This window comes from Gymnogyps californianus, chromosome Z (genome assembly GCF_018139145.2).
Source record: "Gymnogyps californianus isolate 813 chromosome Z, ASM1813914v2, whole genome shotgun sequence".
NCBI lineage: Eukaryota > Metazoa > Chordata > Aves > Accipitriformes > Cathartidae > Gymnogyps > Gymnogyps californianus.
In genome coordinates this window covers 36,669,226-36,813,404 of record NC_059500.1, presented here as the reverse complement: position 1 = coordinate 36,813,404, position 144,179 = coordinate 36,669,226, and the positions used below count along the sequence as shown (strand labels likewise).

The 144,179-nt window shown below is 41.1% G+C and overlaps 2 protein-coding genes across 2 annotated transcripts; one reads left to right on the top strand and one right to left on the bottom strand.

The window, feature by feature from the left end:
* The first annotated feature begins 70,766 nt into the window (after positions 1–70,766).
* Positions 70,767–75,304, top strand: S1PR3 (sphingosine-1-phosphate receptor 3). Its single transcript, XM_050913550.1, has 2 exons — positions 70,767–72,074; positions 73,128–75,304. Exons 1-2 carry the CDS (start codon positions 70,937–70,939, stop codon positions 73,313–73,315), a joined length of 1,326 nt encoding a protein of 441 aa, XP_050769507.1. The 5' UTR covers positions 70,767–70,936; the 3' UTR covers positions 73,316–75,304.
* Positions 75,305–82,724: 7,420 nt separating this feature from the next.
* Positions 82,725–141,318, bottom strand: SHC3 (SHC adaptor protein 3). Its single transcript, XM_050913288.1, has 13 exons — positions 140,779–141,318; positions 120,350–120,420; positions 107,174–107,237; positions 104,370–104,489; positions 101,170–101,223; positions 96,837–96,888; positions 92,542–92,668; positions 91,242–91,399; positions 89,577–89,660; positions 88,517–88,654; positions 88,460–88,480; positions 85,949–86,244; positions 82,725–82,853 (listed from the first exon to the last, which is right to left on the bottom strand). Exons 1-13 carry the CDS (start codon positions 141,316–141,318, stop codon positions 82,725–82,727), a joined length of 1,854 nt encoding a protein of 617 aa, XP_050769245.1.
* Between the last annotated feature and the right edge of the window lie 2,861 nt (positions 141,319–144,179).

Genomic DNA, 144,179 nt, shown 5'->3' with positions numbered 1-144,179 from the left:
GGGCAAACAGAGTACGCATAGCCCTGGTCATGGGGTAAGAGGGGACCTAGCAGCCACCGGTGCACCGCATGGGCTCAAGCACTGTCCCAGAGGCTGTTCCTGGCCCAGACACTCCAGCTTATTAAGATGTGTGTTCCCACATCAAAACCCACAGCGAGCGCAAGGGGCTTGTATCCTCATGTAGTAGCTAGCGTTTTCCGTATAGAAAAGAATCATTGGGGTTCAACCAAAAATGATGAACTTAGAGACATCTCTTTTTGTGGTTGAATCTATAGAGCATTAATCATCAATAGGGAATAGGCTTTACAAGACCGTCTGGAAAAACAAAATGTTTCTCATTTCTGATAGGTCCTGAGGGACTCCTCCAGAATATTGGGGACTTTACAGATCAGAGTGGAAAGCAAATGGGTAAGTACACGTCCTTTGTTTTGTTTGTTGAATGTCACCACAACCTCCAAGATAAAAATCAGAACCAGCGTGTACGAGAGTAGCAGTAGTACACAGAGAAATCAAAATAAGACCTCTTGTGTTAGAATTTCCTGCCTGGAGAACAGACTGTCACATGAATAACAACAACATAGTGTTACTATAGTATAGCTGTGCTTTTTAAAGGGCTGCTATAAAATTCTAGAATCAATCTTCCTTCATTCTACATGTGCACATACAGAAATGAACAAAGTAACAGGAAGTTGTTCCCATTACAGCACTTTGTGGTGTATTCAGATCTTGGATATGAGGATTGAGTAATATGCCTCTTGGGGTTTTTCCAAGTCTGCACATAAGCTGAGATTTTGCTCTTTGTTCTTTTTTTTAAGGTGCATTGTTCCCATTGCTTTTTACAACAGAGATGATACTTTATGGTATCTGTAACTGGTCCAAAGTTAAGCTTCATAGATTGGCATGCAAAACTCTCATCTTCACTGACACTTCTCAGTGAGAATTTTGTTCAATCTGCTACTGCACTTGGGACAGAGACGTTTTACCCAGTCAGCTCTGAGGTATCAGCTATTTTACTCTGTATAGCTGATGCGAGAATTGTCGTGAAGTTTTAAGTCATGAAGTCTGGCGTCAGAAGTCGGTGAAGTATGTCACTGGCTTGAGTCCTAGAAAGATGTCAAGGGTGACATTTGCTGCATACCAGTGGTAATTATTCCCTGTGAAAACTGACAATCCAGCAAAAGTGGTGAAACAAATTCTCTTAGCACTTTATTGGGTAGGTAGGAGTTAACAGGGACTCTTGGCAACAAGTAGAAAATAAGTTAAACCAGTGAGTCTTTGAAAGGTGCATGCATTTTAGTGCACTGTCAGCTATTTCCTCTACATTTCTTGGCTCAAATTTTCCATTAGTGTATATTGTCATGGAAGCTTCACAGTACAAGTGAAGGCGCCTTGGTTTATATCAGCTAGAGTCTGAAGTCTGATACGCTCACCAGCAACCTCTGCTAATGCAGAAGTACCTAAGAAACCCACATGGAAAAGACATTACTGATGCATTAAAAAATAAACCAATCCTCAAGTTTAAGAACAGGTCATTTATTAGGTCATTTAATGCACTTTTGGCCCATGCATTTGATTAAAAATCACTGGCTACATTACAGCTGCCTGCCAGGGAGGCCACAGGCAGCTGTACATCCTCCAGCCCCAGGCGCTGCAGGCAAGGAGGGGTTGGAGTATGCCGTGGCCTCTCTGTGAGATGTGAGCTTGGGGCTGGGTGGCTGTCACCCCCACAAAGGGTCAGGAAGCACCGACAATAGCACCTGGACACACAGCTAAGAGCATCCTCGGGTTTGCACGGCCGCAGTCTGGATGTATAAGTGTCATCTTCCAAAGTGCAGTAATAGCATTAGTGATATCTGCAAACTTATGCCTGGAGTCTGTGTAGCTGTATCACCAGTATATGTGTGTCCCAAAAAATCAATACTTGCATCTTTTCCTACGGTCATTCCTACTTACTGATCATTTGTATTCCCTTCAGCTGGTGAAGATGTCTCTGTAAAGCTAACAGTTTTGAAGTACAGTTGACAGAGAGGTATAAAGCTGCAGCTCATGCTGATTTCAGTTCCGCATTCCTGTGTTTTCAGATCATATATAAAGAGCTGTATGGAAATAGTCATTGTTGTAGTGCAGAACAGCTGAAGCAATTCAAAAGTCAGTTCCTAAGGACACACAGATTTACAGTCTCACATGGGTTAACCCTGTGCTTTATTTAATTTTAAGTTATTTAGAAACTCAGATGCTAAGCAGATGTGCTCGTAAAAAAAAAAAAAAAAACAAAAAACCAAAACACTCAGCAATTTCCTATGAGAGCTGAGAAACTCACACAACAAACATAATCTTCCCGAAGAGTAACTGAAAGACCATTTTTGTACTATGTCCTCTAAGTGTCTCCCCATGACATATACTGTGACCTGTGTCATCAAAACAGAGGCAGACTGCAGTCAGATGTCCATGAGAACAACAGGAAGGAGACGAACGTGTTAAGACAAACCCAACCTCACTGAGAATTTTCGAGGTGAAGCTTGCATTGATCTTTAGCTTAGTACATGTAGTCTCTCCGTGGGAGCAAACTGGCTGTCCCCAGCCTTCTTCTTGCATTGTAAGTCTGTGAGACAGATCATCCGCCTAACCACCCCTCAGCTCCGCGCACTCATCTGCCTCTGCAGTTCCCACCAGCTGCTGTGGGGAGAGCACAGGGAAAGGAGCACCAATGCTAGCTCTTCCCGCCCCTCCACCCACGATGCCCTTGGGGAGAGATGAGAAAATAGCCACATGTTTCTGTAGTGAGGCTCTTCCCCGGGTTTGCCCACAGCCACCTCTGAGGGGATATTTGATCACCTCGTGGCAATCTGGGTCTGCCCACCACGTCAAGTCCCTGCTCAAGTGCATATCCTGAGCAAGCACTGCTAAATACATGGTGTGTACTTTGGGATTTCAGTAGCTTGGCCTCCAGTTCTTTAACAAAGACATTGATCTCCCATCTTCACATTGAGTACTTCACTCTGCAAGTACCTAAGTTTATCCACATGGAAGGTGGGAATGCGAACACCAGAACCATGCAATAGAAAGCAATATAACTACTGCATATTGCAGAAAAAAAGTATTTTTATGCCAGCTAGAAATCCAGTCCTTGTCACTTAATCAGACCCCATAATTATCATTGTAAGTGTTCCCAAGAGCATGAGATTGCAAGATTAAACCACTACTTTTGAAATATCATAGCCCTAAGCACAACGAGGCCAAGCTGAGGAAAATGCTGCTGGCATCAGTTTACTTTAATCATAGTTTCACATTGTAATCTTCATACCATATGATTGGACTAAAAGTCAAAATCAGTTCTCAGAAGTGCAAACAGAAAGATTTGTAGCTAGCCAAGCATTTTGTTATCTCCATTTTCAAATTAAATATCCTAGTTTATTAGTTGGAAAACTACGGTATGTCCAAATTATTTTTGTGTCATTATGAGCAATAAGCCTACGGAATCATGTCCATCAGATGTATGAGTTGATTACATTCAGATGTGAGATACACTGGGAGAAAATGATCTGGTTCATGCATTCCATCATCTTTTGATCCAAGACTTTTTTGATGCCACTTTGTTTTGACCCAAGACATATTTTTGATGCCACTTGTTGGCCCAGAGCTGCCGAAATCGCTTGTGGTTTGCCTTGAATAACAGAATTATTTATAAATAAAGTGTCACTGATTTCTCTGATTTGCATGACCATAGACGTGTTATCCAAAGAAGCCAACGTCTATCTACAACAGTGCGTGCCAGAGCAGAGTGCGAGGGTGGCTGAAGAAGACAGCGACGTGCTCTTCTTTAAACCCAATGACCTTCAGATAACCTTTCTTTGACAAAAGAGGGTTTGCAGTTTGTGTGGCTGCTGCTGCTGACAGTCAGTTAAGCCCCCGAATAGATCTTGTCTAAACCTCTACATCCTTTGTCTGGTAAGATTATCTTCTGTTGCCGCTTTACACACAAAAGGACTCTCTGAAGAGGCGCAGCATCGGTATTTCAAGAAAGAGTAAGAGAGAACCCGAGACATGGTCAGAGTTTTAAAAATGGCTCTCTTTTTAATGGAACAGAAAACAAGTTTCCAAAGATAGAAAAACCATTGCATTTCCTTGCAAGATTACTCAGTATAGTTATATTTCCAAACTAAACAGACTACATTTACAGCATGATAAAATAGATTTAGAAAAAAACTGTGTCAAGTACCACATAGCTCTGAACTCAGAGGGTTTCCCAGCGGGGGCTCTGAGCCACACTGAATTAATGTTAAATTGCTGCATTACTCCTCTGCCTCTGTCTGACAGAGAGAGCTCAGGCTTTCTGTCCTAACCCTTGGCTTCCCGCAGCCACCCTCTACCTCTCCAGTCCCTGTCTTCTGTTAGCACGTTCAGACACAGCCCAACAAATTCCTGTGACGTTTCTGGACCAGCATCCAAAAGGCACAGGTTACAGCAGGCTATGGATAGCATTTGAGAGAAAGGTCTTTAGAAATATGGAGGGGGGAAGAGGCGGGGAATGGAGGAGCAGCAAATTGCCTTCTTTTTCCAATAAACTTGTAAACACTTTTTTTGTTTGGAAAATCTTGGAGACTGGCTGTTTGGTTCGGCTCACTTCTACAGTGAGTGTTCTCTGAATCCTCTCCAAAGGCCAAATCCACGGAAGGCAATGCTAAAACCCTCACTTAGTTCAACAGTGACCAACTGTTTCACATAAGTAAATAGAAATTGTTTGTAAGAACAGCTTAAACATTTTAAATGGGAAACAGACCAGTTACTGTCCCACACAGTATGCACAGAGCGGCTCTTCAGGGCAGGGAGACGGGCCAGGAACTTTTGTCTCTTAAAAACTGTTGGAAGAGAATCTGCCCATTGCTCGACTCTTGCTTCCAGACTTGAACAGTAACGTTTCTACTGATGGTAGATTTTACAGAAAATGTTTTAGAGACCCGGAGAGGTCACACTGTAATACCACACAATGAAAACCACACTCATTTACAGCTTCACATGTGTAGGTGCAACTTTGTTTAAAAAAAGCTTCAAGAAGGCCAAGAACAAAGTTTCTTCTTAATTGAAGGTGGCTGAAGTAGACAGTGAAATATATGATTGAGACAGTAAACCTTTTATTTGTGGTCCTAGCTGAGTTTTTGCATTTACACGTACATTTCTGACCTAATGGAGTAGCAGAATACTTTGTTATTAAATACTTGCTGTCCATTTGGTAAGTCACACAAACGAAGTTCTTCTCTTTGGATTTGTTCTTCTAATACATTTTCTACATTCATTGTTTATTTTTTCTCCCTCCTACTTTATCTTCTCCCTTAGTTTTTTCTCTCTAATCAGCCTTCCACCCCTCTCTTGCAGCTGTAGATTTCTCTCAACACTTTTCTCTGTATTATGTAGTCATTGTTTCATTCATTTACTTTTTTTCTCTTTTTAGTCCTTTTATTCTGGTTTTAACTGTTGTTTCCTACCTCCGTTAGCCACAGTCTCTTTTGTTCTTCTTTTTCTTCTCTCACCATACCTTCATTTTATCCCCTCCCGACTTTCCTGTAATCAGGAGGTGAAAGATAAGCATTACAGACCCATGTATAGGACCAGAGGTCCTGGGACTTTACATCAAAATTTTGCTTCACATTCTTGAATTCCTACCACTGTCATTGCCAAAAGTCTTGAAAGTACTGTTGTAATTACTGCAACAGTTTTAATGGATGCAACTAGTCTAATTGATGTAACAATGTTTGCCTGAACTTGTGGAAAGTCTGAAATACTAGTCCAGAAGATTTTCTTTTGGTCCATGTCTTGCATCCCCATTGCCCTGCAGGAAGGGGAGGAGAAATAATGCTGGTTTTTCTCATAGATGCATGGAAAACTTTTGCTTTTACATTAGTCTGGCTGGGTGAGAGGTGAGTGCCACCCTCTTTGTATATGTGGGGCCTCACCTATTGTGTCTGTTGCTAGGGTTGCCTTACTTCAATCATGTCTACCTTTGTACCCTGCAGATCATGCACATGTAGCCTCTACTCTACCTTGCTTTCTCCGAGTCCTCTGTCACAGACACACACACACACAGGCCTGCTCTCAGAAGATGGCCCTACTTTATACCAGAGACAAGGTCCAGGAGGTAGGCAGGCAGAAAATTCAGATCAGAGGAAGGTGGTCAGAGATAGTTTCTGGTGTGAATGCAAGAGAGGTGCTTAAACACATGTGTTAATAGAAATTTAGTAGACAGTAGATGGTGCTCCAGTATAAGTGGCACTGTTACTAACTTTTGTAGCAGCAGCTTTTCTGGACCACTACCTTTTCTTAGCTCTCAGCAGACGTACCAGTTCAGGCCCTGCATGAGTTTGTGAAAAAAAGCAAAAGGAGCAGCGAGACCATCTCTTTGGAGGCCACAAGTTGTGATAGGATGGAAGATTAGGTTTGGCTGGGAGACTGGCACGTAGCCACAGCTGCCAGAGGCTGGATCACTGGGGACCTTTTTCTGTGGGTCACTGCCTTAGCACATGGGAGAGACAATTGCTGCCCTGTATCCTTTTCCCCAGCAATGGGTTCTTGGGTCTACTTAGTCCTAGCTGCCCCAGTTCATCAGCCGATTATAAGGTTGGAGCTCAGGCACATCTCTGTGTATTGTGACAGTAATTTGTGCTTCTGCAATTTACTTTACTCTGATGAATGAGGGAGTTAGCAGACTCATTTTTTCCTATATATAGACTTGGCTAGTTGTGCTCTGTGTACTGAAAGCAGTGTGGTGACATGTCAGCGAGGATGCTTCATCATGATGTAATTAGCGCACATACCAGGCCTTCAGACCAGCAGCCAGCTGTGGCTCATTAGGGTCTTGGCTGCAGGCTGCATTTAATTTATGAGCAATGTTCTACCCTTCATATCTGATCAGCACATCCTCGTGAAAATAAACCTCAGCGGCACGTCCAGGCATCACACATGGAGTTCTCGGACCAGCCAGCAACACCAGCCAAATGTCCTGGTATGGGTGCAGAGGCTCTGTCATCTCAGTGGTGTGAGGCTCAGAGACACCCCTCAAAAAATAAGCTTTCCACTGATGCTCCTGTCAGAGTCACTGGGCTATATCTCCCACAGTTATTTTCTTGTGAGGGAGCAGAGCATTGATCCTTTTGTCCTAACACCTTTTCTATGCCAATGCCCACCCTGGCAGAGCTAGAAAAGCCTGTGTCCCGCTCTTTGCCCACACCTGCTAAGTGTGACCTCCATGCAGGCAGCTGCGGAGAGACACAGTGCAGTTTGCAACGATCCCCTGCCGCCACCACCTTACAGAGGACCCCAGCGAAGGGCCGGGCAAGGGAAAGCCCCTGGTTTCTGGCTTTCTAACCTGCCTGCTTGCTCTGTGAGCGGCTGTACGGGAACTGGAGGCCACATTATCTTAAACCCTGCCCTAAACTCTCTGGCGATCACGCAGCCATAGGCACAACTGCAGGCAATCCCAACCCGCAGAGCTGGCACAATGGCTTCCTTCGGCGAGAGTACGCGATATGGCGCGTCTTTCTGAAACTGCTCCGACTGCCGGACTGCCAGGTGCTTTCTGTGGGATCTGTGTGCAAGGGGATTTCCTGCATGACTGTGGCTCTGTAACTGCACTCTGAACGTTCAAAGAGGATTTGATTTTTGCTGGAATTTCTCCAGCTGAGCTCAGTAATTGAGATGTTCCTTCGACTGCAGTGGGGTACACTATAGAGTATCATTAGGTGTATTCTTGTGTCGGAAATATAGGAAATTGAGCTGTTTAGGCAAACAGCCAGTGCAAAAAAATATTGGCATATGCTGCAGATAAAGCCAGGCAATCAAGTTGCTTCCTTCTAGGGAAATAACAGAAATATGTATGAAACTATCCCTATCCCTTTAATGGACTTTTAAAAATTATTCCCTCAAGCTACATATGGGCGACTTTGAATCCATTGTTAACATCTTTAGAGTGTGTTTGGTTTCCTGGTACAGGAAGTAATAACAGTAAAGCAAACAAATGCCTTAATTAAACCAGCACATGAGAAGAGGCAAGGGTAACGTCACAATATTACATTCGATGGCACTAGTAATATTAATGAAGCAAGAGTCATTAATAAGTACTTTTAAGATGTGGCAACAACTTGTATGTAGCCAGCCTGGGTTTCTACTAGAAAAAACACATTAAAAGGTAACACTGCAAAGTTCCCCGGAGTGTACAGGGTGCAGAGTGCCAGAAGTCTTAGTGGAATAGCATTTGGTAAAGTGACAAGGACATAAAAGAAATTCCTGTTCCATGTGAGAAAATGTAAAAGAAAAAGCATGAGGGGGTTCCTGAGAAGTGAATTCCTGACTGCTACGCATAGCTGTGCTGTGCAACTCCCCGTCCATAGGAGCATGAACAAGGGATCAGAGGATAACATATTATTGTGGGTATGTTATACTGTATATTATACCTTAATATATACTGTATGTATGGTGTCATACATACAGATTCTTTGACTTTGGCCCAAGGTAAGTGAGGATTACTTCTTTCTGACTCAGCACTTTCTCAATCATAAGCCATCCATCAGTTTATGACCACAGCTAAGAAACAGGCTGCAAAAAATCCAAGCAAAATGAGATAAAAATCAGGCTTATGGAAGGAAGAGACTGCCATGTCCTACAAGACATTTGCTCAGGCTATGAGCTTCAGCAGAGCACCCTAGGTCCTGTGCTGGGCTTGCTTCACAGGCTGGCTCTGCTGTTGCTGTACTTGCTCCTACACAAACGACTGCAACAACATAAAACCACGTTTCTTTTCATGACGCTGTGTAGAGATAAGCCACTTACTGTGTTTTTGTCATAGCTAGTTGTCAGGAGCTTAGGAAAGTAGTGATTTGTGGGAACATAACCTAAAAATGTAGCGGCAGCATTGAGAATGAGATCTTGACAGGAGGATGCACAGTGGCTGGCACTTCCTCTCCCTCCGGCACGCATGGGAGGACGTGGAGCATCGCCTCCTTGGGCAGCCATAGCTGCGGTTCCCTTACTGCCGCCCTCCACCTGCCCCCGCGGGGTTACAAGGTTACAAGTCTGCTTTAGGCTGAAAACGTGACGGGCAAAACCTGAAGTTTTTACTGGCTGTGGTGCTTGCCTCACCACGCAAGGGCAGCAAAAGTGTTTCAGTGAATTCAAACTCTTCCTCTGCTATGAAGGAAAGTAGAAAGTAATGTAAAAAAAGTGAATTTCTAATGGTATGGTGAATCTCTGTATGGTTTTTGAATCAATGAGAAGCATAACAAACATGTTGGAGGAAAAGCTAGAGCTCGCTTTATTTCCAGATTTTTGGGATACTGTTCTCTATTGCAATGATGCTTTATGTGTCAAGCTGAAAGAATATTTATTCTTATTGTTTTTATGTCTAATGGAAACTGGGCCTGGAGAACCACAACAGTAAATCAAAACTACATCACACTATATTTACCCATACAGTCTGTATTTCTCCCTTCTCCCATAGCAGTCTGAAAAGTTCAGCAAAATCTTTTTTTTTTTTTTTTTTTTGTTGTCCCTGCATGTTACAAGATCAAAAAAGATCTGATAAAATGCAGATGCAGGCAATTTTGTTTTAATCCAGACCACATGAGCCACTAGCAGAAAACACATAACTATTTGGAAATGTATGATTTGTAAGCAGCTTTAGAGACAACGTATACCAGATTGCACTATATGGCTGGCAATTTTCCTCTTGCTAAATGCGTCCTCTCTACTTAAACTGGGAATTATAGTGTGTACTTGTACTGCCTCAGTGGCTGGTGCAGCATTGAAGGAAAAAGGCCAGATCACTTGAGTTGCTCATTTCATTTTCTTCCTTCAATAGAAGTTTGCTCTGACTTTTTATCTCTTGAAATACTTTAGAAGAGTTTAGTTTTTACATAGTATATTCCTTTTTAAAAAGACAATTGACGAATACTGAAGACAAAAAAAAGTCAGATGAAACAGGAAATCTTATTTCAAAATATGAAATAAAAGTTTCAGGTTTTTTGATACACTTAGGTGGAGATGTTGCCATTGCAGAAGTACTGTCAGAAAAAATATCACAATTCTGGGAAATGCCATGACTGTTGCCACTTTGATTTTTTTTACTAGTACAAGATCAGTCAGTGTTTTGCTGCTCTTCTTTTTTTTACCTTAAAAGAAAGTTTAGGTCAAATTTTCAGAAGCAGGCTTTGCACATGGAGTTTTTCAAGCCTAGATATAAGTCAGAAATACCGTCACAGGAATTTACTCCCTGCGTGTGTCTGTCCTTGTGCATATGTGAGTTGGTGGGAGCTGCATTATGTGGCTAGCCATTGGCTTCAGGATTGTAATGCAAGGCTTTCATTTCTTCTGTGCTTAATAAATTGACTAGTAGCAGTATTCACAGCCTCCACTGGGCTAAATGAGAGCAAGATACTCCTCCAAAGTAGTGCTAGATCATTTCAAGCAGAGCAAACACTACAATGTATTTTTTCTGTTCCTTCACACTGATGATATAGGAATGCAAGAAGAATAATAGCTGTTAGAATATAATTTGGAAAAAAAAAAAAAGGCGCGGAAAAAACAGATGTCATGTCCATATGAGCAAGTGCTAGGAACTTTATTTTGGCCAGCAGGCAAAGAGCTTCCCAGAGCTGCCATATAGGTATGAAAGAAAAGGAAATGGAAAGGGGAAAGTCCTGATCACATTTACACCATTCAGCTTCACTGGACTTGTTTTGATGTACATTGACAGAAACAAAAGCTATGTGACTCTGTGTAGATATGCAAGACAAAATATGCCTGTTAGAGCCTTTGCTAGGCTGTAAGGATTTTTAAATCAGAGTAGAGGAAAAAATCCATGCCCTTAAATTTGAAGGTCCCCCAGCAGTGGATAACAAGGCACCCATCACTGCAGAATACAGAAAATGTTTTTCAGTGGTTCCACACTCCCACCTCAAAATACAGTTAAGGACAGTTTAAAGTAATCGTCAGAACAGAAAGAGCTGCCAAAATGGCCAAAGGTGGCCATGCTGTGATGTGACAAACTGGGCACTTACTTAGGCCACTGAAGATTGGGGTTGTTCACCAGTTTATTGCTGTGTGTGTCTATCCCACACAATGCAGAACCTTGAGCTCATGTGGTATGTCCATATGACACAGTACAAGGTCTTGTAGAAATGCTCTCTCATGACTACAGGAAATGTGGAAGGATGGTGGGTATCTGGTGGTACACTGTAATAATTTGGATTGTAATCGTTTGGATTGGTGTCACCGCTGTGAGGAATCAGATAACAAGCTCTTGGGGAGATTGCAGCAAAACTGAGCTGACTGGACTGACTGGTACATAGGGGATGGGGACACCCGCTGCGCTGCTTCTGCCCTCCCACCAAGACTGTCAGTCTCCTTCCCATGAATACTTCCATTACTAGCCATTCCTTATCTATGCGCCCGATACCTGCCAAAAGCTTTGCACTCGAATTGCTATACTGCTGAGTTCTGGCAGAGCCTTTTACGCTGAGGGGAGGCATGAAACGGGTGCTCAGGGTGCACCATCAGGCTGGTGCATTTTCATTCTTTCACCAGAAGCTCTGCTTTAATTTTGACTGACAATGAGTGTAGTTCATTTCTTCCCGCAGAACAAATGAGCATTTCTTCAGAGAGCCAGCACAGCAGTGCTGCGTGTGTTGGCCGGTGGGAAGTGTTGAGCAGCAGGGCACGTTCAGCTCTCTCGCAGGGCTGGAATGCGTCATCCCCCATGACGCACGCTTCCTCTGGCGCCCACTCCACCTTGGAGCATCCTTTCAGAAAGGCTGTGTGAACTCCACCAACACAGGCAGGGGGCTGCCAAAAAAAGCCACGAACTTCTCACTTTGGGACAGAAACAGCATCTGCTGAGTATTTTCTTGATTCTGAACACTGCAAGGTCTGCAGTTTTTCAACAACTGTTTTATTAGAGGAGGGGAAGTCTTCAAATCTTTTGGGAAATCTCCGGACAACTATTTCCATTAATATTTTTTGAGGAAGGCTTGAACCCCTCATTGACTAGGATAACATTCCCATAGCGTGTTCCAACTTCTGCAAAAGCCATTAATACAGACTTCTTTGAGCAACACAGCTCTCTTGGCTAGAATACAGCATTCGCCATGCAGAGTATCTAAGTGGCTCCATATAACTTGAATGTGTCACAGAAGAGTTGGAAGGGGACTGAAATCTTTTACCATGCTCCACTTTACCTTTAGATATGAGATCAGTGTGGGATTTGTTTAAATATAAAAAGCTGCTTTCTTATCTCACATTTCTGCAAGTACCTCAAATGTTATAGAGCAAGCAAAACTAAAACTCAGAAGAATGTGTTGCATGCCCTGTATTCCCCACAGCAAAACAGCAAATGAACAATATGCAATTGGAGCCTAGTCACAGTTTTTCAAGTACGCAGGGTAGTATACAGGCAGTAGGTGGGCTTTAAAGTACTGCAGCCAGGTTTTCCAGAATGAGGTGCAATTTGGTAGTAAAGATTCTCAAGGTATCACAGATACCTACGAAAAATCATCCAGACACTGAGGTATCCAAAATGAGCGGCTACTTCTGAAAAATCTGAATGTGCTTGGTCTATTTTTGAAGTTATAATGGTATCCAAAGTGAAAAGGGAAAGGGATGATGGCATCCCTCTGATCACCTCCACACCCTCACATATTAGCAAGACAGGAAAGGCAGTAGAATAACACACAAGGGAGCTCTGGGACCATATGAGCAACTGCTATTCTCGATGGGCCCTGTCAGAGGGAAGTGAACAAAAATATACATGTTTCTATTTATAGACATGCCATGAATGCTGCAATTGTTAAGAACTTTCCCTTACAACAACAGATCCTTGCCTTTGAAAATATTTTTTGTTACCTTAGATACATCAGTTGTTTCTGAAATTCAGTACAGATTTGTTGGATTTCCAAAAGCCTCCATAAGTAGTAAGCCTGATATAAACTTACTAAGGGGTGTTACAAAGAGCTTTGGTCTGGAGCTCCTTCATGGCAGTGCCCCTTAACCTGTGATTCACATTAGTGAACCTAATGCTGCAATACACAGTTTAACAGAGGCAGTTCACAAAGAGGCATCACTTAGTTGACCCCTCTTGAATCTACTCATTATATCTTGGCTCTTGAATGTATTACAGAGAGGCAGCACACTCTTCAGTTTCCAGATGATGGAATTTGCCTGCTATCTACATATGGAGATAAGGTACCTCAAAAGTCATTTTTGGTGCTTTTAACACTGTTGCCATATTTGTTCTTAAACTCCACAAAGTGGTGCTGAATGTGCTGTGGAATACACGCAGCCTGCCTATGTAACTTCATTCATTTCACTTGTGTATACCTATAATCATGTATGTTTTACTTAAACCAATTAGTTTGATGAAACCATTAAAAAGAAATGAAACTGTTGTCTACTAGCTTGCTTACTTTTCTAATCCAAACATGATAACGAGAAAGAGACAAATTCAAATCAGATACAGTTTTCAAAGAGGTTTCCAGGCCAGATTTAAGAGCAACAGAAAATAAAAATGTAAACAATAATGGCATAAATAGTATTAATTTTGCTTGTTTCTTAATGATAAGATCAGATTCAGTCTGGGTTTCACATGTGTAAATCCAGAAAAGTTTTATTAAAGTCAAAATACCAGAGCATTTTATTGTTCTTTTATCAGTTATGCTTTAGAGTTGAACTGTTTCCTTTATGTACAAAGCAGTTTGCACATTATCAGTAAGTGCTTGCGTTGCACGAGCAACTAGGATAATGTCTGGAGGTGCTCTTAAAGGCCACACTCGGCTCTTGGAGAAATTTATTTAGCTCATTAATGTCAGTATGTTGAAATCCGTGAATGAACAATGAACTGTATATTCTGTATTCTCCAGCAGTCTGCAAACAGATTGCATTTCCATAAAGGAATTATATGTGGTGATTAAGCCTTCCACAAGTTATACTTTCAGGAGCAGTAGTTTTTCAATTTCAGAGTAATGTAATATGTGATCAGCACTGTATTCGCTTCACAAAGCCCTGCTTCTTTCTATTGCCCATCTCTGGTTAGTTTCTGGCCAGGACTGCTGACAGTGTAATGACACATGCCCCCCTACATTACCATGGAGTTTATGCTTGTGAAATCTCTTCTACTCTCTTGGGACAGGGAGGTGCAAGCAGTGAACCACAAAATCTTCCAGGACTATTTCATGGAGCATTCCCCTGAAAGGCTGTAATTCCAGAAAACTGCCAGTCTGTGTGAAGAATTGGGGTCTGTTCAAATATAGCCTGATTAGTCAGTCCCAGTTTTAATTAAATCCTTCTGTCTCTGCTCTGAACTGTTTCTTTCATAGGTGATCTTGTTTTTCTGCTCTTCTAAACTTCTACAAATCAGCTTGGTAGGTGCTGCAACAGGCATGAGTGGACACAAGACCAGTGGACACGAGTGGACAGGAGACCATCTGACTATATGAGCAACCTCCCGAGAAAGGAACAGGTAGGAGGTGAAGCTGTGGCTCAGTTAGCCCCAAGAATACATCCAAGAGCAGTAATTTGCCCTGTGAGCCATCACTAATGAGCTCTAAGGGACATTTCGGGAGCTGTTCACATTGATGCTTTCCCTGCCCTTTCTCTCTTTTTCTCTTTTGAGAGAGGCAAAACGTCAAACTTCAGCACCTAAGCCCTCATTGCTTTCTGGGGTGACCTCTCTCCATATATTAGGCTCTGAACTAAATGAAGGCATGGGCAATAAAGGTAATGTTTGCATCACATTGCTACACATACAGAGGAACCAAATTAGAAGTAAGAGATGACAGAACAGGGTATGACAGGGCTCTGGTTGGGACTTCCAGGTGTACTGTCTAACAGGCAAGATCAGACCTTTAAAAATTAAATATGGACAACAGCAATTTAGAGAAGAGTGATCAGGGAGACAAAATGAACTACAGGTCCAGCAATATGAATATTATGTTAATATCAACTGCTAGAATGAGTGAGAGGAAGCAAAGCCTCAGAAAAACATCAGGAGTTTTATCCAATCCATGCTAAAAGCAATCTGATAGCTGAGTATTGAGGAAGACATGTCAGACAGAGAGGCCAAAATGGAGGGATGATGTGAAAGGCTATGAATTAGGGGAAAAGGGAATACTTGTGAGTCACTGATTGACACTCACTAGTTAATCATGTAAGCAGGCTAATCAATTCAAAGAAAGAAGGAAGGGGAAGGGCATGGATGTTAAATGGAAAAAATATTAAAGGACAGTCCAGAACACAGAAGTAGGGATACTTTATAGTTAGTTTACAGCAGAAATAAGAAGAGCCCAGAGAAGATGTGTGCTTAGAGTGAAAACTGTATTGGAAGATCCCAGCACTCCCCATCACATCCACTTGGACATATCATATTATAAAGTCCACAAAAAACCCACACGTCTTCCTGCCTCGTTTCTCTTGTACTGTTTCCCCAAAATACTGCAAATTTTGTTTGCTGGCAGCCTTACAGTGTTTGGTAGAAGTGGATTTTTTCAACATACTCGCTGGTGGCTGAAAACTCTTGAGGTTTGTTGGTATCAATGGAAAAATTCTTATCAATGGAGTGGGGCGAGTTCTGTCAACATGGAGGAGTGTCACAAGTCCCAGCTCATACATGTATATCTCTTTATCACAGAAACACAGAACCAAATTATATTACTGGATTTTTCAAATCAATCTGTCATGAAGAATATAAAGCAATAAAACCCTACTGTCCTAGTTAGACTAACAGAACCATAAAGACCTTGATGTGAGTTTTTCAGGGACAGATGATAAATTTATGTGGCTGGTGGGTCCCTGTCCTCTCCTAATATAGATCCATGGTCGCTAAGAGAACCACTCAAAGCCTGTGGAAATCAAGAAGAGTCTTTCTGCTGGCTTCAACTCAGGCCTTGGTTTCACTGATATAAATGCAGCAGCTGGAAAGCATATGGAAACTCCTGTAAATTTTCAAGATTTCCAAGCTAGCTCACAAGAAAACCAGGTGATTTATATCGTACACTGAAATACTCTGTGCTGATTTGTAAACACAAAACAGTCAAGGCTGCATATGTGTCATTGCTTACCAGGGAAGTAATTAAAAACGGGCTGCAGCATTTGCTGAACTCTGTTACCGAAGAGTTTGTGCTTTCATTTCTCAGCATGTCTTGCATTCATGGGAAGAAGTTCTTCTAAACAGGAAAGTATTCTTTCTCACGTAATTATGGTGACAGTGAAGTACATTTGTTTAGTTTTGTTTGCTTCTGAAAGCTGTCCTACACACTTTATTATTAATGTTCTAAATATTGCCACTTCTTCCAGTCTTTCATAAGGTGTTAGTAAAACGTTCATTCCTAAATCACAAGTCATGCATATCAGCTGGTACCTAAGTCTTGACAAATTAGATTCCAGCTCACACCATACCAGAAGTTGTATGTTCCAGTTCCCACCAACTTAGAAATAAGCTGTGTGGTTATTAAAGGACGAAAAGCCCTCTGCCTCTTAGGAGATTCTTCTCTTCATCACAATGGTGAGCACTCAGGTCTGTTGCCTTCTGGGAAAGTTGTTATTCCTCACACAGTATATATCTTGCAGTACTTACAGTGTCACCTTGACTGAAAAACGAAATATTGTCTCATTGAATCTGCAGCAGTTTAAACATTGTACTTCTGTTATGTTGATCTCTGTTTCAGTGTGGTGATGCATTTCCCATAGAAAGTTTCAGTATTGGCCTTTAATTGGCCTTAATGGCCTTCAATACAGACAGTTTCTTGAAAGACAGGGTAATGAGAAGTAGGCAGCCTTCATAACCTCCATGTACAATACCAACCAGCAACAGGTAGACTGGAGTGGTTTAGACTGGAAGTGTATTTTTGTGCTGAAATGTCCCTGGAATACTTGCAAGACCTTACTGTCTGGAGAAGCTCTTACCAAGCACAGTCACTGTACAAGGCTGATGTTAAAGTGTGGAGTCTTTCTTGAGCTCGACTTAGCTGAAATTTGTTCGACACATCTGTGAACTGACTGGTCCTTACCCCAACTCTTCCTGCACTGATCTTCTCTGACATTCTCCAAACTCCCAGATGCTTTCTCTAACTCTGCCTTAAGCCACCATAACAACTCCATCACCCATTCTTAGTGCTTATTCCTTTTTCTGAATGTTTACACTGCAAACCGTTCCACGTAGCCCTTTCCTGCCAAATCCCTTCCTTCCTTTCATTATCTGAAGCACTTCAGAATGCCTTCAAACTCTGGCATCTGTAAGGATAATTTTGCAGAAAACAGAATTCTTATTTCACTTTAAGCTCATTCCTCCAGAAGACTTAATAAGGAAGCAAAATGAAGTACAAAATGAGTTAAATGTTGATTTTTGGTTAATAGAGTCACAATGGTGAGATACTGAATGAACAGAACTGTAAAAGTAAAATTGAATCTTAAATTGCAGGATATTAAACATTTCCAAAATACTCAGGCAAGATGCTTGCAGTCCATTTGAGAACTGACAACTGATGACTGTAAAAAAAGCAGATTTTTTATTAGAAAGTAGGACACTCAGTCCCTTTATCTCCAAAAGTAAAATAATTATAACTCACCTGAAATGCAACTATATCTTATAACAAGCCTGCTTAAATCAAAATAATCACCATTTCATGAAACAGAAGACTGAAACTCAGGCCCATGGTTGTCCCATGATTTTCAGACTCTTGCACTTAATGCTCATAATGTAACACCTGGAAGTTATCTGTTCAAAAGTTTTGGAGAAGATGCATAGACAATACACACATTACAGAAAATCTAGTCCAGTTGTTAGATTTTCAAGAAGGATATATACTATTCCCAATTAATAAGTAAGCTAACACTGTTCTAAATATTTAAAAATTTGTTTCCAACGACTGCACAAATCTTCCAAGAATAAGGTCATTTCTTGGACTTCTAGGACCAGTATAAATTTATGTTTAAATTTCTGTTATGTAGCATAAATGTATATTAATGCAGGGATTCTGATAGATAATTAGCAGCAGTTCTTTAATTTTATATTATATTAATATGTTTGAATCTAATGTATTTTAGTAATAGCCAGCATTTCAGAATCTATGTTCTTAATGACTGTTGAAAACGCTGGATCACTGGATGTCAAATATTCCTTCTGCCAGGTTACAATGTCTTTTAAATTCTGCTTAATATCAGAGACACACTCATTAGCTTCAGCTGTAAATCTTGCAAAAATTGACAAAAGCATCTGATTCAGTCCTCGATGAAGGTAGCAAACATCCCAGAAATGCAAGAACAACAGAAGTGACAGCTGACCTTGGGTTAAAAGACTGTTTAGCTAGAAGGGATGCCATCTTGCATCTAAGTCTTTGAAGCACAGCAACATGATTTATTTAGAAAAAATTTGAATTAGAAAAAATAGGAAGGTCAGTCCTATGATATGGCAGATTGCCATCTCCATCTCCTTTATTGTCGAGTTCCAAAACTATTCAGGAGTTCCCCATTCGGCTGCCTCTACTGTTTTTGAAAACACAAAAGTTATATTGCAAATTACTGCTTTTCCTTAGACTTCAGAAAAATGTGAAAGTCCACCTAGCCACTCTTATTAGCAGGTGATGTGCAGGACTTGTGATGTAAGTGTGCTTTTCTACAAAACCCCAAAGTGTGCTGTGAACATGAGGCAGAGACAGCTATTTAGAATGATAAAACTCCTCCCTACACCCCAAAATATACTAAAAGACTGTGGAGTCACTTCTCTGGCTGATGAGCTATGGGGGAAACCTCCCCTGACACTGCACCTCAATATTTGTCGATGGTGGCTTGCAATGCCGAGGCATCCTGGCTGCCTTGGCCATCTCTTTGTCCACCTGGCTCTGTGAAGGGAGTCTGGTGAACGGCAGCTTTGGTGGTGCTGAGGCTGCTCTTCTGTACCCTTCCTTCAGTGCAAACCGTCTTCATTAATACAGTCACCCTCGTAAAGCTGCTAACTTCATTAGATAGGGAGATGTTGCACCAAACATCTTTCATCATCAGTGAAGTTCAGAAGCCCCTACGGACTCTTTCTAGTCAATGGAGGGACATAAGGTCTACTGTAGGGAAAATCAGACTCTGTTGCTCAAGTCCTCTGAATTGTGCCTCTCTCTCCCCAGGGGACTTAGTAGCCATGGTCTTGCAGTTCTTCTCATGCGCACACCCCAAGTGTTTTACTTGTAAACCCACAGCAATTGTACCAACCAGTTCTCAGTGCTTCAGATTTCGTTGTCCCAGTTCTTCAGACCAGGATCCCTCTCTTTGGGGGCTGTGCTTTTTCTCTGCTTGTGCTTGGCTCTTTGACTTGCTGGAGTTTTCTCTCCATAATCCTGGGAAACTACAGGAACTATTTTTACATCTCCCAAATACCTCACAGACAGTCTCCAGGCACCCGAGCTTCTGTCTTGTTTTCAAAATTTGTAAATCTCTACTTTCTCAGAAAAAAATATAGGGTGATGCTTGCTGCAAACAAAAGCTGTCACTTTTCCAAAGGCAGATTAAACACCATGTCTGAATTTCAATTACATATTTTGTATAAAAAAAAAAAAAAGGCAGCCAACTAGGCTCCTCAAAACAACATTTCATTTTGGTTAATGCAATCGGATGTCTTCTTTTAGTTAGGTTGTGATTAGAAGTTATGCACAGACAAGTACAGTAAGGATCCCAGCTGCCCAGAGCAGCATGGGCTACTCAGATTGTGGATTTACATGCATGTAAGTAACCAGGTCTAATCATTGGCTTTATTCCTGCTTCTTGCATAGATGCACAGAGAACAAATATAGGGAACTTTTTCTAAAGGTTTAAAGTTGAAAAAGGCACAAGAACTACAAGCAGAAAAAGCTGTAAAATGTTCTTCTTTTCAGACACTATTCCTGCAATCGAAGCATACCTTCAGTGCACTTACAGAGAGGCAACAGCAAGCATGCATACAACATGGAAAAAGATGCTCTGAAAAAGGATATCAAAATACAGAGAGAACTGGGAGATTCCCTTATGTACCTTTTCTGTAGCCTCTCTTCAAACAATCATGTTTCTTTCAGAAGATGGTAAAAAAGGAGCTTATGTCACCTCTTTTACAGAATGAATATTTCCAGTTCTTAAGAGAAATCAGAGAGAAGATACAGATAGAAAAAAGGACAGTTTAAAGGTTGCAAGGACAGACTTTTAAAAAGGGATGTTGGGGTTAAAATTGTATCAGAATCGATTCTGTTGCTTAATTCTTACAAAACTCATGGAAATCAGTGAATGTTTTCCTGAAGACTTCATGACAGTCATTGGCAAATTATTTTTTTAAAGTTCAAATCATTGCAGCAGATAAGTAGACTGGCCATTATTGACAGCAACTGTTAGAAAGACTAGTTAAATTCTGTGCTCATTTGGGCATTTATCAACATGATGTTGTGCATCTGTGTATCCTTATAAATTTTTTGCTCAGAAATTATGCTTACATGGTGCACTTCACAATTGATGCCTAGATCTGAGAGCTTCTAATTCATTTGTGAATGTTACAGATACAAATTCAATAATGTATCTCTACTACGTGGAAAAAAGCCCTGGGAAGCTGGGCTCGTTCGTGTACATTTTAGTAGCTCATCTCACCATTGCCCTATCACTGAGCATTCATTGATAGCCATTATGATGGCAACCATATGTCCCTTGGCTTTAAACCAGCATTTAAGGAAATCTTCAGGAATCTTTATTGAAGAAGCTGTCTCTCTATGCAGATGAAATTTGTTTTTCCAAATAACGTGATAAACCTGATAAAAACCTCACCATAAGAAGTTGTGGAACTTTTAAACAGCAGATGGCCCAAAATGATTTGTTATTGACTAAGTGCATCTATGAATTCTAAGATATATGTAAAAACACATGGCCCTTTGGTTAAAGTACAAATATAACCCATGAACTTATCTCACTGCTCAAGCAGCATTTAATGTCTACTAAACAACAGATGTTGAAACATATGGAGACATGGCTGAAGGCCATAAAAATATAAATAATCCTCAAACTTTTCTGTTATCATTTAACTATTTTGATCCTTTCTGAAATCCTGAAAATGTCTGCTTGGGCATCATAGGGAAACCTGCCTCCTAGATAAGTGTCAGTCGTGTCAACAGATCACAGTACAAGTTGTCAACACGGGGAAGAAGTAAAGCAAGGACTTATGAAAGAAAAAAGAATAGGAATCAAGGACTTGAGAAGAAAAGATGTGGCTTGGGTCTTGAGAAGTATAAAGAAGAAACAGGCTGAGCAGAGAAAGAGACGTAACAAAAGATGGTGAGAACAGAGGTTTAAAGACCAGGCACTGCCCTTTGAGCACCACAATTCTAGCAAGGAGAAATCTAGAGCAAAACATCTTTTCTGTTTGCCTCTGCTTCCGACTTATTTTGTTTCTTTGCTGCTGCTGCTGGGGAGGGGAGGAGGGAACAGGGCTTTGTTGCTATAAGTGTTTCTGTTTAATTTGGTTCAATTTTACTTTTCTTTTTTTTTTTTTTTTTTTTTGGCCTGGGTACTTCTCTGCACTCTTGCATTCTAGTTGCCCTTTCTCCTTCCCCAGTCAGCAGGAAAGTGCTTGCTTCTCAGGGATCAAACATCTCCTTATTCACTTTTGCTGCCTGCGCTCTGTTCCTTGCTAAGACAGAAAAGGTGATTTAGCCCACAGGCCTGCACATGTGAGTGACTACCCTTAAAGTGCTGCACCGTGATAGTTAGTGGTTGCCTTCAGGGTACCAGGTCCCTCAAAATATTTGGCTGGTTTTGACTCCCTGAAGGAAGACTAAGATGTGAGGTAGGATCACACCACTATCTCCATACATGAAATGACCTCATTTGCATTGAATAGCGGGAGCTGAGACAAGCCCGGGAAGGTCTGGGCACCTTCCGACAGGCTCTTTTGATGTTTCAGCCTTGCCTGCACAAGTTCTTGCTGGTTAATGTTTCTCATATCGCATGTGATGTGGTATTGGCCACAGACACAAAAATTTTCTCGCACTGCATTTTGGTGCCATATGCTGCATTGGTCCCCAGGGTGAGCTTATTCAGGGCAGTGGCAGTTAAAAACAAGACTGGTTTTGGACCGGCAAACAGCACCTATGAGAAAACACTAAAATCAGACCACAAAAAACTACCCATGCTTACTTCAAAGAAATATGGCCTCAACCTAAAATAAAGCAAAGAACTACTGGTGATCCAGGATAGTTTTACAGAAATGAATAAAAGCTTCTCTCCCCTTTGTAGCCCCACATAGGAGGTAAGTAAGGTAAGCAAGTAATGCCCAGCACATGAGTCACCCCTCTGTCCATATCTCTAAAGCTTTTTCAGAGCCTTGGTCCCATTGAAATCAACACCATGGCTATGCAGAACAGAAGAGCAATGTAACCTTGACCCATGCCTGGATTTTTTGGAGGGCTTTTCTGGATAGTGTTTGTTCTCAGAAGGGGTTTTTGAGGAGGGATAATCCAGCAACATTTATTTTTAGTGAGCTCCATAGTTTTCTGCTCCAACTGAGAACTATGAACAGCCACATATATTTTCATTCATGGAAACTGTGTGGAACTGCTTCCTGTTTCTCATTATCCTACAGCTCCCTGTGTCTTTGTTACCACTAGTATTAAATCTATGTGTATTCATTAACTACGAGCTAGAAAAATCACGGATGCACAGGGAGTAGGAGAGAAGTTTCTCACAGAGATCTAATGGTTGAAATGTAAATCTGCCTCCTGCTGAGATGTAAATTCAAACCCAAGTGCAGCCAATATCCTGGAAGGCATTTGGAGTCAAAGCCGCTGCTGCTAATCCCATTATTTTGCCTCCTCTTTGCTGGACTGGCAGTGTCAGCACTGCAACTGTAAAAGTGCCAAGCACAGGAAGGAATAATTGAGTTTTTCAGTTTGGCTTCATTTTTGAAGTTTTTTATTAATATAAATTCATGAGGAAAGACCAGAGATTTGTATATCTCAAAATCTATTTTGAGATTCAATATTTATAAAGACTCAATTTTTATAATATGAGACTAAAGGGAGATAACTGAAGTAGAGGCTGAGGTGTGAACAATAAGAGATGTTATTTAGCCTGAGATATTAAAACAGTATAGAATATATCAAATGTTGAAGGCAAGCTGGAGAAAGTCCAGACAAAACAGTGGGAGTGATAAGAAATTAAGAAACATGTCCTGGGAGGAAAGGTTGAGGGGAAAAAAATGTTTATTTCATCTAGAAGACACAGGAACATGGTAACAGTTGTCTGATACTTAAAGGTTTGTTGTTAAGAGTCTGGTGACCTACTGCTTTCTTGTGACCGTGGGGGAAGGCAAGAAGTAAGTTTGAATTGTTGCAGTAGAGATTTATAATAGATGTTATAATTTTTTTCTGGTGTCAGGATGGTAGAACATGGGAATGAGCTAACTAGTTCAGCAGAGAAACCTGGGCATATCTGGGGCACAATTCATGTAATCGGTTTTTGGACGACTGCTTTAGAATAAGATGAATCATGCTCTGGAAGTACCCTTTTCTCCCCGTGGGCTCTGAAGAAAGTCTGGAGTGACTAACTCCAATGTAGTCATCCTCATTCCATCAGATGAATCCCCATCCCAGATGTCCAGCTTGGCTTGATAGTCCCAGAGCACAGGGACCGTCTTGGCACTCTGACAAAATATAAGGATGTTATTTTTTTCCTGAAGTTTTGTCAGGACACCAGAATTTCCCTGCCTCTTCCTGTCAAGCTGCAGCCCTGAGAACAAAATCATTCCCAGCACCATAGCAAGGGAGATGTCAGGACCTCTCCTGTCCCAGTTCTTGACCCCACCACGCAGCCCGCTGCAGGATGGGGGCATTTCCACCCACCTTACGCCCCTTTAAAAAAACACCATTTAGTATTTTTAAGAGGTGATCAGAGAAGCATTACTTGGGGTCAGTCTAGATATGATTCATCCTGCTTCTCTGCTGGGACTCCAACTAAGTTCATCAACTGAGATCCCATTTTTTCTGTGGTCATAGAGTTACTAAGTGGAATTTGATGGAAAAGACAACAGAATACTGCATTGCGAAAAGACAAAAAGGTTACTAATAGTAAGATCTGTTAGAGTGGGGTAGAAAATGATCTCAAGGGTAGGGGAGGAACACCAATGAATCACCTTAAAATGGAGTGGGATCATGTTGGAATACAGACTGTGAGTAATAGTCCCAAGACGACCTTGAGGGCCTGGACCAGAAGTAATCTAACAGGTCTTTTTGAAGGTTAGCATCTGCAAGTTTAAGACTACACTGACACAAAGTGTATTTCTCTCACAGATCAGTAAAAGAAAAAAGATCCCCTTTAAAACAACGGTATTCAGCTGAGTAAAATTCCTGGAGGTAGCTATCCATATCTATTTACAAGAAGGTGTTACTATCTATTCAGTAATTAATATGACAAATTCTCATTGTCTGGCTTGCTGTGATATTACAGGTTGAACACTCTGAGCCACCTGCAGATAAGTCCTCCCATCTACAAGCTTTTCATTTAAAGCAGTTTCTCTCCACATACTAAAAGCTGTTTTCTGAACCCAGTTTCAAGACACACCTTTATTTTTTTCAGTTTTTCAGAGCTCCTGTTAAAAACTGAATTGTTTTTGTCCTACAGCCTTCCAGGATATGGCCAAGCACTTGAAGACCTTCAGTCTACATCAGTGCAAGTCGAGGTGGGATCTGACCTGAGTGCAGGAAATCCAGGTTAAAAAGTTGCTTCCTCTCGTTCTTCCCCCTCATTCGCTGGTCATTCTCCAGAGACTACTTACATGGCTAAGAGTAGGTGCAGTTGCTTCCCAAACTGATTTTGACAAATGGTCCTTGTCAATATAGGTGCTCTAAGAACAAGACAGAACCATGAGTGGTTAAGGGGGGACTGGAGGTGGTAGCCTTTTAATGCTGCTCAGTCAGAGCCAAAAGAACACAGTTAATCCAGTATAATCAAGTGCACATTTATGGACTGAGCATGGAGGAAATGGGACTGAGCAGAAACATGGAGAGTACGTCAGCATCCTTTTTCTCCTTACGGCAATGCCCTTGCTACACCTGCCAGGAGCTGCCTCCTGAGCCTCCCAGTCACTGTGAGGAAAGCTGTCTCCAGATCCAGAGAAGTTTTGCTTGAACAAGGATGTTGGGATGAGGTACAACAGAGACGGTGCTGCTGGTTGGTGGTGCTTTTTCTCAGAGACAGCACCCAAAGCAGCTGACCCAATGAGTGATGGTGTGCCTTTCTGCAAGCTGTGGATTTGTGTGCAGGGCGTATTTCTGACCGTTCACACCAACACCAACAACTTCCACTGAGTAATGAACATTTAATTCCTCTCAATTCCTAACTGTTTGGGGCACTGGGCAGCTCTGGAGCAGCTTCCCAAACTCCTGCCAGCTTCAGGAGATACTGAGATTTGTTATTCAGTACTGAATTGTTGGAGTAACAAGATGTAATATTACTTTTAATTGTTTTTCCAGAAATGCTCCTGTGTTCTCCTCATGAGAGTTTCTGGACTGGTGGCTCAAAACGGCAGTGCTCCCTTGTTATTCAGAGATCTCAGTGGAGAGATTCCCGTGTTGCAAGATGAGTATGAGCTTAAGTGGTTTGGTGGATGAAAGCCAGTTTGCTCAGCAGCATCCCTGTTGGATAAGGCGCCCACAAAGTAGGCTGAGAAGGTAGATGAAAAATCCATCAATTGTACATAGCATATTTCACCTATCCCGGATCCTGCTCAGAAACATTAAGGATATATTTTAATTTCTCAGATGCAAAGTCATTCTGCTTTTAGCCATTTGAAAATCACAAAGGACTGTATGCTTTCAGAGAAACTCTTAGTGAGCACAAGATGCTATCGGTGCACATAAAGGTATACATCAGGCAGAGTTATGGAAATATTAAGCATATTTGGCCTGAGTAAGAACTCACAAAGGGGTTATATAGAGGCATAAAGCTTTGGTCCTGACCCACACAAATGAATGCCAGATAAGAACTGCAATGTTTGTATTTGGAGTACAAACACTTCAGTAATGTGGCAGCTAATGCAGTCATGACAACTACTAGAAAAGGTCACAAAGGAAACAGTAGCGGCACTTTGTACTAAGATGCACTCCTACTCATCACTAAAGTCCTGGGTTAAACTTTGCATTTGCTTTCCTTTGTGTTGACCTTGGATTTTTAACCACTTCCCTGTGGCCTTTCTCAGATGTCCTGATTAATGTTATGTTCACATATGGGGTTTTTTTGCAAAGCAGCGTTCATTATTAGGATTTTCATAGCAATTCTGTGCAACAGGAAAAGCATAGGTCTTATTAAAAAATTATTCCATCAGAGTTCTGCTTCCATAGTCTCACTCTTATTTCAATTGCCCTAAATAGTCACTTCAGTAACTTAACTAAAAAGTTAAACTTTCAAAATGTGATGCTTCTACTGCCTTTGACATCCAGAGACTTTTGGAGATATTTCACAAATGTTCATGAATTAAGATTCATGCAAGTTACATTTAGATAAACATTACTGTAATGCTTTTGCAGCAGGAGAAATGGAAGTAGAAATGTGTACGGCAACACAGAAACAGAGCAATTTTGGAGTAAATTGAATAACACACTAGTATTGCACCAAGGTGAATTTCTTTCATTCCAAGCACAACTGAACTGAAAACCTGGGAAACTCCATCCCTTTCTTTAACCGCTAAATAAAACTCTCCACATCATCTCTGAATGGGGTATTTTTCTTAAAGCTATAGAAGACTTTGCATGGAAATGGGAGATGCTAATCTCTGAAAATTTGACAAAGTCCAACTGGAGGCAAAGACCTGAAAAAGTAGCAGCAAACATTTAAAAAACAGAAAACAACCATAACAAGCTGAAATTCATTAGATTTCTAATTGCAGCTGAATATTGGGCAATGAAGAAGATAAAGTGGACAGGGAGCTAGTTGAGATGCACCGTTTCCCACGCACATAGCAGTGGACCTGAGAAAAAGGCAGAGTAAGGAGTGAAGTGACTTCATTCGGTATGTGGGTAACTTCAACGTTAATTTCATAAGGCCAAAGCTAGGCAATGTCCCTAGTTCAAAAGAGACTTCTGTGCTGCTCCTTCCTAATCCACAGGTCGAACAGGAGTAATAATCTGATGAGACATTGGGTGTAAGAGTGTACAGCAATGGCAGTATATTATTCCCTTACTCTATTTCTCATACATCTTGAGCTGGAGGAGGTGCTGGGATGGGTAAGTGACTGAGAAAGCAAAAAGGCATAAAATAGAGTGCTTCCACAGAGGGGGAGGAATATTCAGGTTTCCCCCTCCTTTTCATTAGAGGGATATTAATTTTTTAGTCATATTTTCTTTTCTTTTATAAATGAAACAATAAATCCTGAATCCATGAAAACTGGGTCCCACACTCTTCCAGCATCTGTGTGTAACAAGCCAACTGTGCAATCAGAGACCAGGCAAAAAAAAGCAGCCCTAAGGTGAGGACTGTGTAGCTGTAACAGTTTACAGCCTCCTTACACTCAGTGATCATCCCTGCTGTCAGTTAAGGAATGGATTTTCCTTAAACAATCTGAACTGTAGCAGTTCTAGATTCCTAGAAATCTCTTCTGAAATTTCCTAGGACTGCCAAATATGAACCATGAACTGGCATCAGATAAAACCCCTCAAGCTAGCCCCAGACCACGTGACGTTGTTTTTCTGCTATGCGTATCAAATTTGAGGGAAAGGATGGGCTTGGGACGTATACGCGCATAGGGAGTTTTGCCCCAGCTTTCTAAAGAAAAGGAATTGAAAACCGTTCTCCTTACTGCTTCTGGAGCAATATGAACAGTGCTGGGGGCTGGTATAAATCAAAGATCAACCTTCACTACATGCATATTTTACAGCCCACTAAGTAGAGCCTTATTAAGAAACTAATGCTGCTATACATTTCTTCTCCCTTTTCTGCCTTCCAGCAACAAAGTGACGCACATGGGAAACATAATTTACAGATACTACAAACAGCAATGTGTCTGCACACTGAAATGCTAACTTTTATAGGCTGTAAAAACAGTTACTGCTCTTTTATGGAATGATAAGGTTTGGGACCCCCTGAGTCTGAGAATGAATAACCTTATAAAGCTAAATAATGAAAATAGCACAGAGAAAGCATAAGTCTTCTCATTAACAGTCAGAAAATTTTTATAAGGTATAAGAAGACAAAAGTCCTTGCAAAAGCAGCCGCCACCAATTACAGCCAGATAAACCACTCAGGACGTGGGGTGACTCCAGCCACGCAATGCCCACTGCTGGCAGGGAATACCCCTTCCAGCTGCACCTGCCTCTGACGGGCTGCAAGCCTCAGCCCCATGGTTAGTCTTTGCAAAGTGGGAAGCCACAAAGCAGTCATTTGGACCAGCCACTTATTTTGCATCATGCTAAGGTTTTAAAGTATGCAGAGAGCTAGTATTTGGTGTGGGACACAAAATAAAGAGATGCTGGTGGTGCTGGGGAGAGGAAGGTATCAGACCGAAGCATGCCAGGTAATAAGGACGTGGGGTCAATTTTATTTGGAAGGAAATGGTAGAACACAAGTATACAGAATGAAGAATATCATCAACATCTACCCAAAAAGGAGCCCCAAGAATACTTTTGTGGATGAGACCAGCGCAAAGCGAATCTTGCCAACAGCCAAAGTTACGTTGTATTTATTGATGGACACAAAGGCAGGGTATATTCAGCTACTGCAGATCTGTGTCCAGACTTTGTGTGCACAGCTCCAGCTGTCTCCAAAGGGACCAGATCAGGAGAAGCTAAGAACTGCATCCCTACTACTTAGAATAAAAGGAGTAACACAGCAGAAACAAAGCAGAAGTGGAATTAGCTATCTTTCTTCATGCTTTAAGCAAGAATGATAGAAATGCTTTTAGCTGCTTAGAAAAGGTGCCAGTTACAAGTATGCCAATCCCACAGAAGGAGTTAGATGTCTTTGAGCAGATAGCATCTTTGAAAAAAACGGTAGTAGGGGAATAGGACAGTAGGGAAATGGGAAATCTGTGAAAACTGCATTTGGAGGAAAATCCTCTAATAAGGCTAAATTTCACGAGATATTGAGAGAGTCATTGTCACTCATTAGCCACAAAGAGACCTATGAATATTAAACTGACTATACAGCACATTTCACACATCGGAAAATAATGTTCCCACTCCATATGTTTTCCAGCCTGTGGATGTTTGCATCTCCACTGCTGGCCAATTATTTGACAAAATATTGAAGAATGCCCTTCCACTTTTAATTTTGACAAGTTTGTTTATGTTTACCACTTGGGCAATTAATTTTGCACAGAATCTACTTATGGGTTTTATAAAAATTTTCCAAGGAGTAGCTGGTAATAAATATTGCAATCATTAGTTTAGATCAAGTACTTCTCAATGGTGTTTGCTACTTTAAATGGGAAATTGAAGATTTATCATAGCGGACTAGCTGCAATTTCCTCCTTTAAATGTTTGATATTTCCAAAAGATTATATCACTGTTGTTTCTGTCTGAACCGTCAAGTCTTGGGTAAAATTGACTTGTCCCATTTTGTATTGTAAGTTCATTTCATATATCCTTGTCAGTGTTAAAAACCTGAGCTTTTCCCATGTTCAGTGAGTAAATGTAAGTCAAAGCACAGCTTCTCCACTGAGCACCTTTTCTGCTTCAGATCGCAGTGTATACAAAGCAAAGGAAACGGATGAAGCTCAGAGAACTTCCTTGTGAAGACTGTCTCTGCCTCTTTGACTGAGGAAATATGTTTATTTATCCTTCAGGAGATTTCACAATCTGGTGATACTTTTGGATGCAAAAATGCTCTTAGATATTCATGTAGCAACAAAGATGAGGATGAGTGGTTTTTAATCTATGTCAGACTGGGAGACTGTGACCGTTTCACATGACCCATGTCTCAGTTTGAGATTGGATTACTGCTCTGCACCCTGAATTAGCCTAGCCATTAAATCAGCTAGGAAACTGTAGTTTGTATACAATGGAAAGACACTTTTTTTCATGGAATGCATCGGTCTATTGCGGGTTGGCTCTCTGGACTCTTTCACCCTATAAGAGCAACAAAACACTTACAGATTTGGCTTGATGTTTATTTGAAGAGCAGCAAATCCATTCTGGACACTTGGGGAATCCCCAAATGTGTATCACAATTTGGATCTGAAATTTGTTGCAGATTCAATGCAATTAAGGCCCTTTAACTGTGATGTTAAAACACTGATTTACATTACGGACTGCAGTTGCTTCAGAAACCATACTCCCTGAGGCCGATTAGAGCAACTGACCAAAACACTAGCGATAAACCGGACGTTCATTGTTTGGAAAAATCTCACCCAGTTTTCTCTTTTTCTTGTTCCTCTGTCTGCTTTTAAAAAGTAGTCTTATATTTAGCACCACAGTTCTCTAGGTTTTCCACAGAGCAATCTGCTGATAGGATGAAGTTTCCTGCAAGGAGATGCTCTCAGTCCTTGATTTAAGAACAATCATGTTCCCAAACCCTGGAAAAATTTCTTGGGCCACCAGTAACTTGACAGAGACAAGATATAGCTAGCTGAAGTTTTTGCTAAAATCCCACCAAACACTCCTCATCAAACAGCTGTAATGTGGCAGGAACACGAAGAGACAAAACCTGCGATGTGGCAGCTACAGCTCCTCATCCTGGAGCATGTCCAAGGCACGAGCCTTGGGGTAATTCTGGGACAACCACACTCTTCTCTTCCTCATATAATATTTATTAACAAAGTCTGAGAAAGAGGGAGAGAGAAAACCAAAAATAATTCTGTAGTGTATAGGATGTTTTCCCTGAGTAAAGAAGTCCTGGCTGTTTGTGAATGACCGTGACTACTGAAGATAAAATAGTTTGGTTTTAAACACATTCAGGTCTTCTGCCTCTCATACATGACTGAAATGTTACTTGCTAGGGCTGACAATATTCAGGCATTAAAGGAATTCCTGGAAGCAGAAGCTCCTGGCTTCTCCTGGAGAGAAATGCAGAGACAGGTGTCAGTGCCAAGGAAAAACCCAGGTTTCTAAGCCTCTTGGCCACCGCTCTTCCACCACTGTGATGCCACACAGCTGTATGTCACACAGCTAACAGGCTTTGTGACTAAGGCTGGTTTAATCTTGCAACTACCTGGTATGGTTGGCAGCAGCTATATTACAAACAGATACTATTAGAAGTATGTGAGCCACTAGCAGCAACGCCCATGGGGGTGCATAGACACATATACAAGCATGTGAAAGCAAATTGGGGAAAAAAAAAACCAACCCAACCAAAAACAACAAGTTTCTTTTTTACATTCTTACTCTCTCTTTGCACGAACAGTAGACAACAGCATTTTCCACAACTGTTTAGCAGTGGCTTTCCGCTCGGAGAGTCACACATAGGGCTGTTCTCAGGTAGCAAGGAAGCTGCAATAGCAATAGTAGAGAGTCCTGTTTAATTGCACTGTTTCTGACACAGAGCATGTTGCAACTGATTCTCACCTCTCTTCCACCCTCAGACAAGGCAGGGGTGCAGTTAGCACCTACACGGTGGCACTATGGCGTGACAAAGGCTGTGTTCTACCAGGTCAAGCCCAGTAAAGGCAGATTGCAAGTACCTAACAGAGGCATGAATTTATGCCTTGGAGTATGTTTTGTGAAGCTCTGATCTACTGAATTGGGTCTTAACTAGAAGTGGCACTTTATTTACATGCCAGGAACCCAGCTCAAGACATCTTTTGACATTAAATTTTTTACTATTAATCCATCACTTTTATTTGCCAGGCTGGCTCCTGAGCAGCAGAATGAGCACCTCAAAAACTAAACCAGCACATCAGAGCAAAGCAGGCACTCAACATATGGGAATCCAAGGCAGGACTCTATTTTATGGAGTATCGATGTTGAAGTAAAACTCTTTGATCCTTTACTTCCACAGCACGTGAGCTGCCATGGACTCAGCAGACGGCAGATGCACTTACTAATTACTACTAATTGCTGCTGTCTAGACACCATGTGAAGACTAAACTGCCAGCCTTGTTTACAAACCAGCAAATACCTGCATACTCTTCTGGTATTATTCTGGATCACTGCGCGATAAATCACCAGTGCTGAGTTTGCATACAATCATGCCAGCAAGAATAACGGTTTGCATCATTTTTGTAGTAATCTGGACAACTGCATAAAGTGAAGAGAACCTGGGAGTCAAGCCCTCTGTTGCTAACAACATTCATTTTCCTTCATCAAATCCTTACTGTGTTTTTATTAGTTTGTACCACAGGAGCAAGTAGTTTTCCGCATTAAACTCTCAGTCAAATGTCTACGAATGAGAAATGCTCACAAAGAAGGCTTCCAGCATGTGAAAACCTCACAGAGATTTTGTGGCACAAAACATTTTATTCAACCTCTTTAAAAAGTGGATCATTCAGTTTTGTTTGGTTTCTTTTAAACTGATACCAGTTTAAGTAGAAAATGCTAGTACCTGTCACCCTGTTGTAAAAAATCTCCTTGTGATTGCTTTCACAAAATAAAAAATACAACATGGACTTTCACAAAGTTGAAAATTTTTTGCCATGCCTTTCTGGAAATAGTTTGTGATTGTTTCGAAGTCGTGAGATTGTAGCCATTCAGCCTCTACTCATCTTTCCTACAGAGACTAATATATGGATGCAAGCAAGCATTAAGAAGCAGCAATATCAAAGAGTTTATACATGGCATACACATAGTGTCTACCATCTTACCTCCACCATGAGTTAGTGCATCTACCATTGTTCTGCCTCATGGTGTTTTCTCCCTTTTTAGCTGTCGTGAAAACTAAATGCAATATTTCATGCATCAGATGGACGACATTTTAAAAAATCTATTAATGGCACCAACACAGGAATTTCCCATCTGCATCACGCTGGTCTTGCACAAGAAAACCTTCCGAATGAGGCTGCACAACAGAGAAGAGTTAAACTGAGTAATGGAAATAGCAAATGAAAACAGAATAATGTGGTGGTACGTGGAAACGAAAGAAGTAGAAAAGAGGTTTTGGAACAGTAAAAAAGTTTATCAGGAGGGGCCACATTAATGTATTGTTCTTTACATGGAAGTAGAGATTTTTTACATCATTTTTCTTCCCTAAATGGGAGAAAAGCTGTCATCAAGAAACAGTACCAGATGCCAAAGTGAGCCTGAATTTAAAATGGAATTATTGAAACTATTTAAGGTCTTTCTTAAAGTGTTAGACTGTTGATGTTTCCATTTCTGTAGACTGTGCACAAGCCTTAGATAAGGGATAACAAGGAGATACTAAGATCTGGAGAACGGTACATAATATTACCGTTTGAACACAGTTGTGAACTGACTTGCCTGACTCAAGGCTGAAATGATCTGAGTCAGCATAGATTGAGGCAAACCATATCCAGCAACCAGCCAGGCAAGCACAGATAAACCCTGCTTTGGGAAACGGTGCAAGCTGAGCTGTAAGGTTTCAGGTAGCTTCTTTTCAAATCGCCCAGGATAACCAGGAGAAGTGGCAAACTGGTATAACCAGTGACAGCCTCCTCTGTCAGTACCCCTCAGCCAAAATATCCTCATTGCGTGGCATGTCTGTGTTAGTTAGTCTTGCCTTGTCACAGCATAGCTGGCAGCCCTTGGCTCGGGCCATGGCTGGAGGCAGGTTCTGTGCCCCGGACTGGCACACAGCATCTGCATGCAGACATACACCGTGTGGAGAGGGGGAGAGGAGATGTCCAAGGCGCCAGTTCCCTATACATGCTTTCCCTCCCTACTGTCATACATTCAATACTCTTTTCTTCCCCCTCTTAGCTGCAGTACAATTACTGTGAAACATTAATGTTACTTCTTTTGACTTCGCTGACTAGCTCAGCATTTGGAGGTTTGGAACTTATTTGAGTTAGAAAGAAAAACTGGTGAAAGGACATGAGATTTTTGGACACAAAATCCTCTCTCTATTTACGAGAATAAAAAAATTCATGCTTTCCAGGGCACAAAGGGGACCCAACATCCAGGAACAGCTTTCCATCTGATGGCTTCCTGCCTCCTTAAGAGAAATCTGACCCAAATGTCCTTTGTCAAGCCTTTATTTAGTGCCAAACCAGTGTTTTTCCAGAAGTTTTGAAAAGTTTTTCTCTATCTTTGAAACTTTGTGTCTTTCTCACTTCTACACTTCTCCCTTCCTCAAAATGCCCTGTCAAATCTTTTCTGCCCAGACCATCTGAATTTGTGAACAACTTCCTATTCACCATTTGTTTTGGTTGGAATTACTTATTTTATTCTCTCCTACGGCTCTCTGAAGTGCAGTACATAAAAAGAAACCTAGCACTTCCAAATAAATTCAACCTACTCTGTCATTCTCAAGACCCTTCTACTCCAGACCAAAGTGCATTTTCTCTTGTATTTCCAAACCTTAGCCCACATTCCCTTAAAAACAACAACAACAACAACAAAAAAAACCCCATGGGTTGATGTTCAAGTTCACACAGTCCCTCTGTCCACAGCTGGCCTCTCTCCAGCTCTCACAAGTCCCAAGACACATCTTACTCTTGTTCTTAACGTTTCCACTGATGCCAGGTGGCTGTTCTCTTCTCCTGTGTGTCTCCTTGGGAGAACTGGGCTTTCCAATACACAATTATGTCCCTCCAAAGCAAAACATTGCTTGGCAGGAATCATAAGGAACAACAAATCAGAGAAAAAAACAGGTTACAAGCTGTACTCAGGGTCTGAAAGGGTGCAGAATAACTTTTTATGAAGGACAGAAAAATGGCATCGGACCAAGTGCGTTTGGTCAGTTATATAATACTTGGTAATTTTCTTATGAATAAAGGATTTATTGTGTTTCAGTGAAACTCAATATTTTGTCATGTGTTTCATCAAGGCCATTAATTGCTTTATAAATCTTGAGGTATCCTGGTAGGCCTGGAGGCTGAAGAGCCCCTGAGTGTTTGCTAACACAAACATAGGAGGCAGATGATGTTACAGGGTATTTGAGAGCATAAAATAAAACATACTGCAAGACTGTGAAGAAACTTCCTAAAGTACGCAACGCTAGTAGACCAGAAGTTACATGGATCTTCTGCCTCTGTGTTAGCACTATGAAAAAACTTCCCTTGACTGCAGGTATTGTCCCTTGCTTGCTGTGGAAGGGAGGGTGTATTGAGATTTCAGAAGGGCTTTATATGGGAGAATTAATAGCAAAACCAAATTAGCTCTGCAGAAGGGAGCAGAAAGCAGTGCTGATGGGAAGTCCTAAAGACTGGCAAGTGAGCACTTGTCTTGAACTCAGAGTCAACCACAAGAAGACTTGCTGAAGCTGAATTTCCAGCCGGGCTTGTGGAGATGTTTTCTTGTGACCTTCTTGGCTGAAACTGTCCCCAGTCACAACTCAGTGCTGTAGGATCCACAAACCTCAGGTTGCAGCAGCCATCATAACTCAAGGCAGCCACCAGCAGAGGACAGAGGGTGGTTGTGTCTGCCACGGCACCTCCTTGCTGCACCACGTTGTGCCCAAACTACTTCCATAATTCACAAGTGTATCAGGGCAGAGGTGATTTCCATTACAAACGTGTCATTTGGAGTTTTGTAAGCAGTTCAAGCAGCACCAGCAGTGACACTGAGGATAGTCAGATCAGATCAGATTCTTTCACTGAGAAATTCCCTAGCACCTTTTCTCAAATCCCATGGAAAGTAAGGTCCGTTGTGCTAGCCCTTTGATTTCTAATTTTCGGCAAGAGAATGCCCATATCCTTGGAGGAGGTCGCCGAAACACATCTTGTTAGTGGCTATGTTAGACTGATTCAGCCAATAACCTGCTCAAAGCAGAAAGTACTGGGTCCTGAAGAGGCTGGGGCTCTGCCACCAACTTTTTTGTTGGACATACCCAGGGCCTGCTGCTGTAGGTACCAGAGGACCCACTCTCTCCTCACCTACACTACACCCCAAGGGGATATCAGCTCTTCATATCTCCTCTTGGTCTCAACACACAGCAGAGGTCTGCAGAGGTCTCTGCCTCTCTCCACTGCCTGTCTTGTGAAATTACACTCTTACTTTAGGAACCTCCCCCAAGGACCTCCCAAGCATATGACTATCTGTTAAGGTACTTAATCATCAGCAGAAACTTTTTGGTCTCATTAATTAGTGAGAGCTGAACCTGGCCTTTCAATACTTCATTGACACATCTATATTATAGCTTGGTTCCTGCTGGAAAAACAAATTTTACAGTCCTACACCATTTTCTTCTACAGTCCCAAAAACAAACACATGTTTTGCCCTGCTGCAGCTTCTAAACACAATCCTGGTGTCACACAAAGGACAGAAGGTCAACTAGCTGTCCTGCTTATTACGTTGATATACAGCCCCAGGCCATGCCCACAGCACGTGCTCACAGCCGGTACGAGCAGCAGCATGGCAGGCTGCTGCACGAAGTGTGGGACACAGCGTGACACTTCATTTTTGGCTTGCTTCATCTTGGGTGATCAAACATCAGGCATTTCAATGCAAGACCCTGCCCCCAGGGCAGTGGGGAGCAGCGTGGCGTGCTCCTTGCACCCAGCCGCTGCCGGATGCTTGCCCCTCTCCTCTGGGGACTGCGGGCAGTATCTGCTCTAAGGATGGACCTGACTCCTGGGACCAGCAGATGTTAGTGTTTATGGAGGAAATTTTTTTGGGCAGAAACAGCTTCCAAGGGACTGTAGCTAATGTTTAAGCGGTGACTTTTTACCCAGGGAAAACTGAAGTGCTTTACAGTCTAAATAAGAGGAGACCAGGCTAGCACCACAACAATATGTAGGCAAGATGCAATTAGTGCCTGATTCCCATGTCCAGCCACCCTCCCGGTGCAGCTGTCCCAGGCGGAGGGACTGCGTTTTTACAGAAATGCCGGATGCCCAGAGGTGCGCCAAGCTTACCTGCCACTTGAGCTAGCGTGGAGGTGAGGAGGGAGCCACCAAACAGACAGGCACAGCTCTTGCCCCAGGGAAGTGGTTGACCCTGGGTCAGCACAGACCAGACGGGAATACTGTCAGGTGAGGAACTGAGGGTCTCCCTGCCGCCATGGAGATTTTGAACAAATGGCTCCTGAGTTGCACAGACACAACCAGGGATGCACAAATCCACTTTATTGCAGATGCTCACTGCAAGAGGGTGCATTAGTGGGAAATATCCTTCTTTCCTATTTTTATTTTGGCCCCTGTGAGCCGCTCTGGACACCCATGGAAAATGCAGAGCTTATACAGTCCAGGGAGCACAGTGAGGAGCATAGCACATGCCCACAAAATAATATGGTCGTGGCTGCTGTTCCCACCATGATGTTAGCCAGCTGGCCTAGATGTAGCCTAGTGTAGATACCCAGATTCAGAGAAAGCAGTAAATCAGGATGTGCTATAGCTAACCCCAGACACACAGAAATCATGAGTCATGCCCAGAATAACCTAGAGATTAGCTTTAAAACTTGTGGGTTTTGGAAAGCATAATGAATGTTGTGCTGCTTTTATTTTCCTGCCATTCTTTAATATTTCACATGCACTTTGATTGGATACCAAGTAACCATATGGGTTAAAACTGTGATTTCTTAAAAGCTAGATCTGGAAAGACCCTATAATAACCTGACTGACAAGGCTAAGACTTTCACCAAAAAATCACCATTAACAGTGGGAACTTCAGTACAATTGCAACAGCTGGTAACATTGAAATGCCCCCAAGCTCACCCTTAATGGAGACTATGACAGGAACAGCCTCCCTGACTTGGTGTCAGGGTAAATATCTATGGAGAAGTCACTACGTTACAGTTATCTCCCTGCAGCACAGCAACTTCTAATACGTCAACAACTTGAAAACAACCTTTCTTCTCCAGACAGCCTTTACCCTTTTATCTTAAAATAGGGCTGGGTGCTCCTGTGTTCCTGGCTTTTTAGGAAACACCAGCCTGGACTTTTTAACCTCCCAGTCCCAAGTCTCCTGATAATTTAAGTGACATAAATAAACCACATGCTTTTAACTCATGGCTCCAACTGCTTGGTTTTTGTCAGTATGATAGCTAAGCCATGGCTGAGAAAGCTGGGACTTAAATAAATATCCATATATTTACTAAGCTGCTGCTCCACTGATGAAATCTGTATACAAGGAAAACTTGGACAACCTTTGAACTACTGTGGCACCACTACAGTGAAATGAGTTGCAGCAGCTGATTTGCCTGGGGCAGCCGTAAAATAACTGGCATCCCGGCCATTTGTGGTTCAGCGTAATGGGGCTTTGGGTTTAGTCACTCCAGCCAAACCAGTCCCTTCCCAAATTTCCCATGTTTTTGTATTTAAACAAAGTCCGACTCTCCCAGGCCCTGTAAGGAGCAGCAAACCTGGTGGTCCTCATTTTCTGTTTTCTTTTAAAAGCTGGGACATACTGCTGTATTTCCCCCCTACCACCTATGCTTTCCCTGTACTTACTTTGCAGTCCCAACTACCTCAGCTGTTGATCCCAGGGAAACTTCCTCTGCTAATACTCCCAGGAATCGAAGACATTTGTAACCAAACTGGTAGTAACGCTGCGGTTGCATGCATGTTTGTAAAGTTTGTTTTGTATAGATTTAATCTGAGGCAAAGCGACTGGATGGAAGTTTCTGCTACTTCAGCCCATGCACAGATGCCTTGTCTGAGGTCTCCTTATCTTTGCCTGTGAATCCCGGCTCACGTGACTTTCCGTTCTGAATCAACATGATATTCACAAGTTGAATATTCAAAGGAAGAAGAAACGTTTAATTATTTTTCAAACTTTTTAAACATTTCAGGCTGTCTAAATCTTCAGCAAAAAAAAAGCTTATGTGGGGCTAAAAGAGAAAAGAGCTCGTTCTCTCACCCCCTCCTCCTCTCCCCACCAGCTTACCCTGGAGGAGAGGACCTCTCTGTCCACATCTGGCAGAGAGAGAGACATGGCTGAAAGGAACCAACAGCCAGACCCAAAGCTTGTTTATTTTACAGAAGCTGCTGAGCTGAGGTCGGGAGGCACTACTAGCAAAGAAAAAGCAGGGAGGCGCATCGTGGAACAGTGGGAAGTTTACAGCTGCCACCATCAGAAACCTGGGCCACCAGCGGATGCGCAGGTGTGCCCCACGTTAGCGGTTCCCCTCTCCAGGGAAGAGCTCCTTGCCTTGAGGCCCACAGGCTAAAACCTAAAAGAAAAAACAAACAAACAAAAAGAAAATCCATTTAGGAGTCTTCAGAGGGCTGAAAAGAGAAAGAAACTCGGTGCTACAGGGAGTTTTGTGGAAGAGCTGAAATAGTTGGACAAAAAAAGACGCTGCTAAAGCACCTGAGCGGGGCAGCGGAGCAGGGAGAGCAGTGGCACGTGGGGTGGTGTGTGGGGCAGGGCTTCGTGTCCTGGCCACCAGCACTGTGCAGGGTGCAGGGGCTGCTTCTCTGGACGCAGCCAGGCCAATGCCTCAGCAAGAACCGGAGAGGAGAGCAGGACTAGGAAGAGCCACAGCTGTATGTTGGGTGAGGAATAATCCAGTGTTGCTGTATTCACTCCTTTATCTTCCCACTGCTTTGGCCTGGTAATTTTTAGTAAAATACTGTTTGGCAAGGCAATGGATTCTTCTTTGTAAATGGGGAAAATTAATTAACTAGGCAGCAAGTAGTTTAGTTTAATTTTCCTAAACGTCTGGGTGAGAGTTTGAACTAGTCTTTTATTAGTGATCCCTCAGATTTGATCCTGGCCCTTGGAAACCTGGTAGCTGGGTCGTGGCACAGGGTTATTTTATCTGTGAAGATGCAGCTAGTGTCCGTGAACTGTGAACAAACAGAGTTTCCAGCTGAGCACTGCTTGGTTAGCATGTTGTTCTCCATTTGTATACTTTGTGATACGTGGTGATGCAGCACTCCAGTACTTCAAGAAACTTTCCCCAAAGCAGATAATACATTAGCTTTTTTTTTTCCCCCCTCATATCTTTTTCTTGATGACTTGAGTAAGTATTCCACTGCCAGCATATAATATCTATTTAAGGGAGTTCTGCTGCTTTCTGATGTGCTGTGAGCAAAAGGAAGCTAGCAACTTCTTGTTTCGGTCAGGGTCCGCTCAGAGGACAATTTCCTCTCATCTTTAATTTGATGCATTACGATGGTGCTTTCCATTGCTGCAGTTGTGATGCTGTTTTAACCTCTCATGCAGCAGCACTGCTTTTGTGTAAATGTCCATCTGTATGGTCCCCCAAGAAAGGAGACAATTTAGATGGCATGGCATAAGACAGTAATGTCATGGTAAATTTCAGACACATAACCCACCCAACTTTGTTCCTCTTTCTTATGTAGTATTCCCTGTATTTCCACAGATTTCTCCTGTTGCCTGTGAACCACGTCCTGCTTTTTGGAACAGTGTAATTCCTTTGGCCTCAGCCTTTTTGTAAAATGGAATCCAATTTCATGTTGCATAGTTTTCACTGGGAAAAAAATCCAATAACATGCTTTTAAATACCTCTCTCAGTTTATCTCTTTTCCTAGGTATGTGCTTATTACATACTCATGACAATATCTGGGCATTTATATTAGCTGTAGATCTATAGGAAATTCTAGTTATACATGCATTTTGGGTCTTTCTGGACTATCCCACAGCTGAGGAGCAATGCATAATGATGTAGTTCATTGTAACTGGCAGGCCTTTGCCTACAAGCTGTTCAGACTGCTTGCATTTGTCAGCAACACTGAAGCTGAGCTCTCAAAGACCTATTTTTCTATAAGATGGAAAAAAGCAAACAAAAACTCTTTCACTAGCCTTTCAGGCCAAAGGCTGGCCTCCTTTTTTTCCTAGCGCAATGGCATCCCTAGTTTGCTTGGGGTCTTTGGGCATTTCTGCAACATAAACATGAAGTAATGATAGGAATACAATAGGAGAATAAAAAACCAAGCACATATAATAAGTTCTTCCTTCCACAACAAAGGCAGTTAATATCCTTTAAACACTGTGAGAAAGCCATTTTCCCACTGAAAGATTCCACAGGAAATAAGAAAAATCATCAACATTTTGACATGATTGTCTAATTGAACTGCTTCTCTTTGTATGGGAATTTGATGAGTATTAAAAGCATTTCAGTCTGGTAGTGTGCAACAGATGAAACCAAAGACCTTGGTGACCGGCCCTCAGAGCAAATATTTGTAAATGTTAAGGCAGCAAATGAGGTGTTACTTAAACAAAGGCACTCTAAAAAGTCTCCTTAAACCACCCAACTTTCCAAACCCCCGGACTGAAGATTAGCTTGAATTAATTATAAAGTTCTCCCTTATTTTTCTTTTCTTCCTTGTGATGGATTTCTGGGAAGACTAAGGGGTCTCACATCCATTCCCACTAACTCCAGACCCTGCTTGTCCCTGCATACACTGGCAATGTCAGACACAATATTGCAGATTTGCTCTCAGTCCATGAGAGCTCAGGAGAGCAGATGGGGAGAGCAGGGTCTAATTTGCAGAGCCGTGGGAACCCATGGGCTTTGGCCACTCTTCCCAATGTCCTGCTGTGCTCCTGGTCATGGTGCTCCTGACTAACACTAGTCACCCAAAGACACTTGTAGCACACAGATCTCTGCATTGCCAACTCCCGTGCAGCTCAGTGGAGGAATGCTGTGTTTCCTTTCATGCTTAAAAAACATATAGAAGCACTGGGAAGCAGGAGGGTGGCCCCAGAGTCCAGTTTTAAAACATGTGGATCGATCAATAACGGTATTTATCACTTAGAAACCAGCATTAACACAAAACTCAGACACAGTAAAAAATAATAAATATACTTACACAATCAAAATACAGACAACAGTTACAAAACCTGTAAAGGTCACTAAAAAGAAATAAGAACATAATTATATCTATCTATACTTCAGATCAGCTCCAGGAGACTTCAACCCTTTGCCTCTCAAGGTATTTACCTGAATTTACTGCTTTTTTTATGCATACTCTTGTTCTCTGTGCCTTTAAAGAGATGAATCAGATACAGGGAACATTTAACTGTTATGCAAACTTCCCTGATGTTGCATTCCTCTTTAAATCTGTCCTTCCTACCCCTGAATGATCTGTACAAACATAATGCAGTCAAGGTGTTAATTTTAACCTATTGCTTCTGGCTAAACACCCCTCACATCTCTCTATCCATGAGGTTTATTCGAATACCTTGGGCACAGCTGGCCAAAGCCATCTCCTGCCCAAATGATGGCCTTCTGATTCATGGGGAAACTGATCCAAAGCACAATTCAGCTCTTAGGGCACTGTCTCAGGAAAATGATTGCATTAAAAATAACTCCCTTTTTTTGCCACCTTCTTTTTTACCTAAATGATTTCCACAGCAGGCTTAACCCCCCAGCCACCCAAACGTGTGCACTGGCATGGCTGCTGGGCCATGCTGAGGAGGGAGGGAGCAGGCAAGGACCAGCAAGGAGGGGGCAGCAACTGAGAGCTGCTCGATCCAGCCCCGCAGCCTGGAGAAAAGTCCATGGACGTGTGGCCTCTGGATGCAAACACTTGAAACCTCACTGCTCCCACAGGCCCCCATGTACTCCACAAGCATAGCAAAAGCAGCAAGATTTGCAAATCACTGTTAGCTCTCAGCTGAGAGCCCACAGTAGTGCTCTGACACTTTGAGCTAGTTTCTGCGTGTCCCTGCTCTGGGCTACGAGGGCACTGGGACACTGCACTTTTCACCCGCTGAGATCCCAACACCATGGATGCTGTGCATGAAGCTCAGTCCTGCAGTGAAACTTGTGTGTGGCCTCTCCGCTGACATAGTATGATGTGTTTGCATTTATTCATCAAAAATATTGACACTCAATAGTTGCTGGATGTTGCTGGACATAGTTTTGGTTAAAGTTAGGGACTATCTTTAGCCAAGCCATTTATCAATTTACAGTCCCACTGTTTCAGCAAAAAGTTTTTGTTAACAGAACAAACCTGCAGCCATTACTGAAGACAAAAAACAGCTTCCATCCAAGAACCAGAGACAAATATGTCAACAGCAGTACAGCTACAAGCTCCTATGTAGGTATCATAATGTATATTGATGGTGATGTGCAAAATACCTAGCAGAAAAACTGTGATAATGAAAACAAAGAGACAGATGGATACAAGGATGGATGCAAGCCTGGGGCCAGCAGAGTTAGACGGGCTGTTCCCTGACCCTTCTCATGCAGCAGGGTACTCACACTTACACAGAAATGTTATGGGAAGTATTGCCTTGGCTTGGATGCACACGGGTTTTCATGGCTGACTTACTTCACTGTCACCCAGTTACAACTTCAGTAAAGAAATGAAGCCGAAGAACTGCATTTTGAAAATAAGCATAAGCAGTGTCGCAAACTAAAACCTCAGAAAACATATCCAGAAAGGATGTGGTAAACATCTGTCAGTCTGCATCCTTTTAAAAAAATACCCAGGGGAAGTACATTTCATTACTGACTATGCATATTTACCGCAGGCTTAACCTTTTCATTGAGTAACTGAGTATCCTTCATATTCTGAACCAGATGAAGGGTTTGGGAGAGTTGTTAGGGAGATTAGACTGCTTGTAAATAATCCTGGCATCCATCCATTCTGTTCTCCTCTCTAGAAAAAAAAGTCCATTAATGAAGGAAGATCATTCCAGAGGGACCAGTTTCAGAGCAGTGGTTTATGCAGCCACAGTTGTTCAGGAGATGTTGAATCACTCAAGGAAAAAACTAGTTGCTAATGACTGAGAGATATGCCCTATGTTTATTTCAGAAGATTTTGGAGCAACCTAGCAGTCTTTTCTCTCTTGCAATGTGACTCACACTGCATGTAAAAAAAGAAAAAGCCATTAAAATCAGTAATTAAGCATCATTGCATGAATGCTATTAAGCATATCTACAAGAAAGGATTAAGGCTGTTGGGATTTCTGTGAAACTTAATATTAGCTGAAAACTTCCTGTCTATACAAAGCACTATTGTTTGACAACTACAACATTCCCATAATATACTTTATGTAAAATTATGCGTGTATATACTCTCCAGCTTGACACCATTTTAACATCATTTGTCTTTGAAAACTGAATGAGGCCATCTGGCAAGAGGACAGAGGTACAGACCACTGGATGTTCATAAATCTCAGGATGGTAGTTGTGTCCCTCCAACCCTATTTGGTCTGCAACCAGCCTATTTTTAAAAATCATCTGCTCTACTGCCAGATTAAGTGGTCATTAGTGAGGGGCAGGAGAGGAAGCCATTGCCCAGCACCTGAATTATACTTTGCATTTTGTATAATTTAGGTTAGGGTTTTCAATACCTTGGAAAAGCACATTTTGCATTTTTTAGACCAAAGGAACAAAGAAGTGGCATTATAACCCAGCTAATTTTTGGACAGCTAACTGAGGTACCTAAGATAGATGCATCATCACCTGAGATTGTCCCACTATGGTTAGGGTAGAGAGAAGCCCTACAGGGAGGCTTGCTGACCAGCTTTTGGGATGTGTGTGTGTGTGCATGCACATGTATATGTGTTTGTGTAGCTCTAACTAAATGGCTGCCCTCCCAAAGCAATCACCTCAGCTAAGTGCCTACAGTGGTGGGGGACAAATTTGGCAGTGAGATCAGTAGCTTTCCTCCCACAACAGGGCTAAGAATTACATGGAGAGAAGTATTGGCTTTATACTTATATACTTGGTAGACGTTAAGAGTCTGCAGAAGGATGCAGACATAGTTTACAGATCTGTATTTATTTCTCTACAAGACTAAAAAGCTAGGACCTCTTTTTATACCAGATGAACATTCACAGCCCTGATGTATGTTTGCAAATGGCATGAGGTCAATGAGTCTTGAGAGGAGAATTTGCCCGAACGACTGTAGGTGTATTGTAAGTAACCAAAGCGTTTACTTCAGTTTTGCTCTTAGCAGACTGGAACGTGATGAAAGATGAGCCTTGTTTCTCCAGTTACGCATTCTGGCCCAACCTGTTGGGCATTTCTGTGCAATCATGGCCAGAAGTACAAGATTTGATTCTTTCCAAAATCTGATCATTAGGATGCATTCGTCTGTGTTATTCCCCATAAGCATGTGAAGAAACTAACACAAGATTGCTCAAGGACAATTGGAAGTGGCTGGATGCTGTGCCCAACCAATCAGCCAAAACACTGCAGGTAGAAGTAGGAGCTAGACTAGATATGGTAGAAAGCTTCTAAAACTTTTTGCTTTTGCAAGATACTGCCAGCACGATCTAGATACTGCTAGCATGAGCTAGATAACTCTTCTCCATCAAGGGATATATTACTTCCATGTCAAGTGATGGTGGGCAGTTGTTATGCAACAAGACAACTGCTATTTTATTACCTATCTATCTGTTATAGTTTCATAAAATACAACCCTCCTGTACTTTCTACAAAATAAGTGGGAGGATATTAGATATCCCATGCTGTTTATTTCATTCTTGTGTCTTTTTTTTTTTTTAACAAGAGCAATATCTCTTAAACTTTTCAAAGTCTCTGTCCTGGTTTCGGCTGGGACAGAGTTAACTCTCTTCTTAGTAGCTGGTACAGTGCTGTGTTCTGGATTTAGTGTGAGAATAATGTTGATAACACTCTGATGTTGTTAAGTAGCGCTTATCTTAAGCCAAGGACTTTTCAGTTTCCCATGCTCTGCCAGCAAGCAGGTGTGCAAGAAGCTGGGAGGGAGCATAGCCGGGGCAGCTGACCTGAACTAGCCAAAGGGGTATTCCATACCATGGAACGTCATGCCCAGTATATAAACAGGGGGGAGTTGGGCAGGAGGCGTGGATTGCGGCTCTGGCATCGGTCAGCGGGTGGTGAGCAATTGCATTGTGCATCACTGGTTTCTTTTCTTATTTCTTTTTTTTTGTTGTATTCTTTTTCATTACAGTTATTATTAGTAGTAGTTGTGTATTTTTATTTTTACTTTAGTTGTTAAACTGTTCTTATCTCAACCCACGAGTTTTACTTTTTTTCCTTTCCTCCTCCCCACCCCACTAGGAGGGGGAAAGGGGAAGTGGCTCCGTGGTGCTTAGTTGCTGGCTGGGGTTAAACCACGACAGTCTCAAAAGCAGCACCACTATGTAGGAGCAAGTGGTTTATTTATACTGCATGACAGAAATCCTTAAGCTCAGACGGACCTGAAACTGGAAGCAAGGTAACCACATCAATGCTGCTGCTCAATGAGCCTGATTAGCTTAGCAAAACAGATGCAGTTTTTCAGAACTAAGTATTATCCATCCAATGCAGATATTCCAACTTAGACTGATGTTAGAGCCAGTATTTGCATCACTCTCTAATATGTAAGTATGTCCTAAAGCCCAGAGTCATCCCACCTAGCTTCAGGCATCTAACAAACTTATTTGTTAGGAGCATATTTGCCCTAGCATCACTGTATACCAGATGAAGAGAGACAGACACTTTCCATTACCATTTGGATATTTGGTGAATTCTAAGACACAAGCTCCTGTTTTGCTTAAGTGCTTTGAAAATACTGTCCTTTCTTTCCAACTTCCCCAGTTTTCAACCTAGACTCAAAATTAAAAGATGGTTATAATTTCTTCCATCTGCCACATTGCTCTCCATTTACTTATCAATTTATAATATATCATATACATTAAAACAAAATAGCATGTGAAAGCTTTGGAGCATCTATGTATTTCACATGGTTTGGCACAGAAATTCAAGGGCAGTGCATCAAAACCAGAAAGTGTATTACATATGCATTTACTCCATGGTGCTGCCCAGGACCCAGCTTCTATTTGAAACATTTTGTTTGACCATTTTCATTTCAGGAGCAAATGCCAGCAAACAAAATGCCAACTGCAGACAGTTGCACGTTTCTGAATCCCAAGGCCGGTGGAAAAAAGTGAGATACACAGGAGAGAGGAACAGTGTGTTGGACACGGATTGTACTGAATATTTTAGGCTGAAGTAATTGATATAACTTATTGAGAGAGCGACTCCAGTGCCCAGTGTTTGCATGCTGTGTGAAGGACAATAGGAGAAGAGGTAGCAGCAGGGTTAATTTTAGAGGGCATCGATGCTGTGGGCTGCCTTGACTCTGACCCCAAGTCCAGCGTCCTTGTGCGCGCAGGCATCTCTTCAGGCTGTCACAAATTCAAAAGTCCACACGGCACTTCATCAAAACATAGATCTTAATCTTGAAAAGAGAAAATAAAGGAAAAAAGAAAATGTTGAAAAAAAAGCTGCCGATGGGGACTTCTGCACAGCGTTGGTTAGTTGAAGCTTAGCGCCGTGCTAACACATTCGTATTGCCCTTGGCCGGCATAGCACGAATATACGATGCAGGCGTCCTGGCAGCGGGGTCTGGACACGTTAGATGAGATAGGAGTGATCTGGGAACTGCACGGCCTCGCACTACTGCAAACATGTCCCAGAGCTAACAGTGCCCAGGCACCACATGTCCACCGTGTTCCCAGGGCTGGGAGGCTGCAGTCGCATGTGTAGCTGCTTTAGATCACATTAATTGCAATTTTTCCCAGTGGAAATCCCAAAAGAGATGGAAGGAAGCCTCCTGGGGGCTTCACTTATGTGTGAGACAGGTCAGCTTGCAAAAATATGAAAGGAAATTCTTCTTGCCAGGACGCCATGGAAGGAGCTATTGAGGTTTCCTGTTAAATATTTGTTTGCTAGCCGCGAAGCACACTCCAGCTAGTATTTATGTAACATCAGGGATTTGTATGCCTTTTCCCTACTCCTTCCACAATCCTCTGTGACTTGAAGACATTTTGAGCGTTACTCCAACCTGCCTGTGACCAGAGCTGGCTCTAGCACAAAGGGTGAGCCTGTAACATCTGTGGTTCATTTCGAAATCAAATTCCTTAAATACTTCTTTCAGGTGCATTCCCAGGAATCAAGAGACTCGGTTGTAATTGCATTCTGCCTGAAATTTATTATCTGTTGGCACTTCACATCATTGCCTTTTTAATGCCTGAGTCCGGAGTAATGATACTGTGCACACTCATTGCAAGAGCAAAATTTATTTCTCAAAAAAATAACACACGTATATCACAACATGAAAACTTGTGCATCAGAGAAACTTTAGCAAATCCGTTGTACCTTCCCCTCGCAGCCCCATGGCTGCTGATTGTTACTTCTTTTTATGCTTTAAGCTGTTTAAAAATGTCGATCAAACAACTCCTGATAAAGAAGAATGAATATTCTTCTTCAGCAAGATTTATTCCTGTGCCAAGGATCACAGTGATGAGCAAAGCGGTATCTTTGCATGCCCACACAGGCCTCCCCGCTGCCTTTGGTGTGTGCTAGCTGTATGCAGAATTAAAGAGAGATGAGTACAAAGAAGAGACCTTGAAAGCAAGCCTTAACACAGATTTGCTTGGCTGATTGCTTTTTGCCTATCACACCCTTTACGCAGGGTTATGCTGTCAGATTTGATACCTGTTGGACTGTGTTTGAAGATGCCTCTGGCTCTCCCTGCGTAAGGAGGCACGGAGGGCTGGGCTGGCAGCCCCTTCGGAGCCAGCCTTGGCTACCTCCTCCCAGGGTGGCCAGGCAAGGTGCCCCGGCTATGCTGCCGCTATGTTATTCCACCCCAAAAACCTCGGCATTACCCTTTAGCCCTTCCCCTCCACAATCCCAGCAGGATGCAATGGACCCAAGAAGCAAAAATCTTCCCTCTCCTGTGGCAGTGTGCAGCGCTCACTGCACGGGCACTGCGCCAGGCCAGCAATTGTGCTACACTTAATCCTAGTTATTTTTACAGCATTTCTTGTGATTGTCAAAGACGCAGTAGATCTTTACCCTTGATTGTGGTGGTTTGATATTGTTTGTTCAAAAGCTGCACCACGAGAGCTAAGGTAAATCAACTTTTTGCATCACATCGTAATGAAAACTTCTGTCATACCACCTCAGCCAACTTGCATGCTAATACATTGGTCATTTTTAAAAATAAAACTAAAAAGGCTCAGTAGAACTGCCTGTGCTTTTATTTTAGACACAATAGGGACCTAATGGTCACACAGGAAATCACAAAGAGAAAATAAAATATTCCACAAATAGAAACGCCTTGGCACCTTTCAACTGTTCAACACAATTTACAAAATACTTCGAGTGAGTGAATAAAACATCAGTTTGTAAAATATCCTCAGCTAATTTTGCCCTCAGATTAACAATTAAACACGCACCACCCCGATTCCCTGTAGACAAGCAGTAATTTAAACAAACTTTAGCGTTAAAGCTTATTTACACCTTGTTGCCTGGTCAGTCTGAGGTGTTCTGAATAAAAACATGTTGATATACAACCTATTTTTTTTAATTGTAAATCAGCTGGTGTTTTAATGGATGTTATTAAACCACTTCAGAACTAGATTTACATGGAGGCATGTGGTAAAATGGTGTGGATACCTGCCTGGTCTTACCACGGGGATGTGTGCTTCATCCTTTTCCTGGCTCGCTGGTTGATCTCGCCTGCCTTCCTCCCACCGCCCCTCTCACCCTCCTCTCCAAACACCCGCTCGCTGCTTCAGCGCCTGCAGGCACCGAGACCTGCTCTGTCCCTTGCGTGCCAAAATGTCAGTGAGTTTGGGTACGCAAAGTGACGCCACGGTGGCAGCCCCAGTTTGGCCACCCTTTGCCTTTCTGAGCCTGGGGGGCCCGGCCACCATGCAGCTCTGAGGGGGGTCTGCAAGGCTGTCATGTTGGCCCTCCTTCTCAAACTACTCTTTTTAAGCCATTCCCCTCCTCATTGCTCAAAATGGCAGCGGTGTCAGAAATTGTAGGAAGTTGGTCTCCTCTTTCCACCTCCAAGTACAACCAATTGTAACTCAGAGTGAAGACTGCTACCATGCCCATCTCACCTTCTCCTCTCCAATTAACCTGCCACAAGCCAAGATGGGAAGTCCTAAAAGGGAAAGGTTTTGAAGGAAAGTGAAATCCAGAAAAGAGAAAGTATCAAGATTATATTCCTGGCTGACAGTTGCTGAGACTTTGGCTTTGTTCTGTGTGGTACAGATTCATGTCTGTACCATACATAGACATGAAAAAAGAGAACTTGCGCACAAAGTGTCCCAGAAACCACACAGCAGACTCATCTGCTCAGCCTGTTTATGCAGCACAGGATTCACTTTCACTTCTGCAGCTCTCTGCTGTACAAAACCATGGGCCATTTAGCTGCTATGCCACTTTTCCAACAAAATTTTCCCTGTCGTTGGGCATTCTTCATGACACTATTATCCAAGCAAAGCATTTTTTCTCCTTTATTATTAATAACATTTAGTTTGATGTAGTCTTCATTGTTTATTTTAAAATCTTTGAAGCTATCTTTACATCTGTAGTTTTGCATCTTGAGCAATTCATTGTCTCCCACTTTGACAGCATAAACTATGGACGTGTTTATGTAAAAAAGCCACATGCAATATACTGAAATCCCCACCAAAAAAAAGTTATGTTCTTACACAGGACATGGCATTTGCAGTAATCACCACGAAAGCCTGTCAGAGAAGCATATACCTTGTTCCCAGGTGTCCTCTTTATAGGAGGAAAGGCACAGAGCATCGAGGACTCCGTTTTGCAGGAGCTGTTACAGCATTTTCCAGGGCAGTTCAATGTGATTGATGGAATTGCTCAGCAGCCAGCCCACCTCGTCCTGCCACACAGTTTTCCCTGCTTTTGAAAAGGTTTTGCAAACTATAGCAAGCAGCACTTATAGTAGGCAGATATTTCTGAACAGCACAGAACCCTAGCAGGAGCATCTGTCCATCTTCCAAAAGCGCATTTCTTTCTGCAGCTACTCATGTGGGAATTACCAGCTCCTTTCTCCCATCCAAGCACCCAGCAAAAAGATTCATAAGCTGCAGAAATAAAATATAAGTTCACTGTCCCAGAATGAGTTGAAGAATCTCAATGCCATAGGTGTTTCTGAGCACAAATCTTCCACTTGCAATCACAAAAAGCAGTTCAGACCTTTTAACGTTCCTGGTATCGTAGACCTTTTAGGATGTCCTACATAAACATGAGGACATCTTCCACGGCAACCAAATGGACGTCAAAATAGGGAGGGGTAATAACCTTTTCTGAGTATAAACAGATGTTTCTCAGCAAAGAAAAGCCATATGCTTTTTATCAATAGTCCCAATATTACTCAGTAATTCCCACTGTGAAAATCTGTTAAGGTCCCAGAGTGAAAGGCTAGTCCTGTTATACGGGACAACAGCAATGCATACACCTAGTCCCACAGAACCACAGTATTGACTACTCACACCAAACCAGTTAGCAACTAACTAATTATAACCAGAGATGGTAAATTTCCAGATGAAGATTGCACTTTCCTTCACACCAAGCAGGGCTCCTGTGAAGGTGTCCATTGTGGCAGTGCTGGGCACAGATCTGCACATCACTTATAAAGTGGCCTTTGACATCCAGAAATGTCAAAGACCTGTGCCAGGTCTTCAGCTTCATCCCACCCCAGATGCCATTTCTTTTCAGCCAAGCACAGAAGCGTGTCTTCAGAAAGTGCAGCCACTCTCTGAAAGACCTGGGAGAATTTTCCCTTTGGTTTCAAGCTCCTCTTCCATGTCACTCATATCACATGGGTCTTGAAGGATCCTGAAAGGATCCATTTGCCTTTGCACCGCTTTCTTAATGAAAGACATGAAGGACTAATGAATGACTGTGATGAAGAAGATTCTCACTCCACAGACAGTGGAAAAGATGAGCAACACAAAACTCGAGGAAGAGCAGAACACAAGAGTTAACAGTATATGCTATAGAAAAGGGGAAAAAAACCCAAGACCCTTCAAGAGACCTTTCCTACCAATAAATCCTTCTGGCTTTGTCTCTAAGAGAGAAACAATATGCTCATGAAAACTCCTGTTACTTTGCCACACATGCATTCACACACACATCTTCCTCCTGCAATTCTGCTACAGTTCATCCATTACTGCTGCCACTCTCACCCGAGTTATCCACCCCCTGTGTATTTATAGCACTTCTGTTATTAATTCACTCTTTTTGTGGGTGATCTCTTGAGATATGCTTCCCCATGCATCCTGTGATTATTCATGAGAGCTATAAATACACAGCTGAGTAGGTCAGCACATCCCTTCCTCCTCTTTGAAACAGATCTAATCTACCCAGATACTCTGGTCCTCGTTTTCTGAGCAGGGACCTCTTCACTGCTACAAGAAGACGCCTGCAGAGGATATTGCTGAGACTATAGTGTCTGATGAAATAAAATTAGTGAGATGCATTTCTCCAGTGCTCCTGGGAAACAGGGAGAGAAGGAACAGAGGCTTGTACACGAAGTATAGGCAGATGCTTTATCTTTGCAGCCTCACATGTCCCACAGCACAGCATCCATGGGGAAAGCTTCTTGACTCTGTTATCTCTACGCAGCGGCCACATGGTTATACCTGGAAGCATGCCACATTCAACAGCAACTTTTAAGACACTGTGTCATTTCTTCTTCTGTGCTAGGGAATCATGCCTGATTCTCCACTCTTGTAACAGGAAGAATTCATATCAAACAAACTATTTTAAGGCACACTATTTTAATCTGGCCATACATTAGAGGACGTTAACTGATAGGACAAGAACCAAGGCTCAACAGAAAACTCACCAGACAAGCCTGTAAAAACATCAGCCACTGTCAGCATGACCATTAGTGCAGAACAGCAAATATGGATCACAGGAATCCTTCAAAATAAAATCACGAGGCTCATCAGAGCTTACAGTGGTAGGTAGCTGCCTCACCTCAGGCACTTCTGGTATCTGTTATTATAGTCCACCTTGTTACCATATGCACATCCCTTAAGAACTGCAGAAATATGCTGAACAACTTCTGAGAGCAAGAGGCACAAGGTCGAACAGGTTCAACTCCAAAACAACCCGTATACTTTTTCTTTTCTTCTCTTTAAATGACTGGGAAAAAATCATGTAAATCCTTTCAAATGAACAAATTTATCCAGAGATCCAGCTGAAGGTCTGTCTGGAACTTGAAAAAAAAAAAAATTAAAAATTTTTCACGTAAAAAACTTCTGCTTATGGAGATCTTAAGAAACTGCTCTTAAGTGACACACAAACTACTTTTTAGTGACACAACAATTGATGCTTTCAGACTCTTCTGAAGACAACCCACTGACTAACCACAGGGAATGGAAACTAAGAGAAGAATGAAAAAGGTGTGAGACGCACACGCAGAAATTCAATAATGTGACTATTTTCACTGAGACTACAAAATCAACACTTGTAAAAATATGGCCACAAAGCAGATTTTGAAATCACCAAACAGCAGTCAAAATAACACAAATTTTCTTTCCAAAGCTCACCTATGAACTGTTGCATGCATACGTTATGGATGAGATTTCTTAGGAGGAAATACTCTTTCAACAGTATTTCTCCTTGCCCAGAGTCCTTGGAAAACTGCTGTGTGTTGAAGGAAGGTGTCACAAAGAGCATCAGACCTTTATTTCAGTCTTTCCTATATCTTGTCCTGCCCTTCAAAACTCATGATTCACATGATATGCAGGGTGATGCCACTGACAAGATTTAAATTTTTTATGCATAAGTAGGCTTCAAAGAGTTGGGTGCTGAAGCCAGAAAGTGTGGACCCCAATAGACAGGAAAATGTCTGTCAGTTTCAGTGTCCTCAGGCTGAAGTTTTGACCAGCTGTAAATCATTTCAGAGCAGGAATGCATGGCCCATCATTTCTGGACCATAATTAAATTAATAGTTGAGAATAAGAACACTTCATTTTCTGTTTCTAGAAAGTGAGTGAGGAAATTAAGTGAAAATTGCACATTGATTTAAATGTGCAAAACTGACAGGACTCATTTCTTAAACAAATCTGCAAAGTCTGCAAACAAAAAGGAATGCTGTAAATTATTTTCCACCACAGCCGCTATCATGTGTTATTCCTTTGTCTTCCAGAACAAGGACAACTGTGTCTGGAGGCAGCACGAAACAATGACCTATAAGAAAAGGAATGGACATAAACCATCATTTACAGACAAAGGGTGGCTGGTATAGACACAGCTATATCTGTATACAAGGGTTAGCCGTGTGGCCACTGTCCTCTGTGCCCCATGTGAGAGTACAGGTGCACATACAGTTTCCATCAGAATTAATAGTGGCGAGGTGCTTTAAATGAGAACAGAATACAATTACTGACTTTACTGCTCCTTCTCTTTGTGTCTCATACAGGTAGTCTGTGCCTTTGTAGCCCAAAAGGCTATGTCACTGTTTGACAAAATACCATGATGCAGATCTCCTGATACGCTATTAGCAGCACAACATTTTTTATATGTGCAGAACCCCAATGCCATCTTCATGTGTTGACATCCACTCCTAGACACACTGGTCTCTGACTACTGCCTTGTGCTGGTCCAGGTCCCACAGGTCTTGGGAGTACTGTAACATCAAACCCCTCCGTATTTTTGTAATGGCAACTTATCCATTAGCCATTGAAAATGAATACTAAAATACAAAGATACACAGAAAAGCGATATAGTAGTAAAAAAATCAATGCAGCAACTGATTTTTGTCAATGAAATAGACCAATGACAGATGCTTGTAAAAGTATGTCTGGACTTCCCAAAAAATAAATACCACAAACATCAAACAGCTCTCAGGATGAGATGCAAACAGCTTATTACATCTTTATCACATCATGTAAAATGTTCTCCTAGATGTAACTTAGGTGATTTTCTTTAGCAGACTTTCCTTTGGAGGAAATGCCAGCATGAGCAAGATTCACAAGCCTTTACACAACTCCAGGGAAAGCTGAAAGAGCATCAAAGAAAATACAGACAAATATGACAGATTTAAAACTGAATCTCATGTTGAGCTATGGATTCTGCTTTCTGGACATCCGTGACAGCTAACCCGAGCTCCTGAGGCTTTCAGCTGCTTGGGGCTGAGGTGTAAATGTGCAAGGTGTCCTCTGCCTTGGGGCTCATTCCCTTTCCTATGCCAGCAGGGTGGGTGGAGGGGGGTGTCTAAACTAGACAGAGATCTGAAGTTGCATGGAGCAGAAAGTCGTGGATGCTGAGACACAGACTTTTACACTTTTACACATCTTTTACACTAATGTATTACAGCAACTTACAGTGTAATAGCAATGACGGCCCTGGTGCCAGTGAGGGTGTTTACCTCCCCTTTTCACAACCCTCCCCAGTGCATGCAGAGTTACCCAGTAAAGACTAGAAGGATGCCCCTGGTAATGATTCTGTGTCCACACACTCTACATGACCATCAGCAGAGATGCAAATGAAGGATTTGCTGTTCCAGAACCACAGAGCTCTGTATTTAAGCTAAATAAGGCTTTGATTATGCCTTTTATCCCCAGGCTTGCCAACGGGTGGGGCACAAATAACACTATTCCAAAAGCATCCCAGAAAATAACGTGCCCTGGAGACATACATTTCTACTTTCCTCTGGAGGTGGGAGAAATTATTATCAGTAATGATTCTCCTCAGGCAATATGTAGCCACCACCTCACACATCAGCTGACCCATGAGCTACATCTAGTTCTGCATCCACTCACCTTCAGCGCTGCCAGAGACCCAGGAGACAAGGTTTGATAGACACCACCACACTTAGGCAAGTTGTTCCCACTCCAGCAGACACCTGGGAGCTTATGAGCTGTAGCACTAAAACTGACAAGATGTTAACTTTTGGTAACACTGATGCTTTAAATATTGCTGTCCCAGTGATTCTTAGACGACTTTTAAAAGAGTAGTAATGAACAGCTAAGAGAAATTAAAGGAGTAGGCAGAAGGTGTGGAGAGTTTGAATATTGGCAAAAGAATAACCCTGTCAGAGGTTTCAAGTCTAAGAGAAGAAAGGAGTTATAGGAATATGTGGGAATACAGGAATAATTAATATAGGAAATTCAATAGGAAAAGAAGATTCAGTAGCTGGAGAACCTGAGTTTCTGAGAAAGGTAAGGCATATGAAAAGGTGAAGTGTAAGAGAGAACACAAAGGAGAAGCTGTGGATAAAGAGGAGCCTTAAGAAAGAGGAATAATACAAGGACCATTAATATCAATGGGGATCTTTCTGTTGGCTAAAAAAAGGGCCAATATTTCACCCTATTTGCATCAACTGGTAGGTGATATATAAAAGAAAATGAGGTGGCCAACAGACCTAACCACAGGTTAGTGACAAAGATCTCTGCTAACAGAGCCCAGCCAGTAAATTTACTAAAGTCCTCCTGGCAGAAAGGATGGAAAACTCTTAGGGCAGCTGGTGATTGCTAGTGTGGTTCAACTGATACAGCAGCCCCAAAAAGAGGCTTCACGTAAAAAAAAAAAATAACTTGAGTGTATAGCATGCAGTAAGGACATGACCCTGAGTTGTGACCCTGAGAATGTGACAGACAGGACAGAAAAGGTGGTAGGCTGTCACTAAGAATATGCATTGCTTAGCAGAGCTAGTCACCTAGGACTGTCCCATGCCAGAGTAGCAATAAGGCTGCCGGTATCTGACCGAGCCAGTGTGGGTGTTACCACTCAGCACTGCCTCACACCACACAGACAGACACAAGAGGAACAGTGAAAAACACATTCAAGACTTTAAAACCACTTACCACTACTTCATGTGCAGGTATGGCATCATGGGGATATACGTGAAGGCATTGGGCAGCCTCACTCACCTTCAGGTCTTCTTCCACCAGCAATCCCACTCCATGCAGTGACACTATCTGGGACAAGTGATCCTCAGTCTGGCCTGCAGGCCATATTGTAATCTCGGCACTATTTACACAGACCCTTACTGTGACACTTCAACCATCATGTTCCATGAAACAGCAACAAACATGCCATCCATTAGCTCCTAAGAAGCTCTTAAAGTCTGATTCGCAGAAAGGGCACATAGTGCTTCTGGGGAACTTTTTGTTTCAGCAAGTAATAACAGTTCTTAAGAATGCTATGTGGTATGGGAGGAATTTATCTCCTGTATAAAGGGAAACAGATGTCGAAGGGAGCAGGACATGAGATCATTAAGGGGCTGCTGTGAGGGGTCAAGGGTTCTTTTCTGAACAGTGCTTATTTTATACTTTTCTAAATCATAAAGTTGATTCATTATTATAAAGTCAATACATATGCCTGATTTTTAACATTTATGAGCACTCTCAACCCCTATTAGCCCTTGTAAGAGTCAGAATTTCTCAATGGCTTTGAAAACTGGGTCCTTTATGTCTTTTAAAATATGTTGTTTCTTCTCCTCCCCTCTTCCACTTCTCTTTTCCTTCCTTATAATCATTCTCAGAATATAAATTACTCACGGCAGAGACAGCTAGCATTTCAGTGCCTAGACTGACCTTACACCCAGCCCATTTAGATGTAAGCCTAGGAACAGCTTTTAGCCTAGCCTGCTACCAATACAAACAGTGGTCTCTGTTTGAAGTGCTTTCCCCCTGTGGCCATGTCCCATGGCCAATGTGGAACAGGCAAACTGGCTTATGAGGGAACGCATGTTTCCTAGGAGGTTCTGATCTTCCCAAGCAGGTCTTAGCAGGGGATTGTAGGTAGCCTTAATCCAGGCTGCCCACACTTGCCGGTATGCTACAATGCTCTGCAGACACGGAGAACCTTAACAGTCTCTTTCTTTCCAACCCACTGTTACCTGGACAGCTCAGGTCTAGCCAAGATGTCTATTTATTTGTGCTATTAAGGGAATAGGTATTAGGTTTCCACAGCTGAGTGCCAGATGTCCTGCTACGAGTTTCCTTCTTAGCTCCTGACATGCCTCGTCAGCAGTGACTTGTCCCAGCTGGTGGTAGGCAAGATGTAACTGGCCGTACAGTCCCTGCACACTGCTGGGGAGCCTCAAAACACAACTTGGATTGCATTTTCCAGAATAAGCTTTGAGAGAATTTGAAGACAATTAGAGGGAACAGAATTAGCAGGAAGGTCACTTGTTAACTGAATAAACTTAACGTGGGACACAACCACATTGTTTTAAAGCATGGCATACCACAGAGCTCTGACTCATGACCCCTCATGGGCTCAGCAGAGGTGATTCAATGTCAGGGACCTGGGGGCACTAATCGTTGCAGGGGCTCATCTCCAGCCCCATCTCCTGCTGTCGCCTGGCCATGCCCAGGGTGGCTGTGGCCCCGTGACCAGCCTCTGCTCTGTCCTCTGCTCAGACCCATTGGTGAGGGCCCGGCCATGTGGGGCGGCCCCCGGCAGGGCAGCCCCCCTCCAGGCTCCCAGACATTAAAGATGTTATCATCACAGCTTGACCATACCAGCTTGAACAGGTCTTGCAGCCCCTTGCAAAGGAGACAGCAGGGCTGATGCTAAACACACCCTAACCCATGGCACTCTGCAGCCCAGGGTACAACATGGTCAATGATGGTTTAAAGCAACAGACCAAGCTGTAGACTGTCTTTATGGAGGAGGTAACCACTTCCAGCAAAATGGTTGATAAGACAACTATGGGCAGCAATAGCTTCAGCTTAATTCAGCAGAGCTAGAAAGCCGGTGCCCCCAGTATTATGAAACTTAAATACTGCACATCAAGCATCACAGTGAACCAAAGTCCATTCTTCCAGCATTGCAAAAATATTATTATCATCGTATCAGTTTGAACTCAGGGGAAAACTTTACCTTCTTGCTTTGTGCTTCTTTGCTGTCCCGAAAGAGGTCATTTTCAGCAAGACATCCCAAGAACCCAACCATTGCCGAATTCACTTTTTTCTAGGTTTTTTGCTTACCCCAGGCCTTCAAGACTCCTAATCTAAACAGTGGCATCCTTCCCTGATGCAAAGGAGCGATGCTTCAGTGAACAAAGCCTGCCACGGTACATGACGGCAGATGGCAGCCAGGGAACTAGCTCTGCGTTTTGCTTCAGTGGAAGGAAACTTTCTTGAACTGTGCTTCAAATGCACTGAATCATGGGGGGATCCAATTGGCTCTGAAATTAAAACTGCCCCATTTACTCTGAAGACTTTTTACCACCAGTATCAAGGTCTTGGCAGAGACTTTGTTAATATTTTTGAAGGCTTTCAACCTGAAATGCAGAGAATGAATTCCAGTTTGCTGCTTTGGCTCAGTTCTTGACCAGATCTCAGATGGAAAGTACTTCTTTTCCACTGGCTAAAATTCTTGCAAAAATAATAAGCAAAACCCATCTCCTGCTGCTTCAAAATGGTACTTTGTTACTCTGCTGTTCTGAATTTTGAATACTGAAGTTATTCAAAAACTTTGAATGTGTTAATTCTGTGTTCTATGGATGTGTCATTTTCATTTGCAGATGCGACTGCTACTTGAACCAAGACCCTTGCCCGGCAATGAAACTATCCATGTATGCATCTCCATCTTCATTGGATAATATCTGCTTAGCCTCTGCTTTCTTACATTCCCTATTAATTAAAATCTGGTTCCTTAGTGTACAATCCATTCAAAAAAATCAAATCTATCTTGATTTTTAATTATACAATAGTCCTTGGCTAGTTTAGACATTCAATCAGATCACCTACAGTTTTGGTTATTTTTCTCTTCAAACAAAATAATCCCTATGTTTTGCTACCTTTGCTGAGAGCTGAGTTTCTCCGTTCTTTCAGCTGTCTCTATTGGTTTCCACAGAAAAAATATGCCCCTCTGTAACTATATACACATACTAAAAGACAGACAAAATGGGGCAGTCTGCTCCAAAGGACACGTTTACATTCCCATCACGTAACACTGCGTTAGGGAGGCGTAGCACTCCTCCAGGGATGGTGTGCGTGCTGCTATGCCCACGGATTTGGCAGTGGGCACCATGCGTCAGCCCTGCTCTGCCCACCTTTTGCGGGGGCAGAAATGTCCGTGGCCGGGCCAGGGATCCCATGGAGGCAGCCTGGGGAGCAGGAGCTCTGCAGGAGCTGTGGGTGATGGGTGATGCTGCAGCGGTGGCATTCATGCGAGCTGCACAGGTCACCCCTATGTTCTCCCCCTGGTGCCCTGAGGCTCAGTGCACAGGAGGGGACCACAGCTACTGGGGAAGGGTGGGAGTAATGTGCAGAAAAGAAAGGAGGGACAAGCCTTCAGACAGTGATGTAGGCTTATGGTCTTCAAGTCTGGAGTGTTGAGCCGCAGGATGCAGATGGGGAAACCCAAGGAGCTGTTTCACTGAACTCATTTCCCCTTCTCCTTTCTTTGCAGTTCACTTTTCACATCATATCTGGCTGGAAGTACTGTGGTAACAACAATTTTTCTTTTAACATGTGCAGCCTTCATACGAGCTTGTATTCGGCTTGTAAAAAAGTCAAATTCTTTCCATTTTCATCATCCCAAATAATGATCTGAGGGAGCAAAAAGTAGATGTGAATGTAAGAGGTGTGTTTGGTTACTGTGTTGATTGATCATTTCTAAGACAAACTCCAAAATGGTGTATTAAAGCAATGATGTCAATATTTTAAGGTGCTTTGAATCAGAATATTATTTTCCAAAGATACCAAATTTAAATATATTAATTCAAATACATTATGAGATGCTGTGATTCAAACAACACTGATAAAATGTTAGAAATATTGAGGCAACAGGATTTGCAAGATCTTGGCCTCAATCGTTCCTGTGGTGGATTTATAGAGTTATTGTGTCAGCTCTACTGCTGCTAAAGAAAGGAGAACACATATCTTTAAAACAAATACAGAAAGTCAAAAGAATTCAGCAAATACATAGCCATGACATACAAGTGCATGAAAATGTGAAAAAAGTCATAATTTTTGAAGTTTCCAGAATCTTCTCCGCTTATACTTAACAGTGATTGACAAATGACTTCTTTAATGTAGCAACCAAATGTATTTTGATCACTGCAGATTATGGTTCAACAGCATTCCAAAGAAATGTTCTTTTTCTGTTGTTTTTATTTTATTTTATATTAAATCAAAATTTTAATTAAATTTATTTTTTCTCTTTTAATAATTTGGAAATTAAACAATATTGCATTCAATATTGGCTTAAAATTGAGTTGGAGGCACAGAAATAAGCACAGAAATGGTGTTACAAACAAAAATACATTGCAGTACTTCATCACCTAGACATAACAATGCATAATACATCTTGTTAATATAAAAAAGATAGCTCAGCAGCAGTAGAAAAGTAAAGAGCTAAAATATGTTAAAATATAATCAGATAAATACCATACTGTTTTAAATTGTAATTTTGAAATTTCCTTGCTGCTGTTTTGTTTACATACCAAGACAGTAAAAAATAAATTACCGATTTTCCAAATGATGGAGCATTCCTTCAGGAATTCCAGGAAAGTAAATCAATGACAGACCTGTAAAGCATTGGATGAATGTCAGTATGAAGAAATTGTAACTAAGGTATTAATAAAACAGCACATGAATGATTTTTTAATCTTGATAGACAGAAATTACCAAAATTTTACCATGCCTTAAACAGTTAACAGAAAAAGAACATCCTTCAAGGACTTAGTTGTAACTATTACATGAGAAGGATAATATTAATCTTGAAACATGATCTGTTTTGTCTGTACAGAAACCACAATATCTTTCATCTGAGGGTAACTTCAGCTTTTAGTGCATATTTATATATTTTATCTATCTGTAAATAGAAATAACTTTAACCACTTCTTTAAGCATGCGCTGAAAAGCCATTTGTATCAATGGCATCCATCTTTCACTGCATTCATTGGATCAAATGCCACACATGGAAGTAAAAAAACATTTTTTTAATCAGTTATTCTCCATGCAATACCCACGACAGAAAATCATGGGCTGTCGCAGCGTGCTGTGAGGCCCAGGAGCATTCAGACAACTTCACTAGGACATTTTCTGAGCCCGTTGCGTTGGCTGAGCCAACTCTCTCTGAGTCACTCTGCTGACTCTTCCTCTGCCATATCCAGCATAAATCCCCTACAGAAACCTCTCCTTTTTTCAATACCTTCAGAAGTGGGCAATAGTCATGCTGTTACGTGTGCCACGGCTTGTCCTCTTAGTCAAGACCATGCCTTCTTGCAACACAGGAGAAAAGCGCCCAGACAGGATTTGGCCCATGCTAACTTTGGAGCTGGAAGCATGCAGGGCACCTACAGCCCCCGCTGTGGTCCCCCAACCCTTGCGCCCTGCCCTGCGTTCTCGTTATATTTAACAGCCACTGAAGGGCCTTTACTCCACGTGGTTTGCTTAACCACTTTTTCCCTTTCTCTCCTGCAGCAACATGTTCCACAATTCAACGGTACATTGTCAGAAATTCATGTCCTTTTGTTTTAAACTATTCCGTCTTGGTTCATTGTGTTTTTTCCTTTCCTCAGACCATTGATTAGACCTAGCAAACTTGCGTTTTCCCTGCAGGGATGACTTTTATAACCATTCTGTTGCCTTTTGTGCCTTTTTGTGTTTTACTGCATTCATGAGGAGATGAAGCAATCAGAGGCACCTGTGGTACTCAAGGTGCAGTGCTCACAGAAAACATGCTTAACCATGTTTTCCATTTTGTTCTTCATTCCTTTCTGAATCATTCCTAGCATTCAGTTTCCCATTGACAGTTGATGAATATCGGATGTTTTTGAAGAACTATCCACAAAGACCTCTCTTCGGAGTGGTAACACTCCGTGTAAATTTGTGCATGTATCGTTAGAGTTGTTTTTCCTATGTTTTACTTAGCAGCACGGAAATGAACACAGCATTTTATCTGCAGGTTACTCAGGACCTCCAGGTCTTGGCAACATCTTGTTCTCAGTTTTAGTTTCACTGTCAAGTACCCCCAATAACATCAGCAAATGCTGCTCTCCCATTATTCATCCTGTTTGCCCACTCACTCAGGAATTTCCAGGACAGAACAGACCCTCAGCCCCAGGAAATTGAGCTGTTAACCTCCTGTTGCTATGAAAATTGATCATTGTTCCTGGCCTTTACTATTTATCTCTTGCTTGGTTATTAATCTTTTTACCCCACAAAAATGTAATTTCTTTCAAGAGTACTACAACAAGGTCGAGAGCTTCATGGAAAGCTGGCGACGGTACGCGTGTCTCACAGGCTGTTGCGTGATGTTTGGAAATGAACCAGTGGATTGTATTGCCGAACAGGCTGAGCGCCCCAAGAGTTTTTGCCGACAGCTGCTTTGGCCTGAGATGCCACCCCAGGTAAATCCCCGGCAGCCTCTGCGCAGGGACTCTCTACCACACTTTGCTCCTGGGTGGCTTCTCCAGCTTGCACTGCCGTGTCCTGCCACCTACCTCCTCTGACGGCATCAGCAGCCCCTGCAACCACAGGGCCTGAGAGGCAGCTGCAAGAAACCACTGCCCGCTGACGAGCCAGACACCCCTCCATCACAGCAGTGGCTGAGGTCTGTTTCCCATGATGGAGAGGAGAGCTGGGGCGTGAGATCCCTGCGCTCACTGGTGGGACTGCATTGCTCAAGGTGCTTTGCAGCAGAAAGGCTTTCAGACACCACTATGTCAGACAACACCATCAGAGGCCTCAGTCAGAGATAACATCTGGTCTGCACCATCGGTACACCACTTCCCATGCATACTCCTCCGCAGAGGAGACTAATTTCCTTGTAGTGTAGTGGGGCCTTGCTGTGGGCTGCTCCTACGGGGTGGTGGCAAGCCCAGCTAAGGAAGGCAAATCAAAATCATCACAGGCAGCAGGGCGCAGTTTGCCACCTCCTGGCACTATTGCCAAAAAATCTTTCTGGTGGCAGGATCTTGCCCTTCACCCACAACAGCCTGATCAGAATGACTATTTCTTCTGGCTCCCCTCTCCAAGTAGACAAAAGGTAGTAAAGGAAAAACAAGGAAATAGGGAAAAGAACAAGGAATGATAGCAGACCACAGAGCCAGGCCAGGGGCTGCTTACTGAAACATCTGCTTCTGCAAGAACGGGGCCTTGATGGCATGTGGGAAGTGGCTGCCAGGAGGACTACAGAGCTTCCTGGGGTGGTTTGCAGGGAAACTGTTCAACGAGGCTTTTCTCTGCAATGGGAGAGCACCGATTCACAGGCCTGGGCTCCCCTTTGAGAAAAAGTGGTGTGTGCTTTTATGTGGCATGGAAGGAGTTTTGCAGAACTCTTCCCTTCCACAGAAGAGAGCAGCTTTCACACAGCATATGTCGGGGGAGGACAGGAGATAAGGCCAGGACCACCACACATTGCAGTATAGCCCTATCCATAGCTAAGTGGGGCCGTATCCATTGGGTCCATCAGCTTTGAAGCAATTTTACCAGCATTTTGCTCTGTGTAGTCCTTATTTCCTGTCAAGGTGCTAAACCAGAAGAGTTTTATTACTCGTCTTCAGGAGATAAAAAGCCGTCACAGAAACACACCGTTTGTTCTGCTACATCAGCTTAAACTTCTGGGTACAAAAAGCCTAGTTCTGCTTTCTTCCAGGACTTTTCTTCCCTACGGAGTAGCAGAGCAGGCGACCCGACATACGAGTCCGTGGCATGAGTCCCAGCGTGACGATGCTCAGCTCCAGACAGGAGGCTCCCAAGAAAAACACTGATTGCAGCGAGACGACTAGGCAACCCTACATGCCTGCCTGCGCTTAGCAAGGTTGTTGTACTGTTCCTGTTTGCCAGCTCATCATATCCGTTTCTGACGGAAAGCGTTGCTGTACCCACAGGCATCTTACAAGTATGTTTAAATTAGACAGTTGTAGGATCCAGGTTTCAACTTCTTTTCCAAAGTGCTGCTCCCGTCACTGAGGCAATCTGCGTGCCTATCGCTACCCTTGAGTTGCTATTATTCAGTCAAGAACTCTGTTGGGAGGTACTTTGCTGAGAGCATGCTGTAACTGGCAGCTCTGGGTCAAAACAGCTGTGTTTTCGCTCGGAGTTTCTGAATGCTTCGCCCTGTGTCACCCATCTCAAGCTCTCTGAAGAGCCCATTATTAGACACAGTAAAACAGGGGGGCAGATGCAGGAGAGGTAAACCTCACTCAAGCATGCTAATAGCTCGAGCTGAGTAAGGACTACCCAGAATTTCCTCCCTCCCCCTCGCATTTTTATGGACGTTACAAGTACTCGGCGGCGGGCGCTGCCGTCTCACATTTCGCCCCGGCTGCCCGCAACGCCTAGTGCTTCACCCGCGGCCGTGCCCTGACGGCAGCAGCCAGCCCCGCAGGGGTTCTCCCTCGGGCAGGGGGCACGAGTGGGTGGTGAGGGGCGAAGGGGCGGGGTGAAGCGGGGCGGGCCGGGGACAGGCAGGGACCGCCGGAGCGGGGAGCGAAGCCTGTCCGGAGACGACGACGACGGCGAGGGACCAGCGTGCCGGAGGCAGGAGCCGGGGGACGGACGCGGGGCGGGGGTGGGGGCAGAGAAAAGCCCGGAGGGAGGTCGGGCGGTCGGGCGGGGGTACTCGGGCGGGGCGGCTCCGGGCGGCGGCGGGGAGCGCGGAGCCGCGGGGAGCGGCGGCGGCGGCGGCGGCGGCGGCGGGGCAAGACCGGAGCGATCCCAGCCCCGCCCGGGCCAGCGCAGCCCCGGGGGCCGAGCGGCGCCGTGCAGCCGGCGAGGTCGGATGCGGCGGCCGCAGAGCTCCGGGGGAACGCGGCGGGGACGCGGCAGGTACTTCGCCTCTCCTCCGGGACAGCCCTGCCCGCACCCTGCCTGCCCCCTTGCCCCCTCTCCCCGCTGCCTGGGCGGCCGGCTGTTCCCTGCCGGTGCCTGCCCGCCCCGCAGCCCGCCCGTCGGGGCCGTCGCCGGGGCCGCGCTGTCCCCCGTCGGCGGGCGATGGGCGAGCTGTCCTCGGCCCGCTGGGCTGGGAGAGCGGCGCCGCTCCGCCTGCCTTGCCGGTGGTCGTGGGAGCGGGAAAGCCACCGTGCAGGCGGTTCCTTCAGGATGTCACGTAAAGGCGTAGTGGCAGGCACGGAGCGGCGGCGGGTTGAGTAAAAATCCCGAGACTGTGAGTAGAGTAATGTTTCCCGTGTGGGACGGTCACGCCGCGGACACGTCGGGGGTATTCTTAGGTAGCTTAGACAAGGTGTTTGTCACCCCAAAAAGTTCAGGGCGCTGCAGTAATGCAGGTTTGCGAACGGAATGCTGGAGTTTGGAGTGGGGGGAACAGGTCGGGAGCGCTGGGAGCCGGGAAGGGGGAAGAAGTAAATGTGCCTTCCTTTAACGGGCAAGAATTAAACCAGCCGGGAGCTCCTGTGTGAGATACGCATGTGTGCTGCTCGGAATTACAAAATACAAACTGATGTCTAAAATCCAGAACCCAAGAAAAATAACCATTTATTAAAGGCTTTTCTGAGGCTGTAAGCTGCCAGCACATTCACTTCCAAAAAAATATTTTTAAAGTTTATTTGAGTTGTCCAAGACATTGTTCTGCAGCAGATGTTTGTTGTCTAAACTTCAGCTGCATCTAGCACAGCTTCATTTCAGAGTGGAAATGTGTATTGAAATGTATTGCTGTTCTCAAAAGCCTTTTCTGTTCTTAAGTTTAACACTACCAGGGTGTGCCTGATAAATTATACGTGTTTAATTTTCATCTGGAAAGGCTTTACAAATAAATAAAATATACAAAAGTTTGGCTTCAGATATGCATTCTTGTCTTTCCCTTTGTCATATTTAAAATTTTCGTTGGTGGCCAAAGCGTATAGCTCTGTGTGGCAGAGAAGGGAGAACTGCAATGTGTGTGGTGGTGGTGAAGGGGTGTCCGGTCTCTTTGGTCAAGTCTATTTGTAGATATTTGGGAGACAGGAAAATATGATTCCAGCTGAATTACAGTGAATGTACTGAACGCATAGTATCGTATGTTGTTGTGTAGGCAAAAGTAGGTAGTGGAAAGTTAAGTCCTACTCTCACTTGTGCTTTATTGTCACTTGTAGCTTTGCCTTCAGGATATCATGAAAATTGAGAGCAGTTTGGCTCACTGTTTTGAAAATAGAAATTTCTTATTCTTCCAGCTGTAAAGTATCCAGTGACTCATGAGATGGTAAAAGCCCTCAGCTCCCCATGGGACTCTTACCAGAGCATCCGCTGGGAGCAGAGAGCGGAGATGTACTGAGGATGGTTGCTGAAGGACTTTGGCATCCCCATTATCACAAGTTCCCCATTGCCTCCTGGCACTGGGAATTACACGTTCCCAGAGGAAAATTGCAGGTTGACTCCAACTGCCTTACCCAGGGCATTATCTGTGGAGAGCTGGCGAGAGGTACAGTCCTGAGTGTCTGCCTGTACCACTGTGTGATGGGGCTGGAGAGGGCAGTGGAGGTGTGCCTTGCCATAGGGCAGATCAAGGGGTCGTGGCCTACCACACAGCATTGCCTTTTTCGTGGCACACGTGGGAGGAGGACTATACAGACCCTGGTAGACCCGAGGGATGTGAGCCATGGTGGGGAGCCCCTGCTCCAACCTGGAAGGGTGCTCGACCCTACTAGGATCCTTGACCTCTGCAGGAGACCTCACTAACTGCTGTGGAAACCCCAAAGCATGATGGTGGGCAGGGAGATTACCCAGGAGGGGGAAATCATGGTGCTTGCTGCTGACCCCCAACTGCTCCCTCCATCCTTGGAGCAGGGAGGACAAAGGTCAGCCAAAGCTGAAGGAGGCAACTGAATTGTCCTCCACATGACTGTGGTTCTTGACATTGTACCACTGCCTTTATTTGAGTAATTTAGCAAACGCTGTTTTGGGCATCATATCCGTGAGGAAGTATAGCTAGATTGCCCCTGCACTGCCAGTAGGTCTGTCTTTCTAGTGGTACCTGGTGGTGCAGTGACAGGGATCGTCCGGTTTGCTTTGGAGGGAATAAAACTGCTTTCCAGCAGTATCAAGAGCTTGGGGTATCGAGGTACCTAACCAAGGCAATGCTCAACACACAACATGCCACAGACAGGCTCTTCAGGTCCTTTTTTTAATATTTCGAGCTGAGGTCCGTACTTTGCAGCTAGTGGCTAGTTGTCTGTATGTGACTGGGACAAAGGTGTTTTGAGGAGTAAGTTGCAGAGCTGTCAGAAAGCAGTGACACAGATATCCTGGACCTGGCTGCTACTGTCTTATTATTATAATATGCAACCAACTTTAATTTTTCTAACTTAAAAAATGAATATGCTTTCTGCGTTACTGGCTACAAAGCAGGAGGAAAACAAAAAATTAGTATGGCTGAAAGACATTACCTGGAAATGTTGCTGCCAGAAGAGAATAAATTTTAATTTATTACATTATTATTTATATTAACTTTCAAGTGGCTTGTGAGTGATACTCATTCCCTGAGAGTCCTGGCAAATAATAATGTTACAGCCTCCATTGCCTTGCCACTAGCCTGTCAGAGGCAAAGATTTACTTTTGTGATACTAAGTTTGCTGTAATAATTTTAAGAGAAGAAGTAATTACGAACAATGGAAGAGGCCCTGTATGATTTCTGCTGATTAAGTGGATCATCCATGCCCTCAGCCAGGGGAACTGGTATAGCACCATTACCTTTAGTAGAGTCATGACAGTTTACAGCTGCTGAGTTGTGGCTGATAAAGTCCTAAGTCTGGCATATAATTTTCTTCACAGAAAGAAATGTATTTGTCCTTTGATAGACCAGTACGGTAACTCTGCTTGGAAAAGACTTAGAGAAACATTTATTTTGTTGCATGTGGTGCTCTTAAATGATAGGAATATGATTCTCTCAGGCAGCCATCAGCCAGTCTGCTGAGTATTGCTAGTTGAGCTATCGTTAACAAATACTTTTCTAGTCAAATGTAATTGTTTATTTTACAGTGGAAAGCACTTGCAATTCATATGGACACAGTGGCATTTTGTTATAAGCCAATACAATGAAAGACTGTGATAGTGTATGTGATAACAGTGTGCAGATTGTAACTGAATTACAATTAGATGGAACCTTAGCTGAGGTGAAGTTGTTCTGTTGAAGAGCTTCACTGTTACCATGCTTCAGAAAAGATGTCAACAACTCGAGGGCCCAAATCTGCTCCTGGGAAATGAATGAGGTTGTTGCTGTCATCTTCAGAGTAAAAAAGACCGAGGACACCAAGCAACAACTGTGTTTCTTGGATAATATGTGTCTCCCAGCGGGTCTCTTCAGCAAAGTAGTTTGGACCTAAGAACTAGAATGGGGAAATAATAATAATAATGGGTAAATAGTAAATTATTTTCTCAGAAAATAATTTTAAAACATCCTGAATATATTAAAGAATTCAAGTCTATTCACTGTAGGCTTTTGTCAGATTACTTCTTTTCTGAAGGAGGGAACCCAGGAAAAGGGAGGGTGGGAAAATAGGGTGTGGGTCATCCTTTAAATCCCTTTACATTCATCTGAGATGTGGTTTGCTCCTCCCCTTTTCCAGGGCACTTCAAAATGCATCTCCCACTTTTCAAGTGCCCAAAACAGAGTGCTGGAACACAGTGACTCACATGTTTTTGTGATCTTAAGAAACCTGTATATAGAATAAAATCATAAAATGCTTTGCGTTGGAAGGGACCTTAAAGATCATCTAGTTCCATCCCCCCTTTCCTTTGATACCTATCCTTTGAAAGTGTCTTTCATGTGTTTGGGAAATGCTCGGGACCCTTGAGTAAATAAATGGTAAGGTCAGGAGCTCTAGCTCTTAAAAAGTTCCCTAAATTAAGCTATTCAATTTTGAGCCAAGGGAAAGTGTCCTCCAATCCAGCACAACTTTTTGTTTTCTTACCTTTCCCAGGAAAAAATTAAATCTTTACAAATTAGGTTCAGATGGAACCAGTTCTCTCCTCATCCCCATCCTGGTTTGGTTACCAAGCTGAAAAATTGGCTATCTGTTCATCCTCGGTACATATGTTTAGGGCATGAGCACTGATTCTCACTGGAGCATGCAGCAACTAAACTGTAACATTTCTGGTAAAACCGTAAGTGCTTCTGACATCTTCTGATATTTCTACAAAGCTGTGCAGATCTCTTCCAATATTTATATATGGCAATGGAAAAAAGACAGCTAGGAGGATCTGCTGCGAAAATGCAATCTATCAAAGTCCATAGGAAAAAGTTGCAGTTAACCTAAGTCATAACTTAAAGAAAAACAGAAGTAAATTGAGAAGGACAATTGAAATTGGTGTAACTATTTTTTATTTTTAAAAAAACCAACAACACTAAATGTATGTCTTTTATACATATGCAAAGGAAAAAAAAAAGTAAAGTGAACCATAAAGAAAAGCAATACTTAGAAAGATGTGACTTGCTATGTTTGTTTAAAAAAGGGTAGCAGAAATCCAACAAATTTGAATGGGAAGTAGAATGGATTTTATGATGACTGGCTTTCAGAGCATCTCCTTAATTGTAAATAGCATAATCTTGTACCATTAAGGGTGGGAAGTTATTTTAGGCATTGGCAACATGCACACTGGCATCAAGACTTTACACCAACTTTCTCAGGGTCTTTGCTACCTTAGGTCTGCATGGGGAACAGGGACAAGCTTAGAAAGCCGTGAGTTTGCACTGCTGCTGCTCAGGCAGCGATGGTTGGGTGGTGTTTTGGTAGCACCGTGTACATTTAGGTCTTTTTGAGAGGGAGTGAGCCGGTTGCTGTGCACACTGGGGCTTGCTGGGGCTGTTTGTGAATCCTTCTCACTGCTCCTCTGCATTTTTTTCACCATGGAAATTTTGCAGGGGGAAACACCTATGAGCAGTTCTCCACATTGCCCTTGTATTTCCGCCACAGTGCTGCATCTGTGCAGAGCATGACCGATGGCTTACCCACAGCTACCTTGATAAGCATGCAGCAATGCTGGACCTTGGTGGCTCGTCGTAGTCAGCGTCCATCTCAGCTCCTGGGTTTATGTTGCGGCTTGAGCACCCGCGTGGGCCGTGGGTGACATGGGAAGACAGTGAGATTTATGTTGCATTTGTTGATTTCATTTTCAGAGCCCGGTTTGCAAGCCACTCTCCTGAATTAATATGCGAGGCTTGCTGGAGCCGGGGATACACGCTGCCTGGCCAGAGGAATGCTTGGAGGAACGTAGCTTGATCTCCCTCTTGTGGAAAATTATCGGAACTAAATTCTTGTGATACTAAAGAAGAAAAGTCCAGCATCGGTGAACAAATGATGGCAGCACTTACTGTGCCACCTGATGCTCTTGTCGTCCCTCATGGAAATGAAGAGATGGACTCTCTGATTGTACTGCATTATAATTACACAGGGAAGTTTATTTTAAGGGAAAAGGCAACTGATAACATAGACCTGCCCACTATTGCATTTCTGATCCTGTGTAGTTTCATAGTCCTGGAAAACTTGATGGTGTTGATTGCCATATGGAAAAACAATAAATTTCACAACCGCATGTACTTTTTTATTGGCAATCTAGCTCTCTGTGATCTTTTAGCCGGGATTGTTTACAAAGTAAACATTCTTATGTCTGGGAAGAAAACTCTGAGCTTGTCCTCCACAATCTGGTTTATTAGGGAAGGCAGCATGTTTGTTGCCCTGGGAGCGTCCACTTTCAGCTTACTAGCAATAGCTATTGAGCGGCATTTGACCATGATTAAAATGAGGCCTTACGATGCAAATAAAAAATACAGAGTGTTCCTTCTCATTGGTACATGCTGGCTTATTTCAATTTCCTTGGGTGCCTTACCCATCCTCGGCTGGAACTGTATAAACAACTTACCAGATTGCTCAATGATTTTGCCTCTATACTCCAAGAATTATGTTGTGTTCTGCGTTAGTATCTTCATAGCCATTTTGGTTGCCATTGTCATCCTTTATGCCCGTATCTACATCCTGGTAAAGTCCAGCAGTCGTAATGTCACTAACCACAGTAACTCGGAGCGGTCCATGGCGCTCCTTAGGACTGTCGTGATCGTTGTTAGTGTCTTCATTGCCTGTTGGTCTCCTCTGTTCATCCTGTTCCTCATCGATGTGGCCTGCAGAGTCAAGGAGTGCTCTATCTTGTACAAAGCCAACTGGTTTATTGCTCTGGCGGTCATCAATTCTGCAATGAACCCCATCATCTACACTCTGGCCAGTAAGGAGATGCGTCGGGCTTTCTTTCGCCTTGTTTGTGGCTGCCTGGTGAAATCCAAGGTGGCCAGATCTTTGCCTATTCAGCCCACGCCAGATCACAGTCGAAGTAAATCCAGCAGCAGCAATACCCAGAAGCCAAAGGAAGATTTCCCACCGACGAATGTTCCCTCGTGTATCGCTGAGAAAAATGAATCTTCATTTCACAACGGAAACTTCTGTAAGTAAAGGACTCCTCGAGACAAGTACCTTTCTGTGGCTTTTAGATTTAAACTACAAGTGTAGTTTAAGTATTCATGCACTTAAGTCACAGAGGAAAACACTAACCACTTATTTAACTTTGAGGACTTATTTATCAACAATCATTTGCTTTGGGTGTTCATTCAGTAACACACCTGATTCAGAAAAAACCTTTCATGCTACCCAACAGCCAGGACAGAGTCCGTGCACATCTAATGACATTGTGCACCGCGATGACATTGCATGATGAGGCTGCATTTGGCACTGCCTGGTCTTGCAAGACATCTATAAAACCTGTTAGAAATTTCAGCATTCACTAAACACTGCTGACGATCGGAAAATGAGCCCGATTATTGCCAACTGGGAGAAAAGCTCATTACATATGTTGGTGATAATAGTTCTCTGTATGTATCTTGCTGTTATGTTAATGGCCTTATATGTATGTGGTATAAATAGCTGTATATTTGTACAATTCCTTATTAAAAAGTTGTTGTTTGGTAAAAGTTTACAATATGCTAAACATTGTATTGCAGTATACAGTGTAAGGTGACAAATTATACAAATAGATGTGTTTCAATGGGGATATTTGAAAATATATGAAGTAGTAGCTTTTAACTGACGGGAACTTTAACATGTCATATCCATGCAGTATTTTTATTTTTTCCACTGTTATTCAAACTTTTCATGTTTAGTGAAAGACAACATGACAGTTGTCACTGTGGCATTTCACAACTTATTTTAAACAAGCAGTAGTACGTAACCATTGAGAGAGGCTATATATGTTCGCTATTTAAAGTAGTTAAAATGTGACACAACAACACACATGTATCAAGTGTATGTACTGTTTCAATGCATATATTTTTACTTACTATTTCCAATGTATTTAAAAATGTGTGTCAAACTTATGTAAACCTGTGTACATTGTGAATGCACTACCTAAGCTGAGATTCTTCAGTTCTGAAACAGAGACATATCATTTCAGAAAGCAATGAACCACAACGGGTCCCTGTGGAGTTGCTTCTTTTCTCTCCAGGCACTACCACAGCATGGGATTGTGTTAGAAATTCTCCCTGGGAAGAATTTCAGCCAGTGGGACAAGATCCCATTTTCTGGCAATGGGACCCTGCGCTCCTACCGTCTCCAGGCACTTTTGCAGACACAAGAGGGAAGATACGGTACAACAAGGATCATGCTGAAGGGCATATCTCCATTTATACCTGACCCTGCCTTGGATCTGGAATGAAAGCCTGTTTAGTTCGGAAGACCTGGAGCCCCAGACTTACTCTTTTAAGAGGCTGTTCCAGAGAAACCTGTATGAAAACAACTTTATGGTTCATCACTGCCTTACCAACCTCAGTACAGGATGGTGTTCAGCATCAAAGGGATTCCCTGAGACCTAGAGCAGTTAAGACTTCATGAACATCTGGTTTCAAGTCCCCATGGAAGTGGCCCGTGGTACGTCCATCAATAGTACTTCATGGCTGGAGGCTTCAGTGGAGGTTGACAGGAAACTCTGAGACTAGTTCCCATTGTCTTTCAGTAAGAATGTAAGCATCTAACTTTATTGGGCTCTTTCAAAGATTTGTGTTTAATGTCTCAAACCACACCTTGCCTTATGCACAATCAGAAGTAGTTCAGGCTTTTTTAATACACAGCCTGAAAGAGCTCATCCTTAGCTTTACTCTGGTCTTAATCATTTAAAGCAGCAGCATTAGACTCTTCCCAAGTATGTACAGTGTATAAGTTGTGTAATGTGTGTAGCAAAAGCCTTTAAAATGTAGAGGTTTGCATTGTGATTATCTTTTACAATTTAACAGTCTGCTTATAAATGTTTTATGCTGTTAGAAAAGTGTAAGAACAAAGAAAAACTGTATTTGAATGAAATAACTGTGAAAAAGAGTAGTAAATATGAAATAATTTCTACCAAAAATGTTGAAAAGCAGTGCACTTAGAGAAGAAGAAAAAGCTAAACTAAGCTAAGCATGATATAACTATATGAACTGCAAATACAGGCTGGGTCAGCAGCTCTGTAGCTTTGTGAGAAATAGAACTGGTGACATTGCGTTGCCATGGCTTGCTTAGGTTTTTAGATCTTACAGTGCTATTTGGCTGTATTTTCAGTGTGGAAGTTCTCCCCTGAAGTTCTGTCTTTGAAAACTGTCAGCTAAAATATTTGTGTAGTTCTAAATGTTAGTTCACGAGGTGGTGGCACGTGGCAGCATTCCTTGCTATTGTAGAGCAGAAAAGCCTTAGCAACACAACGGTTTGAGAAAACATTGTGGCTACCCCACACCAACTCTCATCTCAAGGATGTTACATGATTCTCACTATTTAGGTGAAAAAATGAGTATTTTTAATAGCCAAAGTCCAAGAATATGCACATAAAAGTGAGTTTTAACATCTGGATTCTAGCCTTAGCTATTGTCAGAGTTGATCCAAGGTACAAGTAATGCAAGCAACTCCACTGTTGGAGGCCATGTGATTGTGTGTCAGTACAAAAACCTTTCACTCTTCTTTGATTTTCTTCTCTTATTTTGGAGCTGTGGGGATATTTTGTTAGTTCACTACCCTGCTGTACTTGAAGCAGGCTCCTAAGATTCATGGGTTCACTTGTAACACTGATAATATAATTTACAAAGTACTTATGACTGAAGAGGAAAAAACTGTTGTGGATACAGTCTTCAGTGGGTACATCTCACTCGGACATATTAGGTAAAGCACAGATTCTGGAAGATTTCAGAGCAAAATTTTAAAGTAGGGCAAGTCAAGGGCTTAACAGCAGTGGACTATAAACAACAGGAAGATGTCCTGTCCTTGAAGCTGGAAAAAGATGGAGAATAGCTTCTTTCACCCTAAAATATTAGAAAATTCCTTAAAATACATCCCAGAATCCAAGCTTTTTATCATCTAGGCTGATTTGAACATACAAGAAACTGAATCAGGTCTCCCTTTCCCAATTGGTTTTACGTGGAGCAAAAGCTACAAAGGAGATTAACAATTCATTCATATTATTTCATTAATTGGAATATTTATTTTGGTTCTGGATTACAAAAGAAATGCAAATCAAACCACCTAAGGAGAAAAAAAAGCTTTCACAAGATGTTTTCCAAGATTCTTTTACTGCCAACAGTTTTACAGAGTATTTTCAACTCATTAGGTACCATAAACATTTTGAAAACTTTTAATTAAATCTCAAACCTTTGAACCGAAGTTGTTGTGTAGCAGTCGTTTTTCAAAGAATTGCAAAAAAGGTTTTGGCCTTCTATGGAAAACATGCCTTTAAACTCTGGGTGTCATGCCTGAAAGCAGTACCTGTGGGAACGCTGTGCAGCCAAAGGTGGTAGGCTCTGCCTCCACCTTCCCCGGAGTCGGAGGGAGGCTTTGCCCCTGCTTTCCTGGGAGCAGACTCAGTCCCTTGGCTCACCAGCTCAGAGGGCTGTCTGCTCCGGCAGCACCGCGCACGGCTGCTCCCTTGGAAAGGCACATTTTACAAGCAGCGACTGTAATTAGGGTGTCACGCTGCCTACAAGGTTTGTCATTTCCAACTGCTGTAGTAAGGAAATGGAAAACACACCTGTGTGTAAAGTGCCAGGTGCCAAAAAGCTGGGGTCCTGAGGGTAGCTGGTCCGCCCCTGCCGAGCGGAGATGTGCTGGTGTCTGCCCCGGGTAGTGCCATTTAACCCACCAACACAACCAAGGGCACAGCTTGGCCCCCTGACTTTGCTGGGAGCTGTGGACCCCACAGCCGCCCCCGGCCTGGGGGCACTCCCTTCTCATGGCAAAACTCATGGGGGGCAGGCATGGCAGCAGTGATCAGGGGTTTCTGCTTGGCCACCATTGAGCCGTGAGGCTTTCCGCAGCCCCGAGGCCTCCTGGCATCTGAAGTGGGCTGGAGGCACCGTGCAGAGGCGTGCTGGTAACCATGCTGCCTTCAGAGCTGCATTTCTTCTCCCCAAGAGCAACGTAACTTCCCAGGGCATCCCCGGGCTCAGCTTTTCTCGAAGTGGGTAAGAGGGAAGGGCCTTTGCAAGGAGTCACTGGGGCAGTGGAGGAAGAGGATTTGGGGAACATCAGCCCAGCTAAGCTTCCTTCTGACATGGAGCCTCTCTCCTCTCCACGGTACACTAAATAGCTGCTTTTGCATGGACCTTGTCCTTGCAGTCACTCTCCACAGAAAGACCCTGGAGTGGGCTACTCTTGGCTACCCTCACCTATCCAGTGTGCCAAGCAAGAAAGCTACTTTTTCAGGAGAGGGCATCATCTTGCCCAGAAAGAAGGCCTGTATGAGCAATTACTTGCATCGTGAAAATGGTATTTGTTGAAAATGAACTCATGGAATTCAGTGTTGCCTCTGTCAAAGTAAGTGGAGCTCCTCTGGTGCCAAGTTAGTGTAACTGAGGCCAAAATCCTCATGTACCATTTAGTCCTCTGACATTTTTCATCCCTGTTTCTACTGAGATGAGTAGTTCATTGACTTATTAATATTCAATATCCAGGTAAACCTTGTAGAATTTCATTTATTCTGCTACAAAACGGGCATCCCTTCAGGTAAATTAAAAAAAAACCAAAAACCTAATTAGGCCATTAGGGAACCTGGGCATAGGAGAACAGACTCAAGCCCACTTTATATGCATTTCGATCTGGTAGTAGTGCTCATTATTTTATTACTTTGGTTAATCATATACAAACTGAATAATCAGAAAACAGTTGCATGACACTTATATTCCAAATTCTGTTGCTCAAGGACTTCCTCAGAGACAAAATTTGCCTCTATAACCAGAATACCACAATCAGCAGACAGGCAAAAACTTGAGATTCACAAAAGTGGTTGGGAATATAAATGATCACAATATTTTCACATACATTATTTTTCCTGCAATTCTCAGTTAAAAATGTTTCTAAAAGTAATAAATATTAATAAATAACAAATGTACAGTCAAACTCCCTTTTACAGCAAAATAGTCACTTTTTTGTTTTGTTGTTGCTACCCACACAATGCAAAGAAAAACATTTACCTCAAAAGAAGACACCTGGCTTCTTTCGAGGTTTAACTCTGCAGAACTTTACTGAGAAGCAGTTATCACACCAATCCAGCCACAAAGGACACAAAAATATACCAATTATAATCTTTACATTCTTCACTTAATAAAAAATTTCACTTATTTTGAATGACTATATGCCTGGGTGTGTTTGGTGGTTTTTGCCTTACGGAAGAAAAAGGAGGACTGCTAGAAAAAGCTGTCATTTGACCTGTATGTTATTTGACCTTCATGATAGCCACCTAAAATGTAAATCTGCATCTTAATCTCAAAATCTGAGGCTACCTTCCTTTTCTGAGTCATCCGTGCTGTCTCCCACAAAGTGGGGTAGCAGATTGAGTCACCCAGCTTTAGCTTCTCTCTTCCTTTGGTTTCCATGGCCTGTTCTGTTGTCAAACAAAGTTTAAACACACTTTATATCGTGCTTTTGCTAGAAATGTGTAGCTCTGAAATCTTATCCTCCTCACTGAGACAAAAAAAGTGCCATGCTTTTTCTCAGTGGAAGCCATATAAGATGCTTATGTTGGAGTATGCAGAGGAACAGATCAGGGCTTATGAACATAAATGTCTCAAGAAGAGATGAGTGGTAGGCATCACCTAAGTATTTTGCAGTTCCCCTCCCCGAGGTTCTGCTTTAACCCTATCAACCAATTAGCACGTTTATAATTTGGCAACAGGTCTCTGTTCTCATTAGTGGTTTATATGCCTATTGGCTCATGTTTCCAGGCTTCACATTTCTTATCCCTGGGGTTTTCTCTCCCAAGACAGCTTTTCACTCCCTATCCAAGCCTCTGGTTAACTGCAGGCAAATTGTATGTCCATGTTATCTTTTCCACAGGCCTGCCCTCATTCCAGCTGCATCCAATGCAGATGTAAGCAAGGTCCACAGACACTGTGTGCGAGTGAGCAGAGTAAGTACAGCTGAGCACAGAGCTTTTAGTGGGAATTTGCCCATATCCTGACAGCTTTGAGCAAGCATAGATTTGTGGAGAGTGCAACCCTAGGTTCGGGCAAAAAGACGATGCAAATCAACATATTTTTGACACTACACTAAGGTAAATCTGAATTTGGATTTTATGCAGACATATTTTGGAAACGTCTGGAAGATAAAAAGGGAAGTGTGTCTGTTACTTCAGCTTAGACTTTGTTTATGCAAATATGGTTTACTTAATATAAATTCTTGGTTCTACCACTTACTTCAGATAGATAGACATCGGATGCTAAGAACAAAGGCTTGAAAGCAGGATTTGTAACATTTTATCAGAACATTCACAAGTTCCAAATTTCCTCTTTAAAGCTGCAGATTTCCTGGAGGCTGCAAAACTCTGCTAGTTTTCAAATGGAGCATTTGCTACTTACAAATATCTAAATATGCATCAATTCTATTATGAATACATTGTAGCTGACATCTGGCACTTGATGTGCCAGCAGCAATCACACTGTGGCATAATTTTTTTTAAATTCTCCTCATCTTACTGCACAGCATGATGCCTGGGGACCATGACGATAAGAAATGTGAGCATATTATTCAGCAGAGGAGAAAAAGAATGAACCCAGGATACAGAAAATTTAGTGCTGGCAGGTGACATTTACCAGACTGTTAGTAAACATTTTCATCCAGTGACAGTGCACATTTTGCACTCAAATCCTGGTCCCAGGACTATGTCCTTTGTTCAAGCTTTTACTGAACATGTGCAGCAGAGAGGTTTCTGGCAGAACCAACGTTATCTCCCATTGGGAACCCTGTAGGATGTGACGTAGAGGGAAGCTACTATATAACCTTCTATCCTCACTGTGTGTGCGAAGCCCTGGGCAGGGAGGCAGTCAGTAAGCCATGGAAATTGCATCTCCTCCTATGGTCTCCACCCCGGCATGGCCAATTTGAACATCCTCTTCTTGCATTAGGGAAGGGAACCTGGGAGTCCTCACTCTGAGCAAACTCCCATTGAAGTCAGAAGGTAATTCAGTGTTCAAATCACATTTTCTACCTTTGAGGTTTCATTGCTTCTGAAGCATCTGAAATGACTGAAAGTTTGGGACCATGACTGTACCTCAATGTCCAGTCTATCACTGCCAGCCTCACTGGAAAATTTTATTGTCCTAATAATTACTCTAGGTCTGCAATAAAATGAATCAGAAGCATTTGGTCCACTTTTGAAAGTTCTTTGTTTAAAGGAATCGAATGCATTTTCATTGCCCATAGTTCACATAGTTGCAACACAACTGGAATCAAAACTGATAGTCAGATAGGACTCAAAAATCAATGTAGACAGTCTTGCAGGATATTTAGAGTTTCAGTTCTGACTTCTCAGCTATCCCCTGGGAAAATATCAAAGGATTCCATAATATTGTCTAATCTCAGTGATTTCTGTTGAGTCTAGTGTATTTGTTCTTTCAGTAAAATCCCAGTTCTTGAAGTCATGGTACTGAATTATCACCAGCAAGTCTCTAGCCCTTGGAATTGCATAAAAAAGAATAAAAACAAAAGGTGAGGGGACTCAAAACCAAAGGCAAACATTAAAAGGCTCAGATTATTATGCTGTCAGCTGTCTGGTTTTCAGCCAATCGCACAGCATTTGAGCCCATCTCATAACTTCTACATCTCTTAAATTTCTGGCAGTGTTGGCTCCTCACAGAAATGAGCCCTGCCTCTCCAGCAGGTTCAATTAACTCTTGTTTAGCTCATTGTAAAATGGTCTTTGATTCTAACAACAGGTTTGGAACTGCTATCCAAATGGCTGTACAGTTTTTATACCATTTTCATACAGGGGAAAGCCAAATCTACCAGAGTGACAGTGACAAAAAGCAATGGCAGGATCCGCAAAAGGATCATTGATTGGCCCACGTGCCCTTCCTTCCTGGACAGCTTGGAGATGATTCGGTTCCCAGTGACTTAGAAAAGCCTCTGGATCATCACACCTGGCCAAACAGGATCCACTGGCCCATTGTGGCAGCAGGGCACTGTCGCAGCCCAAAGGCGCTACCACTACCTAGGACCAAACTGCATCTGATCAAGGTTTGTGTAACCTTTGCATCATCAATGGGCATGCTGAGCTGGGCAAACTGGCTGTGCTGACAGAGCAGCTTAAAATAGGCACATTTTCCTGGAGGCAGAGTTTGTGAAATGTAGTCTGGGGAATTTAATATTTCTGTCAAGCTGTTTCATTTTGTGTCTCCTTGCCACCTGCTTTAATTTCCAAAACATGCAGCTAAGCAGCTGCTAAGTTATTAAGGCTACAGCTAGGACAATGGTAAAAAATTTTAGATGCTTATTTCAGTGTATTTTTAGTGACTTCATTCATACACCCCTATCTTGTCACATTTTTCCAGGCATACACTGACAGGGTATTCAGGAATCTAAAACAGGCATAGGCAGCAGGTGGGATTTTTGAAGACACCTAAGGGAGTTAGGCACCTGGCTCGTACTGAAGTGATATACAACATTCAGGGTACAAAAGAGACCTTCTTTTATAGTTAGTGATATCACACTAAAAACTTTTCAGGACATGGCTATAGGGAGGTGGGAGCATGGAATGACAAGTGTTATATATGACAAAAAAGGTGGCTACTGAGATACTTCAAACTGGAATATGGTGAGACATGGATGCTTTTAGATAAAGTCATTTTGATGGATACTGCTTTGGGGTATAAGATCTCCTCACATTCCCTTGCAATTTCCAACCTGGTAAAAGAACAACCCAAATTTTCAGAATTCCACTAACCTCAGTGCCATACTAATTTGGGTTGCAATGCAGCATTTAATTTCTTTCCTTTGCCCTCGGCTCCCACCCAGACCTAGAAATATCAACTAATAACTATCTGCAATAAAATTAATCATAAGCATTTGATTCACTAATGTCTTAGTTTGGCTTCTGAATGTCTTGATTACAGAATCAAGTGTATTTTTATTGCACGGATCACGTGATTAGTCTTAGGTGCCTCAATCATTTTCGTTCTTGAGATCACCAAAACCAGACTTGCCAAGTTGCAACTTCACTGTATTTCAAAGCAGAAGGTACGAGAAAATTGTTTCAGAATTTTAATATCATGATCTTACCTGATATATTCTAAGTGAATCCTTCAGTCAGTTCGGTTGTAGTTTGACAAATTTTTAAACTTGGTAAATTCTTAAAACCAAATCTAATTTTAAGTAGATTTAAGTATTGACTACTTCAGGGTAGGCAGGTGCTTAACCCAGACTTATCCTGCTGAGTCTTGGCCTTTATGAACCAAGTCTGAAGATTTGATTTGAGATACTGGTGCTAGAGAAGACCTTGGAATGCTGAAGGCTAAATCCTGACTCTGGCAAAAACTTTGCCTTTACAGGAACTGTGCCTATTGAATTTGGCTCTTGATAAGCTTCATAAAATAGGAAAATAACTTCATATAGTGCTTGCATTTGAATAGTACAAACCATCCTTAAAACATTTCCCAGTACCAAAAGCCAAGGACATTTCTGCCAGAAATGCATATTTAGTGTACGTGTATTTTTCAACTTGATAGTTAGAGAAAAGCAGTATATTTGCAATACTTATCACTTGCTGAAGGCCAAAGTGAAGTTATGCTTTGGTAGTTAAATGCAAATGGCATCATTTGCAAAACTGACCAGAGTCATGATAGTTTTCACTGTTTATATGAAGAAAAGGTTTTTCAGATATGTCTTTGAACAACCAGGTACAACTTGCATTAAAGCTATTAAACACAAGTTATTTGAACTTGCCTAATCAGTATGTCACATCTCATTGGATACTGGTAGTCAAGGACACCTAGATCTTCACCATAAGCAGAGAACTACTTATAAATAACCTTAGCACTCAAATTAATAAATTAAAGTTACAGAATATTGTTGCATTATCATTAGAAAAATCAAACGCACACACCTCATACACAGAGATCACACCAAATCATTGTTAAAGCAAGATACAAATGTTTTGAGTAGCATCATATAAGAATTCAAACTTGACATCAGAAAGATAAAATGCTTTTGATATCAGTGACACTGAATAACGCTTTTAAAAATCATTTTATGCTAAATTTCCGAGTTGGAATACTAGTTGCTGAATTCAGACTCCTTCCATGGTTAACCAGTGTAATTCACCTGTAATCCCCATAGTTGTGCTTCTTAGGTAAAATCAGAAATAAGATTCCCAATATTAATTTTCTCAAGAAATTGAGACTGCTGAATTCTATTTTTATCTGAACAATCACAGTTGGCATTTTTCTTCTGGTAAAAACACATGGCACAGAAGACAGTTCTATACCGTCAACAGACTGACTTGAAAAATATAAATATATACTGTATTTTTATATATAATGTGTATATATACACTATCAATATTCACATTAGAGAATCTGAATGATTTTATTGAAATTACTTTTTAAGAAAGCCTTCTGCTGTGACTTCATGTCTACATAAAGCATTGAGAACTTTCATGTGTACCGTGTGAAATGGGGCTTCTTAAACCTAGAGAAAACATACTGGTGAAATATATGTGAATATGCATTTTTTTTTAATGTACATATTTTCTTAGATCTGCAATCTCTACCAGTTATAGCTTGCAAATTACAAAAACTAAAATAGTTATCTGGAGTCACTGTTTCCTCTCAGCAGGCTGCTGCAGGCAGAGTTCACTCCCAGAAGAAACTATTGGCAAATTATTCTCGAGATGATGATTGATGAGATGACTTATACTGTCAAAGACACGATCTTTTGTACGAACCTTCAAAAAAAGGATGCAAGAAGATAGATTAAAGAGCAAAATACTTTTTCACTTGACTTCTCACTAAAATTCTCTGTAAGAGAGAATAATACTAAGAATAAAATGACACAATTAATCATGTTTTAGAGACTGATCCCTCTCCCATCAAAATCAGTGGAAATTAGGCATTTCTGGAGTTTTGCTTCTGTTTTGTCTCTGACTCCCTCTATTCTCGCCAAACAGGTATTTTTCATGCTACCTATGGGCCAGTCTACTACTATTACTCTTTTTGAATATCTGCTTGAAAACTTTCTGTACAACATTTTGTTTCACTGTAAGTCGGATTTTTAGATCAAATTTTCTTCTTCGAGATACCACTTGCTTCTTTAAAGTGTTTGCACCTTTTTCATTCTTTCATTCCACTCTTTTTCAAAGAGCTGTCCCTCCAGAGATGCCAGAACCCAACTCTTCTCTGTGCGCCTCAGCATCTTTGTGCTTTCCTTAACAAAGACCTTCTTCTTCAGGTGCTGGAAAATTCCCTTCCCCGAAAGCGATCCAGGTTTGGGTTTGGGTTTGTGTTTGCCCCATACTGCGCAGTACACCCCTGTGCCTTTGAAACTGAAACACTTCAGGGCAGGGAACGTAATTTTTCTAGCCCATTTACCAGCCCTCTGCACTGGCATCCTGCTAAGTGAGGAAACTGATATTGCAACGTAAAACAGTCAAAAGTATCAGGACAGGCCAAAACCTAATCTATATTACAAAACAATCTTTAATTATTTAAGCACATCTTCACAAAACATTTCCTTCCTATGCTTAAAATGAGTTAGGCATACAGCTTCCATAGGCAGAGCAGAGGTCCTCTTAAGTGAATGTCATGCTGCAGTAAAGCTTTGTATTGGGATGGCTCTGCACTGCCTGTGAGCACTGCTCAGCAGTAAGGCATATTTTCCTTGAACTTTTCTCAGAAAGTGAGAACAACTCTTGTTAAAACTTTCCAAAGCCAGCTTATGCTGTGATGGACACATCGTTTGGAACATTTCAGTCTTGCTGGCAAAACTGCTAGAAACTTAGCACAGGATGTCATAAGGTAAAAAAAAAAAACAAACAACTTTGATGGCAAATGATGCTATCTGCTCAGTCTTCTTGTAGCTGCGTCACTGAAGAAAACCAACAGGCTCTCCCAATTTCTGAAACATACTGCTTTGAAACATCACTTTCTGTAATTATTCAAAGCTATATTTTCAAAATGAAAAGATATCTTTAAAACAGCAGTAACTTTCCTTATCTATGTTCATATTAACACATTTTCAGTCCATTCAACTCAGCTGAGATTTTTCTCACCATAAGCAATATGCTCTGCCATCACCAGACTTCAAGCCCTAGTTCTAATTCCAGCAAAAGTCCTGCAGTCCTCCATTTTAAGCATCCCTTACCTGAACTAGAGATCTTTTTTTTTTTTTTTGTCAGCTGGATGAGAGCAGAAGCAACTGGACAGTTAACTCTGATCTGAAAACACACCCTGAAGAGCTGTAACATGTCACTGGGTAATTTGTGTGTGAAATGAATTTTCAGGCAGCCTTTGTGTGAATTGTTTTTTACAAATAATCACGCCGAGGCCACGCGGAAGAAATGCAAGCCGCTGGCACGCTGCTGCAGCTGGCCACACACTGGCATTTTATTGATGATTCTCCGCTCTGACAAGTCGCAAATAGGCCTGCTCAGAAGCTGTGTCAGGATCCCACAAATCATATAGACAGCACAGCTAACCTAAATACAGCTGCAGAAAACCTGTTGTTCACAAGCGGCGCCTCCTGAGCGAGGAGTTTCAGAGCCATTTGGGCCATGATGGCACACCACAAGTAGGCTGAGGGAAGGGATAGGTGCAGAGAACAAGCAGGTCCCTACACAAGGAGGTCAGCAAATTAGTGCTGCTCTTAGGGGCAGTGCAGAAAAGATGGGGGCCCTCTGTTCTTTGCAGGAGAAAAATGTCCTGGGAGTTATCACAGGGCCTGAGTACTCCATGCCAGTCAGCAGAGCAGCAGAGCTCTCGGTGCGACATAGCATCCCTGCACTTGCTGCATCACACAGCAGCATTTTCCTTGCAGTAGCCTGTAACAGCTATTTGTGGGTTTATGTTGAAGGGAGAATTAGGGGGCCCTGTTGCAGGAGTCACAAAATTGCTAGCCAAAGTTTAGCGAAGGAGGCTGCCCCCCAAGAGGTGTAGGGCCAGTTTCCCAGGCTAGTGTCCCAGTCAAGCCCAGGACCAGGCAGTTGGCACCTAAAAAGTGCAAAACCATTCTTTGACTGGCCTCATGTGGCCAACGTAATTACAATGGGCATTCCTCACCACAGCATTACAGACTCTGCAGGACCAGCATTATTCTGCTGCAGGTTTCTCAGCTGAAACAGGCCAACTCCCTTACAGGAGTTTCTCATTTACGTTGGGGCTTGTCATCTAAAGTTGTCCTTTACAGAGGAAAAGGAGTTGCCCACTCTCAGCAACCAGGATCCAAGAATAAAATGTGTGGTAATGCTTTCATTCTCTCAGACGAGACTAAGCCTCCCCAGAAGCAGGACAGGACAGCTGCAGAAAACTGGACCTCCCTTGCCCTCTCCATCCTGCTTCTGGGAGAGTCCCTTTGTTGGCTAAGGGAGTCCCTGTGCAGCAAAGAGATGGAGCAGGTTTACCCCAGTTCTCTCCTGGGCTTACGTGCAGGAAAACAGGGAGGGCCTGGTCTGTATCCTGACTGACAGAGATGTCACGTGGAAACTGCCGGCACGCAGGCTGGCCGAACTTGCAGAGCCACCAGCAGCTTCTCAGCAGGAAGGCTAAAGAAGTGGCTTAGCTGCACTTTTGACTAAGACTGTACTGCAGTGGCCAAAGCTTGATCTTGCTGGGGAATCAGGTTCCTAAGGCTCGCTGCGAGGTGCAGAAATCATGCAGTGGGTCTTCTGCTAGGCATTAGGAAGAGAATTAGAGATGTGATGGCATATTAGAGATATGAGGCTGTACTTATGATCAGTTGTGAATAAGCTGTAAACAAGATTAAACACATTTAGAGAAAATGCATAGAGTCAGAAACCTCCTGTATTACTGAGGAGTCAGCACTTACAGTTCCTTCTGGGTCCACCAAAAGAAGATGTTTGGCTTGTCCGTTGTGCATGCCTGTCAGCACATAGGAACCGGGATTCGTGGTACTCTTCCTCACGAGGAAGTCTCCGCATTTCTTTAACAGCTGTTCTGCTTCTTTCCTGCTCATCTCTCCTTGATACCACGGCTCTGTACTCAGCTCTTCGGCTACAGTCCAGTCAGCTGCTCTGGATGAAAGAGGACTGGTGCATCCCGTGGAGGTGGATTTCCTCAGTGCAGCCTCAGATGTTTGGTTCTTGAGGGCGTCTTCAAATGGTTCTGGTTATGGAAACAGAAACAAGGGCAAGATTATTCAGAGGTAAATCATGTTACAAAATGGTGATATTCCAGTCATTTTTAACTGGATTTATTTTGTGTTATAGCCACTTCCCTTTATCTTTATGAAAAAACTGAGGGAAGATGTACTGCTAGGCCTACTGATTTATGGATTATATTAAGACCGAGGAGTGTAATATGTTAAAAATGTATGTTATGCACAGAAAGAGGCTGATAAAAATCAGAGCGAACCTTGGCAGGAGCTTTTGAAAGGTACTGATTTTATTTCAGTAATGGCTATTGTCAACAGTTGCATTTATATGCACTGGTACCTGGCAGAGCTCTCCTTTTGTCTTGCCAGCTATGTCAGACAGTTTCATTTCAAATAAATTGCTTAATATGGGTACCCAATGTCATTATACTCATATCTGGTCTCTCTTCAAACAACATATTCATTTAGAAATTATCCATTACTGAGTCTCCAGCCCAAGGGTATGTCTAGAAAGGATCAGTTGCCCTTACCACTCAGCCTACCCCTAGCGTCCACCTAGGAAGAGGACTTTGCAACATAGACACAGGCTAACACCTTTAACGTGATTCACTGAGCTGAAATCAGCCTCAGGGAAGCATCTTTTAAACCTCAGCCAAATCCTGAACTCAGTGTTACTTTCTATAGAGCGGAACGGAAAGATATGTCATTACAGATCCCAACAGTCTTACAGAAATAGTAAATAGGTCAGTGCGTGCTTCATTAATGCTGTACTGACCTATCAGAAGCTATTTTCCCTTGCAAGACCTTCATCTGGCCAACTAGTGTGTATTAAAAAGAGATATTGCTCTGTGCCCACTAGACTTACGAAGGACATCCGCAGAGCAGTACCATGAAGCAATACACCAGCTCTAAATAGACTGCTCAGATGCGAGGAGGACACAGCCATGTTTGCATGGGGCCACAAAGAGGTTAATTTAGCTCAGAGAAATAGGGTAAATACTGTGCTGTCGCAGCTTATTGATACCTCAGCTAATTCTTAAAACCAGCTTATATATGTATTCACTACATTGCAGTCTGCACTAAGCCCAACACATGTTTAGCTTGACAAACCACTAACTCAGGGCTAGTTGACACGTTTTCTAATACTACTTTTCCCCAATGATCCAATGGTTAATAAAGATTAATGAAGGCTGGAAGATGAGAAATCAGTTTTCCCTATTTTTAGGAAAAGAATGCGTATAAAATAGAAGTAAGCATGTGCATGTTTTAAGGGCACAGCATGTTGGAAATCAAGGTTAACGTCCTTGATTTCAGACAGTAGACTTTTCTCATTTCAGATCTATATTCACAGATAGATACTCTCTCAACTTTCTTCCCTCCCCCTTTCTTTCAATCCAAAATGTCCCTAAGCTGTGGAAATAGCAAAAACATGCCAGGAAGACAGTTCTATGTATACTGAGATAACAAATATAGATATGTTATTTTACAAATAACATATAGGCACCAACTGCTTTGTCTCACTGCCTTTTAATTATGTGAACTGAATTAAATAAATCATGTGTCAGCAATTGATTGGAGGTAGGAAGAGTTGAAAAACAAAATTTTCTATGCATCAAACTGTTTTCCCCATATTTCCTGTTAAGTATCTCTTCAAGGCTGAAAAAAATGTGTAATGGTAGCACCAACATCAAATTATGACTGATGCTTGAACCATTGTTTTACGGCTATGGCTATGATTCTAATTTTGGAAAAGCTGACTTCAAATTTGGAACAGATAGCTAGATAGATTAGTAGGCCTATCCAGAGCAAGGGATAACTCAGCCTTTTCATTTCGCTCCCAGCTTCCTTGTTGCACAGAGTTTTTGTAGTATGCATTGACTTCCTAGTAACATATTCACAGCTAATTCTCCAGCCATTCACTCCTTCACTTTCCTGCATGACAGGCCTCCTGATTTATTTTCCTTCTGACCTACTTGCCTGTGATGCTAAGGATAACATAGACTGCAACTCATCTTAACTCAGACGTAATACAAACTAGCTTCAAATCTTTGGCCACCCTTATTTTAACTCGGTCCAATATGAAACCACCATGAATTCTAAAATTCACCATAATTCCACCAGGAATACTAAAATTTGGAGAATTTAAAAATTATTTTTTATCCAGAAGTAATGCATAAACATATTGGGTCGCTTGTTGGAAAGGGAGTGAATAGGAAGGGAACTCACTCATGTCAAACAGATCCTTTCCTGAGCTGCTCTCTTTGGTATCATCTGCTGTTCCACTGAAGGTACTTTCAGCATCTGCCTGAAGTGCCAATAGAGCTTCTATATTTATATGCTGGGTGTTTACATATGTTGGCATCTCTGCTGTTGGGGTTACTTGTGATTTCCCTTCCGGCATACTACAAATATCCAGAGATCCTAGAAAATTCAAGACTTGTTTTCTTCTTTTTTGTATTTGACAGAACAGTGTTGTTATAATGACCAAATAACATCACACCCCATCACCACAGATTTAAAATTCCCTGGAATGGGAGATGTAAAGTCAATAACTGCAGGATCTAGTAGAAAAAAATGTTGATGAATGGATTCAGAACAGTGTTTCAATGAGGGGTTGGGGGGGGGCGTTATTATTCAGGAGGAAAGGAAAGTTTTGTAAATTAAGACTGTCAGTTTCAAAAATTATATTCAGCTGGGGAGTCATGAGAGGAGGAAATGCAATAAAACCCTCAAATCTGTGCAGATTAACAACAGATAACATATTCTGGCATTTAAAAAGAAAGTGTCCCCAGAAACACAGTAAAGCTGTCACATAAAGGTGGATGGGGTGAAATTTCAGACATATGTTTTGATGTGATTTGCTTAAAATTCATAGACAATAACAAAAAGAACATTGTGTGTTATTTGTTATTCGTGGAGCAGAGATCATGCGCAAACACATGCATTGCTCCACATTTTAAAAAAGCTTCCGACTTTAGGCTCTTCCTTTGGAAACTCCATCTTGCATACCCTAGTGGGTCAGATTTTCAGAACAGACCATGCAGCCTGTCTTTAAATACCATGGGGTTTTAAGACATGGCAAGCTAGAAAGCTGAAGGTTTGGGGCAACTCTATTTATGAACTGCTCTGCAAAAGATAAGATTTTATGAAGGTGTGCATTTAATAATCTATCCAGAGGTAATTACCAAATGCTTTTCACTGATATCAACACTAAAATTTGGACAAAGGAAATCTATCAACAAAGTGCAGTTCATTGCCTTAAGACTTTGAGGCATCAGACTTTCACATGCTTTGCCCACCCAAGACCTCCTGCAGTATTACAGCTAAAACTAGCAAAACTCACCTTGCTTAACAGGCCAATGATGCCAGTCTTCACTGAATTTGTGTCCTAAGTGACGACTCTGGTAATAGGTTTGGTCTCCTCCCACTCCTGCTGCAGACTAGAATGGACACATGTGCAAAGAAATTTTCAATTACCTTTAAAATGCTCAGATATATTATGAGTGGCTCTGACAATTTCCTTGGCTGTATTCTGTGTACTCCCACTCTTCATTTCCGATTCATCATGGTGTCAGAATATATATCTCACAAATGCATTTATGTAGGAGTAAGATATTACCGGTGACCTTCATGTAAACTTCCCTCCTTCCTGCTTTTATTAACCCCCGCAACCCAAACGATGCATCATCTCCTCCAGTACATTTGTCTTCACATAGCAAGCCCTGACAAACCATGTCTGGGAAAAGCATTCCACAGAAACGCACCTGGGACCAGAAGACACCACCAGCACCCTCCAAAGCAGGAGCTGAAAGACTCACGTTGGTACCAGGGGATGCACTTGGGTACTGAAGGGAGGATGCTCCCTACAGACAAGCCCCTCTGGATTTAAGCAGAGTTGTGCTGGATCTGAAAACTCCTCTTAGGTGGCTATGTTGATACTGCAGTCAAACTTTCGACAGCAATGCTGGTAGAAATATCCAAGCTGATCTCAGTTCAACGTGAGGTGGAAAACCTACCTAGGAACCTGCCTGAATACCGATCGCTGCTGAGTTATTAACATAATGAACTGTGTCGTGGTTTAACCCCAGCCGGCAGCTAAGCACCACGCAGCCGCTCGCTCACTGCCCCCCCCACCCCTGGGATGGGGGAGAGAATCAGGAAAAAAAAACCTCGTGAGTTGAGATAAAGACAGTTTAATAGGACAGAAAGGAATGAAAAACAATGATAATGATAATAATAATATGACAATAGCAATACTAAAAGAATTAAACTATACAAAGCAAGTGGTGCACAATGCAATTGCTCACCACTCGTTGACCGATGCCCAGTTAGTTCCCGAGCCGCAATCCCCCCTCCCAGCCAACTCCCCCAGTTTATATACTGGGCATGATGTCATATGGTATGGAATAGCTCTTTGGCCAGTTTGGGTCAGCTGTCCTGATGGTGTCCCCTCCCAGCTTCTTGTGCCCCTCCAGCCTTCTTGCTGGGCACGAGAAGCTGAAAAATCCTTGACTTAGTATAAACACTACTTAGCAACAACTAAAAACATCAGTGTGTTATCAACATTCTTTTCCTACTAAATCCAAAACACAGCACTATACCAGCTACTAGGAAGAAAATTAACTCTGTCCTAGCCGAAACCAGGACAAACTGTTAGTAATGACTGCACTAGATTGTTTCAACGATTCTACATCAAATCTTTCCCCGTTAGTGTGCACTATTTGATACTCTCTGAAGCAGACATGGTTTCTACAAATGTAATAACCCTCAGTGGATTTCTCTTCCTTGAACCTGTGTAATCTTTTAACACCATGAGGAACTCACCTCCTCTTTTTTGTTCTGAACATGCCTAATTTGTTGCCCTCTAGATCTTCAATGCCCATTCAAAAGGAAACCGGCCACACATGAAGGGCTGTGAGCTATAAATGGTCCCAATGCATCCATCCTAAACCACACATTTTTAAAAAATTTTAGATCCATCAGCAGGAGGGCAGAGATGCAATTGCACTGACCTGAGCTGTATCTGCAGCAGTGGGAAGCCTTGCTTTGAGCCTGGCATCAATGAAACCGCCAGGGGGGGGCATTTTATTTGGGATGTTGTTGTAATAGGGATGTTCTGTTGCCTCATTAGCTTCCTCCACCCATGGCTCATCAAAACTCTGCATCCTGTAAGAAAGTGAGTGCTTTATTTTGCCCCTCGCTTGCAAAGCATTTACAGATACTTGCAGCATGTTAAGACTGCCTGTCAGGGGATCACTATTGCATATTATTTCGACACTTCAGCTACCATTATAAGTCAGGAAGTAATGATGGATCATGCAGCAGACCTTCTCTGTTTAGACAAGCTAATCTAAACCTCCTTTGCAATGGATGAAATTCTTTATGCTGAGTAAAGGATTTTTTACTTAGCTTTAAAGACCATTATAAACTGCATTAACAAACAATTTTATTTAACCTTACAGTAGCACTTGTAATATTATTGCTTGCTTGATTGACTAGGCTCTAAAATTTTGTCTTTAATTATGGCTGCTCTATCACCAATATAAATCTGAAGGAACTTCACAAAGTCAAGAGATCAGATCTGTGGTTTCATCTACATTTGACAGTCATTTACACAAGTCTAAAGTGAGTACAGAATGCTTCCAGATTAGGATAGTAGCATGTTATATTCACCATACACTCATTTTACTCCGATATAACAGATTACACAGGGTACCAGCTCACTGGGATTTATACTAATGTTAGCAAGCATATAGCAATCCATGTCAAAAACACAGCTCACTAAAGAAAACAGAACTCTATATCCCAGCCTTTTAAACATACACAAGCAGACAGATTTTGTATCCTCCAGAGAACAATGCAGTCAAAGCCTCTGTACAATACATCACATTCCTAAAAACTTTACCCTGGCTAATATCAGAAGTAGTGAAACATCACCAGTCGTTTTGGAAGCGCAGCAACTCCAGCTTACTTCATCTAAATTGAGAGAGCTGCTACGACAGTAACAATGAGGAAACGCCACAAATAACATCCATTCTTGGCCATCCAACTCTGCCTACTAACCACAACAGAAAACATATGACCATTTCAATAAGTTCACTGTGAAATCCATATTTAGTCCATTCTTTTAAAATGACTGTATTCCTTTCATATTCATTAGGCAAATGCTGCTTTGCTAATTCAGCAGAAATCTCTTTTTAAGGTATTTAAATCCGGTCTGTCTCCAGCAACTTTGTCCACAGCACATTTTATTAAGTAAATACAAAGCTAAAGAAGATCCTTTAGAAGACTTCTGCAATCGTACTCACCTATCATGGAAAGCAGGTATCTTAGAGGGGCATCGCAAGTATTGCTTAAATCGAAGCTCGAACGCTTGCCCTATGGTGCTGATGACATCCTGGGCCAGGCCATCACAGCATTCCAGTATATGACAGGCTAAATGAAAAAGATTTGACAAATGCACATGCAAATCGTTGTTAATGTTATGGTGGGATGCACTGACCTATGACAAAACACCTACACATCAGGCATAGTTGCCCTATTCATGGAGTGCACATTTCAATAAAACCCAATTCTGGCACAGTGAATTTCAGGCAATGGGATCTTTTTAAAGGTTAAATAAAACTGCTCTAGTGTGTAACTGCAATGGGCAAGACCACAGATCAGTTCCACAATTTTAACAACTCCATAAAGACAGGAAATCTCATAAAAATTCACTTGTTATTGCCTGAATGCAATAGATTATATGAGAATTCTAAGCTTTAAATTGAAATTATAAAAATAGTAGTAGAGGGTAACAAGAAAAAAAACTTTCTTTGCTTTCCTCAATTTTATTACCACTTCAGTTTTATGTCTGATCACCCCAAGTTTGCAAGCTGTTCACTTCCTTTGAGTTTCCAGAATTTCCCAAATTACAGGCTAACGGAGGAGCAGTAACTAGGATACTTCCGAGATCCAGGGCCCCGATCTGCTTCCCGTAATACAGAGGCTGGTACCTTTTCCTGCTTGTCTGTATGGAGACACTCCCAGCAAACTGCGGGATCACTGGGGAGCACAGAGCCAGTACCCCGGTTAACTCCAACACTCCCCCATGTGCCACCTCTCTGAACCTACTGTGATAGAGGCAATAAGGAGGGAGGCTGGCAACAGAAGCTCTCTTCCTGTGGGAGATGGAGAAACCTTTATCAGCTGTCTCAGCAGCCAAATCCATCCTGGTTTTAAATCAGAGAGTGGCTCGGAGGTATCATCTTATGTGACAACGTAAACAGGCAAACTCGTGAAGATTTCACCTAACACTGCAGGAACCTAGATGAGTGTTAAGAGCTGGAAGCTAAAGATCTGAATGAACAACATGTTGGTGATATTCAGAAAACCCCAGGCAAGTTCATTTTCCATATTCAGTGCTGGACAAGCACATGGTCTACTGGCTAGACCCTGGATTGGATCTGAAACCCTGGTTCTTTTCCAGGTCCCGCCACAGTACAGTGGTATCTTGTTCAAAGTTACTAATTTCTATGATCCCTGACTGCTTTAATAACCTGAATATAAATTCTTCAGCTGAAAAACTGCATTTTAGTATATGCCCAGTATCCAGCTCAGCGGAATCAAGTGCTTTGGATGCCAATGTCCTACAAATAAGGGTTGGTCATGACACTTGTGTAACATAATTTTAGTTAAAGCCGTATAGGGAGACTACGGAGGTTTAGCAATGACTGCTCAAAGGCTGATCTGCTGGACATACTTCTGAAGCAGCCAGAATAAAGGGCCAAGAAACCTGCAGTTATGCAGGTATGGAATGACCAGGGCATCAAGCTGTCTCTCCCTCAGCAGCAGCAGCACCTCACGCAGCATGAGATGGCACTGGTCACAGTGTTGCCTTGCTAAACAGATCCAGTGATGCTCTCTTCTCACCTTACAGCATCTGCTGTGCTGAGCAGCATGCTGAGGCAATGCCTGATTCAGGGGAAATGTCCTTAGCTGGATGTTGAAAGTGGATTCAGTAGCCAAAAACAGGACCTCCATGTGTTCAAAGACAGAGGCAGACATCCCTGGCTAACAGCAGGATATTTGCTGTTTACCCTCTCTGCACCACTGCTGGCGGCAGTAAACAATCAGGCCCCAGATAAGGTGCAGACTTATCTCCATGAACGTGGACCCAAAGTAGTTAGGCCAAACAAAGCTATAATTTTTGCACTCTATAACTAGAGTGGGGATTTAAAGAGACTACATTGCTCACTGCTAAACCTGTCTGGAGCTGAAATGAAGCATGAGTCATTAAGTAGTTTCGGTAGGCGACATAATGAGTAACCTGTTTCCTTGGATACGTGAATGGACTTTCAGCAGGTAGGAGATGTGCTTCTTGTAAAAGGATGAGAAGGTTTGGCTCACACAGAGATGATTTCTTGTGAATGTTACAGCAGAAGACAAACAGCTTTTAGCTTGCTAGATCCAGAATATAAAGCATGAAGAGAGCTTTTCCGCCCTTGGGAAGAAATTAGTCTAATATGCAAGTGAAAGCTGTACTACAGCGTTGGTGCTAGTGTCAATAACAGCAGCAGTGACATTTTCACTGGATACAAAAATAAATTTGAACTCACTTCTAAAGTAATTTGCAGATAACACAAAGACTGATAAAATGGCCAGTGATGGTGAAAGAGGGCAATCCAGATCTCTTGGTAAACTAGACCTGTTAAAAAAATGTGTTTTAACACTGGTCACATAGAAAGTCACTGATCTGCAAACCACTGATGTACACACACAACTGGGGAAAGCTCCCATGGAAAGCTGTAATACAGAAGGCTTGAAGAACACAGTGGGAAAGAATTTCATGAGATAACAGTGCTTCACTGCAGCAAAAAGGGCTTATGAGAAACTGGCTAATGACAACGACAAAAGCAAGTAAGAACAGGAAGGTGCAGCCTCTGTTATAGATTGCTGACATTAATACTAGATTATGCCAAACAGTAACAGGCACCATCTACCTTTTTAAAACAATGCAGAAAAATGAAAGAAGGAGGAGCAGAAATTATCTGAAGGATGGAGGATGTGCACTGCAGCTGAAGACCTACAGAGTTCACTCTGTCAAACTTCTCCTAAATAAAACTGAGAAATGACTTGAACTAAATACACCACAGGAAGACAATACCAGGTGCTTAGATGACTCCTCAATATAGGCTAGACTAGCTCAACAAGGAACAGTGACAGGAAGCTAAGGCTGAACACATTTAACTTAGATATAAAGAACATAGTTCATGAAACAGTTTTTATATAAAATCCACTCACACAGGAACAGAAAACAGAGCACAGGGCACCTCCAAACGCTACAGTGCAAACGTCTGGTCTGTGATGCTGGTCCACTACTCTGCTACTGAGATCTCTCAGAACAACTAAATCAGTCTCCAGTTTAGCAGAAGGGTACTGCTAAAGCAGGTGAGGTGGAGAGCAGCTCTGCACCATACAGCCTACAGTCTGATGCCAGAGCCTTTCTAATGGGGGACACATGATGTTGGAACATAACAAGCATGGCAAAGAATTGCACTATCTCCCTACCTCTCACTCCCTGTAAGTTTTCTAGGTGTTTCACTAACATTCAGAATATTAATATGTTTAGTGCAGGTATTATTTATGAGCTAATGCCCTTAAGTCTGGATGTCTCTGCACATGGATGTAACAGATTGCTAAGGTATCTAAAATCATTAAAGATGACAAAATACGGAAGCTATTGAATTAGTTTTGCCCAGGGTAAGGTGGCAGCTCAGGGTTTGCAGAGTTGGCATTTTGGACTTCAAGTGTATGAATTCTGCAGAAATCCTGTTGGAAGTGCTTGGGTCTTTTTTTGGAGCTAGTCTTTTTTTCTCTATGAATCTATGAATAATAAATACATTCTCAGGTACATTATACAATACTTTGTATCTAGCATTAAGACCTAGTGGTGCTTTCTGCATTACAAGCAGAAATGTTTTTTATACCTATTATTTCAGACTGTAATTTACACTTTTTATAATTTACTTCTATTTTTGAGAATCTGAACTGGATCTCAGTCTTTGAAGGCAATCGACAAGAGGTTCCCTGTTCCTGACTGATCGCTCATAAAGCAATAGAACCTTGAATAAAACTTTACTGAGAAAGAGGATTACAGCCTCCAGCAAGCTGGCTCGAAACCTCACTATTTGGTAAAGAATCTGATTCTGCCGGGAAGAATTAGGCATGTACTGAGATGACCTAACAGATTCAGCCGCCTCATCAGAAGACTTAATCAGAGGACTGCTTAGTTCTTGCATAGTGATTGGCTGTAGGTAAGAGTTGGCTGTTGCCTAGAAGCTCACACAGCCAAGTAAGGCAAGCTTTTGATTTAAGACATGAAGAGAATCACAGTAATATTTAGAGATGAACTACAGGCAAGACCTGTTGCAAGTTTGAGAATCACCTTGCGCATGGCTGTTCCTTATTGCTACACAATCTTTCCATGACTCTGTCAAAGGCAATCTTGTTATTGGGCTGCATTTATTTTTTTCTGTGGGAAAAAAAGATCGACTGAAGTATACCATGAACAATTCATGTTTCTCAAAGGAAAAAAGATGCCAAATAGATATTTCTAACTTACCTCTCCGATTAACAGGATCCTTAGCTACATATGCAACATAGTCAGTTGTATCCTGTCAAAAAATCAAGATATATACAATGAATGCAAAAAAATTTTGCACTGATCATAGCAAAAGAGCACAGTCCAGAGTGTGCACATTCCTGTGGGGACAGCCTCAAATGACATGGTTTGCTCTACAGTTGTATACTACTGAAACCCCATAACAACTTTTATGGGTTTTGGTACTGATCCCACCACTTTGCTTTCTCCAGAGTGTGATCTATTCCAGCAGAACTTCCAAGGCCTTTGAAAATCAGTTAAACAAATTTAGTAGGATTTGGATCAGGCCTCATTTAAAAAAGAGTAGAATTACAAGTCTTCACCTTCAAACCACCCAGAGATTTTGGTTCAGAACATGAATAATCAACTGGTTCTGTGGCAGAAAGAGCAGGAATAATGGCCCCACTCCCCAGAAATACTGAGCAATGGCGTTTATTCATGTGTGAGAAGCAGGTGTGTTTACTTCACTGACTACAATGCCATATGGCACAGAGGTGCTCAGCCACTGCTTGGCTGTGACAAGCAGTATCCCAGGATGCTCTCCCCCAGCCCATGGGCTGCTCCCAGCCATCCTCGTTGCCATGTGCCAGGTGGATTTTCTGGCAAAAGCAGGCTGACATCTTCTCTGGGGATTTTTTGCTTGCTCTCCTGCCACCCTCGTGCTCCTGTGCACAAGCAGCGCAGACTTTTATCATTGTGCAGATGAAACAGAAAGGCCAGTGCTTCTGGGAAACGTGAGGCCTGCTGGCACATCTGGAAAATGCCATATATCCTTGATGCGATCAGAAAGTCCTGGTTAGATCCGCTATTTCCTGACATGTCTGGCTAGTCAGGTATAGCTAAACCTAACTGAGGTATATATAGGATACACTACCGCTGGCTGCATAAATCTACCCAAAGCCTTTTCAGGTGACTGATCCAAGACCATTGGCGATTATGTCAAGATCCAATGTCATAACAAACATCAATCTTCTGTTAAAAGATAGACTTCTTTAGCTTAACTTTCTCTAGTGCAAGCACACACCACCACCACCCACCCAAAACAAATCACTCTGCTGCATGTCTATACAATTTCCTTCCTAAGGAAAAGGCAAGGGAAATGATGAAGCACATTCATGGTTCTGGTGACAGATGTGTAGCCGTATCACTTAATGCACTATTGGAAGGCACTCAGACAGAGCAGTAATGAGGTTGGTCTGTAAAAAAAGCAGAGCAGAGAAAAATAGCCCTAGCATTTTGTCCAGTAATTTCTTAAGCACCCAGTGACATAGTGTCTGGGAAATGACTTGAGTGGAAGTAATGATGCATATCAACAAGTAAGGGGATGAGAAAAGTGGCTATGTCTATAGTAGCAAATAAAACAGAGGCAAGGTAAAGGCCTGAGAGTTGTCCCACAGTTGTCTATACCGTTTAATTGTTGCTACTCTCCCTTGCCTGGCTGTGCTGGTTTCCCATGCCATGCTCTGAAACTCTCTGAGGGACCAGCAAATGCTGGGTATCTATCCCAAGAGATCACTGGGAGGGAATAGAGTGAATGTGTGCATGCAAATTGCACTGTGTTATTCAGTTTTGGGGCCAGAAAACAGGCCACATATCATTTTATTTACTAGTACAGACATAGCTAATGGGTACATTTATGCCTGAGTAAATCGTAGATCTATCTCATAGCTAGCGTGGGTGTGAGAGACTGGAACCACCTACTCTTTATTTCATCTAAAGCTCTCAGATTCAAACTGACTATGACAAACCATTAAGGACCTAAGGTTGGCACATTTCACAGTGGCTAAATTAGAAGACTCCCATCAAAAGGCTATACAGGGCTGGGCTGGTGCAGCAAAGTGGTCCCTGACATTCAAGAACTGAAGACAAGTATGAATGAGCTATAATTTTCACCTCAAAGAAATTGCATTGCGGTGTTAAAATTTGGAGGCAGGACTGAAACTGAAAAACTACTGCCTTCAGGGACCTCTGAGAGACCTGCCTTATTAGACCTTATGAGATCCACCTCTCTGAAATTTCAGCAGGCATCTCCAAGAACAGACGTCTTGCCTAGCAGCCTGGAAACAGCCACCTGAAATGACTATGGATGAAAATTGTTTAGTGTATCATAAGGAGGGGCTGAAGAGAGCTAAAGCAGATCCAGAACACAGTCTTGGAAGTGAACTAAAAATGATTCTGAAAAGGTGTGTAAAAGGATTTGGTGGAGAGATTTTTTAAGCTCCCATGCACTGACACAGCCAGAAACTGTCTGACTCATTGCAAAGGGGTATATTGGAAAAATATATATGGTACTGAAGCTGTTCTCCAAGACTGTGGAACACTTCTCCAGTGGATATATTTTGAATGATGAAGGTAATTAACACTTAGGGAGTGGGAGGAAAGTTGCAAAGCTAATTGCTGGCGCAAATGTGTGGCAGATATCCAGAGCAGAAAAGTGGAAGGGGTGAGAAGTGGGGGCAGTCTCACTTCTAAATAAACCAAACTTCAAAATTCAAAATAACAGAAGTATTTCCTGAAGAAACATGGGCACAGATCTGGGTTCCTAGTTCCGTATGGCCTTTGTCCGTCCATCTTAAATCTCATATGAAGAGATGAGCTTATGGGCTGGAGCTCAACTGTGTTTGGAGGATACGGTTTGGTGGTGGCAGTCCTCCACCAAGTGGAAATCATTAAGGGCTGATGAAAGTTATGTCTGGATGACCCTCAGATGGGTTAATAATGCTGTGACTTAAATTACATCCTTGCATCTTGTCTTCTTCTGTGTGCATGCAGGACAAAGGAACCACCTGCTTTATGAACAAGCTTTTGATTTAAAGTTGTGCCAGGTACTAGCCCACTGAAACAAGCCTGTAGAGCGTCATTAGATACTCATACCTACCCTCTCCACCCCCAGAATGAGATCACTGTGCAGCGGTCTTACTGGGAACGCAGCTTTACAATTTCACTGTCTTGTAGGCTCCCTTACACCATGCAATTTTATTTCTCTGGTAGCTCACTGACTCAGTAGCATGATTTTTATCTCTCTCAGACATTTGGAAGAGCTTGTTTACTCCAAATCCAATCTCTACTGCTGCTCCTCTCTTCTTTCCTGGTAAATCACTCTATCAGTGAGCAGTGTGCAATGGTGTTTCCAGGACTTAGCATTTGGGATGGCAGATGGGGAGTGAAGAATCTTCTTACGGAGGCAGGGAACTGTGCTAATCACTCCTCTGCCCACTTCAGGAATTGTTCATTTACAGCATCCATTGCAATCTGTTGTATTTCAAAGCGGCTGTTGATCCATTTTTTGTTCCCCAAATTATTATGATATAGTGTCCTTTTCCCTTCTGGAATTGAACTGAGCTCAGCAGAGGTATACTAAGACTGAAGTTTGCCCTTATGTTTTCTGAGGATAGTGAAATGAATAGAGAAAGTGCCAAGGATCTTCAACTTAACAGAGTTGAACTGAGAGAATTAACTCACAAAGCAGGCTAGAAATTGCCTTACCTGCAGTACATGACTGATAAATGACAGATAATTGTATAATGGAGGAAAAGACAGACTCATTCAATTAATCTATGTTTAAAAGGTTTCAAACCTCTAAGGTAAGAGGTGAGCAATGTCCCTGTTTTATAATTCTCCCATTGCTTCCTGGGTGACAAATACTTTTTAAGCACGTTCAATACGCCTTTGGATGGACTGCTTATAAAAACAGGGAAAAGCGCAACAAGCAGGAGTCTGCCCTTTGATCTAAATTAACCAAATGTGTAGGTGTATCTGAAAGCTTTGCAAAACTAGACAGAAAGATCTGCGCTTTTCCTGAAAGTCTGTCGTCAAGCTGCATGAGTGTAGTGAATATACCTGAAGGCAGTATTTAGCACAGTCTTCTCAATGCACACTTAAAGACAAGAAGAAAAAAAATAAATGCAGGCATTGCTATAAATATAACTGCAACATAGTCTATTACTGTAAAAAGTGTAAAATAAAAAACAATCAGGACAAAAATTCACACAATACCCATATGACTATACTACGTTACTCTGAAAAACAGAGCCCTGCTTATCAGTTATTATATGAATGCTCACAGCCCTTTGATATTTTTTGTTTCAGTCATTCAGAGAGGAGGACTTATGACTGCTTGTCAGTCGTTTCCCTCAAAAAGAGTTTGATGGCAACAATCAAGAAGAATTTATGAAACAAGAAACAGGAGCTATTGTGCTTATATTTTTCTTTCAGTAAGCTATGCAATAAATTTTGTCACACAGTCCTCATGAAGCAATATCTATGTGGGGGAAAGCTTTAAAGAAATGCTTACCGGATCACCTCCAGATGCAAAGGAAATAGATTGCATATGGTGATTTGCTATGATCTGTATGGATCAGAAAGAATAAGTGTGAGTCAGTACGTTTTCTTACAGTTTACCCTTTTGATTTCTTTTTTGGTTTGTATAGGGGTGAAAATCCAAAAGCAAGATCAAAATGACCTCTGCATTTCACTTACAAGGAGTGCAAAGAGTAGCATGATAATATAAACAAACTTAAGGATGAATGTATTTATTCTGGTGTTCTTTAAAAGCTAGCAGGACACGGCAAAATTGCTAAATGTGCTCAGAACACCAGTAAATCATATAGATCTGTCATACAGTATCTTTGGAGAAATTTTAATCCGCTGAAGCTCACTTTCTTTATTACAGATAGTGAAGAATGGAGCAAAGGGTCCTATTCATCAAAATACTTTTCTCCTGTTGCCACTCTGGTGAAATCAATGAAATCATGCCAATCTGCACACCAGCTAAGGATCCTAACATTGCTTCCAATACCTACTGTGTCATTTTATCTTTCAAACACCAACATGTTTGTAATATGCAAACAGAATTTTGAATCTAGCTGCAGTGTAGCATTGTGGACAAAATCTCAGGCATACTCCAGGGCATTCGAAATTCAATTTGCTTATGTACAATTTGAACTAATATGGTATTTCTCTGGGAAGAGACAAATTGCCATGAACCTCTAACACAAGGAGAACAACTCTGCTCCATTGGTATTCTGAGATTTAACTTATGAAAACTTTTAATAATGAAATCATGTAACAACCAAGAAAGAAAAGGTCATTTGAAAGAAACTTTCACTTTATCATTTGAGTCACAGAAACCATGCCAAGGAATTTGTCTGGTATAGGACAGGCCCCTTATTTAGTGCCTCAGAGCATGTGATAATAGTCATTTGGATCTTAATTGCTCATTTTGGAGAGGGTACCACGTATTTTAGAAAATCTTTTTGGGAAAAAATGAGGCTAAAAAGATATTCTCTGGGCTGTTTTCCCCATCCTGCATCTTAAAGACCTGAACTAGCAACTACCTTCCTTGGAAAGAAAAAAGCCCGACATGAGTTTCTCTGGATCTTGCTGCTTCACTAAGTCAGAGAGAGTTGACAACTATTTGTAGTGCTTCTTTCACGTAAAGAGTGCTTCATTTTCAATACTTCTGCTTGTCCCACAGCAGCCTCTGAAGATGGGGTTACTTTTTAAGTGTTCAGTGGTGAACCATCATTCCCTTACTCATCAGTGAGGACTTCCTTCTCTTTTTCCCATAAAGAAGAGGTGATCCTAACAATAGAGATGAACTAGCGAAGATTTGTTACACATTTAATATTGTCACTATCTTGAACTGTGTAAATAACCCAATCTTTTAGTTCAGCATCATAAAAAACAAAAATTATTTCAGATTGCCTCAAAACTCATTTTTCCAAATTTTAAGAAAACTGAAAAGTGCTTGAAACCATCAGTTCAAGTCAGACACTTTTTTTTTTTTTAATTCCACAGCTAAACAGTTTAGTTTAGTTTGAGGTAGGGGTATTCCCCCCCCGCCCCCAATACCAAAATATTGAAACAAGGCATAGCAAATTACTAACACCTTGCATTGCTTAAAATGAAACAATTTACTAATGTTGGCACATAGTTTAGAAACATTTCAGTCTACCCAAATCTGCATTTTAAACAAATAAAACAAAACAAAACAAAACAAAATCATCTTCCACTCATCCCTGCTTAACATGTTCACAAAACGGTTGTGCAGGGATACATGCAACTGCTCTCCTGTTACCCCAAAGGCCAACAACACTGTCTTGTCTTTTCTTTCCTTCCAGCTCCTCTGCGAAAAAGAGGCTATTACAGAAGTTCACAGCCATCTTCCTGGGTGGGGTCTCAAAGGGCAAAGCTGCTGGGCCATGCTTATTTTCAAATCGAATGCTTGGCACAAACAAGAAACAAGGGAGACCACAGCCAGACTGGGGATCTCTGAGAAACCAGACGTTTCCCAGGCCTGCAGCACCCAGATCAAGTCTATCTCAAAAAAGAATGATAGGAGAGAAAGATAAACAGTTTTGTCAACTCAGAGAAAAGGCAAAGCATCTAGGGGAGGATTCTTCCCTGGGATAAATCAGTTTAACTCCATTTCTACCCTGACGTCAGCTGAAGACAAGGAGAATTTCAGGGTTTGGCACTTTTTTAGTCGATCTACTTAACATCAAGTTTCTATGCTTCTGAATGGGGGCAACTGTCCTTATGAAAAGCACTGCTGTGTATATTCCATAATAAGGGTCCAAACTACTGCAACCAGCCATAATGCTGCTCCCACAGCCTCAGTGCTCACTGCAGAAGATTATGAAGTTTTCTAAATAAGGACAAGAATGAAGATAAATCAATGAAAACATAATAATAAACAGCAAGCTTTTTAATAGACAATGCATGTCTTCTTTCTTATTCTTTAATCCTCAGGCTCCAAAGGACAGCAGGAATTTTTTTTTTTCTCTCTAGCTGTCTCTGGGCAGAAAGTTGCATGCCCTAACGCAGTATATGGCTCACAGCAAATAGCACAGCAGTGAGTACGCATGTCTGCTTTCTCTATATATATATCCTGAGCAAGGATTTTTCTCATCTCATACATCATTCACAATCCACTGCAGTGATTCCCCAAAGTCTGTCGGTACCTTCAGCACAATGAAGAAGAAGAAATGGGCTGCTTGAAAAAGGCTGCCTTGTCTCTCTAAAAGACTGGCGTTTCACTGCACTGCAAAATCCCTGAGGCTGTATTTTAGCAGCGCCTCAGGAACAGATTGCCCTTTAAGGCTCTAAATGGGAAGAACGACAACAAAATTGGGAATGTGCATTCAGTCCTTTAGTCACTTATGCCAAATGCATCCCTTTTAACACTCTGAAAGTTTGTAACTGTACCCAACAAGAACTCCCACGACCAGAAAATGCCATTTCATGTAGTAGGTCTTTTAAGAGCAAAACTGAGCTGAAACATGGCAAGAAGAAAATAATTCATCCAAACTGTGTTGAATACTGGAATAAACTATGACTTCTACTATGCTTTATATCCTGTTTTCATTCATTTTATAGACATTATTGAGGAATAATAACTTTGAGCAACTGAGTATTTTGGCAGACAGCAAATAACTGTGCAGTAGGCTGTTCATCAAAAGCCTCACAAATTAATATGGCAGTTACACTCACCTGTTTTGTATCAGGAGTCATTAGGTTTAAGCTGGTGGTGGAGATATTCAGCATTATGCTCATTCCTGCAAACTGAAGATTGCTCTTTCCCAAGATGCTAGAAAGAACTTTGCTTGGTGGCTGTGAAGGGGGAGGAAAAAGTACATTTATGTTCTCTGTTTATTTGAGACGTATGCAGGGTTAGCTGTAATCTTAAAGGTTTCTAAAAAGTTGCTGACTTTTCAAAGATCATTTCATTGCAACTGCTATTTTCCTCTAGAGATAATTTCTCATTTATAGTAGTAGTAGTGGTAGTAATAATAATAATAATAATAATAATAATAATAATAATAATAGCTAGGCAGGTATTCATCCACTCTTGACCTAACAAAATAGGGGGGTTGTGAGATAGCAAAGTCTCATCTTCACCCAGAGACCAAGTGAGCAGACTAAGATGAATGCCTTAAGTCAGTATCTTAAAATGGCATGTTCTTATTCTGTAAAAACAGCTTCAACTCCTGAAAAGAAATCTGTTGTTTGCTCTGCCTCTACTAACTTCTCTACCCTCTTCCCATATGGAAAGTGGGACTCCAGTGATACTGATGGGATGCTCACAAAAAGAGATACACAGTGTCATTATGCTTGTAGGCTTCTTAGCAGCAGGTAAAAGCCCAGACTTAGGCTAAAACCTCTGTATGCTGGGGTACAACAAGCAGCTAAAGATTACTCCTAACTCAGAGAATAAGTAGAAAGTGTTGGAATGTAATGAAGGGGACATAATAATATTGATAACTTTTGTGGGTCTTTCACTAGATTTTAGGAGGTTTTGTAGCAATACAAGTTACGCTGCCAAAGCAAAATTTACAAACTTCTCACCTTTGACAGCTATGGGGAACCACACAGCTGCAAGAGAGCAGCCTCATTCAGGTAACCACATCCCGTACAAAATCAGGCTGCCCAGCAATAACACACCAAGTCCTTCCACTTGCTGTACTTGCACTGGTGAATATTTATGCTGGTCATTAGGATATAAAAGCGAAGCTGTGACTGGAGGCAGTGTTCTTCTGCCACTGTATTTGCATTTGTCCAAAGCTGCCTGCAAGCTTGGAAAGTTTTGTCCCTAGCAGGATGGACACACTTGTGCTTCTTTACTCCTTAAAGCTTACATACATTCAGTTTTAGCTTCTTTTCCTTCTGTTCAACTGATTAAAAATATGCTACCAACATACTGCTCGTATGTAACATTTGTGCTGCACTGTTTTAACTTTGTCATGTTACAGAGCTAGTACTTCATTAACTTCTCTTTAAAACAAGCCCTTTTGAATATTCTTGTTTCTCTTCTTTCCTTAAACCTTCATCATTCCCAGCTCATGCCTGAGGATCACCTGCCCACAGTGTGGGTAAAGTGTGAAAACTTGGCGTCAAGAAGTACATGTCACCTTAAACAATTCATAAGCCACTAGTGGCAAAAACATGATGGAAGTACAGACTGGCAAAAGATACCTGTCTTTAACATCTATCTGAAATTCTGTTGCTGGGCAAATTTTCTTCTCAGCCAGTACACTTACTTTAAAAACACTATTTCTTTTCAATAACTGATAAGCAACATTGCTTCTAAAACCAGTAATACAGCAAGGTGTCTCACTAGGCACTTGGGACTCTGTTTAACCTACTTTTCCAATGATATTTTGTGTCATTTTGTTTTCCAAGGAAAAAGATATTTTCCTCTTTACTTTCAGGTTTAAAAACAAAAGCCAGAGAACCTAGAGATGCCAATGAGATAAATTGGCGGGGGGGGGGGGGGGGGATCCACAACCTTAATTTCTGAGACAATTTCCAATTACGCTGTGACATATGTTGTCACATATGCCTTATTTTACCAGGGGAAGATTCTCCATTGCAAACAAGTGCCATTTCATCCCATCCCTTTCTGCTGGGATTCTGCCTAGATGGTGGAGCAGCTGAGGAAGCAGGCAGACCTTTTCCTTCACCTGCCTGTTCTCCTCCTGCGCCCAACAACACACACAAGGGCTATAATTAACTGCTTTCTATGCTCCTTCCCTTACAGTTAGCATTAAATCCCAGCTTTGCTAGTAGGCCCCTGGAAGAGCAGGCAGTGCAAGACTGCTGAGAGCCGTCAGTGCAGGAGCTGAGCCAAGGCTTCCTCCACGCCTTGCCTGCAGATCCTAACTCCTACCACACAAATAAGAATAAAAGCATGGTAATAACCGTGTCAGGCCAACGCCCACTGGACCCCTCATCAGTGCTGGCCACTGAGCATTGGCCACAGGTGTTTATGGAAAGAGCAGAGGGAACAGAGGATCACCTGGTATGTCCTCTCCATTTCCAGAAATCAGTGATTTCCAAACTCATTAATTGTCACCAGTAGAGCTATGCTCCAAGAACAGATCTAACCACTTTCAAAACTATGTATATTTTTGGCCTCTGCAATAGCTTCCAGCACCTATTTCCACAATTTGCTCATGCATTTTATGAAAAGGCATCCCTTTTTGTTTGTTTTAAGACTTCCACCTGCAATCTAGAAAAGAAAGAGAAGAAAAAGGAGGGAGTTTCTACAGTAGGAACATAAAGGCAAGCTACAATCTTTTTCCTTGATGTACTCATACTTCTAGATGCCTATAAAAGCAGATCCTGACCACAAGGGCAAGAGGCAACATACAGTGGGTGAAAACAGCCAATACTTTAAATGATTAACGATCTGCAATTCTCAAAGCTGCTTTAAAGTCACCTGCCTGTTATGCCTGGTCTCCTCTGTGTTGAACTAAGAAAACGCAGTCAACTGCACTACAAGAAAAGAAAAATACCTTCCGTTTCTTGAAGGCTCCTTTGGCACCAGGCACGGCTTCACAAACACGACTGATTGCTTCCCTGAAGAGACAGAAAAAAGCTTTATGGCAAATGAATGTGTGGGTTTCTTCATTATACTTGAAATGCACTGGGAGAGAACAGCTTCAGACCGTATTTCTGTTCACAAGTAAGGACAGTTAGCGGGTCAGTTAGCTCTCTTCTCAAGGCTAAAACAGGTGCCATTCAAATTTAGATTACTTCAGTGTGAAGCAGAAGGCAGCAAATAGTCAATGTTAGCTAAGGAAGAGTCTCTTCAGAACTACAAAGGATAAAAATATTTTCTCGCACTATTAAAAAGACATTTTCTCACCATAAATTAGAATAATTGTCTTAATACCTTCTTCCAAGTCTCATTTTTGTACCTTATTAAGCCATGAGGAATCTGATCATAAGACATGTCTTTAATCAACATTGCTTTACACCTTTTTTTTAAGCCTTTCTTGCAATGTAAGGGGTAGCAACTATCATTTTTCTCACTACTATACTCTGCACTTTTCCAGTCAGAGCAAAACCACCTGGCTTTAGATAATATCAGAACCCTAAAATATTCCTAGTAATATGCATGTTGTATACAATACGTGCAATGTACAAAATTTTAATTTATATTTCTTCAATACAATCTGAATAATATATTTGTGGCCCTATTTTTATATTGTAAGCAAAATAAATGCCATTAACATTTTGCTTCAGTTTTCTAATATTGCTTCATTCTTCCCATTGCACTCAGGTTGAATGAAAGAAATGCATGTTGAAACTTAATTTGAATTCATACTCTCTCATAGGAGAGTAACCGTGTAATACAAAAACTCTTGAAATCATACTGCTACAAACAAGTCTTACAGATCCTTTCAGTGTTTAACAACTTATTATCTGAATAGTCAGTCTGGTCAGTATTTAAAATTTCCTCCCGCGCACACAGAGACCTTCCTGTGACCATTAGCTACAAAGCTGTAATAGACCTGTCCCGCTGATACTGTAAGACAGAATGGTTCCACAGGGACAAGTAAAGGTGACTCCAAACCTTGTTTAACTGTTTTAAATATGGATTGAGACTAACAGCACATTATATTTAGACATAAAAACATGCAAATAACACATATTTTATGCAAGAAACCCAACAGAATGGCAGACAATGAACTACAAGTTAAAGAACAGTCCAAATAATCCAAACCTTGAAATATCACCTTGATAAAAACATAAATTATTTTAATTTTATGCCATGTGCAGGATGATATTTCAACTACACATTAGGTGGATGCACAGGATCAACAAGTGAGTCAGGAGAGAAATGTCATATACGTATCAGCATTCAACATATAATGGCTCAGCAAATGTCACAGATTTATCCAGCCGCAATCAGTAATCGCTATATAGTTATGCATTGGGTGCTTTTACCTAGGGCCCAATCCAAAGTTTGAATCACCTGAAAGAATCGCATTAATTTATTGTTTTTTGGGGGTGGGTGGTTGTGGAGGTGGAACAGGCCTTGCAGCAGGTTTGAAGTCCTGTCATTCTGAAAAAGCGTGAGATTTATAGCAAAAGATAGTCAAAAAAGCTTTCAGGCACACAATCCTTTTTTCAGGTCTCGAGGAGAGCTTGTTTGTTCCACAGCTTGTCTTTTTCTTTTTTTTTTCCCCAACTACATCTGCTCATCTGGTAAAATTGCCTCTCACTACAAACCCTGCCTTGCATATGCCCTCAGACCATCACAGCTACAACAGCACTCCATTTCACAGTTCAGTGCATGTATTTAGTTCCCACATTTACCACAATGCTTCTTTGACTCCAATGTTTTAGTTAAAGTAGCTACTAACTTTTCTTACAGAGCAAGTAAAAATCAGTTGATTTAAAAGAGCAGCCCTGATGCATCTTAGAAATACAGCACAGCAAGCATCACACACAGTGATCATCATGATACTGAGACATAGGTTATTCCTGAAAATGTAATCAGGAAAAATAAATATTCTTCTTCTCCACCAAAAATGCTTTTCTTTGACTCAGAAAAAGCAAACAGACATTATGTTATACAGAGCCAGCCCCTCAGCCTTGCTACTGATCTAGAACTTGTGTTTTCCCTCTCTTTCTTGCACCGAACCAAATCTTTTGGAGGCAATGGGGTGGGAAGTCCAGGCCTGTGGCAGTCCCCAGCCCACTGCTGTCTTTCAGACCCATGCCTCTCGCTTCTCCAGGTGTGTCTGAGCTTCCCGGGCATTTTGGCTGCAAGTTGCTGACACAGAGGCATCCCCAGCACTTCATCCCCTTTGTCTCCTCCAGTGGTCCGATTAGCACGTGGAGATCCCTCACAGGTTTTGCCTCTCACAAAAAGGATTTGTATTTCAGAGATATGAACTGTACTTGAGGGATAAATTCGCCTGTAACTTCTTTTGTCCTCCTATTTGCCTCCACCATCTTCTCTCTCTAGCAGCAACACGGAACAGGTAGGAAGAAAAGGGAATTTTCAGGCCAGCACACCTGACAAAAAATGTTTACAAGCTTGTTAGTTTTCTGGTGCAGGGCTGGGTTTTGTAGTGGTTTTGCTACTACCTCTTCTGCCTGCCAGCTCCTGATAATCAGACATAAAGCGTGTTACTCAATAGACCCATCTGACTCAAGGACCTTGTTGATCAAAACTGCCACTTGAGCGTGGGGGAGGAAGTGCACCAGCTGAAAAGGCTGAAGCCCAGGGCTGAGGGTTGGCAAGGCAGCCTTGGTTACTGTTTGTACGCCCTGCCTTGGCAGAGCAGGGAAAGCACCAAGCAGCTGAAAACCTAGGATATACATGCTCTCACTCAGCAACAAAGTGCTATCGATTTTCCAACTACCTGTCTTCCTTTTAGTAAAATATCTCAGTTTTACCGAACTCGGTGTTCCCAAACTCTGCAGAAAGACTGGAAGTGGGGAGAAGGACTTGGGAAAGGTAACAGCTAGTTGAGATACACATCAGATGAGGCAGGACGTCTGAACTTGAATTTGACAATTCTTTTAACTTCGGTTTTTGAAACTCTGTGAATACTAAATGTACTCAAGCAATTGCAGGGTTTAAGTTAATGATGTTTTTGGTGAAAATGCTGGGAACTTCAGAAAAGATACTCATAGAGCAATTCTGCCTAGGCAAGGTCAGAGCGGCCAGGCAGCAACTCTTTGTGTACCCGCAACAAAAGGCACAGTACTTTTCCCACCTGGGAGTTAAGAAGTCTTAAAGAAGTATCTGATGGAAACAAGAAGAAAAAGGTCAGCTGAATATCTGCCACCACACTGATATGCACTTTTTCCAGGGGAAGGTTCCCAGATCTCTCTGTTCAGAATATTCTAGATCATTTTTGGGAGGGTCTTTACACACATAGCCTGGGGATGTGGAAAAGACATCCTAAAGACTGCTTTCTAGGTTGCATTGCCAGGCAGCACAGGGCAGACGTAAGCTTTTTTTGCAGCAAATCAAATTTGCAAATGCCTCTGCAGCACAAACACCTGAGCCACAAATCAAGCCCAGAAATAGATACTGCTGCTAGGTTGAGAGTGCCGTTACCTGACTTGTGCATGAAAATGCTTGTCGAAGGAAGGCAAAAGCAGAAGTTCTGGACATATCTTCATGGCTCAACAGTTGCACAGAGTTTGGAAAAGTTGGATGTGACTACATTTGCTTCCTTTCCAATAAGAAACTTATTCGACATAGACAGACATTACACCTTTCTAAGCCACATGCTGTTTCATTAGCTAGGCTCAGATAAATACCAGTGTAGAGTTATCTTGATCTCTTGTAAAATTAGCTACTGCGCTGTCTGCAGTAGGGACCACATGCTGAGTTCCAAATCTGTCCAAGAGTATTTTCTGCTTTGCAGATGGTCATACTGTGGAGTCATTTTCTTGGCACAAAACATGTTGTGTATTTTGAATATAATTTCAGCATGCAAATGCATCCAGGGAAAAATTACCAGTATGCATTTTCTGAGCCTGACCTATTCTGCTTTAAAGTGACTTGACATCTCTCTGAGACAGAAAAAAAGACATTTTACATTGCCATTTTGATCCATTAAAAAGGCTAATGCCCTGATATTTTTCATAGCTTTAGTCATATTTTACTCTGACTGTTATATAAAGTAGCCCACTCAGGAACCTCAAATCTGTTCCTCTATGAAACACCATCACATGAAAATACCCCCCCTTCTTGTGGTTTCAAAGATTTTTTTGGCTGTGATGCTAGGTTTTGTTGTTGCTGTTTTTAATTAATATGATTTAATTGATTAAAAAACAGAATTCTGGAACTCATATTTCAGGGAAATGATCGGCACATACAAATTGCACAGATTTTCTGAACATATTTGGAAAAAGTATAGCCATCTCAAATATTGAGATGGGAAACTGTGACTAGTTTTCGGTCTGAAATGTTTTGTATGACAAGACTTAAAACCTACCAATACTCTCTTGTTAGTATCTTCTAGTATCCTATACTTCCCAAGTTTATCTTTGCCACTTCCAAAGCATAGGGCTTCACATGTTAAAAAAACAGACATCAAAGATGGACATTTTAAATGAAAGCATGACATGTCTAGAAGAATTGTAGAGAAGGCTCCCAGTTATTTGTTAACAGTATTATATTCCTGCCAATTTTTTTTAATAATTTATAAATCATTACCAAGTGTTGTACCAGTATTTTCTGAGGAGAAACAAAGTCTATATAAATATAAAAATAATTTGCTTCTGAAAAAGAAAAAAATAGAGACCAAAAATACATTTTTAGAAATCCGTTTAATAATTGAAACATTATTTGTTCATTTGCAAAACAGGCAAAATGACTGTGTGCTGTCTGAAGTAGCACAGGGGACACTCATAAGCTCTGAAGACTAAACCAGTATATTACTGTTTACGGAACTTTAAACGCCAGCTGGCAAATTGACCATGTCTGGAAGATGCAAGGCTGGAGAAGCAGCTAAGGAAAACAGAACAGAGAGTATGGACAGGAAGGGGAGGCTAACTGTGTGGTGTGGATGCGCCTACTGCCACGAATCCAGAGCACTGTGCAGGGAGTACCCCTGCAGGGGAGCCCCCCAGAAAGTGACGCACAGACCAAGCAATGCCATTTGTCACACCAGCCCAACCGAAGTGAAGCCTGTCCTGACCGCACAGGTGACAGAAAGCCTGGAAGAAAAGGTTTGTGGAATAAGGCGACATTGGCAGATGTGGCATGCAAGCTGTTGTCACTCGTAGAGCAAGGAGATGACGACTCCTCCTTTTCTTCCCCTCAGCTCCTCATTTTGTTTCTTGAAATGGAGTTTTTTCACGTGTAGAAAATCTACAAGGAGAAAATGAAAGGAAGCTGGCCGACTTCATTTTTGGTTTATTTAATAAACTTTATACAGTAAACGGGTTGGCTTTGGCAACTGTTAGACATAGAGTACCACATGCTATTAGGTATGTAGTTTGTAATCTATCCAATGGTTGTTATTCTTACGCTCGTGCATCTTCAGTGTGAGACTTACATCAATGTGCTAACAGAGGTCAATGCACTTGAGAGGACTTTTTTGCTTTTACTGCCAAAGAAACTTTTTATCCATTGGTATGCTCAATGACAGCTCTGTTCCCAGTATTTATAGATGATCTAACTTTAAGAAATATTTGAGGCAATTTCAGTACAATCTGTACGTTCTTTTATAACATGCAACTAAGTTTCAGAAACTGTTTCATTCATCAGTAACAGAGAAGTCTACCTGATCTTCATGACTTCTTCTAATACAGTAGTTCTGAACAATGGTCTTATTTTTAGAAATGTAGAGTGAAACTGTTTACCCAGTAGCACACCTTATTTAGATACATGTCTTCACTCTGCATGCACACACAGTCAGGTTTGTGCTTAGCAAAACTGGAGCAAACATATCCATTTTTTCCTTATAGCTACGGCAAATGTATGCCACCAACAGCCAATGCCAAAGAGGCATACTGCTGCTCATCCACTGCTGAGAACACAGTTTATATATATCTGCAGTTAACCATTATTTACACTCTGACAATCTTGGTCCAAAATTTGGGGTACCTTTCAAAGACAAAACCTCTTAAAATATTGGTTGCAGCTTTTATGAACACAAAGTGGGGGTACACAAAACCTTGGTGTTGAATGCACACCTACAAAGCCTTCCTTCTGCACAACCCTCCATCTGTCAAGAACAAGGTCAATGACACCAAAAAACTAAATAAAAATGTACTTGGAGGTTTAGATCTGTTAGGTAGCTCAATCCTTTAACTTCTTTTGTGACCTTCAGGCTTTTTTCCACTCAGCCTGGTCTCTAGCTGTTTATCCTAGTAGCGGTCAGGGAGACAGCGAGAGAGAAATTAAAACTGTCTTCTGTTGCTAAATCAGAATCATAGTAACCTCCAGACTCAGTCCAGCCTCAGGTCATTTACTATAGTATCTCCTCTCTCAAAGAGTAGCCCATAGCAGGTATTTCAAAGGAAGGCATAGGAAACCTTATAAAAGTAAAATGAAAAAATTTAGTCTAATGAATATTTTTCTCTAACCCCTAGCTGGCTTCATGTCCAAAGCAGGACTTTGGAGATAGCTATCTTACAAAATCTCTTTTTTTATTAGAGGATTAAGGTTCTAACACTGCCCTTTTGAATAACCCCATAAGATATATAACATTTTATATATATACAAGCTGTATTTGCCAAAAAGGACCGTCCAGTGGTGATGAACTGTCTGGTGTGGCTGGACGTGTCATACAAAAGACACTCAAATTCCTTAGGCCTTTGTTTCTCTGTGTAATCAAGCTGCTAGGTGCTATTAGCAGAAGAACTTCAGAGTGGCTCTGTTTCCAAGGTGCTAGGCAGTTGTTAACTTTGCATTGCAATTTGCATTTAAAACATGTCAAGACCATTCTGCCTCATGTCTTCTGCTTCTGCAGAACCATGTGGAGTCACCAGCTTTCTGAAAACCCAGGGTACAGCTATACCCATAACCACTTCCCTGACCATTTGGCTTTCAACTCTCCACCCTCCCCATCCCCTGAGAGGCTCTTTGCTTTCTCACAAAGGCAAGTGGAATGGGGGAGCTCAATTAATTACTCTCACTCAGGCTTTGCATTACCATACATTAGTCAAATTAATCCAAATACTAGCTAACATTTTCCCCACTAATACTACATTGGAAATGAAAGATTTCAATGTTAAGCATACAAAACCCTATTTATTCTAACCCATTTCTGTGCTAATGACAGCTAAACTAGCAAATGTAAATTATTCTCTGACAGTATTGGGCACTACAGCTGTCATTGCCCCACTTAGAGGTGTGCTGTATGAATTACAAGGATGTCCCCATTCACTTTTGAGAATCCTGCTTCCTGGTGAACTGAGCACTAGTCAGCACCCCTTGCTTCCCAGAGCTTTGGCCTTGAAGTAATTGTGCACCAGGAAAGAAGATTCTCGTTCACATCCCTTCCTGCATGCAGCTGTGTATTCAGACTGCGGTGTGGGTGTGGGTGTTCTGCCATCCCCTAAGCACCGTCCCCGAAGCACTACCCCACATCCAGAGTCCACGTAGCAGAAAGCAAGGGTGAACCACACTCACCTTGCAAGCAAGAGAGCATGTTAAGGAGGAGACTGAATACAGAATTCACTGCAGATAACACGTTACCTATCCACCTTCAAAAATCACAGGGGAAACATTCTTCCTTTTCAATGTCTTCCATCCTTTTTTCAGTGATGTTTGCCGACAGTGAATTTCTGCCAAGAAGATAGATACAGTTGAAAGAAACACTACATCAACTGAACTTCATATTGTTTAGCATTGGACTCAAACCCAGCTCTAAAATCTGGATTTCTATCATCTCCCCTCTAGAAGCTTGGGGTATTGGCATAAATGGATTTGGTTTTCATGATTAATAAAGTTCAGGCCCCAAATCTGGAGAGCAATCTCTTTCAAATTGTTCAGCCCAACAGAGTTCATGGAGAGGATTGGGATCAGAGTTTGGATTCGGGTCCACTGCTCATACAAAGTATTTCAGTCCTCTGATCTACTTGCTATTAACACAGCATGCAATATAATGTTTTACTCAGCACAGGGATGTGTGACTTTCTGAAGCTGCATGCAGTAAACTGATGGCATTCAATTAAATACCAATGAACATGCAGCCTTGTAGTCCAGACACTGCTGTACGACAAACAGTGCATGCAACTTTATTCAAACCAGTGCATAACTACACTCATGCATACAACACAGTAGTGAAGACTCATTACACTATAACAGATTTAACAATAAGCATACAAACATATTATATGAACTGCAAACACTGCACATGTTGCAAAAGAATTTTACCTGATTTTTTTTTTTTTTTTTAATAAACAGCCTGAGCGTACAAAGGGCCTGCCCACACAAGCTTAAGGCTGGCCCCTTTCTGTGACGATGATGGTAGGTTTCAGATGAACTTAGGACCACTTGCCACCTGCAGTTAGCTCAGCAGTCTTGCCTGCTAGTCCTCCTGTTCCTCCACTATGTTGAAAATGAAACGCTTCTGTTCCTCTTGCTGCCCAAGAAAGTCATCTGGACTTCACATGTGTTACAAGAATTACCACTGGATAATTAATGATGCAACATGTGGATTCAGTTGGTGTTTATTTATCATTATGCATAACTGCTGACCCTTGGCTTGCGCATCCATTTATTTGCTCAAGCATTCACATGACATTATATTCATTACAGAAAAGAATAAATACAATACAACTGTATAATACTACTCTAGTTCTCCTACTTCTCCTGTAGTGAAAGAATCTTGAGACTTCAAATGTGTAACGATAAAGGGAAAAATCCGTTATAAATTGTACATAGCTGTTCATTTTGCCTCAAATCAGACCCAAAATTAGGACAACAATACTTTTTGTCAGGCATCACCAAGGTTGTTAAGATCTGATGAAGAGTACAATTGTATGTACAAGAGTACAAAATGTCCTGGTTTCGGCTGGGATAGGGTTAATTTTCTTCGTAGTAGCTGGTACAGTGCATTTTGGGTTTATTGTGAGAATAATGTTGATAACACTCTGATGTTTTAGTTGCTAAGTAGTGCCTATCCTAAGTTAAGGATTTTCATTTTCCCATGCTCTGCCAGCAAGCAGGTGCACAAGAAGCTGGGAGGGAGCATAGCCGGGGCAGCTGACCCGAACTAGCCAAAGGCATATTCCATACCATAGGATGTCATGCTCAGCATATAAGCTCGGGGGGAGTTGGCTGGGAGGGGCGGATCGCTGCTCGGTCACAGGTCAGCAGGTGGTGAGAAATTGCATTGTGCATCGCTTGTCTTTTCTTGTTTGTGGTTTTTTTTCTTTTTTTTTTTTGTTGTATTATTTTTCATTGCCATTATTATTATTATTGTATTTTATTATTATTATTATTATTATTATTATTATTATTGTTAGTGTTATATTTTATTTTACTTTAGTTATTAAACTGTTCTTATCTTAACCCACAAGTTTTGCTTTTTTTTTTCGATTGTCCTCCCCATCCCACTGGGAGGGGGGAGGAGTGAGGGAGCGGCTGCGTGGTGCTTAGTTGCTAGCTGGGGTTAAACCACAACATATGACAAGTGAAAGTGCTTGCTCACTGCTTTCACATGAAGATAAATGTATTGCTGCAGGTTTTAACATTTTAATTTACAAAAAGTGAAAAAGCAAAACAAAAACAAATTACAGGCCAGGTACAACAGCGTTAGATGGCACAGGTTGATTTTTCACATGACTGTGACAAGGAAGGAAAGACCACTGACCAAACTGTTCACACTGGAGCTTCAATCCAGTTCCTGGAGTTGAAGTCACAGTTCTTCATTTGTCAGACTGGTCCATGCATACACATTGATGTGTATGCCTTCCTAATGTATTAATTATAACAGCTGTGATTTTCAAAGCCATTCAAAATATCTGGACAAACTTTTCCCATTAACTTCTTATTGAAAATGGGTGTCTAATTCACTAGATAACTGGAAATCTTACCCCAATTTTTAAGTAATTTCTAAATGTTCACCCAACAATTTAAGTGCCCTTTGTAAGTACTAATTCATTTAATCACAGAGTTGTCTGTGACTGGGGCTAACGGTTTCTCCAAAATAATGCCCAAAGTTTGTAGCAGAGCCGGAGATTACACATCTCACCCTCCCATGACTGAGCCACAGAAGTTTTTTTTCTTCTAGGAATTGGTGCTGCTCATCTTACTTTGGAGTTTTGTTCCTCCTCAAGGCTAGCAGAGAGATGAAGTGACATATGCAATAACCGGAAGACAGAAAAACATAGGATTCCTAATGGCTGACTTCCTATGTTTGAGCTCTGCAACGTGGAGGAGAAGCAAGCTTAAGAAAGCAGGCAGGGACAGGGATGTGATACAGCTGCTAGAAAGGGAGTAAGTGCTTTGTATGTGTCAAGCACAATGCATGCCTATTAGGAAGAGATGCATCCAGACTTCCACACTAAATCAGGTAACTTAGCTCATCTTTTCTAACTGTTTTTTAATCGTACTTAGTAAATACTGCATAATACAAGAAGTATTATATATAATATACATATAGTATAATACCAAGACAGATCACTTTCTTCTATGACTGGTTTTGCAAGGTCTTGGAAAAAATAACAGATTAAACAGGTGTGACGCATGCAGTAGGATCAATTTATAAAGTTACGGGTCCGAAAAGGATCAGAGCTGCCTTGACATCTGTTTCTCCAGTTATGGGACACAGCACAGAGAACTTTACACAGCCCCATACACAGAGAAGCTTTTACTGCAGCTGTGGATCTAGGTTCCTCAGCTGGAGCAGTCACAGCTAACATTACTAGATCTACAGACCCAAGCCTCAGTCACACTCCATCACGAGCCATCAGGTTACAAGGACAGTTTTCTTACTTGTGGCAGGCTGCAGAGAAATCAGCAATGGACATACCTAAATATAAATGTATGACATAGTAGACATAAATGTAACTTTCAGGTGCTTTTATTTTATTTGTAATCAAAGGGGCTACACAGACCATTTGGTGCCAGGTGTTTTCTTAGGAGGGAATTCGTGCCTGTATTATCAGAACATCAGCCTTATTTATTGAGTACATACCTTGAGGCCTATGTTATGTTTCTTAATGCACATGAGCAAGTTAATCAGCAAATGTCATTTTTAATAATTCCTTAATAATATTTTCTTGATAAAGAATAGGCTTGTATGTGAAACGCTACATGACAAAGCATGTGGGTACTTAAAACTTAAGACATGGCATGGGGATTTCTAGAGCCAGATGAATTAATGAAATGCAGATAAGGATGCTAGATCCTGATTCAAAAGTCACCTAAAAACTCCTACTTTCAAAAAAGTTTTAGATCAGGAACTGCATCATCAGAATGATGAGTCTTCATTGGTTTATGATAAACAGAAAATTGTAAATGCAAAATAACAAGCAAAACAGGAAGATATGGCTTCCTGCTTGAAAAAATATCCTGTGCTCTAGATGTGGTCAGAGGAAGATGAGCCAAGAAAATGCCCACCATGAAGTGAAATATGCTATAACTTCAACAGAAAAAAATATAATTCCAAGTCTGTTTCACAGTAAAAGCCAAGAATAATTTTTGTATTGAAAGAACTATAAGACAAAGATACACTGTTTGTGCAGACCATATTGCTTTAGACCAGGAAATATGCTTAAGTATTAATGGCAGAGTTGTGCCTTTAAGCTAGATAATAAGAAAAATGCAACACTATTCCAATGAAGACGTATAGTGAAAGAGACTGTGCAGAAAAATCAAGCCAAATTCAGTTCACCTTCAGGTATAGAATACAAAAACAGTAAGTATCACAACTGTTTCATAAGCCAGTATGATTTAACTTCCAAGTGGTAAACACAAATGTGCCACCTGTATTGGAACTACAAGTCTGCTTAGACATGAAATCTTTTTAAAAGGTCACTGCTGCAAATACCACAGAAATGTACATGGTGAGTTTAAAAAAGTACAGTAGTAAAATTTTCAAATGCCTCCATAGTCTACATTGCCTGAAAACCAGAATTCTGTCATTTACCTGTCCTTGTGCTTTTACGCCCCTCCTCAACGCAGTATCTTGACAAATTAATGATTAACATTTTGTGAGGACTTATGGGATCCAATTCAAAGCTGCTGTGTGCAAGTGTGACTCAAAGTCAACGCATACAGACCATACGATCAGCATCCAAGCTTAAAAAAAAGTAAATTTTCTCATTTAATAAAATAAATACTTAGCTGTCTATGGTATGACAAATGGTTTATGATAGACCATCCACAACTGTAAGATGCCTCAAAGAGGTGAAATTCAAGCACTGTATCCAGTCATATCACTTTATATGTGTTCCTTTGGAAAGGATTACTTCATTACTTCGATGCCAGAATCAGAAAACGTGGTCTCCAGTTGCTAGAATACGTCAGTGCTACAGTCCTCTGAAATCAATGAGCTCAGCTTTTCAAGTGAAAATGCCTCCAAAACACTATTTTCTATAGTTCTCAGAAAATAGTCTCCTAGAAGAAAAATGATTCATGGACACTTCTTAAGACAGTGCTGTACTTATGTACCGCTCTTACAAAAATACCATGACAGGTTTAAAAGAATTGTAATAAGAACCTAATACAAGCTTATTGTTTCTTAGATACAGTCTGGAAAAGACAACATTCTTTCATTTGTCTCTGGTATCATTGTGGTGATATATTTTCATTTATAACCTTTGTACAGCCAGTTTGTAATCTGACATCTTTTCATAAGAAATTACTATAAAAACCTATAAACATGCGGCTCCAAACCAGCTCCCTAGACTAACTTTGACAAATGCATTGTAGATTTTAAGCATATTCTAATTCTCACTAGCTTAAATGTCATGAAATTGGTACCAGACAAATGCCTTATCTGGCATAACAAACAGGCAAAAAGTTTCTAAAGCAGTTCCTGGCACATCAAAAGACCACAAAGAAAATATCCTTTAAGCCCTGTTGGATCTATATTAATACCAGGTGGGAGATTTACCTGTAAGAGCAAAATTAAAAAGTGGACTTATGGTATCCAAAAATTATTTACTATGTTTTTTGCCATCTTCCTGGCCTTTCCACTTTGGGGACAGAATTCAGAAGTTACTTTAAAAACCATACTTGTACAAAGTCTTACCTTGCAATCTGTGTTCTAGTATTGAAGTCAAGAGATCTCATTGAGCGTAAGACTTCTATACATCCCAAGTACTGTAAGGAAAAAGAATACAGTTGGAAAATGTATTATAATTATTCTTGAGTGCTGGGAGAAAATGCAGCTAATCGTTAAAAGGCATTGTACAATTCTTATTTTTACATTTGATTTATCCTATGTGTCAGGTAGGTTTTTATGATTATGTTCGTGTATGTTACAGATTTGTTCCATAAACATTTTATTTCATTTAAGTCTCAAGTTTGGTTCAACATACCTTTTTATGTTTAATCTAATCACTGTAATACACCTAGTTCATAATGTGTTGATGTGCTTTTTAATTTTCCTCTATCTTAATTGTTCCATTTTAGATATAAAGCTAATCAAAGTAAAAAATATTAATGAAAAAGGAAGTGTGGTAAAGCAAATTTGTCTAGCACTGGTTAGCAGGAAAATCTTATTTGAGAGGGAGAGAACTAAGACTCATTAGAACAAAAAGGTAAATTATAGCAGGGAAAGCTGAAAAGAGCACCAGCAATCCAAAGAGGATTCCTTAATAACCAGCTCAGGGATAGATGAGATTTAATATTTTCATTAATGACACTAGTATAAAGATATAGGAAAATGCTAACAAAATATACTAACAACCCATGCTGGGAGATGGCTTCAACAGGGTCATTCAAGAGAGGAATGACATGAAGGTTAGCTAATATTAGGAGAAGACCAGACTTATTGACCCAGATTTCTGCCCTGCATCTCCACAAAAAAGAGGGAGTACCATTAGGAAATATGTTAAAATATAACAGTATCTGTCACAGGTGTGAGAAAAACTTAGGTGAATCTTCTAGACTTGCTTCCAAAAGTGGGCATAATTTGCATGTGCTAAAGTCTACATGCAGCTACAGCTCTTGTCAGATATTTGGATAGTGGCTTTGTACAAACCAGCTGATCACTGGCATATCCCATGGCAGTATCTTTGCATGTAGGTTAAGTATTCAACCACACACCTGACTTTTGAAAGTCAGGAGAAACAGGGATGAGTCTTTACATAATGAGCCTGATAATGCTATTCTAGTATTGTGGTTTTATATCAGTTTTATATCAGTTTTTATATCTATCAGCAGCATAATGCAATCTATTTGGGTATAAAAATGGTGCAAAAAATCAAGTGAGGCCATCATTTTGTGCCTATTTGGGAATTTTAATTACACTGAAAAAATGATCTTTTAATTAGAGAATTACTACATCAGTAACTATACTATCTAGAATTTCAGCAATGCTTTTTCTATAGAAACATGTATGTCACAAACTGTTTACAAGCCGAGGGAGTATCTAGTTTGTTTTCACATGTCCATTATTATTTAACTTATTGCTATCAAATATTATGAAGTCATTACAACACTGAATAAAATAAACTAGAATATCAAGTGACTCCTATTCATTAAATTGCTCGAACTTTGGTTATAATAGCCCACAGTTTCTGGGAAGGGTTGTTTCAAGATCCATTTCCTAGAATTTTTTAGAAATCTCTTGCAATCTTATGGTTTTTGAAAAACTTGTAAAATCTTCATGGAAAATGTCTTGTCTGTAGAGATCCTGGCACATGGAGCTTTCACGCTAAGGGTCATACTCTCAAGATGTTTAGATTATCATCACTCCTCTATCAGTGCAAAATTAGGTAACCCTTGTATCTTATTACAAGTAGATTCGTTTTTTACATATACTTCTGCCTGAGTACTTAAACCATCCAGAACAACATTTTCAGGCTCTGATGCAGGAAGTTAAGCCATTAACTCTATTTTTAAGTATCTCAGAGGGTGATGTGATTTGCTTGGAGATGAAGTTCGTTAAACATCAATTGAGATAATCAGCTGCAGTCAGTTAACTTATGCCAATATACAGAAATGAAAGATGATTTCCTGTACTCTTTTTGTGTCATTTTGTTTTAGTTCTAGGTTGCTTTTATAGATAAATTTTCCCAAATATTTATTTCATATGAGATACTTTTCTAATTAAATATGCTGTAAATGGTATAACTATTCAAAAGTATCCCTGTGATTTTTTGTTACTGAAATACTTGGTTTTCATTATTTCATCAACGTGTTCATTTAGACCACTCGATACTAAAACACTCTTGGATTGCACTTGTTCCTTCACTTATCTATATTTGCCACAAGTCTTTTAAAGCGAAGTAATTGTACAAGTTTGAGAACCAGGTCCAACATTTTAGAAGCAAACTCTGGAAGGTAGTTTGACAAGTACATGCAGGCGTGCAAATAAATACACAAACACATGTGCACACAAGTCACTGTCAAAATAAACACACAAATAATTAGACAAATACCCGTAAACATACTTAGAAGGCGTGCATGTAAACTCCTTTGAGTCATACTACCTGATCTGCATTAACAAAAGTAGAGACAAAACCAGACTGAAGGAAGGTCAGATGGAAAAATTACCCTGTACTTGTTTTATGTATAGCACAGAGACAGCTGAACACAACATAGTAAGGCTTGCAGTATTCCTGACTGATCAAGGCAAAGATGGCAACTGATTTTCTGGGATAGAAGATGTGAACACTTAATCACCACGGCATGTTTTCAAGTAACAAAATTACTATAAAAACTGACATTCAAAAGGTCCAAAGGCCAACTACAGGGACATATAACTCACCTACTGCTATGCTTCAATTATTCCCCAAGACCAACATTGCTCTCTAAAAATATCCATTTGAAGTACATCCTGACAAGGATCCACAGAAAGGAGACATACAACCAAGATAGCAAGTAAATAAATTATTCATTTATTTCAACAAATAAATATCCTGATTAAAAAGAAATGCTATCTTTTGCTTTAGGCATTCCATGAAACATTTAAAATACAGTTATAAAACAGTCTACTTCTAAAAAAGCTCCTCTTCACCCAGCACTTAATGTATATTCTAACCAATCAACTACTGTGCACTGTGATATTTATGAGCTCTCACTAGCATCCTCCCTCTCATTGCTCAGGAAACAAATATACCGAGATGCAGCCCACCTTGAAGTAGGAAGATTTGGGACTACCAGTTCCAAGCTCTCTCAGATAATGTTCTGCCTTCTGTCTACTTTCTGATATTTGAATGAGTTTCCAGCTTGTATACCTTCATTGATGGTACGGTGCCCCAAGGAAAAAGTCTTTCATATGAATGAATACCTTCCCATTCAGAGCTTTTAGATTCACAACTAGTACTTTGCATGCTAAACAGCACCTTGCAGGAAGCCGATGTAAATCTAAAAGCAGAGTGCCACATACTCCCGGGACCATACCTCTCTCATTGCATGAGGTTCCAACATCCTTACTAGTTACAGTTTCTCCAGGTAAATGTAAGAGAAGGCCATATATCCCGGGTTTCTGGTTTGTCCCATAGGTGAAGATTTTCTCCATATTCCCTGAAGTACCTCTGTCTTCTCTATGACTCAGTCAGAAAATTCTTGTTTAGCAACTAAAATTTTTTACTGTACCCTGTGTAAGAAAGGGTATTGAGTTCTTCCAACATTTGTCATAAACAGACAGTTCAACACATGCACAGTGCTGAGTGCATTCATGTGCTTGGAGCAAAACGAAAAGGTAAACAAGGGTAGTCACTGTCAGAGATGCCTTTTGCTCCACCAACATGAACAACCTTGTTCAGTGTTTCCTAACAAGCTCCGCAAAACACCAAGTTACTGGAAGAAATCTTCCGTTGTTTGACTCAGAAGCTAGTAGTAACAACAGCAACAAATATTTTTATAAAAACATAGCAAGACGTAGCCCCATACAGCACTGCAGCGGTCCAACCTAGGAGTGACAAATGCTCGAATGCTTAAACAGCGTATGCACATCTAATAGCAGAAGAGTGTCTGCCCTGAACATGAGTAGCATGAAGATCTGCCCATCACCTACTCTCAAACAAAATAAGGACTCCTAATCTCTGAGTCTGAACTACTGGGGTATCATTAGGTCACCGAGACTGCATGGGTATTCTTAGTAAATTAAGATAGACGGGGTTTAATCTGTGTAACCAGATGACCATCATCAAATCGGAGAGGTTCACAACTTTGCAGATTGTACCTGCAACACAGAGCCTTGTGCAAGTTATGTAAGAGATGTTACATCAGCAAACAGACATGCACTTGCATTGCTAGCCAAAAATAGCCAGTGCCTTCAAATATCGATGTATCTGAAATCTGCACTAACGTTGCATAGCTGCTACTAATGGCCTGGGGGCTCAAAAAAAAAAGATTCAGATTCCCAGCGTTCTGGGTGGTGTACGTAAATCTAATTTTTGAAAATAGAAATCTCTGAAATACATTATAAGATACCCTGTAATAAGCTGGTCAATTCACTGCAAGTTTCTCCCCCACAGGCTTAGGCTGTGCTTTTACTCGGCAAGTGCAAAAGTGAGCATCTTTTTACTTGCCACCTCTGTTCCTCATGTGTATCTCAAGTCATATGCCTACATCTTCATGATTCCCTTTTTTTTTTTTTTTTGGGTGGGGGGAGGTATTTGTTTGTTTGTTTTTGGGGGGGGTTTTGTTTTGCATTTTATTCTTGTTTTGCATTTTATTCTTGTTAGCCAAAGAGCTAGTCCAGAATTAAAGTATGCTGTGAAGGTAAATGAGTACTTAGTATGAATTGACTAGCGCTAGTTAATTCCAGTTGCGGACTCCCTTATTCAAAAATGAGAGATTTTATTTCAAATTCAGAATATATTGCTTCTGTTGCAACATGCATTTATTTATGCATCAAAATGACAGTTCCTTCTAATTTCAGATATCATCATTAACAGCCAAAGGGGCTTGTGAAATGAGCACTGAGAGTTCCACAGTGTTCCACAACACTTACAACTTACTTTCAAGTTTGCCATCTACCCTAAATCATCTTAAGATTCAAGCCCAGATACACCCTAACAAGCAGGGCATAACACAAAAATAGTAACAGCCCAGGACTTGATTTCAAGATAATAAGTTTGTCCACAAGTAACTGTGGACCCAGTCAGGATTTTTGATGTCCATATTGATGCATGAAAAGGAGAAGAAAAAAACACAAAAGCAACCCAAGTCATAGCCAGAGACTGCAGGATTGATAATTGCAAGTATCTTACAAAATGAGTTTTTCTCGTTAGCAAATTAATATGAAACAGTAAACCTGAATTCTTTTGCTATCATATTAGACGAATTTCCCAGCTTAACTGATTTTACAATACCCACTCTCTAAACCACTGAAGTGGAAAAAAAAAAATGAACGAGGAACTGTATCAGAAGGTGTTCCCTTTAATAAAATAAACTAAGTAAAAGAAAAATAATAAGTGCCACAATATTTCCTAATTTTTTAAATTGTGCTTTAACTGAACATTTATTACCATGAATACCTTACTAATTTGACTGAGACATGCACCACAAATTATTTAACTCAGCTAATCAGCAGGAAAAGATCACAAAAAGAGCAGCTTATCACAACACACATTTGCTTCTTTACTTCATAAGGAGGTCACAGTGTAGTTATAGGTATTTGTTTAAACTACATCGTACCCTGTAGCAGTAAATTTATTAATTTTGTGAAGACAGTGGAATCTTAGAAGCATTATAAATTCATGAAAACACTAAACTTCCACGTTGAGAGAAAGAGTGAGAAAAATACGTTTTTCTGAAATACTTCTGGCACATCTGGCAATACAAAATCCTTGCCAATCCATAAAATAACACTCTGATTGGTAGTTGCCAGTCTGCTGGGTACTTCATAGTATCCATCTGCTAACAGAGGCAGTAAGAAATCATTGACAAAAAGCTGTCTGAAGAAATACAGTAACAATACAATTCCTTGCTTTTTTTTAAGATAAATTGGGTACAGAGTTATACCTAGAATTTGAAATACATAATTATCCTTTCAGTTATGCATAACAAAATGCCTTACCCTATGGTAAAGCACTTCCACAGAAGGCTGTAAAGATATTGGCACGTGGCAGGAGCACCTTTCCTTCCACGTCTTCAGGAGGACAGGGAACTGCTTGGCATTTTTGCAGAAAATCTTCTATCCTTACTCACGCAGCCTATACAAGGAGGACATAAAGCCTCCACACCAATACTTTTGCACCTTTTGAATTTGACATAGTGTGCACGCCCCTGTACCAGGCTAGCTCATCAGATTTGTGTAGGAGGCAGAGAAGGTCTGGAGGCATGGCTCTGCATCCACATAGTTGTGGAAATCCTCTTTTTAATATGAAACGGTGGCTCCTCATCCTGATCATAACAAATGGCCCAGACGTAGAAAACTGACCTTCCTGAGTTCTTCTTCACCCAGATTCTCCCATTAGCAAAGCAAAATGAAAAGGAAAGAAGGAAAGGAAAGAAGGAGAGTGTGCTAAATAACAGTACGGATGCATTGCATGTTACCCAGAAACCCAGCAAGCTTCTTCAGGGGCTATCCTCTTAAGCACAGTTACCTTTAACAGCAGTCATTTCCTAATAATGCTTTGTCTTTAACAACAGCTAATACTGACAGGTATTTACAGCACTCACATAAGTTTGTATAAAATTTTGTTTCCAATAGTAATGATATAAAATATGATGTGCTTATACAGCAGCTTGAAAAGCATAAATCCTCTTGCCAGCTACCAGAAAGACTTTCAAACCTTTTCAAAACAGGTAAATGGTTCATTTAGTCAGGATAAATATGGAGGCAGCCTATGTTTTGAATTCACATTGAATAAAAAAATTGCTTTAGAATAAGGGGTACTCTGAAGACATCTCTACATAGTAAAGACAGAAGCTGTTGTGCATATTCCATCAGTACAGCAGACAAGAAGTAGGATATGAGCTGATGTCATGAACAGTTATGAGGACTGAAGACTGTGGGAAGCTCCTAAGGCTGAATTTACACTTGAAATCTTTTAACTGTAAACGTACTGCATTTATACTGAAAAAGAGTATATATAAAGGGACTTTATACATATGATGCTAGTCATTGACCTATGGATGTGGCTCAGCTACCTGACTGGGACATAGATCTTGGTGGGAGCTCAGTAAATCTTTCCGGACTGCTAGTCCACTGGAGCGCAGGAACTACTTCTGAAGCCAAACTAGAATAAAAGGTAGCAGTATAGGGAGGTACTTCTCTGTATCACCAAAAAGTCAGCATTTTCTGAAGACCTGCACTTTAATGTGCAATAAATTTTTTTCTTTTGTGTTTGTTTTTTTTTTAACCTTAACAGCTACCCAGTGCTAAGAGGATGTTTGCCAAACTTTGGGCAAATCTTTTCCTGGTAGGTGGAGAACCGCTGTACGTTGTCCTGCCATTGCGGTGGCAAACAACCCATCCCACAGAAGTCTGTGGGACACCCTTTCACTGCAGGTGTTGCTGATAACGCAAAGCACTCAAAGAATAGGCAGCCTTTGGCAAATACTGGCTACCATTGACTGAGCAGATAGCAGCACGGTGGGAAGAAGGTCTTGCATGCACACAGCCGTTCAGATTTATGTCAGTGTACCTAGATATTTTAAGCAGAGGACGGAATGGAAGATTAGTTCTGTGACAATTCTAATGTAGGGTGAGTTACAATATTAGAAAAAGCTGTGGGCAGAAGCAAGACTGGATATTCAGAGAGAAATAAATTTGTATGAGCAGTAGTCACAGAGCTTTAAGTCATCTGCTAGAGATTTCAGTTTCTCTGGTAGTTTGGGATATAAATATTTGCCTTTAAATGCTCTGCTTAGCTATCAAGTAAAACGATATTGAGATCTTACCTAACATGAGTGTTATTCTCCCAGCCATGCCACAGTCTCCTGCCCTTCCCTCCCCTTGGGACAAGACACATCTTCAGGACTACTTGAAGACGCAGATCTCCAAGAGTATCTGATGACGATACTCTACCAGCATACGCTGAGGGACCTGCTCTGTACCTCTGCCCTGTGCTTCCCTGGTATCTGCACAATGGCACACCTGCTCAGGGGAGCAGCAATCCTGCATGAAAGAAACACTGGCAGCCTTGTTCTGAATAAGGAAAAGGCCCCATATTTAGACATTGTCAGAATCTAACACCAAAAATGTGTCATAAACATATGCTGCCGTGAAAAACAGAAAAGCACTCTTCTGTGCTTTCATACTTCTGCAGTTGGTAATTTTTATACCAGTAAGTAATCATGTATGGAGCTTTACAGTGAATCAATATTTCCCCCAAAGGGGTTTTTCTCATTAAAGAATGCATGTTCTAATCCAGACAGAAAACTCTAAGTAAGGATTGATTGAATGGAAATGGAATGGAAAATCTAAAAACAAGTCTTCTTCGGGGTTCAACTACAAATAAGCCTTGATCCTTCGGCTGTAAACTTATCATCACAAATTGCTGCATGAGACAAGTAAACCAACAGAGCTTCTGAACTAGTACAAACGATGATGGATATGACTGTCAATTGCATTTCTCTTGGAAACAGGTGGTTTGCTTCTTCAATAATGGGTGAGAGGAGAACACAGTTCTCCCAAGAATTCCTCCAATTTTGGCCAACACCTAGCTCTTTCCTATTTCCTCCTGTACAATAACTGGCTTCTGTGCTATAAAAATATTTTAAATGTCCCTGTATATGCAGACTTTAACAATTTTTAGCTGGTGAATGTTAGCCTACTCTTTCAACAAACTGCCTTATCCTGTCTGAACACAAGGCTCAGGTGTGCACAACTGTAATAATAAAGGGATTTAGGAGGCAAACACATGTATTTTGTGCATGAGATCAGTACCTACCAGAAATTACTTCTACAATTTATATACTTTGATTTGTTAATTAACACATTATTTTTAGTATAATTCAATGCTATTTTGGCAACTTATGATGTTTACAGTGTATTGCTTCTCTATTTTATTCTTTGAACTGAATGCTTGGATTTTCAATAACAGGAATGCTGCTAAAATTACGCTATTAAACTATTTTGGTAAAAGTGGTAACCTTCATAAGCTTTTGACTTAAATATCATAGTAGAGTTATAAATTATTTTCATAAGAGACTGCAGGGAAATAAGACTTTCTCTGTATATCTGTGCCTTGATATATTTTGATTCACTGCACCAAACAGAAACAGTATTTGTTTAGCATCCGGAGTACAAAATAATAAAAAGAAAGGTCACGTTTTAAAATTTTCACTGCATGACTGTGAGTCACTGCATATTTGCTAGACGTCTAGCTTTAATCATGCAAATCCTTTTACAGTGAATTTCCTGAAGATTTTCATAAAGGCTTTCAGTCATAAGTAAAGCGAGACTGACTTCCAGAGGGATTCTGGGATCAACTATAAAACAAAGTGCCTAGCATTGACTAATGAATACTGAAAGGCTGTGAAACTTTTTCATCTAAATAAATTCATCCTAAGTCTAACCTACTGTCAGTAGAAAAATCAGCTGAGTTGCCTAAATGATAAAAAAGAATCAATCTGCCTTAACATGACAAAAATAATTTTTATTTATATATATCTCCTATTTTACATATATTATGTATATGCATATAAGTATTTTTTTATATATACATAGACCTTGAAATCCTACATATTGACTTCAAGCATGCACAAATATACAGTGCCACTGTTATTAAGAATCCTTATCAAGAATCCTTAAGTCTAAAAAAATGATGATTTTTTATTATTTTTTTAAATGCAGTATATAAGTATTTATAACTATTTTAAAGTTTTGGTGGGCAACTGTATATGTCTATTAATAAACTGACAAATATGATTATATATAAAAAGATATCAAGATTTGCCAACACTCTGAAAAAGCTGGAAATAGGTTATTCATTTTTCTCTCACAGAGATCAGAAAACCTGCAAAGTCCTTCTTCAGTAGCTAGGAATTCATATGAAGAAAGAGGCCTTGGAGAAGATATGAACACCTATTGAATGCCTCCAAATCTTGTTGACAATGAGGCACAGAGAGAGCACAGCATTTGCAAAAGAAAATATACTTATGTGCCACCAATATCAGGACAGAAGGATAGAAGGTAGAACAATACTAAGCAATAGTTTCCATGTCTGAAGGATGAAGAAGATTTTAGGTGACTAAATATTATCAGTTGCTGGGGAAAGGAGATATCTGAAGAAAACCGGTGCAACAACATGCAATATTTTCACCGTATTTCAAAGTATAGTTTCCCTCTGCTGATAGAATGTATTTTCACTTGATTTTACTATAACAAACTGGATTTTTTCTACTTTTCCTGTATCAGAGTTGCAGACAGGAGTAGCTGTAGAAATCTCCATACAACAGGAGAATATGGGGCGTCTTACCACTAAGAAAACAATTAAAAAGTCTATCCCATAAACCTCTGTAAGAAAAGAAGAATCCATTCTACTTGGGATATGTCTACTATTCTCACAAGATATTAATAGTGGTTTTACATTTGTCCCCTGTGAAAGCATTCTGGCAGCATCTCAAAATCAAATCATACAGTAAGGATTCAGAGCCCCTTAAAAAAAAAAAGGTGAAGGATTCAGCTAGGGGAAAAAGAATATATTTTATCTTATCTTGAAAAGCAATTTCTTAAGTCAACTCTAAGGTCGCATTTCTTGCTGGTAAGGAGAAAGATACCACTGAAAAGCAAATTTTGCTTCTGACAATTTTCTAATCTCCATCTCAAATGGGGCTGAAAACAACACATCTTCAAAGAAAATACCTTTTTCTCATTTCTTACTCGTATGTGGATGAAATAAGATTGCCAACATCACACTCAAAAATACTCACGCAGTACAGATGCTAAATGGACTGGGCTTTCACAAGACTCTGCAAAAATCCCATATCGGTAGTTTTGCATGTACAATATTTCTTATGTTCCTCTTTTACAGATGTATGGTTTTGCATGCAAAAACTCAGAAATGCTAGAATCAGAAGTGCACACACTGGACAATGATTTATTCTATTATTTTAAATGTAAACATGTTCTGCATTATGTCTCAATTTTTTGTATGTGCCAAAAGTTTCCTTTAAAAAAGGCTACATTTGGAAAAAACTTTAGTCCTATAATTTTCAAGTTTAATTTTAAAAATACATAATACCAGGTGAATGCAATTATTGCAGTGTGATATTAATCGGTGTGAACCACTTAGAGTATGCACTGCAGTATCACAGATGAATTGTTTCATTTTCAGAGTTGCATACTTTAATTCAGTGAACACTTTCCAGACTGTTTTGCTTGCTACCTTGAATATCCACTAAGATATATTTCCCTTTAAAGCACCATGCAGATTAGTTCTAGCAGCTTATGTTCTGCATCAGAATTCCTTTAACATAAACATGCAAAAGCTTCTGTAGCCAAAACATTATGCTTCAATAGCTGAAAATCATAATTGGACATTTGAAACTGTAAATAGATCTAGTTATTAAAGAACTTACGCTACCTCAGTCATTAAGTAGAACTGCCTGATTGAGGAGTATTATTAAAGCGCAGACCCAGAAGATGGAAGATCTAACAGGTGCTCTTCCACTATGCCAAATATAAACCTATGCTAAGTATCTGAAATGCTGTATGGCTATGCTTTCAAAATTCTACATTTGGAGGTGTGATTTAGGAAGGACCTGTCACTGTTAAAACTGAAAATCCAAAACATACAGGGAGGGAGAAGGAGTCCTTTTTTATATGAATGCTACATCTATCTCTGGTCTTCATCACAAGAGTCCCGCAATTAAAACACATCTTTTTCCTGAATCTTTATCAATCTTTAACTTTCTTATGCTTAAGCTATAGTTACTTGTGTTCGCAGTAAGAGTGCCCAAAAGATGACCTCCAATGTGCAGAACAGAGGAATAAAGTGAGAGATGTCCCTGGCTGGACTTAAAGCATGAAAAAATCTCTAAAAAGTCTTCTTGCAGTATAAAGGCAACGAAGAATCCCAGCAGAGCAGCTCTGAGGGGCTGGAGGCACCATCAGGCCCTAATGGCCCCAACCAGCCTCGCTTGGGACCCCTCCCCACCACCCCTGCCCAAAAGCTCCAAGGTCAGTGTCAGCTCATGATGGGCACCTGCAGCTCCCAGCTTGTGCCCCTGCACCAAGCAGCCCTGCTCTTCTAGCTCCTTGGCAGAAATAAATATATTGCAGGAGAGGGTTCATATAATGTTTCTATTTACTTAGCGGTCTCTGCTTATTTTATGACTATAAAATTAGTTTACAAAAGGTACAAAATGACAAAAAGATACATCTTCAACAATCAGTATTTTAAGTTTTCCAGAGTGGGCCTGCTTCATGTGCAGGCTATTTATCCAATGTAACTATTGATGTAACAAATGAATGGTTACAGAACGGCTGAAATCCAGGGGTAATCTACACTACATAAAAGTGTTATAAGTAGTCTCAATCTTGTTTCAACTTGAAAAATCTGCTGCACCTAACTCTGCAGGCTTCGCATCAATTCTACTTCTTCAGACATCTCTCACATAACTTTCTACTCTTTCTGCCTATCATTGAGCTACCTGAATTGCAATTCATTACGCTGATCTAAAAAATACATTCATAAATATTGCTCACTTCAAGCTCACAACATATACCAGACTAAGTCTCTAACATGAACAAAACCTGTCTTGTATCTCACTGTATCCAGGGTATTCTCCACAACTCTGATCCTGCAAAACATCCATACACCATATGAACTTTGAGCTTATAAACAATTTATTGTTTTTTACAAAACATTTTTGGGTACGCATTTCATAGGGAATCTTCTATCCTCCCTGTCCGCTGTGGCATGCACTGTGTGCTTGGTGACCTTCTTTGACAACAGTTACAAGTGCATTACAGAGACCATGATTCAAAGGTAGCGTCTGCTGACCTAGGTAAAGCTGTCTTTCTGTCCCTCCAAAATTTCTACTCTAATTTCTGTCATAACTGTGCTTAGATTGCAAACTGAAAAGATATTTTCTGATTTGCCTATTCTGCCTACCCAGCTAGAGACCTTTTACTGTAGCAGACCTTCACTCTAGCAACTTTACAGAGCAGGTGGGTCTGATGGAAGAGCACTGGCACTTAGGTGTTGCATAAGTCTCACCTCTGTCAATAATTTCCTGGACACCCTCAAGCAAATGACTTAAATCCTCTACATCTTTATTTCCTCTTCAGTAAAATCAAAAGATTGATACTTTGCATTAAATAGTACTTTGTATTAAAGCTTGTAAACCAATATCACTTTGTAGAGCATGAGGATCGATTAACGAGTGTTCCATAGGAGCTAGGTATTATTATTATTACTATTATTATTATTAATCTACAGTAGAATGAGCCAGACTTCATTGCCATCCTAACGCTGCTGAAGTGCTGTAAGAGAAACAGGTTCAATGCATCTGTCAGTGTAGCTTGATTTTGTACGAGGCCCTTGTAAAGCTCATTAATTCTGAAGGTTTTTATCATGCCTGAGTGTCGTTAAGGATAACAGTCATCTAGGAACAGGACCATACTGGGGACTGCTTTCATAGTTTCTGTCCCTGACTCAAGAAAAGGCTTTGGGTAGACTCAAAACACTTGGCTGATATGTTTTTAACAGTTTATTGTGGTGTTTGCAGCACAGCTTCACACTTAATTATTTTCTTTCAGAAGGAGACTCTGCACAGTTTATCCACCTGGCCTTTTCTCTTCATTCCTGCTCAGACTTTAGAAAAAAGTAAGTAAAAATGAATGACACTGTAGCATCTGCACTCAACATGTGGCAACAAAACATGGCCCCTACATTTGGTGGCAAAGGCAGTGTTTCTGAAATACTCTAATTTCTCAGGAAGTTAAGGGTACTTTTAAAATGTCCTGTGGTTAATTAAAGCAGCTTGTCTATAAGAACAGAGAAAATTCTGTTTCTGATATTACTTCATCAGAGGTATGCAGCCTCAAATGTCAGTCAGGATGCTGGTGTTCAATGAGACATGCACTCCCTTATATAATTCCTATGATAATAAGAAGCAAAAATGGGAATAAAGGCATGTTAGTACAACAACATATCCAGAAGGACAGAAATGGTGCTGAGCAAGTTAAGACAATATCTTAAGATAAAATATCTCTCTTTCAGTCTTGTCCTTATTATTTAAGGTATTTGGCCAACTTATGTCTCTAATTTCAGGATTTGTTCTGAGATAACAAAAAAAGATAACAATCCCTGCATCAGCAAAGACAATGTGATGGTGCTGTGGAAAAAAGGCCTAGACAGCTTCTTCTGTTTACCTCACATTATTTTCTTTGCATCTCCCTGTACCCTGTTTATTTTTACCTTTTATCTTTTTGCTTGCCATTCCTGTCTAATTTCAAAGGGCTTTTTTTAGTCTTTCAACTTTTAGCTGTGACTTGCATTGTCTGAGTCAACTTTTTGAGACTGAAATCTTTCCTGGCCCTATGAAAACTTATTTGAAAAATCTAGGGGAATATCTATCACTTATTAAACAAACATTCTAGATTACCCTTATTGAATTGTGCCCAATTCATGGGCACAATTATTGAATTGTGCCTCTGAAAACAAGTGATGACTGGAAATGTGGTTGCACCTAGTCCCATCATTACTCCCATCACAACTCAAATGGACAGGCTCTGCCTCAGACCTGCCTGGAGCAGCCAAAGGTAGAGCTGCATCACATTTTATCATAAATATATAGAATCAAATTAAATATGAATATTGCATGACTATGTAGAACTGCAGAGAAGCAATACTGAAACCCTCTTCCTCTGTGACTATGGAATTTGTTTCATTGCTTAGGGGAGTAAATCACCATGGAAGAGTGTATCTAGCTGGGAAGGCTGGTTGTTTCTGGCACTATCCCAGGGCAGATCTGCATTTTTTTTCATTGCAAACAACAAGAAAATTTAATATTGATACTTTGTGCATTCACTTCAACTTTCCACTATAAAATGAAGCCAGGCTGCAGCACAAGTATAGCTAGCGTGTTAGTGGAGACAAGGTTCCTCAATGGGTTATGTGGCTAGGGGACAAATGAGTGCCTTGTCTCCAGCAGCAAAGAAAGGGTTTTCCCTGAAGATCTCGGTTCATCCCTGTGTTTTCTTTATGTTTGTAGCAGCAGATATTTACGTAAGAATACATGGTATTCTTACTGTAACTGTTATTTGAAGACAAGTAAAGAAACCAACAATCCAGTTTCCAAGGAAAAACAGAGAAGGAATTCTGGCTGAATGTAGTTTTACCTCCTAAATCGAGCAGCTAAATTCATCTGTGGATTTTAAAACTGTAAATAAGTAGCAGGACTGTATAATTTTTGCTTTAAACAAATACAGTTCTGACTTTAACTATTCGAGTCAACACTAACAGTGCCCAAATTGTGTCACTCACAAAATAACCCTAGGTGTGGAAATTATGCCAAAGCTTCCAAGGCATTTTGCAAACACTCCAAAGGTAGTGCAGAACAGACATTCCCGTTGAGAGTTGAATCCTTCAGCACCGAAATCATTACGTGCTTTGCTTTCTATGAAAGGTGTGCAAATGTACAGTAATAGTACTTGATTCATGTAATTAGAATAATATTATAATTAAAGACTCTACTGTATGATTTCTGCTCGTAGGATCTGATTTAATTTCTGCGAGAAACACTCTTTTCATATCAGTGGGCTGTACAACAGACCCACAGTGTTTGAGATCCATGGAGCTCAAAAAACACGTTTTCGACAGAGCAACAGGCATCAATATCGTTCTTTCATAGCCCAAATAACAGTGAAAGAAAATGCGAAGGATACTAACTGATTGCAAAGGACTATGGATACTAGGAGGGATTAATTGCTAAAACCAATGCTGTCTTTGTCACTTACTTCTCTCTCCCCTCACCTGCACACATGCAGCTTTAAAATCCACGGTGATAAGCTGGTTTCATAAGTCTTTGAGCTCTGGCTAACACTATTTGAGTACCTGGGTTGAGGATAGCAGACTCTGAACTAAAGGATCAGTATTCAGTCCTATTATCACCGTATGGCTGAAACACACAACCCACTTCTTAAACATGTAAACCTCATTACAAACAGGATGCTTTGGGACAGTGTTCCTTATTATTAAAATCACATGCGCGAAATCTTACTGGGTATATTTTTACTCAGGTCATGTCAAACTATCAGTGATTAACCATTAACACTACTGCAACTTGACTGATAGAAGCAGAATTTAAATCTGATTAAAAAAAAAAACAAAACACAAAAAACCAACCTTGCACAAATTTTTCTATAATGAAGATAAATTTAACATCAACCAAAAAGAAAAACTAAAAAGTCTTGCTATAATGCTATTATTCTTTTTTTTTTTTAAGCAAGTAGATTGTAAATTTGACTTTATGTCTATTTAAAGGAGTAGGAAGGAAGCAAGAAACCCTTTTCTTTTTTTCTTATAGGCTACATTGGATACCTTTCAAACAGGTGGGCAAAGAGTACCACCACAAAGCCATGAAGCATTGGTATCTTGCTCCTACTTTAAACCAGCAGCAAATCAATTCTGGTTAGAACAGGAAAAAAAAAAAGAGAAACATTCTTCCGAAGAGCCCTGAAGTCTTCTAGGGGAAGGCCGCATGTGTTGCAGTTTCCACCACGTTAGCTCCATTTAAGGCTGTGCTTCGCAGTCTGGGTTAGCCACCAAACAGAAAAGTAATTTTGTAAATTCTGTGTCTACTTGCAGAGATCTGCTAAAATCACAGCTGCCCTGCATATATGCTGAAAGGAATACTATAGTACAGAATAAAAGGATGCAGTAAGAGCACGCAACACAGCAATTCAGTTCATCCTTAAGCACATACTTAACTTTCAGCATATAGGAGTAGCCTCAATTATTTCAATGAGAATGATCCCGTAAAAAGTGTCATGCAGAAAAGTTTGCAGAACTGAAGCCTTTAATTGATGATGTGTTTGAGCAGCTTCACAAAAGATGTCTATTTTCCTCATCAGATATAAATAGCTGTTATCCCCTCCCAAGACATGAAAGTGTTAAAATGTTAAAGAAGTAATTGTACTTATGTTATACTCTTTAGATACTTTGCTATAATAATTTAATATGCTTTTCACTGAAATATTATTTGCCTGGCTTGCAGTGCTTCTTTTAGATGAAGTTCTTTTTCCTTCCTATCTCTCAGATACTACCTTTATATCTGGTTTTTAACACTAGATTTACCCAGGTCTGTTCTGTACCACTGTCTTGGTTTTACGGCTCGTTAGCTCTTTCGGATGTACTGTATATAGAGATATAAAATTATGCTATAGTATTTTCTATTTAGTTTTGAACTGCTGAGAAGCAGCATTTTAAGCTCATCAGCACTTGTTACAAAACCCAACCATGAGTTACCTAAAGACAGACATACATTTGCCTCTTGACTGTTGATTGTGCTCTTAATTAAATGTAACAAAACCCAAAACGTCCATGCCATTACCCAATTAAACTCATCAGCAGACATTTATCATTGGAAACAAACAGATTTCATTGAAACATTTAACTACTGTTACATTACACAGTTTTACACTTTTTTATTACATGTATTTGTTTTTCTGACATGAACATTTATAATCACTCCCTATAGTAATCAGTCCCTCTATGGGGAAAACACTGAGCTCTTCAATGACTTCCATCACAGCAAACTATTTCTTTTTTTTCATTAATCCATAATTTGTTAAACTGTTCAGCAGTAGCGTTAAGCGAAATATCAGTACCTCACCACTTTATGTCTCCTAATATGGCTATGGTCATTGTCTAATTTGTCACAAAAATATTTTTTTGTTTTTGTGAAAATTTTCCATTTAATATAATATATAAAAATGCAACGTGAAATTCACAGGGAGAAAATAAAATACAGAAAGTGCCAGTATTTTTATGGCTGAAAATAATTCCATCGCAGCAGACCATGAAGATCAGATCACAGTTCCTGTTTACCATAATCCTACACCTATTTTTAAGCATTAGAGTTACACTGCCCATTTAAAAAATGGGTAATATGTGAAAATGTGAGGACAGCAGTAAAATTACAGATTTGTCATACATTGCACATAGGAACTTTGTATCTCTTACTTCAGAAGATTCCAATGTGAGTTATCAAATTGCCCAGTAGTTACAATTTACCCTGTCCCATAGATAATTTTCATGTTTTGAATGTGGATTAATGAGAAAATAGTAAACCAGTGCACATTTACACACAAAATGATAAAAGCTTTGCTGGTTAACAACAAATCTAATTTTTATCTCATTTAACTAATGGCATATGGAATTTTCTGCAAGGCATATGGTACTAATTAAACATGGTACAAGTCCCCCAGATAGTCAATATAGCCATGAGGTACCCAAGGAATGTTTCCCTTCAGTGTACATTATCTATGTATTGATTTGATGGTCTGAATGCATAAAAGCCCTGGGAACTAACAATGTTTAATGATGTGGGAACTGCACTTCTATTCTTATCTATATGAACGCTGCAGTTGCTGAGGAAAATTCTGAGATACTTAATGAACAGGCAAATTATGAACTAACCAGGGCTGGTTTATTTTCAGTCATTCATTAACCACTGATTTTGATATTTATTTTTAACCTTTTTGTTTTTACATTTAGAGCATTGTTCCATGACTCTATATGCCAGAGAGCATGAAGTTAAAGATATCACCTTATTTTTTTAATAGAAACAATAATCTAGGTTCCATACATTTTAATGTCATTAACAAACACCTAAAATGTAAGTTGTATGGTGCTAATGATTTATTTTGAAAATTCTGATATACATAATGTGTATAAATACACTTTCTTGTATTTGACATCAGCTGCACTAATTTGTTCTACTATCAGTGTTAGATATGGGTTAATTATTAACTTCAAATGTAAGTCCACTTGTATATAATTTTAATTCTCTTTTCAATTCAGGGATATCAGCTTCCTCTAGCATACAGAAGGTCAGCCACTAAAAAAATTAAGAAACTGAATACTGTGTTTTTTCTGCCTCATAAGGATCACTTCAGGTAAAACAAACTGCAGCAGTGAATTCTCACAGTCATCTGCCTACTTACAATATCCCAAGCAAAATAAAAAATAAAATAGTTGAGTTCCCTGAGCTAATGGGAAAATGGTAAATGACCTTCCGTTACACAGAATATTTCCATACAAAAGAACGATGGGGTCTCAACACCACTATACCTACCATCAGTGGGTCATTTTTATCGAGACACTTCCCGAACAGTAACAGAGCAGCAGTTTGTGTTCTGAAAGGTAATACTGACTCTTTTGTCGTTCCAGTAAATTTCAGAGTAGTAAAAAAGACAGTACAATTTCAATAGTGCTCTGAATTGGCCAACTTACTCAATCTATCATCACTTGCAAAATCTACCATCACCACTAACAAAAAGAAATGAAAACTGCTTCCTAGTGCTCCAACTGTTAAATATGCACTCTGGTTTTGATAATGAGACTTGAGAAAAACCAGTGAGAGTTAAGCAACAAGGCTGTCACTCAGTTTTAAAGCATCCTGGTATAGTCACACTGTGACTTTTATACCCAAAATAAGACAAGATTAAAAATAGACTTGTAATCTTATTAATAGTCTGCTACAAAACAGTTTAACACTTAAGATACAAAAGCCACTCAGCAAATAAAACAAGGTGACTGAAGAACAAATTCTGGACAATAATGTTATTTTTACACTTTCTGCACACAGTGCTGGAAGGCGTAACCAGGATCTTACCTGACTACAAAAACATTGCACATATGCTTCTCTCAAAGGCTCTAATTTAACAGGTCATTTCAAAATACTTTCAAAGCATATGGAAATATTACCCTGTAAACTTAGGATTCTCTGCTATTGACATGCTGTATCAATGAACTGGAAAGAGCAGTAAGAACTAAGGTGGCTGAATTCTTATTATGTAAAACAAGCTGCATTTTCCTGCTCTACCCACGACAGTATTTCTATTTGTGGAACATGATAAGAATTGCACTCTGTGCCTTACTGCTCTAAGATTTCAAATATAATTTCACTTAAAAACACACATGTCCTTAGAGGTATTTTCAAACTGAAATATCATGCAAGATTAACAGTTCTTCACACATCAAGGAGTCTTTCTTTCCTCCTGTACATTGCACCAGACATATTGAAAGCCTATGTATCCAAGATATATACAGTATGCTACATAACACTGAAAACCTAAATTCAGAAGAAGGAAAATAAACCCAAAACAAAAAGTAAGAAAATCAGCTTTTAGCTTAGGAACAGTATTTTTACACAGCTGTAGAACATTATCTGACAAAGAACCTATTTGCAGGTTTGCTCTAATTTAACAAATTAACACAGCTTCCCAACCCTGCCTTCCTGAATTTACATACCATGCATTATGCACAAAAAAAGGAATATACAAATAGAGATCCTTTCAGCCTGTCTAGCCTGTCATCAAAACCAGCAGAGAATTTTTCATTGATAAAAACAGAGAATGGAAGAAATCAGACCAACCTTCACAATGTACGTCACACCAGGTCCCAGGATCTTCTCACTCGAGTGCAGCCATCCTCGAGAGGGTTTATTAACAAAGCTGCTACTTTGATTCCAGTCTTCACCTCCCGGGTGCATTTCCTCTGATCGTGGTTTTTTCCCCATACTCATCTTGCTCACGTCCTGCTGAGAACACGAAGTGGCAGAGACAAGGTTACATGTGTTGTCTGAAGCCCCTGCTGCTGAGCTAGAAGCACTCGAGCTTCCCTGCAACTTGGAGACAGCAAGCTCCTTTACTGCAGAGGAGAGGTTTTTGATACCCAAAAGGCTGCCTGTGTTAGAGAGTTTCAAGTGGGACACTTTATGGATGAGGGTACACAGGGTGGTGGGTCCATCTTCTTGGTCCTTGCGGAGAACCTCTGGCGAGACCAGGTACGAAGGTGCTGTTGAAGTCGTAGCAACTGCTGAGACCTTGCTGTTCATGGACAAATTGTGAATAAGATCGTCAACTGATGTCACTGAATCATTCCTGAAGCGGTTATACTTGGTACGTTGAAGCATGCCCTTCTATCTGGTTTCCTGCATATGTTCTGGCAAATCTGATGCCAACGCAGGAGATGCCTGTGCTAACATAGCAGGCGATTCATAACACGGACGGATAACAGGATTTTGGGGTAAAAAAGAAAAGAGTATAAGGAAGAACAAAAAAATATATATTTTTAAGAAATTTCTTATGGTTCCCTGTTAAGGTTGGGTGAAGTAACAGTTTTCTGTGACAGAGATCCCAGTCCTGCTTAGAGCTGCCAACTCGCTCACAGCAAAAGCATGACTCACACAAATGAGAAGGACCCTTTTCAACAAAAGGCTCAGTGAACACTGCAAATCACTTCCTGTAGCAAAAAAAAAAAAAAAAGAAGAAAAAACCCATCCACCCACTTACAGCACACTAGCACCAATCAATTCTCAAATTTCCTTTTCCTATCTTCTCAAACAGATATTTCCTTCCAACCTTTAATTCCTCCCCCCCACCACCACCCTTTTGGTACCAAAGGCAATTACCTTTAAAACTGAATTAACAGCCTTTATGAAACACCACACTTTATTCTTCTGCTTAAATGTTCTTCCACTTCACATATTTGTGAATCTATAAAGAAGTCACAATTAGATAGCAAATATCTGGACAATATTTACAAATATATACACCCCCACCCCCCCAGCAAAACACAGACACCTTAAAGGTTTTCCGAACAGACGACAGAACTAAAGAATATACACATTTTCTTCCACAAAAGCAGCCTAACAGACTTTACAAGTGCCTTTGTGTCAATGCTGTTTCTCACGGAAACTGTTACACCCAATTTTTGATAGAGAAAGAAATCCTTCTCCCCTGTTACTCCACAACAACCTTCTATTTTAATGCAGGAATTACATAAGTACCTATGTGTGAAGAAAAGTATTTTTCTGATGTCCAACAACAGGCTTAACAGATGTTTTTTTCTTTCACCACTGATATTCACTCTGAAGAAAAACATGAAGAGGATCTTCAATTCACTGGAATGTTTGGTTTAATTCTGAAAAACTGAAAAAAACTAAAAGAATATTCAAAAGTCCAGGTAGCAGCAAACGGACATCCTGCAGTGAAAAATAAAAAAATGCACCAGGTCTTATTAAGCATAAATATCAGCCACAAACACTTGATCTGAGAAGTAGCAAAACATGCAGAAAACATATATTTCATTTCTCCCATATTTTTTTGACAAATACAAAATGTGTACAGCATTGTGATACACAATGCCCATCACAAGTCATATGGCTCTTTTCTATAAATTGATCTTCTTTGTAAAACATCTTTTGGATGTAGGACAATACACTGCATTATAAACAAATTCAGACCAGAGAAGTTGCATAGTGCAAAGTTATTTTTTAACCAAACGACTAACTGCAGCACTATTTAAAGGAAAAATCCTGTGGAGTTCCTTCCCTCTCCCATGACTAAAAGCTGCAGTATACTAAGCGCAAATACAGTGAAACAGCCAGCTCAAATACAGGTATTTAATTAGTATATTCATGACACATTAAGTTAAGCCAGCACCTCTTATCCCAGCAGTGATGAGTAATGGCAATGTCCTAGTCAGTGTAAAAGCAGGTTTCTAGTGATCTGCGGAATAGCCTTTCATCACCACACTGCGAACCTGCTACAGCATCCACACAGCATTCACTCCTCTCTTCATCCTCCTAGCATAGCAACAGCAAATATACACACCATAGTCTATTTTTACGTGTCTCTACTGCCCACAAAACCCTACTGCTCCCAAATGGCTCTCTTCATTAGAAGCGGCTAGCGAAACTGCAAAATGTGAATGAGATTCTGTGCGTGTGAATGAAAAAGGGCTGGCTAGCATCCCCACATTTCTGTGAATGAAGCGAGGCCTCGCAGCCTCTGCCAGGCAATCCCTTGGGTGCTCACCAGCCCAGCCAATACCAGCCGGCTTTGATGACTCATTCAGCAAAGCCTTGCTAAATAGTGGAAGATCCCATTTCGAGCACAGGCGGCACCTTTTTTGCAGAAACACCAGAAAATGAAGCCAGTGTCTGAGCAGACGAGGGTGGGTCACAAAGCCCCCATGGAATAGAGGGTGTTGCCGGAGAAATGCACGGGGTGTCCACAGGGGTGGCAGGTGAGGAAAACTGGGGAGTCAGATCTGGGTTTCTCCCCGACGTGTTCATTCAGCCGGTTCATTTACATCCAGGATGGGAACATGAATGTGCACATTTCGTTTGATGTTCGATTGCTCTCTATGTGCACCAGCAGATTCACAGATTTTACAGGTTTGCCTTCAGAGACCCTGATGCAAATAAAACCCAACAAAAAACTGCCTGAAAAAAAAATGCATATACTTATTTACCCTATTAGCAGAGTAGATATTTACAAACAGTATGATCATCAGTCCACTGAAAGAGAGGCAGAGGGAAAGCTAGAGGAAAAAAGCCTCCCGGAGCACCAGCAAAAGGACTAGTTTCTGATACTGCTTCACTGGACACAGAAACGCCACCAAGACATCCGATGGATGTTGAGCTCTCCTGGAAATCTGATATTAGACGGTGCAGGGGCGTAGTAGCCACTGAATTACCTGGTGCTTGAAATCTGGTGCTCATTTCGGTGTCTGATTGGGAACTGGTCTCCTTTAAAAATCTGGCCCTAAATTGGGAGAACTGAACATTTTAAAACCTTGCCCTTTATAGTTCTTGGGACTAGAAAAGGTAGATAATTTTGCCCTACAGGCAGCAGGTTCAAATCCAACTCCAGGAAATAAGGAGTGCAATTAGGAGACTTTGTAATAGGCACAAACTGCAATTAAAATTAGGATCTAGTTAATTCTAGCAATTGCCAGAGCATTATAATGTCTTTGGCATTTCCAACA

Bases quoted from the DNA above. Each gene is read 5' to 3' on its own strand.
- S1PR3 (XM_050913550.1), top strand. From the start codon at position 70,937: ATGATGGCAGCACTTACTGTGCCACCTGATGCTCTTGTCGTCCCTCAT. The intron at 72,075-73,127 runs GTAAGTAAAGGA...TTTTCTCTCCAG, and splicing joins ATTTCACAACGGAAACTTCT to GCACTACCACAGCATGGGAT.
- SHC3 (XM_050913288.1), bottom strand. From the start codon at position 141,318: ATGCTTCAACGTACCAAGTATAACCGCTTCAGGAATGATTCAGTGACA. The intron at 96,889-101,169 runs GTAAGCATTTCT...ATTTTTTGACAG, and splicing joins TTGCATCTGGAGGTGATCCG to GATACAACTGACTATGTTGC. The intron at 86,245-88,459 runs GTGAGTTCCCTT...TTCCATAACCAG, and splicing joins AAAGGATCTGTTTGACATGA to AACCATTTGAAGACGCCCTC.